This window comes from Arvicanthis niloticus, chromosome 19 (genome assembly GCF_011762505.2).
Source record: "Arvicanthis niloticus isolate mArvNil1 chromosome 19, mArvNil1.pat.X, whole genome shotgun sequence".
NCBI classification, from domain to species: Eukaryota; Metazoa; Chordata; class Mammalia; order Rodentia; family Muridae; genus Arvicanthis; species Arvicanthis niloticus.
Window position 1 is genome coordinate 6,619,182 of NC_047676.1, and position 118,993 is coordinate 6,738,174.

Below are 118,993 nucleotides of genomic sequence, written 5' to 3' on the forward strand. Positions count from 1 at the left end.
AAGACCAAACCTAAGGATAATAGGTATAGATGAGGGTGAAGATTACCAACTTAAGGGGCCAATAAATATCTTCAACAAAATTATACAAGAAAACTTCCCTAACCTAAAGAATGATATGCCCATAGGCATACAAGAAGCCTATAGAATGCCAAATAGACTAGACCAGAAAAAAAATACCTCCTATCACACAATAATCAAAACACCAAATGCACAAAACAAGAAAGAATATTAAATGCAGTAAGGGAAAAAGGCCAAGTAACATATAAAGGCAGACCTATCAGAATCACACCAGACTTCTCACCAGATACTATAAAAGCTAGAAGATGCTGGACAGATGTCATACAGACCCTAAGAGATCACAAATGCCAGCCCAGGCTACTATACCCAGCAAAACTCTCAATTACCATAGATGGAGAAACCAAGATATTCCATGACAAAACTAAATTTACACAATATCTTTCCACAAACCCAGCATTAAAAAGGATAATAGCGGAAAGCTCCAATACAAGGAGGGAAATTATACCCTAGAAAGAGCAAGAAAGTAATCCTCTTTCAACAAATCCAAAAGAAGATAGCCACACAAAGATAATTCCACGTCTAATAACAAAAATAACAGGAAGCAACAATCACCATTCCTTAATATCTCTTAACATCAATTAAAAGACATAAGCTAATGGACTGGATACATAAACAGGACCCAGCATTTTTCTGCATACAAGAAACCCACCTCAGTGACAAAGACAAACTCTACCTTAGAATAAAAGGCTGGAAAACAATTTTTCAAGCAAATGTTCCTAAGAAACAAGGTGGAGTAGCCATTCTAAAATCTCCAGTACTCCCTGATTTAGGAAAAATTAATGAAGAGATGGAACATTCCATTCTGTTACAAACAGAAGTCCATTTGTTATGTGATACATATGTAAACCTATAACCACTGGCTTTTCCTTCCATCCTCTTTGTTCCCATTAATAATGACTCTGAGACTGAGTTATTGTTAATAAATGCTTAGGTCATAAGCTAAACCTTGTTCCCTGACTACTTATTACTTATATAACCTGCTTAGCCACATCCTTTGTGTGACCGGCTCCTTCAGCATTCTTGGGTGAGTCTCCCGCACCTGACTCTTTCCCAAAATTCCTCTCTCTCTCTCTCTCTCTCTCTCTCTCTCTCTCTCTCTCTCTCTCTCTCTCTCTCTCCCTCTCCCTCTCTCCCTCCCTCCCTCCCTCCGTCCCTCCCTCCGTCCCTCCCTCCCCCTGCTGGGTGTCCCACCTTCTTTCTAATCTTGCCTCAATGCTACCTGCAATATTGATAGGTTTTCTCTTACTTTTGGATAAAAAAAGAATGTATTGTGTTTAAGTCAACCAAAAACTTCAAGGATGGACAAGGAGAATAGTTCAAGTCACTGTGTCTATTCTCAAAATGACATGCTGCCTTAACCAAATTAAAAAGGGTTAGCCAAGAAATTATGTATATTATGCAGAGTAAGAAACAATCTTGACACTAAAAATTGCATTCATAACAGCACAAACAAGGTGCAAACCATCAAAAGTCAAAGGAAAACTGAAAACAGGATATCTGGGAACAGTGGATGGCTCAGTAGGAAAAGGCGCCAGCCACAAAAGCCTTAAAACATAGGTTTGAACCACAAAGTCTACATGCATTTAGGAAGAAATAACTCCACAAAGAAGTTCTTTGCTTTCCCCATATGTTTTGTGGCATAGCCATACCCATACACAGCCATGTACACAGATATTATCATTTTTAAATTCAAAACAATGTCCTAAATTAGGAAAAAATAGTACACATCATACACTGGACTAGTTTCAGAAAAGATACACCCAAACCTTGGAACAGAAAGTGAACATTTAGTACTCAAGTGAATTTGATCACTGGGCACATTTTGGATTGAATTTTGTAGAATCCTGCACATTCCTGTCCATTGCAGTCATGTGAAGATCATTTTCTTTTTCTTTATTTCTTTTTTCTTTTTTTTAGATTTATTTATTTATTTTATGTGTATGAGTACACTGTCACTGTCTTCAGACACACCAAAAGAGGGCATGGGATCCCATTACAGATGGTTGTGAGCCACCATGTGATTGCTGGGAATTGAACTCAGTTCCTCTGGAAGAGCAGTCAGTGCTCTTAACCGCTGAGCCATCTCTCCAGCCCCATTTTCTGGTCTTGCCATCTATCTGCATCTTTCTTCATACTGGTAGGCTGTGCCCTCAAGTTGTGCTCCAACATAAATATACTTTTCCTAAATTTACTTTAGTAACATACTTTAGCGCAGAAACAAGAAAAGCAAAATCTGAGGGAAGTTGATACCTAAAAGACATGGCATTGTTAGGCCATGAGCAGACCTTGAACTGGTTTTCAGGATTTGAATCACTGGTATTGACACTCTATAGAGCTCAGAAAGCATAAGTTACTAATCCATTCATCTGGAGGTTTGAAAGATGGGACTGCCTTGAAAAAGATGGGCATCGGCAACCTGACTAAAGGGGTTTCAGAAGGAAAAAAAGGATCTATCTGAAATTTCAGTAACGCTCATTGGTATTATATTCAGGTAAGGAATCTGCCATCATTCTGCCAAAGTTTTGAAAACTAAGTGAGGCTGAACTCAAAGGTGCTAGACTGACTACGTTGGCAGAGAAATTTCAATACAGAAGTCATAGTAGTCATACCGTCACATGGCTCTCATTTCCCTCAAACTTCAACAGCGAGAAGCAGCAAAAAGCTAGGAAGAAAAGTATAAGAATGTGCTGGGCTGTTGCAGGGAGTTTTCCTTCACCGCTTTGTGTTCCTGGCACATTGCATGTGCGAACCCACCCAGGAGCTATTTTTGGGTCCGTGGATGAAACATACACACACCCGTTAGCTTATTTTTAACATGCCTTAGGAGCTCAGTGGCTGGGTACTTCTAAGCTCCCGCAGCTAGCATGCCCTGCCCTCTGGTACTTCTGGCTCAACACCTTCTAAATCTACTTTTAACTTTGCTGCCCCATTACCTTCATTACCCATTGGTCTTTGCTGTCCAAAATGCTTCTGGGCAGCCCTTCCAGGGACCACTTTTTCTTTACGCCCACATTTCGGGCGATCTCCCCTCTGCAGCTCTAAATTTGTTCCTTCTGCCTCCCTGGGGTCATGGTTATTCTGCCCTGTTCCTCTCTGCATCCTAACCACATAACTCTAAGTGTCCCACCCTGTGCCCAGCCATTGGCCATTGATATCTTTGATATATCAAAAACCAGTTGGAGACAAGGACCCTCAGCATCTGGACATGCAGATTCAAAGAATTAGAACCAATGTCCAACAGTGGGCAAGATGAATTTGAGTGCTTGTGTGGTACTTCCTTTTGAAATCAAAGTATCATTCATGAAAGGAGGCTCATTAAGACTCAGGAAATGAACAGGTGCCCACAGGCATCTTGAATTATGAGATATTTACAAAATCCACGTGTCTGGCCCTACCCAGATTATACATACAGTAAAGATTGTAGGAGAGGAGTCTCCCTCACCTGTGGAGCTGCCTACAAGTCAGTGCTGCAGAGATGCAGCTCTCCTGAGTTCTTACCTAAGGTCAGTAGGTGTCTTGCCATTACCTTTGATTCATGATGTTCAAATTACAAAAAAAAAAAAAAAGCCATTTGAAATTCTAGGTAATTATTGAAAAGAATGACTCCAGATGGGGAAAACTAATTCTCCATACTGAGGCAACAGGAAAGGTGCCCTAAGCCTAGACCACATCCATAAAAGACTCTATTCCTTCAAAAGTGTGAATTTATCTGAAAGAAGAAAGTCTAGTAGGAAAATCGCATTTAAGGAGTTCCTCATTTAAAACCATTTTTCTGGGGTCACTAGACAAAACTGCAACTTTGGTCTAGGGATCAGGCAACATCTAAAGATGGATGGCAGCATTGTCCACATAGGCACTTAAGATGCAACCTCAAGAGAGCCAGTGAGCTTTTGACAAGTATTCGATCAAGATGCTTGACCAGGCAATTTATGTGAAGTTCAATGTTCCTCCCAAATTGTTCCCCATGTAGTCACTTCATTCAACAGTGAAAGTGACAACTGATTTGAATTAGAACCCCATCATGTTGGACATAGCAGAACCAGAGGCTGTCCACTGAGATAATCTGCATGTAAGGAGAGGAGCTAGCCAAAGAGAGAGACCATCTGTGCTGCAAACGGCAGCAGGAAAGTTAGTATGGGCCAGGTCCTTTGGAGTCCAGATTATTCTGTCAGAAACCTCAGATGATACGCATGTGAAGCTGTAGGATGTGTGTTTGTCCTACTGGGTTTCTGTCTTACTTAGTCTCTGCTGCCTTGCTACCTGGCTATGGACAACAGGCACATTATCACGGTCCCGTTGTATATTGAAGTATTAATCTGGTAAACACTGTGGGATAAGCAAATGTTTGAATTTTAAAGTCAAGAGACTTTGGACATTTGACAGGGTCTATGGAGACATTTGGAAATAAACTAATTGCCTTTCATAGAAAGAAATAAAAATGAAACCAGAGGCACCAAGGTAGGAGGTTATTGTTTAAAGTGAGGTATTTGGGTGTCAATTTTGACAAAAGTTGAGGCTGTAATGGTTCATCTGAAGAGTCAATTATATGGAGTTCAGAGTAACGTTGGACCACAACCTCAGGACCTGTCTATGAAGAAGTTTCTAGACTGAGTTGAGTAACAATAACCTGTTCTACATATGGACATCATCCCATGGACTGGATAGTAGACCAACCATCACCACCACCACCAAAAAGCAGCTTGAGTGAGCAGTAGTGTTTATTACTCTGCTTCCTTGCTTTGGGTGAAATGCTACTTCACACTCATCCTTTCAGGCATTTCCTTAAATAATGAGCATTATCCTCAGACTGTTAGATAAAATTCATTCCTAATGGCTTTTCACACACCTTAGCAAAGCAACAAGAAGTCAGGCTGTAGCAGCAGGAAGAGCAAGATGACAAGATGCCATGCTGACTTACACAGGGAGACTGGTACCCACTTTGTCTCAAAAGAAAGGTTATAGCTTTGGATAGTTATTTCACACATAGTGACTATATTTTCTTTTAATTGAGTATTTTTGTACTGCAGAATCTCCTATATAAAATTTCATTTTTGTCATGGAGGTTATAAATTCCAATTATGTTCCAAAATAACCATTATTACAAGTGAAAATGTCTCCTGCATGTATAATGATGATTCTCAGAGGCAGTGCCCCTTGGGCTGATAGTTTAGGTTTCTATCTCTGTCATTTCTTAGAAACCATACTAATTTATCAAGTTAGGACAAAATAAAAATGACACATATACAGTTTCCTGACTTTATCTTTTTATTAAAATGGGGCCTATGGACTACACTAATTATCCCTCTTTTAAAGAACATATGCTTAATCATTGCAAGGAGAAAAAAGTAGGAGAAAAGAACTTGAGTTCTGCACGGTGATAAAAAACACCATGGGTAGTGGTAGCACATACCTTTAATCCCAGCACTTGGGAAGCAGAATCAGGGAGAACTCTGAGTTTGATGCCAGCCTGGTCTGCAGAGCAAGTTCCAGGACAGCCATGGCTATGCAGAAACCCCTTGCCTTAGAAAAACAAAAATTAAAATAAAAAAGAAAGAATGGGAGGAAGGAAAGAAAGGAAGGAAGGGAGGGAGGGAAAAAGGAAAGAAGGAAGGGAGGAAGGAAGGAAGGAAGGAAGGAAGGAAGGAAGGAAGGAAGGAAGGAAGGAAGGAAGGAAAGGCAGGCAGGCAGGCAGGCAGGCAGGCAGGCAGGCAGGCCTAAACCATACAGTGTAAGATCCTATGTTTCCACTCAAAATTAGCTTCCTTGTGAAATACTGTCCCTCATGTGAAGTTTTTACTCTAAGGCCTAAAAAGTACAGGAATTCCTTAGACAAAAGGAGAGATCTCATTACCCTATGGTGCTTCTTCCAATAAGCAAACCTAATATCCCTTGATTATATTTCTGATTCCTTATTTTCAAAATTCTGCCACACAGGAGCAATTTCAGGGTCAGAGAAGATAGAAGAAAATTAACCAGATACCCCATGCCTAATGCAGAGAGAAATTCTACAGTGGATGATGGGCCAGGAATCTGTACAATGCTGTGATACTAAGAACTGTGCCCTCCTTGGGAGAGAAGCAGAGGAGACACTCACAGGCTCAGAGACCACCTGCTGCATACTTCTCTGAGTTTGTAGTGAACCAGAGAGAAGTGGGTGTCGTTCTGGTACAGTTCTCATAAAATTAAATTTCTTATTCAGGTTAATGAATGAAAGATGAAGGATCCACCGATGGATTCTGAGGTTAGTACTTGTAACTTCCTTCAGTGATTTTTTTTTAAACGTCTATGTCTCTGACCTACCTACCTACCTCCTTTACTGTATGGATTCCAATGTTCACAGGAAAGCGGTTTTTTTTTGTTTGTTTTTTTTGTTTTGTTTTGTTTTTTTTTTGTTTTTTGTTTTTTTCAGCTGTAGAGTCTAATATATGTTTGGCTCACAAGGCTTGTCAGCACAGATGGAAAAATGGAGTATTTATTTACGAATTGGGCATTAAGGCTTCATTCTAGGCTCATACTTTATTCCCAAGCTAGCTCCCTATGCTAGTTTTGTACTTTGTATTTTGAGACAAGGCCTCTGTAAACTGCCTACGCCGCCTTGGATTTGCAATCCTTTCGTTTTAAACTGGACGAAAGGCTGGAACACCAACGTTGATGTCAACAAACATCTTTAAGTAATAGCGCTCACGCCCACTTTAACCTCTTGCTTCGTTATTTTAAAGTGCAATGAAGTGAATGTCAACTTTCCGTGCGGGTTCCAAGGTTTTATAATTAGTAGACGAGTTTTTAAACGGCAGTTCGACCAGATATAACTAATAAACTCTCCTATCAAAGCCTCAGCTCATGTTCAAGCACGTCCTGTCTTCAACCGAGACTTTTAAAGCAGCCTGACTGTGGGCGTCTGTCCCGGTGCTGACTTCTCTTGTTTCTCTCCACCTTCCTCCGCGGACAGTAGTGGGAAGCACAGCATTCTGGGAAATGTAGTCGTGCCCTCTGTGACGTCACAAGCAGCCGCTCCGCGAACCGCACTTCCGCATCCCGTCTGCAGACGTTTGTCTTCCCCTAAGTTAGCGGTGCTGTGTCCTGCTCCTCGCTCTCGGTCGGATCTCTGACATGGAGGTTGGTCCAGGGAGCAGTGCAGCCTGAGGGAATGTGCAGGGGCGTGGTCCGGCTGGGAGGGAGCAGAGCTGAGGCGGACCAGAGGCTGGGAGAAGCCGAGTTAGAGATGCTGTGCTCCTGACCTAAGCTGGGCCACTGAGCCTGGATGCAAATCTGGGTGGGGAGAGCAGTGTGGGGGTGGCGCTGTGAGTGAAAGCTTTTGTTAGGACGCGACTGTATACGTTTCTGGGGTGGGAGAACTGGCTCCATAGCCCAGAAATGTGGAACGGTGGGAGGTTCAGTATTGCCCTCCGCAGGGTGGGCCGGCTCACTGCTTGCGCCAGAGGTGTTAATAGGAGCCCCCATTCCAGCTTGTCTGGGGAAGCCTGTTGGTACTACCAGCCTCACTCTCATTTGGCTGTGGTCAGATTTCTCAGGACTTCTAGGTCAAGTGGAGATCTGGCACGTCCTGTACTTTATGACCGGCCTAACACTCTTGGCTGGGTTGATAGTTGCTCCTAGTTTCCAGGGACAGCGTTCTGCTAGGGAGGTTGGTGTATGGGATGTTAGTCTCGTTTTCTTTGGGATAAACTATTAGATTTTTTTTGGTCTGTTGTTTTGAATGAGAATATTTCGTGGCCTCCTCCGTGATCTGAATCCTCAGATTTAACACTCACATGTAGAGACAGTATAATGTTCGAAAGGAGAAGGTGTGCGCCTCGCGTCATTCAATCAATTATTGATCCTACAGTGCAGAGTATAACATACTAGAAAATGCCTTATCCACTTAGGTCAGAGATTGTGTGATGTCAGAAGCTTGGACTCCTTTTCAGAAACAAGTAGAGGGTTGATGGAAGGGGAGAGGTGGCCTGGAGATTATTAGTGACTTCAGGGAAAGGACTTGAATGTCCCTAGGGAGGAGAAGTGACCCTACGTACCCAAGTCTTTACATTGTTCTTTAATCGTGAGCTTTTCTTCTATCTATGGTCACACTGCAGCATCTAATCTTTGACAGCTACCATGTCACTGTCCCTGAAGGTGACATCCAGGTTCCCTGATGCTTCCCGAACAGTCTTCTGGAAACATTTGCCAGTTTATTCTCTTATAAACATATTTATACAGTGTCAGAAAGACTGAAAGGTGAATTTAAGAGCTTTTGCTCAGTTAGGGTCCCTTGATTTGTACACAGTAGACTCCTCGCCTGTCTCTTGTGTGGGTTCGTAGTTCACAACACTTCAAGTCAAATCAAGTGTTTGTGTGGCATTAAAGCCTATTGTTCATAAAGAGCATGGGCTTAAGCCACCTTCAGTATGAATAGTTCTCTGGGCTACATAACTGTTAAGTAAAATACAGACACTTCCTAGTTAGTGTCACTGGCCTACAAGAAAAGCATTGTGTTTTCCATTATTTAACGTGGGAAGAGTACACTACCTTGTGCACCAAAGGTGGTTTTCCTAAGAAGTAGGCATGAAGCAGAGGCATGCTCTCCTGTAACATACAGAGCCTTCTGATAGGCATACTTTAAACACACCTGTGATTCAAAACAAAACAAAACTGAAGCCTGTTCTGGGTCATTCTTGTCATTTCTGCATTGTGAAGTGAAGCTGGGGATTAGGACGTCATCCATATATTCATAGGTCATCTTCCATATATTCAAGACGAACTTAAGCTAAGTACAAGTCTATGTAAAAATATTAAAGATTAAAAAAAACAGTTCATAGATATACTAACTACTTCTGATGGCTCCTGTCACTTGGCTTAGCACCAGCCTGACAGAAATCCATCTAATTGACACCGGCTGACATTTAAAACGTATATTTGAGAAGGTCTATTGACTGTATTTGATGGATACTTTTAAATTTTCCCACTAACATGCTTTTGGTAAAGGCATTAAATTTTGGTGATTAGCTAATTGTTTGCAGTTACTGTGTGAGGAAGGAGTTTACTCTTTGTCTTGCTTGAATATTCCTCCACATTTGCAGGGAATGTTCATTTTCTTTGATTATTCATTTGTATTAGTTTTTGTGAGGACCTCTTGATGTCTTCCGGTTTTCCCTGAATTTTTCCCATTTGTGCTTCTTACACATTTAATCTGGGAACTTGAATCATTCACCATTTCCCTCTTTAATCCTTAACTGATGCAGCCCCCATGATGTACATTCCCCTCCTAGTCCTCACACCACAGCTTCAGCTGGTGTGGAATGCTTCTTTACACCTGAACAGAACTCCAGGTCCACATGTGGATCATGACAACCTCATCCTCCTCTGCCCTTCGCAGGTGGTGTGTCCTATCCAGCCATGAAACCAAACTGCTAAATTGAGATTTCTTCTTCCTTCTTGGGGAGGAGTCTAGTATTTCATGGTGTCCATTCCTGACCCTTTTCTTTACAGACTCTTTATTTTATTGAGTGTCCATCTGAGGGAAGGACTTAATGTTGTTTTTTTTTTGTTTGTTTTGGTTTTGGGTTTTTTTTTTTTTTTTTTTTTTTTTTTTTTTTTTGGTTTTTGGTTTTTTTACCTTGTGTTAGACATACCATTCTTGGAAAATGCTGAAGGGAAGTTGTGCTGAGTGATGACATTCAGTTACTGGCAGTCGCTCTGATATATGTCAGAGGCCAGGGAGAGAAGCAATAGAAAAAGAAATTTGAGTCTTGAGAAAGATATAAATAGGAGGTCAGAGTATATACAAGGAATAAGAATGAGAAGTACGGGTTCTCATCATTGTGTCCGTTTCTGTTGTAAATATTTCTGTCAATGAATGAGTCCTTCTATAGTTGTTTTCTAATGCAGTGGTGTATTGTGAGTTGACACATTGTGTCTCTAGCAGTCTTTCAAAGACTGTATTTAATTGTTCTCTTTTAGGTACATAAAATTTTTGTACATAGGATTTATGTACATATAAGTCATATGGATAAGAGTTTGAGTTGTTGACATGATGGACTGCACTTAATATTTCATTAGGAACATGCATTAGCAGTGTACTGAATATTTTAATCATTATATATAAACATATTTAGACATCTGTCATATAAAATGAGGCATCTGACATTGATACTAGAAGTAATAGTCCAAATAAATTTACAGTCTATGTTTCTCATGGAAGTATGACACATAGTCCGTCGTATCCCTTTCCAGGGTCGCAGTTCAATACTCTGAATTATAGTATTGCAAAACACGTGGACTCAAAACAAAAAGTGGTGCCGGGCGGTGGTGGCTCACGCCTTTAATCCCAGCACTTGGGAGGCAGAGGCAGGTGGATTTCTGAGTTCGAGCCCAGCCTGGTCTACAGAGTGAGTTCCAGGACAGCCAGGGCTACAGGGAGAAACCCTGTCTCGAAAAACCAAAAAAAGAAAAAAGAAAAAAAAAAAGTGGTTACTGTATGACTTTTCTTTTTAAAGATTTATTTTATTTATTGTATATGAATACACTGTAGCTGTCTTCGGACACACCAGAAGAAGGCATCAGATCTTATCACAGATGGCTGTGAGCCACCATGTGGTTGCTGGGAATTAAACTCAGGACGTCTGGAAGAGCAGTCAGTGCTCTTAACCTCTGAGCCATCTCTCCAGCCCCGCTGTATGACACACTTACTGTGGCTCAGTGTTAGTTGAAAGAGAAGCCTGAGGAGACACTGATGAATGTGCTCTAGTGAAGTTAGACAGGAAGAGGAAGCTAATGGAACGGTGACCCAGAATGGTGGCTTAGGTGACCCCAATGCAGTGTATTATTCCAGGTGCTTGGAAAACACGATTTTGGACATTGTAAGCAGGGGTGGAGGGTGGAGGGTGGAGGGTGGAGGGTGGGGGGTGGGAAGGAGTTTGACTACATGAACATATGAGACTGGCATGAAGACTGCAAAGTACACCTGTAACAATAATTACACAATATCTATTAAAATGTACATTTCTCATATTTTTCATATTTAATCATAGAAAAACAACTTGTTATCATTGCTGCCACAGATCATTTTGAGAATTCTGTGTGATAAGAAGAAAAACAACACTCAAGTGTGTAGAAAATGTTGAAATAAGAGAAAATAGCAAGTCACATCACAAATTATAATTCTTGACCTCTTTGGTTACCAAGGAGCAGGTATCATGAGCTCCAAGCCTGCTGTAGGATTGTAGCAGATGCACAGATAGCTTCCTGGAAAACGGAAACATACAGAAAAAGGAAAAGGGGGGTGTGCTGTAGAAAAATGTAATCTCAATCTGGGTTTTTTACCCCACCTTTGACTATTTAGTTCCAGAATAAAAGACACACACAATCTTTATATTTGTAATACGCCTTAATCAGCACAAGAGCTGGGCAGGTGTGCTATTTTGTCTATTTCCCAGACAATAATCACATTATATAATTTACCATGTTTTGTCTGGGCTTCTTGTCACTCCAATTAGCCAAACCACATGGCCATTATTTTAAGATTCTTACCCCATGATACCTTCTCCTCTATTCACCTTCTCTCTCCCCTCATAGTTTTCCTCACAGACCCCAAGCCCGGGAACCCCAAACCCTGCCTGTCTCTTCTGCCCACCTGTTAGCTGGCAACATCCGTTATTCACCAATCAGAAAGAACTTGGGGGCAAGGTCACATAGCGCCACTTGGGTCCACGTTTGTACTTTCTCATCTCTGGAGCAACTGGGGCTTAGAGGCCTGCACCTGGCATTACAATACATAGCAGCAGACCACACCTCAATAGAGGTGGAAAACGTTAGAAGGTTGTCTAGTGTATTTTAAATCTCCAAGTGTTACTACTACACATACTGATTTGTGATTTGTTAAAATACTGGTTATTCCATTTTGTCTGTGACTTCTTCCTCTACTGTTCTACCTCTTGGTGGCTCCATGTCATGTTTGTTGGTTCACTGGCATTAGCATCACTACTGAACTCTGTACAAGTTCAGAAATCTAGACCTCTGCCAGAGCTGATACATCAGAATCTACGTTTTCATTGCATTTCACATTCATGATTGTGCATATTAAATGTTGGTACCTTCTGTCTCATCGTAACTTTCTCCTGTGAAGGATGTATGTATGTGTGTGTGTAAAATGAACATAAGACAAATGCATATGTCCCTGTGGATGCATTTATTGCCTTTTTGTCTTTTTAAAAAGTCAAATAGGAGAGATAATAGGATCTCTCCATTCTCTTTCCATGGAGATGGATCAAGGCTGAGATCCTAGAGCACGTCAGAAGTATCTCAGGAGTGTTATTCACCTGCGTCAGAAGTAATCTAGCTCTCCTCTTATCCTGTACAAAACCTGGATCGTGTTCCCAGCACGTGATCCTGCTGTTTATATTGTTGTTATGATGATTTTAAGCGATATGCATAATGTTCCTTTATTCTTCTTCCAGGAAATGCTGTCATTCAGGGATGTGGCCATTGATTTCTCTGCCGAGGAGTGGGAATGTCTGGACCTTGCTCAGTGGAATCTGTACAGGGACGTGATGTTGGAGAATTACAGCAACCTTGTGTTCCTGGGTGAGGCTCACTTCCATAAGTGAACTTGCATTACACCACCAACATGGAATTTCCTTCCTTTGTAGAACATCTCGTAGGGATTTGTGCCATGTGGCAGTGACTTTTGTATACCTGCTTTTGCTGATACTCTAAGAAATATTTTATTGTATTTCTTCTTGTGTTTTTAATATGGGGTTTGGGGTTTTGTTTTGTTTTGTTTTGAAATACGCATTCTTCATCTTGCTTGTAATTCTATAAACCCAGCAGCATGAGGCATGGGGCACCCATGGTAAAGATGATATCTCATCCTTCAGCTTCCATGGTTACTGTGTAATGAAGCTAAGGCTCTTCGGATTATAGATTCCACCTACATATTCTACATGTGCTTTTCGGGAAACATTTGATGAACTAGTTTTCTACAGTTCTTCATCTTTTCTTAGAAGACTAATAATAAAATAGGATTGTTCCCTTTTCCCACACACAGGTCTTGCATCCTGTAAGCCATACCTGGTCACATTTCTGGAACAAAGACAAGAGCTTTCAGATGTGAAGAGACCAGCGGCAGCCACCATGCACCCAGGTGTGTAGGAATTAAGGGGTCAGATGACAAGAGTGGGAGATTAGAGATCCGACAGAAAGCCAGGCTTTCTCCTGAGCATGGAGACAACATGTTCTGGTTGAAGTCATAAGTGAGGATTCCCTTTTATGTCCTCTGCTGTCACAGAAGGACACCTGCCAGATCTCTATGGTGATTTCAGTCTCTAAGCTTGGTTTGTCCCTTCCAGAGAGTTCTGCTTGTGTTTACCCTGAGTCGAGAGCGTTCTTCATTCTGCTGAGTCTACACTGTAACTGACTTACTGTTTCCTACACTTCTGGAAATTCCCACACATTTCTAAAGCTCTATAAGTGCAGTAACTTTAATCGTGAATTTCTTCCATGTCATGTACTTCCTTGTACAATTACACATTTCTCATCAAGCCATGAATGACTGTGCTCTATTCTAATCACTTCTTTCTACAACATACTCAGTGACAATTTAAAATGCATTCCTTTTGTGGGAAAACATCCTAAACCAAAACTACACATCCAAAAGCATTTTTTTTTTAAGACTTATTTTATTTATATGAGCTCACTGTAGCTGTCTTCAGACGCACCAGAAGAGGGCATTGGATCCCATTACAGATGGTTGTGAGCCACCATGTGGTTGCTGGGAATTGAACTCAGGGCCTTTGGAAGAGCAGTCAGTGCTCTTAACCGCTGAGCCATCTCTCCAGCCCCAGAAGCATATTTTTTTTAATAGATCACCAGAGTAGGTCTTGAGAATTTTGTGGATTCACGAATCTCTTTTTTATTTTGCAGTTCTATGTATTGCATTACTGTTTTGTACTCTAAGCTGCCTGAAATGATTTCCACACATGCAACCTACATGTTTCTGTGAGTGCAGTGTCCTATACTGAACACTTCAGGACAGTGTAGGATTTAAAAAAAATATGTATGAGCTTTAGTTCCGAACATCAGGACTCTGCGTCCTTTATGAGCAAATGTGAGTCTCCTATTTTCATGTCTTACATATTTTGTTATTTAATTGTTTATCTCTCGTGAATGAACATTCTTATAAATAGGCTGGCTCTGTGATAAACTCACTGACAGAAATGTTGCCTTTAGAAAAACCCTGTCTTTTATACATGAACTTGAAAGTTTTTCATAAGTCTGTATTTTCTAGTCTAGTTCCTTGTTCTGAAAATGTAACATGAAATACTGTCTTCAACTCTTGAAATTTATTGTTTTACATTGTTATAAATGGTTATAAACTAGTTATGAAGCAAATCTCTTCAAACCTTCAAAACTAAAACTCTATTCTTAATATAAAAACTGTATTTCTACATCCATTTAATTGAAGGCAAATACAATTAACATCCAGATATCCGGGTTTGGCTACTGTAGTTGAATAAGGATGTCTCCCCATGGGTCCTTGTATTTGATTACTTTGTTCCCACTTGGTGGTGCGGCCTTGCTGCAGGCAGCACATAACTGGGATCAGGCTTTCAAGAGTTCAGATCCTGCCTGCACTGTTAATTTGTTTCTCTGCTTCATGGTTTGCATTCACACAGTGAGCCTCAGCTTCCTCTCTAGCTGTCATTCCTGCTGTTAGCTTTCATTCAGCCCTCCATGATGGACTCACGGTGTTTTGGAACCATAAGCCTAACTTAAGTCTTTCTTCTGTAAATTACCTTGGTCATGGTATTTTACCACAGCAACACAAAAGTACCCGATTTAGATACATTTTTCTTTTTGTTTGTGCCTGATCAAACAGTTTGTCTAGTGGGCTTACTTCTGTTAGTGTGAGAGTTTCCATTGTTATTGATGGTATTATTGATTTCTTAGCCATTTAACTTTGGATATGGCTTCAATGCTTCTATATTCTACCTTGTCTTCACCTTTCAGTAGAAGTTTATGTTATTTCTATCTACAAGATTTTCTGAATTTCACTACAGTTAATATAAGTATGGAAATATGTTGTAGCTTCCCATTTATCTATAAAAATATGAGTGACTCTTCATATTAAAGATAATCATTATAAACAAAGAATGTTGCTTGGATTTCATTCATATCTCAACTTTTACTCCCCAGGGGGAAAGCCGTATAAATGTCAAGAATTTGACAAGGCCTTTGATTGGAACTCACTTCTTATTCAACACCAGAGAATTCATCCTGTGGGAAAACCCTACAAATGTGAAGAGTGTGGTAAGGTCTTTAGTGCTCACTCAGCACTTTCTATACACCAGAGAATCCATACCGGAGAGAAACCCTACAAGTGTGAGGAGTGTGGCAAGGCCTTCAGTACTCGCTCAGCACTTTATATTCACAAGAAAATCCACTCTGGAGACAAACCCTACAAGTGTGAGGAGTGTGCAAAAGCCTTTTATTTCCCTTCATTACTGAAGCAACATCAAAGAACTCATTCTGCAGAGAATCTCTGCAAGTGTGAGGAATGTGGCAAGGCCTTCTATTTACCGTCATTCCTTAAGCAACATCAAAGAATTCATTCTGCAGAAAATCCTTATCGGTGTGAAGAATGTGGCAAAGCCTTTTCCTATCCCTCAACCCTAAAGCAACATCAAAGAATTCATTCTGGAGAGAAACCATACCGTTGTGAAGAATGTGGCAAAGCATTCCGTAGGTCAACGTACTTTCACCAACACCAAAGAATTCATACTGGAGAGAAACCCTACCAGTGTGAAGAGTGTGGGAAAACATTCTACTATCGTTCAAACCTGAAGGGACATCAGATCATTCATTCCGGAGTGAAACCGTACAAGTGTGACGTGTGCGGCAGCATGTTTAGAACCAGCTCAGACCTTTCGAAGCACCAGAGGATTCATGCTGAAGTGAAGATGTACAGCTGTGAGGAGTGCGGGAAGGCCTTTTCCACTCATTCTTACCTCATCCGGCACAAGTTAGGCCACTCTAGAGAGAAACCGTACAAATGTGAAGAGTGTGGCAAAACCTTCTGTTATCCTTCCATCCTTAAAGAACATCAAAGAATTCATTCCGGAGTGAAACCTTACAGTTGCGACGTGTGTGGCAGCATGTTTAGAACTCGCTCAGAACTTTCCAAGCACCAGAGAATTCATGCGGAAGTGAAGCTCTACAACTGTGAGGAGTGCGGGAAAGCCTTTTCCACCCACTCTTACCTCATGAGGCACAGACTTGGGCATTCTGGAGAGAAGCCCTACAAATGTGAGGAATGTGGGAAGTCATATAGCTACCCTTCACTCCTTAAGGAACATCAAAGAATTCATTCTCAAAATCCCTACAAGTGTGACGTGTGTGGGAAGGTGTTCTGTACTCGCTCAGGACGTTCTAAACACCAGAGAATTCATACCGGAGAGAAACCCTACAAGTGTGAAGAATGTGGCAAGGGGTTTTCTACTCATTCATATCTTACTCTGCACAAATTACTTCATACTGGAGAGAAACCTTTTAAATGGGAAGAATGTGGTGAGGTTTTTTATACTTGCTGAAGACTTACTAAACACCAGTAAATTCACATTGGAGGAAACCCCACAAAGGTAAAGAATGTCAAAACTCTTTACTGTACTTCAGACTTTAAATAACACCACAAAAATTTATACTGAAGAGAAACCATACTTTTATTAATTGTTAAGCCTTTATTATATACAAGGTACTTCCTACTGTAGAAAAACTTTACAGATGTGAGGAATGTGGCCAAATGTTTTACCGCACTTCAAACTTTAAGAACCAGCAAAGGGCTCATTCTCACGAGAATCCCTTAGTGTGACATATGTGACAAGGTATTGTGTGCTACCAGAGTATTTATCCTGGAGAGAAACTTTCCAAGTATGAAGAATTTGGGAAGTCCTTTTTAACCTATTCACCCCTGATTCTGCTCAGTCTTGGCAAAGTTTGGGATGGGTGTTGTTTTTTTGTTTTAGGTTAACTATGCTCAGAATTGTTGATTATGGGAGGAACCAAACCATGTCTGTTGGGCAAGGATCCTGGATTATATACAAGGAGAAAGTGAACAGAGAACAAGCGTTCCTCTATCTTCCTCTGTTTTCTGACTGTCCAGGCAATATGAACTGCTGCTTCAGCTCCTGCTGCCCTAAATTCCCTACCATGATTCACAGTGTCGTGATTTGAACGAGAAATGTACCCTGTAGTCTTAAGCATTTGAATTTGTTCCCCGAGTTGGTGGCTCTGTTTGGAGAGATTTAGAAGTAGGTCACTAGAGGTGAACTTTGTGAATAAAAACCTCCCTCTACATCCAGTTTGCTCTCTCTGCCTCCTGTCTACCACTGAGGATGTGAACTCTCAGCTTCCTGCCTCAGCCACCGTGCAGCTTGTTGCCATGTCCTCCCTTCTCCGTGGACTGTGATCCCTTCTATACCGCAAACTGAAGTAAAGTCATGCCTCTGTTAAGTTGCCTGGTCATGGTGTTTAATCACAACAGAAAAGTAACTAATAAAAACATTGCCCTTCTTCCAGGAACAGTATTAAACTGTTTCTACTACATTGCGTGTGTAAGGGTATTTTATCATAGTGAGAGGGAAAATAAGGCTGCAAGCCAAAGAAAAGTAAACATTTGTTATTTAATGGTATCTACCATGGTCTTTTGTTCCTACTTCTTATATTGTCCATCCTCCCTTTTGTCCTGGTCTAAACTCGTTCCTTTCCAAAACTACTTTTCTTTACACACACACACACACACACACACATCACAAATACAGTGACTTAATTACTGTGGTATTCTTTTTCTGCAAAATTTTAAGGCCATGTGTGCTATATTCATGTTGGTGCAAATGTAATGTTAGTGTTTATAACACTTTTGCATTTTTTGTTTGTTTTGTCTTTAAAGACAGGGTTTCTTTGTGTAGTCCTGGCTGTCCTAGAACTCACTCTGTAGACCAGGCTGGAGTCAAACTCAGAGGTCTGTCTGCTTCTGCATCCCAAATGCTGGGACTAAAGGCATGTACCAGCAGTGCCTGGCACCTTTTTGCATTTTTGATATTAAGTTATTGTCCCTTATACAGTTCAAATTGATTTTTCTATAGGATGAAAGACAATGATCTAATCTTATCCTCTTACCCATGCATATCTAGCTATGCCCCCTCTAATTGTTGAAAATGCCATCTGTTCCCCTACATGGTTTTCACCATGTAGTTTGTTGCCATATTGGTTCAGGTCTGCATTTTACTTTATATAACGTTGGTCTATATGGTTTTATGGTCTTTTTTTGTGTTTTGCTTTGTTTTGTTTTGTACCTTGCAGCTCTTTTCATTATGGCTCTGTTACATAGTTTGAAGTCTGGTATAAATTGTATTGTCTGTGGTCTTTTGTGTTCCCAGGTGACTTTCTTTTTTTTCTGGTTCTGTGATGAATGTCACTGAAAGTTTGCCCTGGATTGCATTGACTGTGTAGATGTCTTTTATCAGTATTGCAGTTTTCACAGTGTGAGCTCTGCCAGTCCATGAAATGTAGCATCTTTCTCTCATCTAATGTCTTCCTTTGGAAAATGCTTTTAGTATTTAAACATTTTGCTAATAGGAGTTCTAGGCTTGCCGGGGCTACAGAGTGAGAACATCTCTAAAACAAATAGAAATCTTTCACCACATTGGTTAGTGTTGCCCCTGTATGTAGTCTCTTCTTTCTCCTTTTCCTCCTCCTCCTCCACCTTCTCCTCCTCCCCGCCTCCTCTTTCTCATTCTCTCATTATGAATGGCATTTTTTTCCTGATTTTTTTCTTAGAATGTGTGTTATTGGTGTATATAAAAGCTAATGACTTTTGCATGTTGATTTTATAAACTGCTATTTTATTAAAAGTGTCAGATTCACAAGCTCTTGATGGTATATTAGAGGTCTTTTAAATAAAGAATCATGTCATCGAAATATAGGGATAGTTTAACTTCAGATTAGATTTTTGTACTTTTGCTCAATCTCTATTGTCTTAATTCTGTAGTTAATGATTAGAGCACAGTATTCAATGAGAATCAAGATAGGTAACCCTTGTCTCTCTCAGATTTTACAGGATATGTTTTCATTAAGTAACAAAATTGTTCTCTACTTACTAGGGGTTGGCTATCAGTTTGTTATCTACTAACTTTATTTTGGTGAAAGATGTCCCATCAATTTCTAGTTTCTTCCTCCATGTGCTGTGCAGCTCCTGAGGTACCTTTTCTGCATCCATTGAAATGCTAATGGATTCCTGTTTTATATCTATGGATTCCTGTTTTATATCTATTAATGTGCTGCATTATATATCTATTTGCATATGTTGAGCCAACCTTAGGAGATAAAATCCAATTAGTTGTAATGTATAATAACTGGAAATATATTTCAGAAGTTACTAGGTTTGTTTGGGTTTTTGTTTGTTTGAAGAGTTATCTAAACATCATCGATAGTGGTGTGGTGTGTGTGTGTGTGTGTGTGTGTGTGTGTGTGTGTGTGTGTGTGTGTGTGTGTGTGTTTAATCTTTTTATTATCTTTATACTGGCTCCTTAGAATTGGTTTGGTAGTTTCCTTCTACTTCTATTTTGTTGAAGAATTTGAATAGTGTCATTAGATCTTGAAAGCTTGGTAGAATTTTGCAGTAACTCTACCTGGTCTTGTACTTTATTTTATGTTCAGACTTTTAGTTACTGCTTCAGGCTCCTTATTGTTATAGGACTTGTTAGGATATTTATGTCTTCTGGCTTTATGTTTACTCAGTTATAAATATTTAGAACTGTATTTATTTCTTCTAACATTTCTAAATTGTTTCCTATTTATTTCTTAGCCTCTCCCTTTCCTCCTTCCTTTTTTCCTTCCTTTTTTTCCCTGTCTGTTTTTCCCCCTCCTCCACTATAACCCTTTCTTCTGTCTATCTCTGGTTATTTTGCTAGGATTTGGTGAATCTTGTCTATGTTATGAAATAACCCAGTATTTTCTCAGCTATGTATACTTTTTTATCACATCTCTACTTCATGAATTTTAGTCCTAGTTTTTATTATTTTTAACATATATTATTTATACTTTATGTCAATTTCTATATTTTGATTTGGCTTCTTTCCTTCAACTTTGAGGTGTATCATTCCATTATTTATTTGAGATCTTTCTGATATTTCAGTTAAGAATTTTAATGTAACCTTTCTTTATAGGACTGCCTTCCCCTTGGATTTATTCACTGAACATTTAAAGATATATCTTTTTAGTCATCAATTAGTTGTCCACTTTGTGAGGTTAGTCTTTCTATTTCTACTGTAGTGTAATATGCTGTGGTAGGATGTACAGGATTATTTTTTTTCTGTTTCCTAAATGCTTGGCTGTGGCTTGTAATTTGGTTCATTTTAGAGACAGTTCCTTGTGCCCCTATTAGAATGCTTATTCTTCATTTGTTCTTTGTAATTTTCTATAAATATCTTTTTAAGTCCAGCAGATATTTTGAGCATTTATCTTTGGAGTTTCTTACACATGGATTTAGAGGTCCAGAAATCTGACTCAAAACAAATTTTGCTATATCTTTGAGTAACTAGAAATATTTTCTTCCTCTACATTTTATTGTATTTTATGTGGCTCTCTTACTTTATGGACATTGTTTACATATTTGCCTAAATCAATTCATTCTGTCAAAGCCGTCCTACTTTATGATCTTACCCAACCAAAGGGCTCAGCAAAACCACTAAAGCTGCATACGAGTCTTCAAGTCCCTGAAGAATCAACCTCTTACATTAAGTTCCTTAAGAACATAGTTCTATGTATGTTCGCAATGAACTAGGGTTCAAACACAGCCTTTGTTATTCCTCGGTCCCTCAGTGATGTCCGTCACTCTCTATGGTCCTCCGGCACCTCAGATAAAGGTAACCAGGAGTTTCAAATGGCTCTGGGAAGCCAGTTCATTGGGGAGGATTTCATATTAGCTTATGAAGCCTCTGCTTTCAGGAGAGATGAGTGGCTGCATTGCTTTGTTTTTTACCTCCACAGCAGGTAGGCTGATCCCATCTCCACAGATGTCCCACGGTCTCACTGGCCAGGCTGTAGCAGGCTCTTTCAATTCTAGTTTAAAAATCTTTGCTAATTCCAGTTCAAGTGCTGAGTATTTCCTGATTGTGCTACTTCCTTTCATTGGCCATTGCTACACCTCTGTCTGCATATGAGATCACAGATTTTGCTTTGTTTTGTTTTGTTTTGTTTTGTTTTGTTTTTATCAAAGGCAGGACTTGAGGAGTGCCATCTGTCACTTTTACCATGTTCTCCTGAGGGGAGCCCACTATGAATTTTACCATGTTTTTCTTTTGCCTGCCAAGCTGTAAGAAAGGGCAAGCCAAAGCACCTCTCTTACCTCTCTTTTCTCTAGTTTACTTATCAGATCAGAGACTAAGGTGGAGAATGTTATTCTTAACTTCCTTTCTTCTTGCAATTCTTCCTTTACACAAAGAAATGAATGGCACTCTTGGGTCCATTTCTTATTACACACTACCAAGGCAGGCAACCTCTGTAGCTGCTTGCCAGCAATCTCAGCCCTTGGTTTTATCATCAGAGGCTGCAGAAATTCTCTCTAGACCTTTAACTTTTTTCAAGGTATCTCCATATCCAAATGGTGGACCACCCTTATCAAGTAGGCGTGCTACCCACAACACATAGGCAAAGATCGCCATTCTGGGATTCTTCCTGTAGGAACATCTAATCCTGATTGTTCATCCTTTCTTGCATTTCTCACTTACTGTAGCAAGAACCATTCAGCCACTGTCAACATGGGAAAGTCTGGCTGTATTAAATTTTGTTCTTGAATGCTCCCCCTCAACCTGGTCAGCCTTAGTTACATGTCTTGCTTCCTGTAGCCAGTACCATGCACGCTTTTCTCCCCAAATTATTGGGTTTTGTTGTGTCCCTTTTCAGGCACCAATTAGGTTGTGTGACAGACATTTCCTGGAGAGATGCAAAAGGTCAACACATGTATGCACATACACACATGTACACACACGCGCACACACACAGACAAAAACATACATTTACAACACAACCTGGCTGTCTCAGGCTTAGTATTGGGTGGGGAGACAGGAAGTATGCTGTTAGACTGTCCTAGAAATGACAGGGTAACAATACCCGTGGCACTGAGACAATATGACTGCCTTAAAAAGACCTGAACAATGCTAACAGCAATGGACATGCTAAAATGGGAGAGAGAAACTTCACTGAGAGAGAACTAGAAGCAAGTAATGAGTGCTATAAGAGAGAGAATTAATCTTCCTCAGAGAGGTGTCTGCTAATTGGTTATCTAAAACCAAGTGATGGATCGTAAGTATACAAGTAGCCCTGAATGGACTCAGCAGGTTGCACTTCCATATTCATTCACGTACATATATGTAACATTAGTAAAGAGACCATGAATTTGAGGGGGAGGCAAATAATGTAGCTATATCTTCACTTTTTATTGCAAAAAATAAAAATAATTTGAAAGAGAAAAGTACATTGTATGAAATTCTCAAGCGAACTGCTGGAGGCTCAGCCCTTAAGGCGCCCGCCTGCAGAGGGCGCGGGTCTCTCTTGTGCGTGCATTCGAATCCCGCCCGTTCCTTCCCGCATCTCGTGGGGGAAAAAAAAAAAGAAATTCTCAAAAGACTAAGAACAGTATTAACAATAGCACAAGCATTAGTGCAAGGAATAATGCCTGCTTGCAGACTGTGGTACTGATGCTGGTCATATCAGGAAGTGTATCCTTGTGATGGTGGAAAGGATGACAGGTGAATCTATCTATTGAGCAGGTTGTAACTTCTACATTGCTGTGCAGTAATACTGACCCAATACACATTTCCTAACTATATTTTTACTGTCTTTGTTAAAACTGTAGCCATTGTGCTGGATTCTAACTTGCAGTCTAGTATTAGCACTTCCTCTTTATCACAGTCTGTATTATTAATCTTCCTGTGTCCATTACAATATAAAGACTCCAGTTCTGTCACCTAATATGAACTCAAGTCGTGATCAGTTATTGAAAGGAGGTTTTTAAGAAGACCAGGACATGAGTGGCTTCTGGCAATGACCAGTGCCATCCTTCTACTGTCTCTGCCTAGAAACCAGTGTCTCTCTTCCATGTATAAACATTTATTTCTGATAGTTTGTGTAATCCCAAGGATTACAAACTCAGGAGTTGCAGTATCATGAGTATGAAAGTTACAGCGAATGGACGAAGAGAAGACAGTAAGAGACATTAAGTAAGACAGTAAGTACACGTTAGTCCTTGCAGCCATGATAGTTTCTTTATTCCGAGTAGCTCATTTTGTTTTGCAAGAACTTAGTTCTGATTTCTTCTTATTCAGGGAGTCATCCTGTGTCCTGAGTTTTGGGAACTGAGGGAAATTCAAGGAAGAGTACCCTGGACTTTGGGGATACTGTCACTCGGGCACAATTTCAGAATTAGAGAAGAGTCAAGACACTAAGCAATGCAGATTTAGCCTTAAGGTGAAGTACACTCTAATGCTGGATCAAGAGTCAATACACTCAGCACTCCATCTCAAAACCAGCAAACCCCTACCACGGAGTCATGTGACTCTCCTGAGAAAAGAGCACAGAAGCACAGTTCCTTGTAGTGAACATTTAGCCTCCATTCTGAAAACCAGGCATGGAAGGGTGAAATATGGTTCAGTGGTCATAAAAATAAAAATTTTTCAGTAGCTTAAAGGCTAAATGGATGGAAGTTCTGTTCTCAAACTCACATTGGTCCTTTTGACTGCCTTTGTTGGGATTTAAGGTATGTTCCATAATGCCCAGCCCAGAAAGCAGGACTTTTAGCCTTGTACACGTGTGCTGAACAGTCGTCTGCTCCATCACCTTCAGAACGTTCACACTGAAATTGTTTTTGTAGCTGTGGACTCTGACTCATCTGTGGTTTGCCCAGTAACATAATAGGTGAGATGAAGGTTGTGTAGTTTGTTTTGGGGTTGGATTTTTTTTTTTATTACATCGATTATTGAAATGAAACATTGGTTACCTTTCCATCTTTATTTCTTGTTTTTGTTTCTCCTTCATTACCATTTCCCCTAAATTGCTCAGGCCAGCTTTGAACTTACTGTAACCTAGTCAGGCCTTTGAATGTGATCAGCCTACCTCGGATTAGAGGTAGCTGCACCAGGCCTGGCTTTAAAATTTATTTTTAATGGGTAACAATGAGCTGCCATGTTAATTGAAGAACACATAGTTGCTTTCATTCCCTAGAGATTTTGAATAGAGCAGCAGTGAACAGACTGAACCTGGATCTCTGGAAGATGCCATCAAGTCCTTTGATCATATGCCAAGAAGCTGGATCATGTGATGACTTTATTTTTAGCTTTCTAGGGTTCTTCACAGTGATTTCTGGAGTGGCTGCACCAGTTTTCAGTGCCACCAACTGTAGGTGGTATTATTTTACAGCTTGTTGTGTTAGACATGTCATTGTAGGAAAAATTTGAAGGGAAGGTGTGTTGGGTGTTGGCATTCAGTTCCTGATAGTCTGTGTGACTTATGTCAGAGGTCATGGAGAATATATAGAAGATGTTTTTAACAAATTTGAACAAAAGTAAGAATGTACAAGCAATGACTATAGGAAGATACATTTTCATCTTGCTCCTTTGAGGTTGTAAATATTTCTGTCAATGAGGCCACCCATTGTTGTTTCAAGTGCAGTGGTGTAGTTTAAGTTGAAAACTATGTATCAAATTGTATGGCAGACTTTTTCAAAAACTGTATTCACTTGGTCTCCTTATAAAGGTGCTATATTTTAAAAGTCAGATGGATGATAGCCCAGCTATTTACAGGAGAAACTGCGCCTAATATTTCAGTGAGAATAGTAACTATATAATGACTATTTAAAATTCACATTTACATTTAGACATCTAGCTTGCAGAATGGAGCATATGACATTGATTTTGAAACGTTGTATATCAATATTTCCTATGATTTCTCATGTCTCCCTCAGCGTTCCAGTGATATTCTCTTAGTCAAAGTGCTGCACAGTGTATTGACTTACAACAGATGATAATGATTGCTTCCTGTCTGATTTATGTTGAACAAGAGCCTGACAGACTGGTGAATTGGCCACTTCATGATGTTCCTGGTATATTTTTTTTTAAGTAGTTTGTTTTGTAAATGACAGTTATTCCGGGTTTGAAATGTAGGCTCATTGCTGGCTGAAGGCTGATCAGGAATTTGTCCCTGTCTTTGCAGCTTTGTATTTCTCACAATCTCTTCATAGTTAGGTCTGTCTGGCTTCTCTCACAGAGACATCTATGGAGGACATCTGATAAGCTCTGCTCTGTCCATTCAGCTGGTCTAGGTATCCATCCAGCCACAGCCTTCATTAACAGGGAGGGCACTCCATTTTGCCTCCCAATTACAGAATTAGCTTCAATTTGCAGCAGTCTTTTAATGAACCACAGTTTCTCCCACTCCAACCTAGAACTTGTTTGTATCTCTTCCACATAGAAAATAACTTTTGCCAATTTCAGGTGCCCCTGAACTACTTGCCTTTAATTGTATTGGCTAAAAGTCCACGGAAATGACATCCTGATGTGTTCTGCCCTTCACATGTAAGCATCCTGGGCTGAACAGCAAACACCTGCCCATACACAACAGCGGTGGTCTGTGCAGAGCATCTCGTACTTAGTCCTCTCAGCAGTTGTCTCTGCTATTGGGGTCCAGAAAAGTCTTCCATCTCCAACCTGCTTCCTGCTCGCTCTCATACCTCAAGCTGAGTATTCCCTGGCTGGTGGCCGGCTCTCATAGATACAAAAGAGCAGAGGCTGTGCTTTTTCACTTTCTGTTTTAGAGCTTGGAATGGTTCAGTTAGCTATAAAGATACTTTCAATGGAGCCTAATTATCTTTTTCCTAAGAAATCACCGGCTTCCCAGTTAATCGGCTTTCTTCACTCTACTTGAGATTAGGAGATCCACTGGCCACCTCCTCATCACTGCTGCCCTCTGCTAGTTTGACACAAAACATTTTGCAGTATTATGATTCCTTACAAAATATAGGCTGTCTGTATACCAGAAGGTGTTTTTTGTTTGTTTGTTTTGTTTTGTTTTGTTTTGTTTTGTTTTGTTTTTTAATAGATCTCCCCCTACTGGCTCTGGGAGAAAATCCTTGTTCTGTGGCCTCCTCTCTCTCCTCTCCAGAGCTTTTGGGGAACAGCTGCCAGAAAAGCTGCAGGCTGTCAGGTGCTTCTTCCTACTCTTCTTTTTACCCTTCAGTTGTGACCTATTGTCCTTCAGCTTCCCTGCTGGTTGTTCCTGCTGAGAGGGCATTTTACAGAAGCTCCCTTTGTGTGAGGAGATGTGGCTCTACTGCAAGCCCCACTTAAATAGTGGCCTAGTTTGTTTTCCATAGCTGGAAAAAAAAAAAAAAAATCACCACAACAGAAGCGACTCTGTGGGAAAGGGGTTGATTCCATGTTACAGCGTACAGTCTATCATAGAAGAGGAGTCAGAGAAGGGACTCAAGGCAGGAACTGAAGCAGAGACCGTGAGTACTGCTGCTTGCTGGCTTGCTCCTCATGCTTGTTCAGGTTGCTTTTTTATACATCCAAGTCCACCTTCTGGGTTATGGCGCCACCTACAGCATGCTGGATCCATTACATGTCAGTCATCATTCAGGGAAAATGTCCCAGAGACCTACCTAGAGGCCAAAGTGATGGGAATATTTTCATGATTGAGGTTCTCTTCTTATATGACCCTTGTTTTTGTCAAATTGACAAAAAGATGACCAGCATAGTTGACTCCTTGTCACCTTGACACAAAAGCACATCCCTATTCAAGCAGAACATTTTCCTTTTCTGTTTACCCTCAAGACTCGATGCTAATATCTCACAATATAAACTACAGTTCAACTCATAAAAGCCCCATGGTCTTTAAAAATTCCACTTTAAGTTTCATCTCTTAAATATCCAACATCTCTTTTTTTTTAAAGTCTCTCAACTGATACTTCTTGCAAAGTGAAAATCAAGCTATCTCTTATTCCAAGGGAGGAGAAGCAGGGGTCAGTTTACAGTCAGACCAAAGCAAATCTAAAAATCTGTAAGTCTAATAACTAAAGGCAGGAACCACAGGCAGGAACTGAAGCAGAGGCCGTGGAGACACTCTGCCGACTGGATTGATCTCCATGTCTCCCTCAGCCTGCCCTTTATTTCAAACTATAAAACCCAAGACCCCTTGCCCAGTGGCAGCATCTCCAACAGTCGACGGTCCCATCTCTCATCAACTATTAATCAAGAAAATGCCTCCATCTGTAGGCCAACATAATGGAAGCATTTTCTCAATATTTCCTCTTTCCAGATGGCCAATGTGTGTTTCAAGGTGACAAAAAATATAACCAACACAAAGAGCTAAACTCATGAACTTATGTTATCCACTGCACTTTGATGAAGTTTTAAAATTGTTTCCATTACTTTCTTCAAAATAATGTAGGGTTAAGTATCACATTTCTTAATGTTTTCCTCTTTTCTTTCTTGTACTTTTTTTGAGAGGTGTCTTGATATAGCATAGACTAGCCTTGAAGTACCTATGCCCTAAGCCGGTCTTGAATACCTCATCCTCTCACTGATATCTTTCAACAACTGACATTACAGGCGTGTGCCACCATCCTGGCTTCTTCTCTTTTATAAATTCTTTACAGTTTCTCCAGTGTTCTTAATTGGAGGTATTTATGTATTGCATGTGTTTATATGAGGCTACATTTGTCATGCTGCACCTATGCCTTTCTGAGCACAACGTGAGAGAGTCCATTCTTTCCTTTTACCATGTGAGTACCAACGATCTACCTCTGGTAATGAGGCTGGGTACTAAGTACCTTTCTCTGCTGAGCCATCTTAAAGACGTTCAATATCCTTTAATCTTTCTTCACACTCTTCTGGCCCTTGGCAAGCATTTATGTTTGTTAGTCTCCCTTTCTTCCCAACCTTGTCTGGTTATCGAATCTTTGCTTTGGCTTTATCCTTTGTGCGTTTCCTACTCTATTGTAAGGTTGATTTCCTTTGTTTTCAGCCTTACCTTATTATTCTATAGGTATTGGTGTCCTGCATGCTTGGTGCCCACGGTGGACATAGGAAGGTGACGGATTTCTTGGAACTGGAGTTACAGATTGTTGTCAGCCAATATGTCAGTGCTGGGAACCAAATCCTGGTCCTCTGGAAAAGCAGCCACTGCTCACAGCAATGAGCCGTCATCTCTCTAACCCTTGCAGGATTGATTTCCCATAGCATTGCTTTCTTATGCAGTTAACATGCTGATATTTTTATTATTTTTTTATTTTTTATTTATTTAGTTGTTTAAATTCTCCTTCAAATTATTAAGATTCACCCAAGTAATATGTTCATTTTTTGGAAGTGCTTTTGTTTTTATTTTCTGGGTTTTGTTTTTTTTTCTTCTGCTGATCCACATTTCTTAGTCCCAAACCTTATAATGCCTATTTATATTTGGGCTTTGAAAATAACAGTGATCCCTCCTGAGCTAGAACTTTCCTAATGTATTATAGGGCCATATATATTGGGCTGTAGCCTCTTTTCATTGTCCTTTAATCAATATAACATATAATTCTTTTCCAGTTGCCTTTCTGAGGGAGACAATTCAGAATTTAGTGTGTTAGTTGGGCCTAAAACAAGGTAAATTGGATACCTGTTCCACTCTTAACATCTGAAGGAAGGAGCCAGAAATTTAGAGGCTATCCGTCAAGTCCTGCCTTGCCACTCTACATGTGAGCAGGGAGCAGGCAAGCATAACATTATGACTTCTTCTACTGTTCATGTTCTGTGCTGAGAATGGAACCCAGACCTCACTTCTGAGCTTGCACTCCTAGAGTGAGCTGTGTTTCCAGCCCCCTTTTCTTTATGTAATATACTTCTACGTTTGCCATCTTCTTCAGTGTCTCAACTCATCAATAGTTTGTGCATTTTCTACCAGTGATTATTTGTTATATCTTGTCTTCTGAGAGGCAGGCATGGCTTACATTTACACTGGAATATGTAGGTCTTTCTGGTCTTCTGAGGAAGTGACAAAGTTATCTTCATATTCTGTCTGGTGGCTCAGCTAGCTTTACATACACAGATTAGTAAGAGATCAATAAGGAGGATCAATTAAATCAGTAAGAAGGATCAATTTGTAGAATGTGTTGGGATATATTGGGAGCCAGGTTTGAGGCTGTAAACAATATCGGTTGACTTTATTCAGAATTTGATGTGCTCTCAAAGGTCACATTAAGTAAAATGTATTAGCAGAAAGTTGATAAACTGATACAAATTGTAGAGTGTACCTCAGAAATCATAAACAGAAGGAAAGTAATATAAGAATGAATGGCTGGGCCGGAGAGATGGCTCAGCAGTTAAGAGCACTGGCTGCTCTTCCAGAGGTCCTGAGTTCAATTCCCAGCATCCACATGGTGGCTCACAACCATCTGTAATTGGATCCAGTGCCATCTTCTGGCGTGTCAGCGATAGTGTGCTCATATACATAAAATAAATTTTAAAAAATTTAAAAAAGAATGAATGGCTGCCACACTGTTACTCTTCTTTGTTCATGTGTCTCAGTGGAGTCACTCAGAGGAACCCAAGGAGCATCCTTGCACAAATGCATGTTCTACACAGTCGCACATTCAGTCATAGGCATGAGAACTTCCTGACATAAGTGGAGCAAACCCTTTATTCCCCATGTTGCTACTGGTCATAGTGTTTGACCACAGCAAAGAAAATGCTCACCACAACAGAAGCTGATACCAGGTCATGAGATATTGTGACAAGCATAGCAGTGCATTTTTGAGAAAGATTTTGGTGGTATTTGGACTTTGGGTTAGAAAACCTCTAAGTCAAATGCTGTCCTGTGGTAGTTTGGAGGATAGGAGTGTGAGCGAAATACACATGATTGAGGCCCAGATGGAGCTGAAAAATTAGTGATCATTAAGAGTAAACTAGTCTCACTGAGGAGAAGTCTCATGATCTGTAAGCCATACCTGGTCACATTTCTGGAGCAAAGACAAGAGCCTTCAGACAGCTGTCATACACCCAGGTGTACAGGAATGAAGTGGACAGAGAACAGAGCGGAACACCAGGAAGCCAACAGAAGGCCAGACTTTTCCATGTGCACTGAGGCATGACGATGTGGTGGGAATCATACGTAGCTCTTTCCTTTCGTGCTCCTTGCCAGCAAAGGAGGACATCTTCCAGATGTATATGATGCTTCAGTTCTCTGAAGTTCCTTTCTCGGCAGTGACCTCTGCTGTGCTTACAGGGTTGTTAAAACCCTGCCACTTATAAGGGAACTTGATTGCTTTTTTTCATAATTTGTTATCTTTTGGGGTCTTTATTTTCTTGCGAAAATATGACATAAGGTTTCCTGTCTTAAATACTTAAAGTGTATTACTGATAGCATTATACACAGTCTGTCTGTTATACAACAAGTCTTTTCTGTAACTTCTGAAACCGAAATTCCAACGTAGGATTTAAATTATAGCTGTGCAGTGGTGGTGCATGCCTATAATTCCAGCACTCAAGAGGCAGAGGCAGGAAGTTCTCTACGAGTTTCAGGCTAGCCTGGTCTACAGACTGAGTTCCACAAAAGCCAGGGCTACAAAGAGAAACCCTGCCTCAAAACAAAACAAAACAGAACAAAACTAAATAAACCAACCAAACAAACAAACAAACAAACAAGCAAACAAATGTTCTGGATCTGTGTCCATCCAATCTCACAGTCACCATTAGCTTCCTTTTCCCCAAGTTTGGCTGCTTTATACTTCATGTATGTGTCTATTCATACAATTTTCTTTTTAAAAAAAAAATAGGTTTATTTCTGTAAGTATAGCATGGTTAAGAGTTTTCATTGTTACCAATATAACAACTGCCTTAGCTGTTTAACCTCAAATAATATTCTGTCTCTTCTCTGTCTATTTAGTCTTCCTCTTCTTATTTCATTGGAATTTTATATGGTTTCCACTTACTGTATTTTATATGATACTATATTTTATTTTATGCTATAGTGGATATAGGCGTGAAAAGTTGTCTATAGTTTCTCTTTTATATATGAAAATATACATGTAATTTAAAGCGCATACTAAAGATCCACATTGTAAATATGAAGAATGTCTCCAGCTTTTATTCATGTATTAACTTTTACTCACCAGGAGCAAAACCCTATACAAATAAAGAATGTCGTGAAGACTTTGATTGGAACTCACTCCTTATTAAACACCAGGGAATCTGCACACTAGTGAAACCCTACAAATGGGAACTGTGGTAAGGCCTTCAGTGTTCCCTCCGTGTTGTCCCCCCTCAGTACTTTTTGAACACTAGAAAATTCATATAGGAGAGAAACTCTTCAAGTATGAATAATGTGAAAAAGTCTTCTCTAATCATTCACCCTTTAATCTGCAGAAAGTGGGTAAAACTAGACTGAAATCCTGCAAGTGTGTAGTGTGGCAAACCTCTTACTGTCCCTCTTGCCTTAAGGATCATCAAAGAATTCATTCTCTGGGGAGTCGCTGTAAGTGTGAAGTGCGTGACAAGGCCTATAATCTTAATGGCAGCTCTCTAACCACCTGCGAATCTATTCACAAGTGTGAAAGAAATTTCACAAGTGTGAAGAATGTGGAAAAGCCTTTTGTAATTTTACATACTTTGACTGGCACAAATGACTTCATACTGAGGAAAACCTTACAAATATGAAGCATTTGGGGAAATGTTCCACTTTAAGCCTCAGGCAATATCAAATAATTCATTCTAGAAATAAGGCCTACAAGTGGGAAGACTGTGGGAAAATCTTTTTACCATCATCCTGAACTTCAGAAACATCAAATAATTGATTAGGGAGAGAAACCGCACAAGTGTGATGAATATGACTAGGTATTTTACAGTCTCAGAGGACTGTTTAGACAGCACAGAATTCACACTAGAGAAAAAGCCCACGAATAAGTAAAAATTGACTTCCACATGTAATGAATCCATTTCCATAGTCACCTTATTCAACTATGTGGTCACAAGGAATTCCACTGAAAATTAGCTGGACATTGTACTTTGGAAACAGATTGAATTTTGTAGAACTGACATTTCAATGCTACTAATTCTTCCACTCCCTGAGCAGAAGATGTATTTCGTCCATTCAAGTATTTTTTTTTTTAAAATTCATGGACATTTTATCACTTCCTTTGTACAAAGTTCTCACTTTGTTGGTTTAATTTATTCAAATATTTTGATAGTATCACAAATTGAATTATTTCCTTGAATGTTTTCCAGACAGGTTGCTCTGTGATCTTAGGAAATACAAGTATTTAATATTTTTTTTATTTTAATTTTTAGACCCTGAAATTTACTGGCGTTCACTACTTACCATTGTCTTTAGTTGAGCCTTTGGGTTTTCTGCCTGCAGGGTGACAGGTGGAAAAGGCAGGCTGATGACTGCTCACCTCTTGACTTCCTGCAGTCTTATTCCTTGGTGGTGTATGGAAACTCTGGGCAGTACTTTAGGATTATGTCGAAAAGCAGGGTGAGACTGAATGGCTGAAGAGAGGACTGCAGGTTTTCCCTGAATGTGCAATGTGAACTCCAAGGGTTTTGTTTGTTTTGTTGTTTTTTAAAATATATTTTTAGTTTTTTTGTTTTTTGTTTGTTTGTTCTGTTTTTCGTTTTAAATGATATTACTTGGAAATTTCTTTTCTGCTCTTGTTCTACTGCGATTTTTTTTTTTTCAACATGGATGGGTGTTGACATTTTAAGATTTCTTTTCTACATCCTTTCAATTGTTTCCCTGCCTCTTTTATTCTGTTAGGGTATCACTGTGATTGTCTATTTCTGTTTTTTAAGATAAAATTTGGTTGGCATGTGAAGGACAGGTCTCCTTTATTCATGATACCTAAACTTGTTGTTGATGGTCTTTAATTTCATTCGCTAGTGCACTCACTACTTTAGGATATATGTCTGAATCTGGGGCTGGAGAAATGGCTCAATGGTTAAAAGCAGTGGCTGGTCTAGAGATCCTGGTGGCTCACAACTCTATGTATCTCCAGTTCCAGGGATCTGACACATTCTTCTTTATTTTTTTAATTATTATTATTATTACTTTTGTTTCTTTATGGTCCAGTGTTGCCCCCTCCAGGTCCCTCCCCCACAGTTCCTCATTCCATTCCTCCTCCCCCCTGTCTCCAAGAGGATGTCCACCCAGCAACCCCCCCCACCCCGCCAGACCAACCCACTCCCTGGGGCCTCAAGTCTCTTGAGGGTTAGGCACCTAATATGCTCTTTGGACCATCACTGACAATTGCTTGCACATGATGCACAGACACACACGCAAAAAAAAAAAAAAAAAAAAAAAAACAACACCTACATACATCATGTTTAAATTAAATCCTCAGCCTATATTCATGAGATTCATTATTTTATAGTTGAATCAAATATGTTCCTGCACTGAAGGAAAAGCAAGTGGATAAGTGATGTCCAGGCTTGTGTTACTTGCGTGATAAAACATTTGTTAAAAGAAACTGAAGAAAGGGTTTATTTAGGTCATTGGTTTGAGGCTACAGACGATCCCAGTGGGAAAATCGTATCGGCAGGACCTTGAAATAACCCGTTACACTGATTCACAGATGAACAACAATGTTTGGTCTTTCCCCACCTGTCTTAGTTCTCTGTTGTTGTGTTAAAATACCATGAGCGAGGCAACTTGTTAATGAAAGCGTTTAGTTTGGGCTCATGGTTCAAGAGAAATAGGGATGATGGCTACCATGGTAGGGAGTGTGGTAGGAGGCAGGCAGCATGGCGCTGGAGTAACTTAGTGCTTACATCTTGATCCATAAGCGTGAGTCAGAGAAAGTCAACTGTGAATGGTGTGGGCTCTGTGAAACCTCAAATTCTACCCCATCCCTCTGTGACACACTTCCTTGAACAAGACCATCACTCCAAATCCTTCCAGAATAGTTCCATCAACTGGAGACCAACAGTTCAAGTCTATGAGCTTGGAGTAGGGAGTGTCCTCATTCACACCACCACACACTGCTTTTGTTTATAAGCCCATGACCCTATCCCATAGTGCCACCAACATACACGGTGGCCCTTCCTATCTTAAGAGTCTAAAACAAGCCCATGTCCATTGCATTACTTATACTTTGGGATCTATAAAAGTAACAGGGCAATATTTGTTATTAATGTATTAAAGATTATATGGCACTTTTCAACCTGCCTAAGTAAAGTGGTAATAGACCATCTATGTCAAGGTCACATGGGAGAGAAAACAATGGTGCATCATCACAAGCATAGAGAACTGATTTAGCACTTTGTTCATGCACGTTGGGCAAAGGTTTCTCCTCCAACATATGGATATCTTCCCTTCTTCAGCATCTGAAAATTCATATGTGCTATTTAAAACAAGTAACATGGAGTTCCAAATAGGGATGGTTAGGTTCTGCCAACATGACACAACTTAAAGTCCTCTAGGAAGATGGAACCTTAATTTTGGAATTATCTCTATCAGACTAGCCTATAGACTGTGGGGTAATTTCTTGATTGAGGATTGATGTGGGAAGGTTCAGACCACTGTGGCTATTGCCAACCCTGGGCAATTAGTCCTGTGCTTTTTACAATGAATCAAACTGCAAGCCAGTGGGGACCGCCCGTAAACAGCATATTTCCATGTTTTCTGCTTCTGCCCTTACTTCCAGGTTCCTTCCATGACTTTCTGCCCTGTTTTCTGTCAATGATAGTTTGTATTCATTAGGGGCTTCTATTGTTGTTATAAAACATGATAACAAAAAAAGCAACTTGAAAAAAGGGTTTATGTCAGCTTACACTTCCAGATGACAGCCTATCACTGAGGGAAGTCAGCAGAGAAAACCGGAGGCAGACGCTGTGGAGGAATGCTACTTCCGTGCTTCTTCAGCCTGCTTTCTGATAATGCTCAGGATCACCTTCATGGGTGAAGCCCCATCCCTCATTAACCAAGGACAGAGCCCACACTCATTACTCAAGATAAAGTGCCCTAGGAAATCTAGATGGAGGTATTTTCTCTTTTTGAGGTATCTCTTCCTACATAACTACCCTGTATTAAGCTGAGAAAAAATAATTCAATCTTTTTGTGATCTATAACCTGTATGCCAAGTAATCACTTTGGTGGTGACCAAGATGCTTTGGTCAGGGTGTTTTTGATAGCAACAGAAAGAGAACGTGATCCAGGGACTGAGGAAATGAAAAAGAAGGGTGCCTTTATTTGCAGGGATGTATGTGATAAGGTGGCATATTTATAGTTTGTAGTATGAACAAGATAGGTAGGGAGTGATTAAAGGGACTTCCTACCTGCCACTTATATCTGTAGAGCAGAAAACTGAGCTGGGTCTTCTATGATGCCTTTTCTGTTTCTTTGAATTAGAATGCGCACAAGCTAGACATTGCTAAAGAAAACTCCATTTAATCCTGTCCAAGAGAGAGACTCAGTATTATCCGCATGTGAAGCATAGGCAGACGATTTGGAACCAAGGAAAGAATAATCATCGAAGTAGTCCAGAAGGTGGACAGCCAAAAGGGAAGAGTTCCATAAGGTAAGTAAAAAACCTTCCGTATATGCATGAATGGATAGAAAAGTCTGTTTTTGTAGAGAGGATCTGAGGAAATATGTGGATTAAATATAACATTATATAATACAGTCCGTTGAACAACCTTTTAAAGGAGTTACCATTTACCCTATCCCGAGGGAGATAAAGTACAAAATGATCTCCATGGTCAGATCACGTGCTTCCCTCTAAATGATGCAGTAATGGAGAATCCTGCAATATATTTAGGGAAACAGTATGGGCTCAGTGTGTGGTGGACAAACGGGGGCTTAAGAAGTGCACTAGAAATAGAGAGGAATCCGTCTCACTGGGCTTTGACCAGCTATAGCTTTTTACATACCCATGAGCAGTGTTTAAGAATTTGCATTGTTTCCATACAATACACTTCGAACACTACTTCTTTCTCTATTATTTAAGCATGAGATTACAAACTATTGTCTTATTCTATGTGTGTGTGTGTGTTGTTCATATGTGCACGAGCCCGACGATGTCAGAAGAGGGAGCTAGATCTTCTGGAAGTGAAGATACAAGTCCGTGTGAACTGACAGGTGTGTGTTGTTGGAGCCTTGGGGTTAATGTTCTACAGGAACAGGAAGTGCTCAAGCACACTACTGAGCCATCATCTCCTGAGCCCGCAAATCTGAGAGTTTAAAGTCACTCTTGCTAAAGACCACATTTTTCAGAATGCTGCACTGGAGGAAATTAAAAATCCAGAAATTATTTTTTAAAAAAAGTATTTAAGAGTTGTCAAAGATAAAATTGCCAATGTAGCCTAAATAAAAGTAAATATTGCCTAAGAATTCAGCTTCCGGTGAATTCAGCTTCCGGTGGAATCTTCCATGCAGCTTCCGGTGGAATCTTCCATGCGTCTCAGCCCCTAATGTTGTGATTAGGTGGGAATCACGGAACACTCTGCAGATTAGTTCCACCTACAGGATACTGCTTCCTTCTCTTCCTAAGTTAAATAGAGAACCCACTATTGAGAAAGGAAGACAGCAGAGGAGTTCTGATTGCTTGCTGCAGTTTTACCAGTCAGCACTTCACACACACACACACACACACACACACACACACACACACACACAGCCTAACCATGCTTGGAAAAAAATATCCTCATGAAGATCTCTGATATCCTTGCATTCAAGGAAGAATCATTTCTGTGACCTAAGTTGGGGCAACCAAGGGAAGTTTGAGATGCTCTTGACTTTCAAATTCTTGTTATGTAGGAAGTTTCAGGATCAGAAAAGATAAGAAATTGAACAAGACACACCAGACATGGGGAATTCCAACAGTGGTTGATTGGCCAGGAGTCATTCCACACACCAGTGTGATCCCCGGAGCTGTGTTCCTCCACTTGGGAGAAGAGTAAACATGAGTTCAAACAAACATGGTGGCGAATGCTCAATAGAGTTTGTGAGGAAAGTGGAGTTGGTGAAATTCTGGGACTTCTCTCACAAAAACTAAGTTTCTTATATGGATTAACCGATGAAAGTCTGGATGGGGGACTTAACATGTGCTAAGATGTTGAGGTGGATTCTGGGAAATTTATGCAAATAAGCTTCAAAGAGCGGGGCTTTTAGCTTTGTTCAATTATTAAAACCATCTGTGTGTTCTTGGCCCACTTCCTATTCTGGGTTGCAATGTTCACAGGAATACAGTTTTACCAGTTGTAGAATCTGATGTATATACGGCTCACACGGGGAATCGGTACAGGAGCCATTATTTGGGTATGTGTAGTGTTAAGCCAAAGCCATTATACTCAAAGGCTTTACCCTAAACTAGCTCCCTAGCCACTTTATTCAGAAGTAAGGTCTCTATAAATTACCCAGTCCAGCTTTGGATTCCGGGTCGTTCTGCCATAAGCCACCAAGCAGCTAAGAGCACAATCAGGCACACCAAGGCTGGTTTGAAAAGTCTTTAAAAGATATTTTTTATTCCCACCGTAGTGATTGCTTCGTCATGCTGATTTTCTGCAGAGAGTAATAAGATTAAAATCACAACATATAGCAAGAAAGGACTGGTGAGCCTAATATTTCTGTCAAAGGCTTGAATTATATTCATATATCTCATGTTGTGGATCTGGAAGTGAAAACCAGCCTGATTCCCCATGGCTGTCAAGCACAGTAGGCTTCTCCCATACTCTTCTGCGGGTTGCAGGGGCAAATCCAGGAACAGAAGAAATCTCCTTACCTGGTTTCCGGGAATTTCTTCGCACAGACTTGTGGGAAATGTAGTCATTGTATCGTCACAAGGACCTACTCCGGAAACAGAACTTGCTAATTCTGTCTTAAAGTGTGCTGCTTCCCCAAAGTTGGGCGAGAGTGCTGTCCTGCTCAGCTCTCAAGTTTCATCTCTGACATGGAGGTTGGTCCAGGGAGCAGCGCAGCCTGAGGCATTGTGCGAGGTGCGGGGATTCGTCTGGCAGCGAGCAGAGCAGTGGTGGATGGGAGGGCGGAAGAAGCTGACCTGCGCTGTCCTTTCATACTGGTCCATAAGGATTCTACTGGTCAGGGCTGGGGAGAGGGCGTGCCTGGTGGTGCCCTGACTGCTGCTTCTCAGAACTCTGAGCACAACCCGAGTGTACCATGGGTTTCTGGGACAGGCGTGCAGGATGGTTGCACAGGAGTGGGATATGGTGTAAGGATCAGGATTGCCAGGCTTGGTGAGTCAGTTGACTACCTTGCATCTCAGGTAGTGCTGGGAGCTCACTTGATTCCCGCTTGGCTGGGGAGACTTTCTGTTACTAGCTGACCCCCTCTCTCAGATGGTTCTTGACGGTTTTCTCAGTACATCTCGAATAGATGGGTTTTCTGCCTCTCACTTGTTCCACAGCAGGCCTAGGTATGATCATGGAGTATAGATTGCCATTGTTTTTCTCGGCCAGTTGGTGAATTAAACGGTGGGGAAAAAAATCTGAGACACAACAGGTCGTAGCTGGGAGATTCTGGGGCGCTGCAGACAAATCTGCCAGAATCACCTGGTAAAGAAAAGCTTTGACTAGGGGCGAGGGAACATAGTTGCAGTGGACACATGGAGAGAAGCAACCAGAGTGAGGCTTGAGAAAGCTGAAGCCCAGCTTCACCTTCAGGGCTGGAGTTTCTTAAGCCTTTGAAGGGTTCCATCCCTAAGTTTTGGTTAATTACTTTTCAAGAAAAACAGGATGTCTACTTGGCCCGCAACTGTTGTATGAACATGCCTCGATCTGGCTTTGAACTTGTTGAGCCAGTCCATTAGTAGGGGTCCCAGGAGCAGGTGAAAAAGCTCACCTTATTTTAAATTGCCAGGCTTTTGTATCAGGTCAGCAGGGTGAGGAAGAACTTAAAGAAATTCATGTATTTATGTAATTTAAAGTAAGCAGACCTCGTTCCCACTCTGGAATCCTCCTTTTCTGATGCAGACCACGGCGGTTCATACTCCCTCCCTGCTTCTCTGCCTCTTGGATGCCTTATCCTTTCTTACACCGCACATCAAAGTGGGTAGAGTGCATCTCTAGTTAGCCAAATCAGAATCCTTCCTCTGCTCCTCGGGAATGTCAACCAGATCCTCCACCATCATTTACATGCGGCATCACGCCATTCAACCAGCAAAACAACTCACCATTCCTTCCTCTTCCGTCTGGAGGTTAGTGCGCCATTGTATCCAGTCCTACCTGCTTCTCCTAGGATCTTTCACTGTATGCTAACGTGTGTAAGTGACCACATGTCGGGAGGAGTTACTGGTTTTCTTGGTACCAGCCTTGCTGTGTTACACAGGCCATTCTTGGAAACTCAGAAGGGAAAGTAAGGTGGGCAATGGCATCCAGTTCTTGGTCATCTAAATGATTGTGTCAGAGACCATTGAGAGAAATTAGAGACATAATTTGGGCAGAATTGAATATAAACCAAACACATATGCATGAAATAGACTTGAGAAACACTGATTTTTTATTACTTTGTCTTTGGGGTTTATAAAAGTCTCAGTCATTGGGTCCATTTCAAAGCTGTTTTCAAATGCAGTGACATAATTTGAGGTGTAAAGTGTATGTGCAGATTGGCTGGCCACCTCCTTAAATTCTGCATTCCATTGCTCATTTCTTTGTGGTAGTTACATAAAAGTAAGTCAGTGAATGAGAATGTGAGTCAGAACTGTTTGTTGGGTATACACCACTTACTGATTATTTAAAATCTGGATATGTCTAGGCATCGGAAGTACAGAAGAAATCCTGTGATATTTGTAATGAACTTAAAATTTAAATTCATTGTGCTTTTTAAATAAATACGTGGCATATGTCCTATCATGTTTTTTTTTTAGGATTCCAATTACAGTCTTGCTATTGCAAAAATGTGTTAAGTTAAATGAAAAATTAATGACTTTTGTGTTTCAAAGATTGGGAAAGGTCAGTGCAATGTTAATGATGCACTTAGTGTATTTTTAATGCAATGTGTTCTTTAATTGCTATGTAAGCCCTGTACAGGCCAGCTGGACAATCAAGTGGGACCCTTAGACCCTGTGGAGAGGACTGAGATGCGTGAGAAAATAAGGAGGCACAGCAAGTCAAGAGGTCTGATCAAGCTGGCAAAGATTTTATTGTTCACACAGGTTATATACCTGAAAACAGGATATGGGGAAGGGTAGGAAAGGAAAGAGGGCTTTGCAGGAGGAGGAAGCTAGCTGCGGCTGTGGAACTAAGTTATTCTCACAAAGCCTTGCCGTTACCAGGGGTTCTAAAAACATCTATCTAGCAGGATGTTGGCTAAATCTAGAGATCAGGAGGAAGGGTTACTAAGGTGGGTTGCTATGAGGCCTTGTTTGAAGTTCTGAGAAGTGACAAGTGAATCATGGAAGGTAAGCAGAAAGAAGAATAGTAGATAGGAGAGCCAAGGGTGAGTGTTTGCCAAGAGTAAGGCCTTGCCATGGCTTCCCACAAAACCCAGTCTGAATGGAGAGTCACCATTGTGTGGAGCCTCGTGAGTAATACCGCACTCTTTCCATCTAGCCTTGACTTCCCTACAATTTCCTAGGACTGAGGTTTGTCCTCCTTCTGCCAAAAATTATCTCTGAGGAACACTGAACATAAATACAAGAGTTCTTGTGAGTTTAGCTCTGTCCGTCCTGTTGTATAGGCTAGTCTCTTAGACCAGCCTTTGTTCAAGAGGAGGCAAATTGGATTCCCAATTCAGGGATTACAATAAATTTGCCGCTGTTTTAAATAAATCACAGTTCATCCCTTCAGGCCAGAATTTATTTGCATTTCCTCTTCACAGGAAGTGAATGTTGCAAGTCTCAACTTCCCCTGAAATGTTTGCTTTAGTTATATTGGTTAAAATCCCAGCTAACTGAGATCCCAGTGGCAGGTGTCCTGCACTGAGGACCACAGGCACTTCCCCACAGGGAACAGTGGTGGCCTGTGCTGGGCACGTTAGGGACTGACCCTTGGAGTCAGATCACCATTGGAGACCTGCTCCAGTTCTCTGTTCCGACCTTCACTCTGCCCAGAGTTACCGCGCTTCTCCAGGCTGACCTTTCCCTGCTGTGGGCGATCTCCTAGAGAAGAGTGGAATCTGTGCTTTGCATTTCCTTGTAAATATGGAAAAGGGTTCTGCTAGCTGCAAATCGCTTTCAACGGAGCCTGTCTGAGTTTTCCTTGAGAAATGACAGGGTTTTATCCATTTCGTCCTTCAGTCTACGTGGAAGTCTGCTGGCCTCCTCACTACTTGTTCACTCTACCCTTATGATTAAAGACTTTTTTTTTTCAGTATAATCTCTCTTTCCAAAGTGTATGCTTCATCCCTACCAAGAGTCTTTTGACTATAGCTACTCCTTCCCGTTATTGAAAAGACCATGCACTTCAGACCCAAGACTCAGAGGACTGGAGCTGGATCTGACCTGAAGCTCTGCCTTTTAAGAATTGTTTTTCACAGCTCCGGAAGCTGCTTTGCAAGCTTCCAAGGGAGGGAAGCAATAAACAGTCGTCCTTAGCTGTTATACCTGTGGACCACAACAATGACTAACTAGTATGGAGTGGTATCCCTATAGGTGCCACAGTGCCACTCATATCTTGGCATAAACAGCAGTTGTCTATTTGGACTTAAAACTTGATCAAAAGGGACTAGACATATAGGCAAATATCCGTAGCTAGTTCATGGATCTTAGAAGAGAATACATGTCTGGAACATAAGGTCAAGGAATTTAGGAAAGAACATGATTGGAGTTAGGACAGAGATTGGGAAATATCCCAATGATGCATTAATTAATTAATTAATTAATTACCTAATTAATAAATAATTTATTAAATAATTTAATAATTAATTATTTGATTTATGATTAAATTATTAAGTAATTTCATTATTAAATAATACTTAAAAAGAAAAGAGAGAAAGTCATGTAAGTTGAGGAAATGTGGCTGAAACTGAAAATTATTTAAGGCACAGAAAGACATGTATCCCATGTTCCCATTCATACGTTAAATGTGTAGAGTTGTAACTCACAGATGTTGGAAATATAATGTTTTTTTCTCATTGGCCAGTGACATCAGAAAGCTGCAGACTGAAGACGTACTTAGCTTTGTATGCTTTGAAATGATGCCCTAGGAGGACAAAGCTCACAGCACTGTCACCCTGGGTGCTGGGTGTGTGTAAACTACGGTGTGTGCATTTTAGGAGTGTACAAGACACCACTTTCGACATTTTAATAATAAAAAATAATGTTTGAGGAGATTTACATACTTATACATATAAAAATACTTTTTATTTGCCAGAATAACTGTTGTCATCTCCCAGGCTTACTGCCTTCGCCTGCTGACCTAGTCTTAATCCTGGAAGCCTCTAACCTCCATACAGTCTTATGTAGGCCTAGCATGTTTTCAGCCTCTGAGACTTGCTGCTGAACCAACTCATCGTTTCTTGTTCTTTCTGATCTCTGGTTGGCTGGTCTACTCAGCTGTTCTGACTCAAACTCCTCTCTCAGGTAACTTACTCAATCCTGCTTCTCAGCTTCTTAATGAATTGCTCTGCTTGCCCTCAAACTAACTCTAGCAATCTTTTCTAATCCTTTGGTTGCTTCTCATTCTCTGGCTCGTTCTGTTTTCACCTGTGTGTAGCGTGTTCGGTCTGCAATCTGTCTCTGTAAAACTCTCCGGTAAAACTGCCTCCTTCCCCGCTCTGTGCTGCTCTACTCTCCATGAACTCTACTGTATTTCTGTACTGTATTCTCTTCCTCCTGTACTGTCTGTCTCTCCCTTAAGTAGCTTCCCTTTTCTCTCCCTTCTCATGAGAGTTGGGCATGTCCTATTCTGTTAAATCTTTCTCTGATTCACCATCTTTTCTGCCACTCAATTAGACATCACTTTCAAACATGGATGCTTTCTCTCACAAATTAACTTTGCCTTCATTGTTTAGGATTAAAGGTGAGTACTAAGGGCATGTATATATTCTAGCCAGAGGGATTAAAGGTCTGTGAATTATTTTTTTTTTGTTCCATCCCTTGGCTGTTCCATCTTGAGTCTCTAGGTGAACTGTTGTTAGAATCACTACTGAACTATGTACAAATTAAGGAATCCAGACCCCAGCCCAGAGCTACTGCATCATAATCCACATTTGCATTACATTTCATACTCGTGACTGTAGGCTTGCTTTCCACTTCACATATAAAGTGTTAGGTAGTTCCTTCTCCTTCACCCTGACTTTATCCTCTGAGAAATGTATGTGTCATGGATGAAACCAGCATGTGGCACTAAACACAGGTTTTTCCATGGAAGCATCTGTCTTAAAAGTAGAGTATCCACATGGGCTTGTAGTATCTTCTGCCTTCCTTTTCCTTGAAAATGGGCCCAGTGTGAGATCATGTGACCACATCTGAAGCATCTAAGGAGCAGTACTAACCTATAGTAGCAGCTCTCTTTTCATCCTGGGCAAAATATAGCATTGTAGAAAAAAAAGCACAAGATGCCTGTGTTAGTTAGAGTTTCTATTACAGTGCTAAACTAAGTACTGTGACCAAAGCAACTTGGAGAAGAATGGATTTATTTCAACTTAGAACTTCAGGTAACAGTCCATCACTGAGTGAAGTCAAGTTAGGAACCTGGAGGCAGAAACTGGAGCATAGGTCATGAAGAAATACTGCTAAATAGCTTGCTGTCTATGACTTATTAATTCTGCTTTCTTACACCATCTAAGACCACCTGCATAGGGGCTACATCACTCACAGTGGGGTAGATTGTCTCTTATCAGTGAATAACAGCCTCTTACAGGGTTGCATACAGGAATGTGGAATGCACAATCTCAATTGACATTCCCTCTTCTCAAATTACCCTTGTGTGTGTGTGTGTGTGTGTGTGTGTGTGTGTGTGTGTGTGTGTGTGTGACATTGACAGAGAACTAGTATGTCTAGATCCACAATGCCTGTTAATAGTGGTCTTAATTAAAGTATGGTATCATTCATTGATCTTAATTTCAGGAAATGCTGTCCTTCTGGGATGTGGCCATTGATTTCTCTGCAGAAGAGAGGGAATGTCTGGAGCCTGCTCAGTGGAATCTGTACAGGGATGTGATACTGGAGAATTACAGCCACCTTGTGTTCCTGGGTGAGGATCACATCCCCGTTGAATTCTTATTTCACTGTCAACATGTTTCTTCCTCCGTACATTATCTCACAGGAGCTTATGCTTTCCCACAGCAAGTTTCTTCTTGATATTAAAGAAAAATTAGGGAATATGCTTAAGTGAGAAACATTGCTTTCTCTTTTGTGTATTTAGCCTGTCTGTGTTGATAGAATGCATCCTTGGCAGAACTGGGAATGTTAGAAACTGTTGCAATAGGCATGTATTGAAAAAAAGAATGTTAACAATTCAATTTTAATGCCTTTCCCTTTAAATTAAACTCAGAATCTGCACACTGTATAATCCTTTACATATTGTAATGGTCTTGTCAGAAGACATTTAAGGAACTAATTGTCTGCAATCATTTATTTCAACATCTCTTTCCTTATGAACACTGTACTGAAAGGGATATACCCATTCCCAGAAGAAGGACACTTAAACAATCTTGTTCTCTTTTCCTACAAACAGGTCTTTCTCTCTCTAAGCCATTCCTGGTGACGTTTCTGGAGCAAAGACAAGGACCTTGGGATGTGAAGAGACCGACAGCAGCCACTGTGTACCCAGGTGTGTAGGAAAGGGGGGTGAGAGGACAGAGTTGAGGTCCAAAGATCCAACAGAAAGCCAGGCTTCACCATATGCATTGAGACAGTGCTGTCGAGAAAGTCATTCTTTAGAAAGTCTCTCCTTTCATGATTTTTGTCAAAAAAGCTCTCCTCAGATGATTATGATGGTTTAATTTTCTTAAATCTTGTATTTCCCTGATCACCATCAAGATGTGCTGGTCTTTACACTGACTTCAAAGAACTTCTTTTTTCTTTTTTTTTTTTTTTTTTTGAGTTTACATTGTAACTGACTTTGCACTATTTTCTAAACCTCTGAAAATTGACACACAGATTTTCTAAAAACCTATGTGTGAATCCATTGTAAGACAATAACTTCATACATAAATATATTTCATATTCACTTATACTCGAATTACTTCATCAGACATCCTTGTGAACGATGAAAATGTATCATCGGGTTTTTTTTCCTATAACACACTCAGTACTAAGGATTTAGAATGTATATTCTTTCTGGAAATATAGTCATAGATTAAAAACTTCCCAAAACTTGAAGAATTTTAATAGCTCATCAATATATTTTCAGAATATTGTGGGTTCAGGGTTCTTTTTTCTTAGCAGTTTGATTGTGTGTTACTTGGCAGTGGTTAATCTGTAATCATTTGTCTATATGTAGCCTATATAATTTTGTGAATAGATTACCCAATGATAGTAAGATAACAATGTATATGAGTTCAGTTCTGTGAGCATCAGAACTGTGTGTTTCCAATTCATGTGTAAGAATGAGTTTTGTGTTTCATCTTGTAAATTAATAGTTTTTACAAAGTAAGCCAATTTTAACAATTTTTCATTGACAATATATTGTCTTTAGCAGAAGCCATTATTCATAGGTTAACCTAAATTTTTTACATGGTTTTGATAGCGAGATATTTGTCATCCAAATAGAATATAAATGCTGTCTGAAATCCATGAAGTGTATTAAGATTATTGTAGACATATTTATTATGCATGTTTTAATTCATACCTAAAAATTCTAAAATTCATATGTAGGATAAAAAATGGTATTTCTGTATTGCTTCTGTCACCATTTATCTCCTGTGTTCCAAGTTGATAATGTCAGGTATGTCCATGTATAATATCTATGTGTGTTTAAGGTATTTATTTTTGTTCACATAATGCCCTTAAGATATTTTTTGTCAGAGATAACTACTACTTATTTAGCTACTTAACTTTGAATGATATGCCTTTGTTGGTTTGTTTGTTTGCTTGCTTGTTTGTTTCTTTGAGATAGTGTTTCTCTGTGTAGCTTTGACTGTCCTAGAACTCATTGTGTACACCAGGCTGGCCTTGAACTCACAGATAACCACTTCTCTCTGCCTCCAGAGTGCCAGGATTAAAAGCATGCACCACCACCACCACCTGGTTGACATCATTTCTATATTCAATTTGATCAGGAGGCTTTGACTTCAGTAGAAGTTTAGATTGTTTCCTCCTACTGTATTTTCTGAATTATGCTAAATGAATACAGGTGCAGGAATATCATGTTGTTTCTGATTTATCAAGAATGTAAGTATGAATAAATGTCTCCATTTAAAGATAAGCAGAAAAAATATAAAGAATGTGCTAAGCTTTTGTTCATATATCAATTTTTGGTCAACAGGAAAAACACTCAGTAAATGTAAAGATTTCAGCAAGGCCTTTTATTGCAATTCACTGCTTATTCAACACCAGAGAACTCGTACAGGGGAGAACCCCTTCAAATGTGAAGAATGTGGTAAGGCTTTTCGTATTCGCTCAAGACTTTCTATACACCAGAGAATTCATACTGGAGAAAAACCCTACAAATGTAAAGAATGTGGTAAGGCCTTTAATACTCATTCAAATCTTTCAGAACACCAGAGAATACACACTGGAGAAAAACCCTACAAATGTGAAGAATGTGGCAAGGCCTTTAGTACTCGCTCAACACATTATAGACATCAGAAAAATCATACTGGAGAAAAACCCTACAAGTGTAAAGAATGCGCCAAAGTATTCTCCTACCCTTCACTGCTCAAGGTCCATCAAAGAATTCATTCTGCAGAGAAATCTTACAAGTGTGAAGAATGTGGGAAACTATTTTACTGTCCTTTATTGCTTAAGAAGCACCAAATAATTCATTCCACAGAGAAGCCGTACAAGTGTGCAGACTGTGGCAAAGCCTTTCACTATCCTTCACTGCTTAAGCGCCATCAGAGAATTCATGGTGGAAAGAAGCCGTGTAAGTGTAGAGACTGTGACAGGGTGTTTTACTCTTCTGCGTTGTTTAAACGTCATCAAAGAATTCATTCGGAAGAGAATTCCTACAAGTGTGGAGAGTGTGGCAAAAGGTTTTATTCTTTTCCCCACCTTCAGGATCACCAAAGACTTCATTCTGGGGAAAAACCATACAAATGTGAGCAGTGTGGGAAAGCATTCTCTACTCTCTCATACCTCCCTTGGCACAAATTGCGACATTCTGGGGAGAAATCTTACAAATGTGAAAAATGTGGAAAACTGTTTTATTCTACTTTAGACCTTAAAAAACACCAAAAAATTCATGAATACAAGTGTAGGGAGTGTCACTATTGCTTTCCTAATTACTCAGCCCTTACTGCACACCAGAGAATTCATACTGGAGAGAAACCTTACGTATGTGAACAGTGTGGGAAAGCCTTTTCTAGGCTCGATAGCCTCAATCAGCACCAGACTGTTCATACTGGTGAGAAACCCTATAAATGTGAAAAATGTGGCAAATGTTTTTTCCGATCTTCGTCCCTTAAAAGACATCAAGGAATTCATTCTTAATAGAAATTTGACAAGTGACATGTGATATGAGTCTTGCTAAATATTCAGACCTTACCCAAGACAAATGAATCCGTTGAGTAGAGAAGCCATGTGCATGTGAAGAGCGCTGAGTGCTTTAACATGAAGTCAACGCTTTCTGCCATCAGTGACACTCATTGTGCAGAGAAACTTGCTCAACTCTGAAGAGCGGGACCGGCTCCTAGTGTTTCTTCATATCTTAAATAACAATGATCTTCATCCTGGACATGGGTGCTATTATGTGAAGGATGTGGTGAAGGTATTAGTTGTCATTCAGTCCTCGTTCAACCTCAGTAATGCACTCCTGAGGGAAACCCTATTTATGTGCAGAAAAGGACAAAGGCTTAGCTATTCCTTATGTCTGCGTAAGCATGAAAGCCCAACATTATCCGAACGTGTGCTTTCGTGGATCAGAGTGCCTTATGAGCTTCTCTGGGAACGTTTTCTGGATTGTTAACTTATGTTGTAAAGTCCAGCCAGGACAAGCAGCACCGCCTGGGGAAGTGTTCTTGGGTGAGCAGGAGACTAAGTGACATGCCATGAAGCATGGTTTCTACTTCACCTGTTGGCCTAGCTACCCTGGAAGAGAAACAGTGACCTTTACGCTGAAATAAAATATGTCCTCCGCAAAGTTGTTTTTTTGGTCATGCCATTCATGACATCAACAAATCAACGTAGGAAAGCCTTGGAGGCATTTCCCTCCCCTCCACACTCTGTTGCCATCAGACTTTACCCTAGAGGCCTGTAGATGTGTTTAGCCTCTCCAGGACACCAGCGCTTGGATACTGCAGAAAAGTCCTATTGATACCAAGAGTACAACAAAGAATTCTGTTTCCTTTATTTAACACCAAAATTTGATACTGTAGATGAACTTTGTAAAGACTGTAGCTACATGTTGAAAAGTTGTTCCAAACTCAGTGAAAGTGTAGGAATGGTTGAAAGCAAGATACTAATTGATAATAGAAGCTGTTTATTCTATTCTTCACACCTTAACATCAGAAAAACATTTTAGGAAACGCTACAAATTAAATAGTATGACAAAGCTGTCCAGGCCAGCTAGACAATCAAGTGGGACCCTTAGACCCTGTGGAGAGGACTGAGAAAATAAGGAGGCACAGCAAGTCAAGAAATCTGATCAAGCTGGCAAGATTTTTATTGTTCGCACAGGTTATATACTCTAAAAACAGGATATGGGGAGGGAGAGGAAAGGAAAGAGGGCTTTGCAGGTGGAGGAAGCTAGCTGCTGCTGCAGGGTCTAACTAAGTTATTCTCACAAAGCCTTTCCTTTACCAGGGGTTCTACAAACATCTATCTAGCAGGATGTTGTCTAAATCTAGAGATCAGGAAGAAAGGTTACTAAGGTGGGTTGCTATGAGGCCTTGTTTGAAGTTCTAAGAAGTGACAAGTGAATCATGGAAGGTAAGCAGAAAGAAGAATAGTAGATAGGAAAGCCAAGGGTGAGTGTTTGCCAAGAGTAAGGCCTTGCCATGGCTTCCCACATCTCCCCCTTCCCTGTATAATAGAGCACTGGAAGCATGGAGGGGGAAGCAGAGGCCTGATCTTTGAGTTTCGGGCGTTGCACTGAAGGGCTAAGCACTTTTTGATTGGGGAGGCCAAGCTCCAGCCTCCCAGGCGCTTTTTCAAGGAATAGTGACCTACGCCAACCCATATGCAATCAGGCATGCTTCTCAGGATCCTGTCTTTGAGCCCAAAGAAAGAGGTATCCCTGCAGCACTTTGTCTCATGCCTTCAGCATCTCCCTTTACAGAGGAGGATCAATGGTAGGATGTCCCACAAAGGCAGCCACTCTAGGGAGTTGGGGGAGGGTGGTGGTGTTGAACTTTGAAACACTACTGGCGCTTGACAGCTTCTGGAGTGGGTTTATTATCAGAGTCCAATTTTAGGTAATGGACCTGGAGTGGCTTGGCCGGCAGGTTGTCTACCTAGATCTTTATGAGAATAGTAAGGCAGGAGAAGGCCCAAGCGCCAAAAGAAATGAGCAAGAGAAGGCCAATGAGAGGCCCAAGGATAGAAGGGAACAAGGTAGAAAGCCAAGGCGAGGTAGAGAACCAGTTCTTATACCAGCTCTCGCTTTTTTTCTTTTCTTTTTTCTATCTTTTCTCTAAGCCTCTCGAACTCTGCACATGCTATCTTTTACCGCCCCTGATTTATCTGCAAAGAAGCAGCACTCTTCCCTTAAAGTGGCGCAGAGTCCTTTCTGTTGAAGGAGCAAGAGATCTAGGCCTCATCTATTCTGAAGGACAACTTTAGCTAAGAGGAACGTGACTCACTAAGGGCTTCGATGCTCTGCTGTCGCTCTCTTAACATCTTGGTCAAGGGTGGCACTAAGCTCAGAGTCGTAGTGGTTGGAGAGGACAAGGGAGGAAATTTCAGTCCCAGCGCCCACCACCCCCAGCCTCAAGATGACTGCAACGGTCACTGCAATGATGGGCTCTGGCTTTTGTCGGCAGAGAACTTCATTGTGTCTTGAAGGTGAGGTCCAGGAAAGGCGCTCCTCTTGGTTCCATAAGTGGAAAAGTCATCTGAGGAGTAATAGGCTAGCCACGGGAGAACCTGCACAAAGGATCCTTTGAAGCCTTAAAGGTAGTAAGGTGTATGCATGGAGTGAGTCCAGAGGAGCAAGGCTACCACGGATCCTCAAGAGGGATAAGGTAAATGTCGCCTGTAAGGTTAAAAGAGGGTTGAGTCTGGTTATAATGCAAGCAAAGGTAGGAGGCAGCTTGTTCCCAGGAGGGGTGACGCAGGTACCAGATCCTGAGACCATCTCCAAAGAAAATCTTTTAAAGGCGGAGTGTTGCCAACGGCAGGAACTATGTTCTGTGGAAAGAGTAAAATTATTGTGGGGGATAGCAATTCCTTCATAGAAAGGAGGGAAAGAATGATAACAAGGCCAGCACTCTTTCGTGAGCTCTGGGTGAGAATCACTGATGGCAGCAACCGTCTGTTCTACAAGGGAAAAGACAAGATGTAAAGAAGAATGATGAGAAACTGTTCTTAACGAGGGAGTCGACTCTGGCACGGCATGATCCTGTGAAGGAGAAATGGGAGGAGGAGGTTGAGAGCTGGAACGTAGGGCAGGTTGGTGAGAGACCAAAGCTGGATTAGGTTCTGTGGCGACAGAGGAAGTTTTATGTGGGATTTCTCTGATGAGTTTGCTGCAAAGGGATGATGGATGTTAGTCAATGGCCATGAATTCCACAACCTGGTGGCCTATCTGGACTGAACCTGGGATGGTGGGCTCCGGAGGCTCTGGAGGCCCCATTGGGCCGGGGGCCTTGACAGGAGGGGTGCTCTCCAAGGTGACTTTGAGCATGGAATTTGACCACAGCTGCTCAGACAGTGTTGAGTACCTGATGCTGAACTTTGGACCCTTGGAAACAGTGCATCGCTGGCTGCGCCTCCCGCCCTGTGACAATTCATGGGCACCCAGCACACCAAACACACAGTCGTAGCATATAAGGATGCCATCTATGTGTTTGGTGGAGACAATGGAAAGACAATTCTCAATGATAATAAAGGGGCTATTGTCTTCCTGAGGCCTGAGGAGGCTGTGAGCTGTCTACTATGGAACTATTATGAGATTCCTCAGGACCCTGTCTGAGCTTAGTCAATGCTCCCGAAGCAGTATTCTTAGGCAGGAGTTTCCTCCAAGCTCCCACTGCCGCCCTGAGCCAAGAGACCAGGTGTATAACGTCTCTGGGCATCGGGTGTATTGTAAGGTGGTTCGCCCATAAGTTTGGCAGCCGTCCAATCAAGGGTATCAGGGTTTTTGGCGTTACGAAGGGCCAGGTTACAAGCTGCTTCTTGAAATTCAGCTTTCCATAATACATAATCTCCTCCCTCTAGTGCACCATGAGCCAGCTGAAAAAATTCATTTGGAGTTAACCAAGCCTCAGTAGAGGCCTCCAGTAAAACTAAGGTAAAGGGGGCCATTGGACCGTACTTAGAGGTGGCTGATTTAAGTTTTTCCAGAATTGACAAATTAAGAGGAGTATACACAAGGGTATCTCGGTCTAGGGTTGGCCTCTCGGGGGCAGCTGGGGCCACAGAATCCCTGTCATCTTCATCCTCACTAACAATCCCATCGGGGTTAGGATTATGAGGGTGAGCCTCACTAGAAGATGGCTTGTCACCTGTGTCTCAGGGAACAGACACACCTCGAGAAGTGAAAGTGGAAACGGGAGCACAGCTTGAGGGGCCTTTCCAGTTTTCTTCCTAAGGGACTGGGGCTCATCATGAAAGGAATGTTGTTGGCCTGGGGGGAGGGAGAGATCTGCTAATTGTTTATCCAGGTCATGAAGAGTTTTTAAAAGTGAAAGTTGTTCCTGGCGATTAAGGACCAAATATGTGAGGACACTCAAGTCGGCAGTAGCCATGGAGCATGCCTGCAGGAGAGGGGGCTTGTTAGAAAAACTTGATCAAGAGGAGAAGACTGAAAGGGCGTCGGGAGATAGAAATGAGGGAGAAGTTGATTAGAGAATGGCTCGGGATTTTTGGAAGTTGAAAGAGCCACAGTTTTCTCGAGAGGGGGCCAGTCCGGATTGGGATATCGAGCAGCCTCCTTGTCAAGGGCGCTCCATCTCCCAGATCGAGGGGTTTCTCTCTGCCTTCGTCCTCAAGACCAATCAAAGAGGGGTGGCTTTAATGGTTTTAGTGGGCAAAGTTAAAGGTGCCTTTTGAGAAATTTCTACAAGTGGGGGACTCTCAGGATATGAATTTGGAGAGGGTAGTCGGAAACAAGGGGATTCAGAGGGAGGGCGTAAACTCTGACGTAGGGCCCTCTCTCCCTCTTCAATGACATTTTGAACATTGGGAGTTTTTAATAGGTCATGAATGAGATTCTAGTAACTAAAAACTGTAACAGGGACCTTTTCTGGACCAAAGAAAGGTCTTATAATAATCTTGTAAACAATCACCAACTCTCTTCCACTTCTTCTGATTAATAGTTCCTTCTTGGGGGAACCAGGGACAAAGGTAATCAAAAAATCCCTTTAAGTCTTTCTCTTCAGCCCTGGCTCCCTGGGTCTCAAAGGGAATCCTTAAGCCCTGAAATGAATAAATCTTGCTGAGAAATAGTCTGACCCATGTCTATATAATGTACTACCTGGTTACTCACCAAATGCCCGTCTCAGCGTCAGGGAACTCCCGAATTCCTGAATGCCTGCTCCGCTGCCTCTCAAAGGTGGGGTGGTGGTCCCCTCTGGGGGTCTCAGAGCCCCACTATGGGCGCCACTTGACCAGGCCAGCTGGACAATCGTGTGACCCTTAGACTCTGTGGAGAGGACTGAGATTCATGAGAAAATAAGGAGGCACAGCAAGTCAAGAAGTCTGATCAAGCTAGCAAAATTTTTATTGTTCACATCGGTTATATACTCTAAAAACAGGATATGGGAGGGGTAGGAAAGGAAAGAGGGCTTTGTAGGTGGAGGAAGCTAGCTGCAGCTGCAGGGTCTAACTATGTTATTCTTACAAAGCCTTTCTGTTACCAGGGGTTCAAAAAACATCTGTCTAGCAGGATGTTGTCTAAATCTAGAGATCAGGAGGAAGGGTTACTAAGGTGGGTTGCTATGAGGCCTTGTTTGAAGTTCTGAGAAGTGACAAGTGAATCATGGAAGGTAAGCAGAAAGAAGAATAGTAGATACAAAAGCCAAGGGTGTTCGCCAAGAGTAAGGCCTTGCCATGGCTTCCCACACAAAGCCTTAACTAAGTTCACTCCCTAGGGTGTGTATTGAATTCATGATGAATTCATGCGGTAGACAAACCTACATACCACGAGTCTGGCAGGATCCTTTTCTAGTATACACACTTCATAATAGCAAACGAACTACACTAATACCTATAGTGTAGCAATGTCTGTTTTTATAACTTATTTCATAATGGATATTATGGAAGTATATCACACATTAATGCAGAGTGTGGATAAACATGAGGCATTGTTTACAAATAATATGATGTATTCAATATGACTGAAAGAAGTCATTATAGAATCAGAATCCTGCCTATCACTCGTCTGAAGATAACAATCTGTTATATAACTAAATGCATGGCCAAAGATATTGGAGACGCAGGAGCATGGGGCAAGGATGGTCTGCTGAAGAATCAGCAAAAAAAGAGGGGCTGAGATAAGACAAAGGAATGAGTCCTGCTGGCAGAGCCAGATGGTGGCATTCCCTGTGCCATTTGCAGTCAACTGATTTTCATCAGAGGCCCCACATGTCAAAGTGGACTGTTAGATTGTTTGTGTTTGTCATACTGAATTTTAGTCATAGGTTTGGTCACTCCTTGTGTTCTGATTATTCTGTTTCGGAATGGGCATATTCTATGTTGTTATATGTTGGGAACATGTCGCTAGCTTTTTATTTTGGAGGGGGTCAGAATGAAGTGATTGGCATGAGCCTTGGATGCAATATGGATTATGACCTTTTCAACTCATGAAATTGCTAAATTCCTTATGCCCTTTGAAAGCTGGACTCTAATAGACTTAGGAGATGGCTATAAGACTTGGCACTCAGAAGGAATGTTACAATTTAAAGTGATATAGCTGGAACCAACAAAATGAATCTGTGGGTTAAATGTACTTTGCAACAATCCAGATGACTGGAAAATTCCCCCAGTACCCATGTAATAGACAAGGAAGAAACCCGCTTCTGAAAGTTGCCTTTTGACCACCATGTATGGGCCCACACTGACAGATGTGTACATGCACAAATAATAAACTTAAAACATGTTTTTAAGGTGTGTTTGCATTCAAGTAACAAGGGGTGAAGAAGGGATCTTTATCTTAGATGCCAATAGATAAAATCTAGAGTCACATTGTAGACAAGCCTCAGGCCATTCCTTTGAAGGGTTTATCTTGATTAGTTTAATAGAGGCCAGAAGCCTTGCTGATATCGGGTGTACGAGTAGGTCCTATTTCTTGGTTAGGTTAACCTACCCTTGGTTAACCTATCCTTGGTTGTATAAGAAGGAAAACATGAACTGAGAGTAACCATTACTCAGCTGTCTCCATCTGCTTCTTGACTGGAAACAACGTGAGCAGCTGCTTTAAGTTTGTGGCCTTAACTTTATCACCATGGTGGACAGTAACTTTTAGCCACAGCCAGATTAAACCCTTTTTCCTGTAAGTTGCCTTTATCAGGTATTTTATGGTAGTGATAAAGTAATTTACTTAGACTGCATGCCAAGGAAAAGTACCACTTTGACATTGACACATATGCAGTAGTACTTCCTACCGTATTCCCCTGAAAAGGGTTACCTTTCTTCTTATACATGCAACCCCTCCCTCACATACACCCCCCCAAACACACACAGTTACCACTGGCACAGCATCAGTACAACCTCTGTACAAATGAATGTCCTTTTCCTTGTTCAGTAAACACTTGAATGCTGTATGTGGTTTGAACATGTGTGCACTTGCGTCTGTGTTGTTCGTCATGAGGACTCCTCATCTTGGTTGTCCCCATGGCCTTAGAATCAACTGAAACCCAAGCTTCTGCAGGCCCTTATAAAGGGATTTTCTTCATCATACTAAAAAGGAGCCTAAAGCGGGGCCATACTTCTTTGTCGATAATACATATAAAAGGATACTGAAGGAAGAATTTTTGCTTTCCCACTGCTTGCCCTAATTCTTCATCCACTTATTGCCACCTTTTCTAAATCCAAAATATTCGGGATTCCATCATAAACTAAAAACCAGTGACTCTTCAAGTATCCAGCACTCTTCAGCACCAGATTGGAACTGCAGAGACATCTAGCCTCTTGTACCGAATAGTTGCTAGGTTCATTCAGTTTTCATAGTGAAACCACCACTGGTGGACTACCTGGACTATATCCTGTAAGCCAGTTTAATGAAGTCTTCTAACTAAGTACATTCCAGTTTCTATTACTTCAGAGAACCCTACAGTAGTTGCCATATGACACTTTTTGCGTTTTCGATGTTAAAGAAATCTCATCTAACTTGAATCCTTGGTGTGTTTGCAGGATGAGAGGCACAGATATAATTTCACTCATCTCCCGGGCAGATCCAGTTTTGACAACAATGTTTGTTGAAAACCTATCAGGTCCAGTACCTAGCTTTTATACTTTTGTCAAAATTACCATGTCCATTGCATTAGCATTTATCCGTGGGCTTTATTTACAGTGCATGGTCTGCACTGTTTTCTTTTCTTTTCTTTTCTTTTCTTTTCTTTTTTTTTTATGAATTTCATGCAGTCCTCACTATAGCTTTGTAGCAGAGTTTGAGGTCAGCTAAGATATATCCGACTGTCCTTTCTCGACCTTTGCTTTATCTCTTTTATGTTCCATTGTATTTTTCCTAGTTCTATGATGACTGATATTATGGAAAGTCAGAAACAAGAGTGAGGCTATTGAACAGCGTATTAATGAGTATTAAACAATGTATAAAATACTTAGAGAAATTAAGATTGCAAACAAGATTGCCAGGGACAGGAAATGGATATGGGAAACTGCTGGTCACACAAGCCTTATTAAGACATGGTTTTGAACACAAGAATACATGTAAATGTGAAGAATGAGTTGAGGTCTAAGGAGTGTTTCAGCAAACAAGTCAGATCCAAATGAAGCTAAATCATTGAGTACCACTTTTGTGCTTCAGAGGCCAAGTTCCAAAGTGAGGTACAGTGACTAAGATAAGAAGTATTTCTTTGACTAAAACTAATTTTCTTACATGTAGCAACAATTTTCAACTCCAATAATCCCATACAGAAAACATGTAATCCAGTTATTATACCTATAAGCAATAAACCTAGAATGGTTTATTCCCCAGCTATGAAACCCTTGGTTATTTGCAGTTTCTCCTGGCTACGTGGTTCCACTCCATCTTTGCGGCTTCCTCCTCCTCTCTTGGCCTCTCTCCCTCCCTTCTCTCCAAGACCTCCTGTCCCACCTTTCCTCTCCACTGCCAATCACAGTCTCATGGTGTTATTGACCAATAAATGGGGAGATTCACATGGAGATCACCTGAGTACTTTGGGGGCCAACCCTCCAGAGGAAGCAGAATTAACATAAACAACATCAAATTCCAATAACATCAACAACATCAAATTCCAAGAACATCAGAACAACCCACCACACTTACATAAGCTAATGGTTGAAAATATGGACAAAAGATCTGAGATGGATCTGGGAGATCTTTACTAATAAACAACAGAGAGGAGGGCTTTAAAATTGTTCAATAATTTAAATACTCTACGTTTCTCTTGACTAACCTCTGACATGAATGGATTCCAATATTCACATGAAAACTATTTCCTTCTGATCTGTGTACGTCTTGTAGTTGAGTTTTAGAAGGCCCACTGCACATGGCATTCACTCCAGAGTGATGGCTCTCAGGCCTTGCTGTGATCTCCTGTGAATAATCCGTGATAGTTATCTAAGATTCATGGGATTATTTTCTTGGGGAATTTCAAAAGCTTAGCATAACCTCAGTTATGAAAAAAATCCTGGCAAAGACGAAATATGTCGTCTGAAATATGTCAGTCCATCTGAAGCGGATTCCTCTGCTGCTTTTGCTAAAGTTTATCACATCCTTCAATGTCTCTTTTACCATTTTGGTAACTCTGACAAATATTCACTCAGGGTGTCAATACAAGAGAACAAGGCTCACTTAAGTATGTGAATAACTGGGTATTAAGCCAAAGCCTTGTGGCAGTTCCTCAAATAGCTGTAAATTTCATCGGAAATGAAGTAATTAGGAACTTTGCCATTAAAATCCTCTTCTCCTTTAAGCTGGGCCACAGGAACTGGGGAAAGCAGCATCTTACATAAACATTCGGCTCATTAGAACTAGACACGGTTTGTGGTCTCCATGTTTCCTAACTAGGTGACACTACATTCAGACAGACTTCAGGGCAGAAACCCAGGACCATTAAGAAGTACAACTCCCTCTCCCTGGACTCCAGTAATCCCATCGCATAGACTTGTGGGAAATGTAGTCTGTAACGCGGTGACGTCACAGTTCGGTACTTTGGTAAACAAGAGTTCAGCTTTTGGTAAGCATGTGCGGCTCTTATCCAAAGCTGGGCCAGACTCTGGTCCTGTTAGGCTCTCCCGTTGGATCTCTGACATGGAGGTTGGTCCAGGGTTCTGTCACCCAAGGGGCTGTGCGGGGTGCGTAGGTCCGGAGGGAACACGCGCGGGTGGAATGGGGGCGGGGAGGAGCTGATTTGGAGGAGCTCTCTGGTCAGGACTGGGGAGAGGGCGCTGGGTGGTGGTGGGAGGGACCTCTGTGTTAGACTGACAACACAATTCAGGGACTGGAGAAGCTTGTAAGGACCAGGACTGCCTGGGCAGTGTTGGTTGGGTGAAGGTCTTTGCCTGGACGTGGTGATTCTGGGCGGTCACTTTCCAGCTTGCTGGTGGAAGCATTTGCACATTAGCTGGGTCACCCTCACGTGGATGTTACTGGATTTCTCAGTGTGTTTAGATAAGAGGAGAGCTGGTCCTTTCTGTACTGTATGGCTGTCTGTTACAGAGTTCAGGACCACTGAGAAAGATCACCAAACAAAACTAGGAATTAAAAGGTAAAAAACAAACCAACCAACAAAACGAAACTTCTTTGTTTAGAGCCACTATCTCCTTTGCCAGTTTGAGAACTGCTGCAAAACGGAAGACAGGGGTTGGAATTCTTCAAGTCACAAAACACAGTTGTCTCAACTCGGGATTTTCTGCTTCATATTTTTTGTTTCCTGAGCAAGCAACTGTTAAGAGAGATTACAGAAGGAGAATGCACATCCGGTTACTATTGTTTGCTGTTTTGTTGCTGTGTTGTACAAAGCTCAGTTGGAAATGGAGCTAGTTTTAAATCATCACACATGCAATTACTCTTGTCTTACTTTGAGGTGACAGAACTAGCTAGGTTCCAGGGTCAGACTCCGGAAGAGGACATTGGTGTACGTGATGTTTATCCCACTTTCTTTGAAATGAATTGTGGATTTAAATTGTGGATTTATTCACTTGGAATAGGAATCTTTCATGGAGGATGTTTAGTTCCTCACTTGAAAGTAGCTGGACTCCCATGTTTGCTAAAAGGATATTGAGCTGTTTCTCAATGGAGGATTAATTAAAATTTCCCTAAGAAAAAACAGGTAAAACTTTTGCCTCAGGGGTTTTAACCTTAGGGTTGTAAGGCATGGGACTGTAAAACCTGTCAGAGGGTGTTTAAAAAGGACAGCAAAGGTGCCCTCATTGTAAGATTGCCTTTTCAATTGGCTGAGCCTTAGTCAAACTCTTCTCTAAGTCTGCAGTTCTGATTTATGGATTTTGTGTACATACTGTCTGTCCAGAACGACTAACCTACTGTTGAACCAAACATCTGTGTTCCCTAATAAATTCTCTGTGCTTCAGGATATCGTGTCTCTTCAGTGTCTCCTATCTGAGAGACTAAGTCTGGCCCTGCTGTGAACAAATTTTTTTTTTTTCCTTCAACACCTCAGTGTGAACTTCCTGTGTTCAAATTTATAACAAAGCCGGGCAGCGGTGGCACACGCCTTTAATCCCAGCACTTGGGAGGCAGAGGCAGGCGGATTCTGAGTTCGAGGCCAGCCTGGTCTACAGAGTGAGTTCCAGGACAGCCAGGGCTACACAGAGAAACCCTGTCTCGAAAAACCAAAAAAAAAAAATTATAAAAAAATGTCTACGACTGTGAGTTGAATCCTCACACTAAGGCTCCCCATGTCACAGAATACTCTGAGCTTTGTATTGATTGTCCCAGCAAGGGTGACCCTACAGTGCTGAGTGAAAAATAATAGAAACCATCAACTCTCCCTGTTCCATCAGAGACTGTGATGTTGAGAGTGTCAACCCCTTTCAGGATGGAGACATGAGTTGATGTGAGGACAGATGTGGGCTTAGGGATTTTAGTGACTTGAGGGGTCTTGCAGGTCTGTGGAGGGGACACAGCTCTGCTCACCTGACAGGCTGTGTGCATTGCTCTCCATTCTCAGCCCTGTCTTCCAGGCTTCTGTATAGTCTGGGATTTCTGGTCAACCAACTATTGCTGAATGTGGCGTGCAGGTTCTGTGATGTCCCTGTGTAGTCTTATGAAGTGTTTCTCCAAGTACTTATGTTATAAACATTAAAAGATGGAGTTGAGGAGCTCTGGGCCACTCAGGATCTTGTGATTGCCACATTGTAGCCTCCTAATCTTGTCATATTTGTAGTTTCATGTATTGCTATTTTTCATTCAGACCAGTGTTTGTGAGCTTGATACTCCTTGTGGCCCCTGACAATGAAGTCTACTGGTATTTATTTTATTATTAATTGTTTTGATAATTAACAGTGTGGCACCATTCATTGGTCTTTATTTCAGGAAATGCTGTCCTTCAGGGACGTGGCCATTAATTTCTCTCCAGAAGAGAGGGAATGCCTGGAGCCTGCTCAGTGGAATCTGTACAGGGACGTGATGTTGGAGAATTACAGCAACCTTGTGTTCCTGGGTGAGCATTGCATCTATACTCAATTCTTTTTCATTATAAACATGTAGCTTTCTTCTTTGGTACAATATCTCATTGAGCTTTCTGCTATACCCTTTCTTTTAAGGAAACATTGAAGAGGTTGATACATAGTAAGAAACATCTTGCTGTTCTTTCTCTGTCTGTAACTTGCCTATGTTGGGATATATTTCCTTCACTCTAGAGGGAACCTTAGACATATAATGAAAATATTTCACAATTCAGTTTTTAGTGTTTTTCCTTTAAATGAAAATCAGAATCTGCAGATTGCAAGGCCCCACACAGTATTTTAATATACCTATAAGAAAACATATAACGGATTAATTTATTTATAATTTCTTTTATTGCATCGTCTCTTTTCTTATAAGCAGTAATCTAGAAGGAACCAGCCTATTCCCACTCAAACAGTGTTGTTCCTCTTTCCCACAAACAGGTCTTGCTGTCTCTAAGCCATACTTGGTAACGTTTCTAGAGCAAAACCAAGAGTCTTCGGGTGTGAAGAGACAAGCATCAGCCTCCAGTCCTCCAGGTGTGTAAAATGAGGGTGCCAGAGGACAGATGAGACGTCCACAGATACAAGAAAAGGCCAGGATCTTCCATGAACACTGAGACATTCATTTAGGTAGAAGTTGTTTTTAAGGCATTGCCTTTAAAGTCTTCTGCTATCTTGAGAAGACATCTCTGAGACACTTGTGATGGTCTAAGTGTCTAAGCTTTTTGTTTGCCCTCTTGGGGAGCTCTGCTCATAAGCAGACTGACCCAGGAAGAACTTTCCACCCTGAAGTGGCACTGGCCTTAACTCTGTTTTGGCTTGAGAGGATTTTAATCAGTGCTTCCATTTCCTTAGGGCATTTAGGTCTATTTAAATGATGTATATGATAACTTCAATGAGTGGTATCTATGAAGAAGAGTATGCGTATATTTTGGATTTTCCAATTTTATGGAGTACAGGTGTTTGAAGTATGTTCTTTGGATTTCCTTGGTGTCTGGTATTATGTCCTCCTTTATTTTTTCCTTTGATTTTGTTAATTTGGATGTTTTCTCTCTTTGTCTTTTCCTTACTTTGGATAAGGGTTTGTCCATCTTGTTGATTTTCTCAAAAACCAACTCTTTGTTTCATTGAGTCTTTGTATTGTTTCTTTGTTTCTGTTTTATTGACTCCAGCCCTAAATTTGATTATTTCCTGCCACCTACTACTTTTGGGTGTTTCCTTCCATTTGTTCTAGAGCTTTCCTCTGTGCTGTTATGTTGCTAGTGTGAGATCTCTCCAGTTTCTTTATGAAGGCACTTAATGCTGAGCTTTCTTCTTAGGACTGTTTTCCTTGTGTCCCCTGTAAATTTGGGTTTGTTGTGCATTCATTTTCATTCAATTCTAGGAAGTCTTTCCATTTCTTTCTTAATTTCTGCCTTGACTCAGTAATCATTCTATAGAGAGTTTTCAGCTTCCATGAGTGTGTAGGCTTTCTGCTGTTATTAAGATCCAGCTTTTATTTATGGTGGTCTGAAAGGATACAGAGACTATTGCAGTAATCTGTTGAAACTTGCCTTGTGACTGGGCGTATGAGATGGTAAGAAGAAAGTATATTCTTTTGTGTTTGGGTGACATGTTCTTTCTATATATTTTAGGTAGGTTTGATTCATAACATCTGTTGGCTCCATTATCTCTCTGTTTTTGTCTGGGCGATATGTCCATTGGTGAGAGTGGGGCATTGAAGTCTCCCACTATTAACGTGTGAGGGTCCATGAGGGATTTAAGCTTCAGTATAGTTTTTTTTTTTTTTTTTCCCAAACGTGTCCCTTGCATTTGGGACATAGATGTTGAGAACTGAGCTGTCATCCTGGTGGATTTTCCCTTTGATGTGTATGAAGTGTCCTTCCCCATGTGTTTTGAATAATTTTGGTCGGAAGTCTATCTTGTTAGATATTAGAATAGCTACACCAGCTTGGGTTTTGGGTCTATTTGCTTGGAAACTTTTTCCAACATTTTACTCTGATATATTGTGTATCTTTGAGGTTGAGGTATATTTTTTGTATGCAGCATAAGAATAGATTCTGGTTTTGCACCCATTCTCTTAGCCTGGTCCCTTTACTGGGAATTAGGTCATTAATATTGAGAGACATTATTGACTAATGATTGTTAATTCCTGCTATTTTGTTGTTGGTGGAAAAGCTGAGATATGTGTGTGTGTGTTGCTTACCTTTTGGTTTCGCTGGTGTGAAATTATTTATTTCTTATGATTTCATGCTTTTATTCATCCCTCTTGGGGTGGAGTTTACCTTCTAGTGTCTTCTGTAGGACTGGATCTATAAATAGATATTCATTAAATTTGACCTTGTCATGGAATGTCTTGTTTTATCCCTGTATGGTGATTGAAAGTTTTGCTGGATATACTAGGCTGGGGTGGCATCCATGGTCTCTTAGATACTGCAAGACATAATTCCAGGCACTTCTAATTTTAGAGCCTCTTTTAGAAGTCAGGAGTGATTCTGTTTTGTTTTGTTTTGTTTTTTGAGATGGTTTTTCTGTATAGCCCTGGCTGTCCCTGGAACTCACTCTGTAGACCAGGCTGGCCTCAAACTCAGAAATCCGCCTGCCCCTGCCTCCCAAGTGCTGGGATTAAAGGCGTGCGCCACCACCGCCCGGCTTTTTTTTGTTGTTGTTGTTGTAAATAAATCTATTTATTTTATATATGTAAGTACATTGTAGTTCTCATCAGACACACCAGAAGAGGGCACCAGATCTCATTATAGGTGGTTGTGAGCTGCCATGTGGTTGCTGGGAATTGAACTCAGGACCTCTGGAAGAGCAGTCAAGTGCTCTTAACCACTGAGCCATCTCTCCAGCCCAGGAGTAATTCTAATCGGTCTCCCTATATATGTTACTTGGCCTTTTCCCATTGCAGCTTTTAATACTCTTTCCTCGTTCTGTATATTTAATGTTTTGAATATTATCTGGCAGGGGGACATTCTTCTCTGGGCCTGTCAATTTGCTGTTCTGTAAGTTCCTTGTACCTTTAAAGGCATCTCCTTATTTAAATTAGGAACATTTTCTTCTATGATGTTGTTAGAAATATTTTCTAGGCCTTTGTGCTGGGATTCTTCTTCTTCTATTCCTATCTTTCTTGGGTTTGGTCTTTTCATGGTGTCCCAGATTTTCTCAATGTTTGTTGTTGTTCAGAAGTAACGTTTTCTTTGACTTCTGTATTAGTTTCTTCTTTCATACCTTCTACATCTGAGATTCTCTCTTGTATTCTGCTGGTGATGCTTGCATCTGTAGTTCCTGTTAACATGCCTAGATTTCCTATATCCAGGATACCCTCAGTTTGTGTTTTCTTTATTTCTTTGATTTTTGCTTTCAGGTCTTGGAACAGTTTCATTCATTCCCTTTACCCATTTGTTCACTTATTTATTTAATTATATTGGCTTTCCTTAAGAGATGTATTGATTTCCTCCAATTGTTTGTATTTTTATGAATTTCATTAGGGGATTTATTCATTTCCTCTTTTAGGACCTCTATCATCTTCATGTAGATGGTTTAAAGTCTTTCGCTTGTGCTTCATCAGTGTTGGGATAGTCAGGGCTTGCTGTAGTACAGTTGCTGAGCTGTGGTGGTGACGTATCACCTAGGCTGTTGTTTTGTCCTTACACTTCCATCTAGGCATCTGGATTTGCCTTAGCTATGAGTTTTGTTGCTTATTTCTGTATTTGTCTTACTTAATGGGTTTTTTCTTCATAGTTTCTATTTCCTCTCTGGTCTTCTGGCCTGGTGGCCTGTGTTTATGGTGACAGGTGAGTCTACTGGGGTTTGAATCCTTGGGTGACCTCTAGGATTGTGGGTGCTGGCATGGCCTCTAGAGTTCTAGAGTTTTACCTGGGGTTCCAGTTCCAGTTTCGTCCTCTGGTAGAGCAGTGGGATTGTACATGTTTTGTGGGCTGGGATATGGTGATGAGGGGGCTGTGAGCTGGTCCAGCAAAGCTGTGCGTACTCTGAGGAATGTTGTTGGTCTCTGGGCATGGTCTTATTTGGGGTTCTGGGTACCATCATGGACTCTGCAAAGCAGGGTCTTTTCCTATAGTTATTAGCCCTACAATTTACATTGAAGAAGTCAAAAACTTTTATTCATAAAACTTACAATATTGTTAAAATTTATCCTGAAATTCCAAGTTATATTATAGCTAGTGAAATGCTTATTTGCAGAGTCCAGTCATGGACAACCATGGTGGCTAGTCCTATAGGCAGCATTATGTCTACATTTAACATGATTTAAAAAGAAAGACGGGAGCATGTGTTCTCTTCGAAAGATGTTGTTGTTGTTGTTGTTTTTTTTTAAACTTCCTTCTTGAGTATATAGGGCTATTGGCTTCTGGATGTATTCAGTAAACATTGAGTACAAATTAATTGTACTGGGTGTCTCCATTGCTTGAGACATTTAGGATGTGAGGGCAGAATCTAAAATCCTCTTAAGCATGGGAGGATCCATCCCTGTCTTATGAAACAGGAGGAGTAATTCACCTTCCCTGTACATAAGGAGTTGAAGTTCCTGGTCTGGCTTACAGTTCAGAGGGAGACAGGAGCTTCAGAAGCTGACAAGTCCTATTGCCCATGTTTCCTTATCCTTCCTTATCCTCTGTAGGTCTGTGTGCCACCGGAGGGCAAGTGTGCTATTTGATCTTGGCAGTGTCCTGCCATGCAAGTGTAGTATGTAGATGTAACCCTTTTCATTCAAGCATTCAGTTTCAATAACCATTTTAAGTACACCTGATTTTGAACATTTTTGGAGATTAAGCAAACTTTAAGTTGAACTTCACTGTGTTTGAGATGCCTGCCTTATGCTTAACTCGGGCATGTGCAGAGCACTGTCTAATGGAAGGTGTAAATTTGTCTCTCCCAACATTCTGTCTATAAATGAATTCCATTTGTATTTCTCATGAATGCACACACACTTCTGGTCATATTAAGGATAGATAATCATTGATAATGTGACCCATCCTTAAGTATCCATATTATTACCTTTGCTATAACACCGTACAATCAATTAGTGCCTCTCATAGGATTACGACGTAATAAAGGAAAGTAATTTATCTCTGTTAAAAATTCACAAAAAGAAGATCATTCTTGTGATACCTCAACAGTACTGGTTCTCAACCTTCATAATGTTACGATCCTTTAATACACTTCCTCATGTTGTAGTGAACTTACACACAAAATTGTTTTCATTGCTACTTCATAACTGTAAATTTGCCTGTCAAAGAGTCTTGGAAACCTTGAGGAGATGAGATCCAGGTGGCTTTCAACAAGCCCAGTGCAGGGAGGTTAAGGGGAGTGGGGAGGTGGGGGTGGTGATCTGGCTTAACTCTGAGTAAGCGCCAAGAGTAGGAATGTCTTCTAAGGGAGACTTGGGAGGCACTGTAAGGCTCTCCATGAATAAGATCTCCCCCACTGTGATATTGATGAAGGGGACCTCTCTTCTTGTCCAAACTGCTTTATTCATGGTAGATAAAGATGCATGAATCTTAGGGTTGAACAGGGATTAAGTACCTTTTGCAGAAAGGGATTCCTAGGAGGGGAAGCTCATTGACTAAAACACTCAGGGCCTGCCTAGATACCTCATTAGTGTGAAGAACTCAAGATTCTATGATAAGTGACTGGTTGTCATGGTCCTCTTTAGTAGGGTGTCCTCATCATATGCTCCAGGACAGGGACCTCGTTCTGACTCATGCTGTTCTCAATTATGAGTTTGATTGGGGTTCTGAACTAGATACTACTTTACCAGTTCTCCTGTGTAATAACACAGTCCACTGTGTTATTTGTATTATATTAGTCCTACAATTTGTATTAGTGAGTCATCTCATCAAACTGCTTTGTGAATTATAAAAATATCTTCTAAATTTTTCCTGTGACCTACTCAATAATAAGAATTTACATGTACAGTGAATTTTGTTTTTCTTTTGATGATGGTCCAATGCCACAATCACAATTGGCTTTCTCTTTTCCAGACTACACCACTTTATACCTTCATGGACATCCAGCTATATCGTATTTGTATTGTTTAATAGGCTTTATTGCTGTTACCAAAATGATCTGACAACTTAGTTAGCAATTTAACTTTGAAAAATATAACATTATGTTTATGTTCTATTTGGTTCTGCAGTTATTCTGGTAGAAGGATAGATTAGATCACCCACTACATGATTTTTACTTATATTCAGTACCTACACTCAAGTAGATTTTTAATTATGGCTAAATATGTGTGACTAAAGCTCCCTATTTTAAAGACAAACATTGTAAGTATGAGGACTGTCTCTTAGCTTTTGTTCATATGTCAACTCTTGTTCAACAGGAACAACAGGCAATGAATTTAACAATCACAGCGAGCCCATTGATCACATCTCTCTTATGCAATGCCAGAGGATTCACACAGAAGAGGAGCCCTACTACTTTGAAGAATGTGGTAAAGCCCTTAGTTCTCAGGCAACACTTTCCATACGCCAGAGACGTTACATTGGAGACAAACCCTACAAGTGTAAAGAATGTCATAAAGCCCTTAGCAGTCGCTCGTCACTTTTAATACACCAGAAATATCATACTGATGAAAAAACCTACAAGTGTGAAAAATGTGGCAAACATTTTTTGCGTTCTTCACATCTTCAGCATCATCAAAAAATTCATACTGGAGAGAAACCATACAAATGTGAAGAATGTCACAAAGCCTTTCTTCATCACTCATATCTTAGGAAACACCAGGCAGTTCATACTGGAGAGAAACCCTACAAGTGTGAAGAATGTGGAAATTCATTTTACTATCCGGCAATGCTGAAGCAACATCAAAGAATTCATTCTGGAGAGAAACCTGACAAGTGTGAAGAATGTGGAAAAGTCTTTTCCTCTGCTTTCTTCCTTAACCAACATAAAGGAATTGATTCTGAAGAGAAAAGGTACAAGTGTGAAGAATGTGGCAAATCCTTTTGCTATCGTTCATATCTTAGGGAACATTACAGAAGGCATTCTGGAGAGTATCCCTACAAGTGTGAAGAGTGTGGCAAAGGCTTTTCCCGTTCCTCAAAGCTTCAGGAACATCAAACAATTCATACTGGAGTCAAACCATACAACTGTGAAGAATGTGGCAAATGCTTTTCATCTTTTACATCCCTTAAAAGACATCAGATCATCCATTCTGAAGACACTCCCCATGAGTGTGTAGAATGTGGCAAAAGGTTTTCTAGTTCTTCCCGCCTTCAGGAACACCAAAAAATTCATACTGAAGAGAAACCATACAAATGTGAAGAATGTCACAAAGCCTTTCTTTATCACTCGTTTCTTAGAAGACACCAGGCAGTTCATACTAGAGAGAAACCTTACAAGTGTGAGGAGTGTGGGAAGTGTTATACCTCTTTTACATCCCTGAAAAGACATCAAACCATCCATTCTAGACACTCCCCGTGAGTGGGTATAATGTGGCAAAAGGTTTGTTTGTTCTACCTGGCTTCACATACATCAAAAAAATCATACTGGAGAGAAACCATACAAATGAGAAGACTGTCACAAAGCCTTTCTCACTCATTTCTTAGGAGACACCAGGCAGTTCACATTGGAGAGAAACCCTGCAGTGAAGAGTGTGGCAGATGGTTTTCCTTTTCTTCAGTCCTTAGTTGACATCAATGAATTCATTTTGAAGATAGTCCCTACACGTGTGGGGAATGTGGCAGAGCCTTGTCTACACTGTCTACCCTTAAGAAACACAAGTTTGTTCATTCTCTAGCAAAACTGTCGAAGTAGGAACAATATGGGAAAGCCTTGTCTTCTAATTCTTCCCTGATTTAAAACTAAGTCATTTAAATCAGTGAGTGTTTTAAGGTTAAGTCACATTGTAGTAAAATCTTAACAGTGGGAAGGATGTAGGAAAACGTTTTACTCTACAACTGAAGAAACATAAAGCAATACAGTGTCTAGAGAAAGCATAGAAGTGTGATGCATGTGGAAGACCCTTTTCCATTGGCTTATCAGCACAGAGTGGTCCCCGCTGGAGAGTGACGCCACAAATGTGAACAGTGTGGCAAAATGTTTTACTCTAGAACTTCAAATTCCAAAATACTCACACTGGAGACAAACCATACAAGTGTGAAGAGTGTCTCCTTACATCACCTTACCTCTGTGTACACACTAAGTTAATTATTTTGAAATGTTAAGTATCCAATATCCATGAGCACAACAAAATATCTAACATCCTTGAGCACAAATGCTAAGAATATGATCAGTTGACAGTATAAACATGTCTTCGATGTAATCTCCCCACTACTCTCTAAACCAGTGGGTTTGGAAAATACCTTGATTGATAAATATCTTTCTTCTGTGACTATCAGTGTACCATAAAATGGTTATAAATCGTTGTTTGAGTGACCTGAATTTGAGTACTGGGCCATGGGATGTTTACTGTTATTTTCCCAGTGGGGACACCCAAGCACCTGTAATAATGTCTCTCACTGGTTTTGTAGGAAGCTCCATAAACTTATATTTTTCACCAAGTTTGACTTGGATGAAATGATCTGCATTGGTCCCAACCTGCATGAAGTAAATGAGAATTAGTGTTTGTCTCCCAGTAAACCCCTAAAGAAGAGACAGTCAGTTGTGTTTGGTTCCAGAATAAAGAATCTCTGATCTGCTTTAAATTCAGAAAGTGTTTATTATTTGTGTGTGTGTGTGTCCCTTCATCATAGTCATAACAAACTCTCACACTGTAATAAGGACAAAAGCCACATGCACTCACTGAGCAGAGAGGATAGATAGGCTTATTGTTGAGACCTAGGTAAAATATTAAAGCCTAGATGGAACGTTAAAGCCTGGTAAAATGTTAAGGCTTATGTGATGTATCATAGGGAAACTATCATATGTCTCTGCTGTTACTAGGAAACTTTCTAACAAGCAGTTGATGAAATATTGTGTTATATTCTCTGCTCTTGGAAACTACTGGCTATAGAAGTCAGTAGAACTGTGTTGTGTAGTTATCCACAATAAGCTTGGATCCCAACCAACCAACCAACCAACAGCACTGCCTGTGCCTCTTTATGCATTTTTGTGGTATAAGATGCTCCTGGGATGGACCCCAATGTAAGAGACATAAAAAAATTTAAAATATGCCTTCTGTTTTGAATCATACTTGAGGAATGTTTAAGTTCCCAAGACCTTCCTGGGAACTGACTTCTTACTTGGCAGAAGGAGGCATGACATCCTGGTTGCCAAGTTAAGACATGAATGTTAGACAAGTCCCATCCTGATAGACTAGTTAAGGCCTGAATGTTAGGCCAGGTAAGCCCCTGACACAGTGGAATACCTCAACCAATGGGAGCAGGATAAGTGCACAACAAAGACATGTCCCTAAGGAAATGCCCTATCCCTAAATCCTGATGGTGAAATACCTTGGCACAGATGTTTGTGGATTTCGGGCTTAAAGTCTCTGTAACATCTAAACTCAGTGTCATGGTTCATCTCCCAAATCTAGACTGTAGCCTTGTACAATCAGTCTTGGGGCATGTGCTCAATAAACAGTCCCTGTCTAACTGTCATTGGTGTTCGTGTGGTTTGTGAGGTGATTTCTGGACCCCAACATTATCAGATGCCGGATTAAGAAGTGTGAAGCCTTGCATATGCAGTTCTTACTTAGGTCTTGATACGCATTCCCAAGAATATCTCAAACTTTCTCACATGGGTTTGTTCACTTGCCAGTAATGAAATAAAGACAGAATTCTCATTTTGTGAATGGTGGCTGTAAAATCCAGTGGTGCTAACATGGGATATTCTTCTGTATTGGGTGACTTTAAAGGTCATGGAGTGTTCCATACATTGGTGTAAAGTAATAAACATTCTTACCCAGCTATAATCAGGAAGATGGACCTCGTGGTGCAGTGGTGGCCTGATATTATTGGAGTAACCAATCATCTTCTAATTGGATGTAAAGCTCAGCCCACAGGCTGTAATTGATAACTGGTGGTGTTAATGTGGTGACAAACCTGCTATTCTGGTGAGTAGGCACAGTAACCAAGTGAAGCCAAGTGCTTTCAGTTTATCCAGGCACCTTTCAAAATCTGCCAGAAAATAGGAATTGTGTGATTGAGGGACAATAATACACAAACTCATCGTTACTTACCTGTAGCAAATAGTACCTCGGGGATTCACTAACTGTTGTAGTAATTATTTAAAAAATGGCCGCAGGTCAAGCCGACTAAGCTGTGGCACCTCTGGCTAGTTCAGCCGCCGTGTTCAGTGGCCAGAGGCCACGTGCACACCACAGCTAGAAACGGCCAGCCAGAGACACCAGCCCTGCCACCCATGAGATGCCAGTGTTGGAGATGGCTCTGCCAGTCTTCCATGCTGTCTCTGCACGGCTGGGCATTGCCCAGACTATCCCGCCAACCACAGAGGCTTGGTACAGTTGAGACTCTAATGCTTAGATTATCCAAAGGCTTCTATATATTTGGTAAAGATCAATAACAAGATGCCCATACAATATGAAGTGTAACCCAATACCCAACCTAGGTATACCAACTACATTTGACTAGCGGAGACACTTGAACATCTGCCTTCATGTATGCCTCTCTCGTTCTCTCCTCTTCCTTTTCCTCTTCCTCTTCCTCCCTTACTCCCTTACTCCTCCCACCTTAGCTCCTCCTACAACTAACGTGAATGAAACACCCACATCACACCGCTAATGCCAAATGTCAGGAATTCCTGAGGCAGAAGAGATAGCAAGATGGTCAGAGCCAGATGTAGTGATGTCTACAGCATTAAAACAGCAGTGGCCAGAAATGTCACTACCATTGCCTGCATGAATCCACTGTGGTTAATAAGTATGTAGACATGTTCAGAAGCTAAAACCAGTCATAAAACATGCATAGATGCATGAGGGCCGCCTTGTGCTACACCCTGAGTGGAGCAGCTATTAGCAATTGATCAAGGCCACACCCTGAGTGGAAGAGCTACTGGCAATTGATAGCTCCTGTGGGAGACAGTCCCTTTGAGAGGCATCCGGATTCCAGTCCATTGTCCTAAATTCCTACACATGGAGCAAGCACTAGATCAAATAAGAAAAGCCCACAAAGTTGGGAGATAATACACTCTTAAGGGTAGGAAGTAATAGGTGGAGGAATGAGGAGACTCAGTGAAAACATGCACTGCACATGTGTTCTCCAGAAACAAATATGAATTTCAGAACGGTTGGTTTTGGACATACCCAAAGTTTGCTCTGTTCCAGCAGTAATTACAGAACATGTCTCAGGCTGTCATAGAGGTTACAAAGAGACAGCATCCTCCTTAGAAGGCATCATGAGGGAGAGAGTGAGAAGACTCCCGGAAGGGGTCAGATGCTGAGGACTAAAGAGCCTCTGCACCGGTGTAACATTAGTAAAAGACGGAGATGCAGAGATGACGTACAGCCAGACTCAACTAGCATCTTCTTCTTGACTTTGTTCTGAGTAAAACAGCAAAGATGAGCGCTGGCCTCCCCCACCCCCTTTGTTCTGTATGCATACCGACCACAGCTGCTCTGGTTACTGGTTATAACAATCAAATGAATTTGGTGTATAAAACATTAAACAGACAACACATATAGTTGGTATTTTTAGGAAACAGTTTTTAATAAGTAAACATTTGCACAGTGGAGAAAACACGAAGAAATGAATAAACCTCTGAAGTAGAACTTTAATAAAGTGTCTCCGATCCAGGCTTAAATCCCTTTCCTTGTCCATAACAATGAAAGGCTGTTGTATCCAAAGGGGTTATATTTTTGTTTTGTTTTGTTTTGTTTTAAAGCCAAGAAGTGCCCAGCAGTGCACATAGAACATTGGTTTTGTATGTATGTATGTATGTATGTATGTATGTATGTATGTATGTGAATCAATGTTTTCTTCCTGAGTGGAGTCTCTGTAGACCTAGGTACCAATTCCCTGAGTAACACAGAGGCGGATGTCATTACAAATGGACATGAGCTTTGTGTACAAACATCTATTCTAAAAGAGAATGACTTTTCCGAGCTACCATCTGTGAGGGAAGCCTCTCAATGACCAGCATAAGATGAAGAGTGTAGCAGAGACTCGATCTCAGGTGGCATTGCTCTTTTTTTTTTTTTTTTAAATTGCTAATTTTTTTTTTAATTCAAACCCTATTGCTTAAGTGTTGAAAATAAAAACAAAGATCGCATACCAAAGTTAATAAGGCCCCAAGACTACAGAGCCCATGAGCTTCTGTACACTTAATATGGACATTCAGAACAGAATCTGAGTCATTCATATTGGATTTAAGACTGTCTCTACTGAATATGTTTCATGTATTTATGCACTAACAATCCAAAATCCAGGACTGAGTTGGAACCTAAAAATCAGTTCTCTTTTGTTGTCCTTCACAACTCCTTAGGGAAATTAGCATGTGATAGGCCTTGGGTAGATATAGGACACCTTCCCTGCTGAAGGTTATGCAAGCAGGACTGTAGGTGAGGAGATTCTCCTGCATGGCACTCAGTGAGCTGCAGTCATGGTGTGCTCCTGATTTCTTACCTAGCTCCAGTCAGATCTTTAATAGTGCTCTTGATGCTGTTTGAGTCCTCCCTGTTCTGGATACATCCCCTAATCATACTCAGCAGTCTTCATACTAATACACTGCTTCATAAAGATAGGGGCTTAAGTGGAATTTAGGCTGTTACTAGAGCCAGCTATGATTCCAGTAGGTAGTCTTTCTCTTTCTTCAACACTGGGGAAAAAAGTCACAGAACAAGGTGTCTTTCTAATTGCTGTGAGACAAACCATAAGGAAGTTTTCTTTCCTGCTTGTAGTTAAAACACGAAGTAGTCCTCTGCAGGAAACATGGTGGCAGGCAGGCAGGCATGGTCCTGAACAGGAGCAGACAGCATGCAAACACCTTGATCCACAACGGAGGCACAAAGAGATAACTAGGAATGTCATGACATTCTGTAAACTCAAAGACCACCCCCATTGACACACCTCATGTGATCAGACCACACTTCCTAATTCTTCTCCAACAGTTCCCACTGACTGGGGCCCAAGCATTCAATTGTAAGAAGCTAGAGAATTCCATTCTCACTGTAAACCACAGTGAGTTTAAAGTTACAGAAAATGTCAAATCTGCTGTCATTGTAAGGGAGATTTGCTCCAGGAAAGGGCACAGTGGAACCCTGTGCTGAGCCAACGTGAAATGTGCCCTGAGCCAAGAGCACATCCATGGAAAGTCTATCATGGAAGCGCAATTCCATTTGAAAGATGAGAGTCCATTGTAGGGGCTTCAAGCTCAAAACTACACCTCTAGGTAGGTTTCTCCTGGGTTAGCACCAGAGACAATGGAAACTTCACAATGAGTCCTGACATTACGCCAACATGGGAACAGGACTTGACAGCACTGGCCATAGTGTCCAGATTTTGTAGGCTATGAGGTGCAACATGTAGGTCAAAACGGAACCTTTGAGCATTCCTGAAGAGAAGTGCTTCTGATGTATGTGCTGGGATGTACAGGGTCCCTCTAACAGTCCCTGTGGGGTCACATTACATTGAACATCCAGGTCCTATGAATATATGAGTAAAGCCATAGAGATGGGGTTTGGGGTTGGCACATTCTTGGTAGGCTAGACCATTCTATTCAGGGCCTCAGACACCAGATATGAAATGCTATAGGAACTGAGTGTTCCCCCTGCACTGAGGTCTTACTTTGTTCCTATCTTTCCATATTGGATCACTTCCATGCTGCCCCCAAGGCACATTTAAACTGTCTTACTGCATGTTGAAGGAGTGATCTTGAAATCTATGACTATTACTGGCATTATTAAAGTCTATGCAGACTTTTAGAGATGGACTAAATTACATTCCTAGTAAGAGATGAAAGGGAAATTGGATGGTACCAGGGGAGTAGATTGTGGTTTAAAATGAGGTATTTGTTTCTCAAATTCCAATGAGTTCATCTGATATTTCTGTGAATATATTTCTGACATATCTTGATTTATATTTGAGGCAGAGTCATTTCTATATCCTGTCTTGGAGGAACTGAGGAAATCTCAAAAGACTTGACTTTCATAATGTTTTCCTATAGCACCAGTTTCAGCATCAGAAAAGCCAAAGCTAATTGCACCAGATAAATCTAACATCCTCTGCATGGGGAATTCCAATAGTGGATGATGGGCCATTATACTCACCAGTGTGATCACACGAACTGTGCATCCTTCTTTCTGGGAGAGGGACAGGTGTTGAAGTAATTATTTAAATCAGTGGCGCTCAATCTGCTTGTGTCACAGAGCTGCCATGTTCCCCACTATCCTAGGCCTGTAGCCACATGTGGCTCAGGCTGCTGTCTCAAACCGCATACTGGCCCTGCCACCCACAAGACATCAGCATGGGAGATAGCTCTGCCAATCTCCCACGCTGTCTTCACAAGGTTGGGCTGAGCCCAGACCATCCTGCCATACACACGGTACCCCGGTAGGAATGAGTCTCTAATGCTTAATGATTAACCAAAGACTTTATATATTTGGTGATGTTCAAGATGTCCACACAATCAGAGGTGTAACCCAGTACCCAACCTAGATATAACAACTACCTTTGACTGCTAGAGACCCATGCACATCCGCTGCCATGTTCTGCTCTCTCTGGTACTCTCTCCCTAGTTCTTCCTCTTCCTTCTCCTCTTCCTCTCCCTACTCCTCCCACCTTAGCTCCTCCCAACTTGTGGGTGGCTCCTCATACATACTACGGATTCCAATATTCAAATGAAAACTGTTTCCTGCAGTGGCTTCTGATCTGTGTATGGCTTGTAGTTGAATTTTAGAGTAGCCACTGAACATGGCATTTACTCCAGGGTGATGGCTCTTTGGCCTAGTAATGATCTCCTGTGAATAATCAATCCATGATTGTTATCAAAGATTCATAGGGTCAGTCTTCCTTGAAAATTACAGAAGCTTAACAGGACCTCAGTCATAAAATAGTCCTGGAAAACATGACATTCTTCTCATGACTGTGTTTGCTTAGGTAATGGTATCCTAACTCTTGGATTAGTTAAGAGCTCTTGGTATGCCAGAATTGAAAAAAGGCCTTTGCTGTAAAAGTCAACAAAAGTTCTGCAAAGCTCCTAGGCTGTCAGTCCATCAGAAGTGGATTCCCCTGCTGCTTGTCCTAAAGCTTACCACATCTTGCAGTGTCCCTCTTTCTCTGACCATCTTGCTGACTTGGTACACTGACAGTTATTCACACAGGGTGTCAATACAGGAGAACCAGGCTCACTTATGCATGTGCTGGGTATTACGCCAAAACCTCCACTCTAAGCTAGTGCTATGCCCGTAAGGAAGCTCCCTATCTGTTTTTCCACTTTTTACTTAGAAACAGAGTCTCCATACTTTCCCCTACCTGCTTTGGATTCAGGATTCTTCTGCCATAAGATCCAAAGTAGCTGGAGGCCTGGGCAAAGGCACCCAAGGGGAATTAAAAAGTAATCTTAAACATGTAGTCCTCATGCCTGCATTAGTGTACTGCTTCTGTTACCTCTCTCTCTCTCTTTCTCTCTCTCTCCTCTTTAAATTTAAATTTATTGTCTTACTTACACAGTTTATAGCCTACTAACTGCCAACTCCTGGTCACCCCCTCCCACCATCCTTCCCCTATTCATCCCTCCTCTAAGCAGGTGGCAGCGTGCTCCCAGGTATCTACCCCCCACCTCTCACCCCGGGACTTCAAGTTTCTTCAAAGCTGGGTGCTTCGTCTCACACTAAGGCCAAACAAGACAGCCCAGCTGGTAAGATATATCCGGTTTATAGGCAACAGCTTTTGGGATAGCGCCCCCCGCCCCATTCCAGTTGTTTGGGACCCACATAAAGGCCAAGCGGCACATCTGCGACCCAAGAGTGGGGAGGCCTAGGTCCAACCCATGTATGTTCTTTGGTTGGTGTTTCAGACTCTGAGAAACCCAGGGGTACAAGTTAGTTGACTGTGGAGAGCTTTTGGGGTTGCTTGGCAGGAATCTGACATTAGCCAAGGACCAGGAAATGGGCTTTAAGCAGGAATCCTACATTGGGCCATGTCCAGGAAGTAAGTTCAGGCAGGAAATCTAATTTTAGGCTAAAACAGAGAATTTCACTGAGAAATCTAAGTCTTAGGCTAGAACAAAGAAGTAGGCTTCAGGCATGAATTGGACTGTGGGTTAGGACAGGGAAGGAGGCTCCGATATTTTGGTCATCCTGATGAGCCCTTAAAAACAGTGATCATGAGAGTGATCACTGTAGTGATCACGGGACTTTGTCTACCACCTTGTTTGTTCCTTGACTGTTTGCAGCTATTGTATTGCTGGTTCCTCAACCTAGAACTGACCTAAATACTTGCATGTAATTAAAATTGTTTAAAAGAAAATTGGGGAAAAGAAATCAACGTGCCTTCAGCCTCAGAACTGGCTGGGGTCATGCTGCAATATTGTCTAATAGTCTCTTTTCTTTTAATAATCATCACTCCTGCGCTGGAGAACCTGTTGACTGAGCTGGCTTGGTGAATTAAGTCTTTTTGTGTGGAGTCCCTATCCCCTTCGAGGGCCTATTCCTCCCTAACAGTTCCCAAGTGCCATTCACTTTGGCTGTATCACAAGCTGCTACAATTTTCTTGTGGCTTGGTTGTATTAGGATATCCAGGGTTTGCTATCACGGGGTAGCTGTGCTTTGGAGGTGTCATATGGCCCTGGCTGGTGTCCATTGTGAGGGCCTTTAGCCATCTAGATGGTTTTGGGCCCTGGATGTTTTGTAGTAGGTATATGAGGTGGGTGAACCTGGATGGCTGGCATGGCGGGCCTCTGATGGGTATCCTTGGGCTGTATGGTTGTGAACATGCAGTTCTGTATGGTTCAGGGGGGTCTCAGGTTCCATGAAGGTGGACAGAGATGTGGGAGGAGAATGGAGGAGCCCTAGGTTAGCAGACTGCTTGGCTTGCCCCAGAGGACTCAGAGGGAAGAAGCATGGGGGAAGGGAAGCCTACCTGTACCGTTCCCAAGTCAGATGGAGGTGGGGACAGGTAGCAGGAGATTGGAGGTCCCCTGGGTTAGTAGGCTACTCAGAACAGTTCGGCTTGACCCAGAGGGGCTTCTATTATTTCTAAGTAAAACTGTCAACATGGTATTCTTCCCCCACCCCTCCTCATTTTTGGGACAGTCTCACTATATGCCTTTGGTTTTCCTAGAACTAGAGCGTCTCCTGTCTCTGCCTCCTGAGTGACTAAAGGCATATCTATGACACCTGGCAGTTCCTGTTGTCTTTCTTGTTGTTTTCTTTTCTTGCAAGCTTAAGTAACATTTTATAATATGCATAATGAAGATTAAAATAAACATTGATGAGAAACAACTTGTAAATTTAACAAACATCACATAGAAAGGCTTGATTCACAATCAAGAAATCACTTGATTTCTGTGATGAATCTGGATATTTCTGTTTTTGTTGTTGTTTATTTGTTTTGTTTTTTGAGACAGGGTTTCAGTGTGTAGCCCAGGCTGGTCTGGGACTCACTATGTCAACAAGGCAAGCCTGGAACTCACAGAGGTGCCTGCATTGGCTTCCAGGGTGCTGGGATTAAAGGTGAATTCCACCACCTCAGCCTCTGAAACCTGAGTGTTAAAAGCAGCCTGACTCCTTGTCTTTGCTCTCCAGCCTCTGTGAGGAAAACTGTTTTGTGCTAGGCACCTACTCTAAATTACTAAATGATAAGCTCCCGGCAACTTCCCTCCTCCAGAAAATTGTAAAACTCTTCTGAAATGATTAACACTTGCTCTGGTTTCTGTTCCACGGAAATGAAGTAATTAGAAACTTTGCCATTAAAATCCTCTTCCCCTTTAAACTGGGCCACAGGAACTGGGGAAAGCAGCATCTTACATAAACATTCGGCTCATTAGAACTAGACACGGTCCGTGGTCTCCGTGTTTCCTAACTAGGTGACACTACATTCAGACAGACTTCAGGGCAGAAATCCCGGACCATTAAGTAGAACAACTCGCTCCCTCCGGACTCCTGAAACGCCATCGTACAGACTTGTGGGAAATGTAGTCTGTAACGCGGTGACGTCACAGTTCGGTACTTTTGGTAAATAGTTTATCTTTTAGTAAGCATGTGCGGCTCTTATCCAAAGCTGGGCCAGACTCTGGTCCTGTTAGGCTCTCCCGTTGGATCTCTGACATGGAGGTTGGTCCAGGGTTCTGTCACCCAAGGGGCTGTGCGGGGTGCGTAGGTCCGGAGGGAACACGCGCGGGTGGAATGGGGGCGGGGAGGAGCTGATTTGGAGGAGCTCTCTGGTCAGGACTGGGGAGAGGGCGCTGGGTGGTGGTGGGAGGGACCTCTGTGTTAGACTGACAACACAATTCAGGGACTGGAGAAGCTTGTAAGGACCAGGACTGCCTGGGCAGTGTTGGTTGGGTGAAGGTCTTTGCCTGGACGTGGTGATTCTGGGCGGTCACTTTCCAGCTTGCTGGTGGAAGCATTTGCACATTAGCTGGGTCATCCTCACGTGGATGTTACTGGATTTCTCAGTGTGTTTAGATAAGAGGAGAGCTGGTCCTTTCTGTACTGTATGGCTGTCTGTTAAGGGTTTCAAGACCACGGAGAAAACCCTCCGAACAAAACTAGAATTAAAAGGTAAAAATCAAACCAACCAACAAAACGAAACTGATTTAGAGCCACAATCTCCTTTGCCAGTTTGAGAACTGCTGCAAAAGGGAAGGCAGGGGTTGGAATTTTTAAAGGCACACACCACAAACATCTCAACTCAGGGGATTTTCTACTATGTGAAGTTTGTTTGTTTTCTGAGCAAGCAGCAGTTAAGAGAGATTACAGAAGGAGAATGCACATCCGGTTACTATTGTTTGCTGTTTGTTTTTGTGGCTGTGTTGTACAAAGCTCAGTTGGAAATGGAGCAAGTTTTTAACTACTGCACATGCATTTACTCTTGTCTTGCTTTGAGGTGACAGAAGTTGCTAGTTTCCAGGGTCAGAGTTCTGTACGGGTTCACTGGGATTAGGAATACCTCATGGAAGGTGTTTAGTTCCTCACTTGAAAGTAGCTGCTCGACACAGATGTTTTTTAAAAAAAGGATATTGAGCTGTTTCTCGGTGAGGAGGAGGAATTAAAATCTACCTAAGTAAAACAAAAGATAAAACTTTTTCCTCAGAGGTTGTAAGCATGGGACTGTAAAACCTGTCACAGGTGTTAACAAATGACACCAGAGGTGCCCTCATTGTAAGATAGCACACATGCTGCCTGTCACTATTGGCTGAGCCTTGGTCAAACTCTTCTGTAAATGTACAGTTCTAATTTATGGATTTTGTGTACATACTGTCTGTCCAGAACGACTAACCTACTGTTGAACCAAACATCTGTATTCCCCAATAAATTCTCTGTACTTCTGGATACTGTGGCCTCTTCAGTGTCTCCTATCTGAGAGACTGTAAGTCTGGCCCTGCTGTAAAAAAGGTTTTTTTTTTTTTTCTTTCAACACCTCAATGTTAGCTTTTGATTTTCAACTTCATAACAAAAATGTCTACTGAATCCTCACGTTAACCACCCCATACGTAGGCAGAACAACACCATCACAGGAGACTCTGAGAGTTGCATTGCCATAGCAAGGTTGATCCTACAGTGTGGGGTGAAAAATAATACCAACTCTCCCTGTTCCATCAGAGACCGTGACGTTGAGAGTGTCAACCTTTTTCAGGATGGAGATATGAGCTGATGTGAGGACGGATGTGGGCTTAGGGATTTTAGTGACTTGGAGGGAGCTTGAAGGTCTGTGGGGTGAGCACAGCCCTGTAGACCTGATTGGCACATTGTAGGCTCCTCACCATGTCTTTTGTGCAGTTGCATGTTTTGCCACTTTTCTGTCAAACCAAGTGTTTTTGAGCTTGAGACTGGCTTATGACATTGAAGTTTATTTGTATTTATATATTATTAGTGGTTTTAATCAATAATAGTATGGTACCGTTCATTGGTCTTTATTTCAGGAAATGCTGTCCTTCTGGGACGTGGCCATTGATTTCTCTCCAGAAGAGAGGGAATGCCTGGAGCCTGCTCAGTGGAATCTGTACAGGGACGTGATACTGGAGAATTACAGTAACCTTGTGTTCCTGGGTGAGCATTGCACCTATACTCAATTCTTTTTTACCATCAGCATGTAGCTTCCTCCTTTGATATAATATCTCATTGAGCTTTCTGTTATACCCTTCATTTTAAGGAAACATTAGGGAGACTGATATAGCATAGACATGAAACTTACTGGTTTTTCTTCTGTTTGCAATCTGTGTGTGTTGGAAGTATGTTTCCTTACTTTAGTAAAATTCATAGGAATCATAGAAAGTTAATGTAAATATTTCACAACTGAATTTTTAATGTTTTCCCTTTAAATAAAGGTCCAAATCTGCAGAGTGTAAGCGCCTCTGCAGTATTCCAGTATACCAATCAGTTGTTTTGATTTTCTAACTTCAATCGATCGTCTTTTTCTTATAAGCAGTATTCTAGAAGGAACCAACCTATTCCCAGTAAAAGAACCACTCAAACAGTGTTGTTCCTCTTTCCTACAAACAGGTCTTGCTGTTGCTAAGCCATATTTGGTAACATTTCTGGAGCAAAACCAAGGGTCTTCAGGTGTGAAAAGACAAGCATCAGCCTCCAGTCCTCCAGGTGTGTAAAATGAGTGGGTCATCGGACAGATGAGACATCCACAGATACAAGAAAAGGCCAGGATCTTCCATGAACACTGAGACATTTGTTGTGGTAGAAATTATTTGTATGGTATTGCTTTTAATTTCTTCTTCTGTAATAAAAAGACATAACTCAGACATTTTTAATGGTTAAGGTACCAAGGTTATATTTTCCCTCTGGTAAGCTCTGCTTATATTTAAGGAGCATGCGGAGTTCCTCATTTTGTTGAGTATACATTATAATGTAAGACACGGGGGATGCCACCCAGTGCTAGTTAGACTAAATCATTTACTCGCTGGCTATGAAGAGCAGGCTGACCTAGAAAGAACCTTCTACCCTGAAGTGGCATTGGCCTTACTCTGTTTTGGTTTGGGAGAATTTTAATCACTGCTTATATTTCCTTAGGACATTTAGGCCTGTTTAACGATGTATATGATATTGACGTAACTTCAATGAGTGGTATCTACAAAGAATATTATGTATGTATTTTAGTTTTTCCAATTTTATGGCGTACAGGTGTTTGAAGTATGACGTTATAGTTCTTTGGATTTCCTTGGTGTATGTCCTGCTTTATTTTTCCTTTTGATTTTGTTAATTTGGATGTTCTCTCTCTGTCTTTTCCTTAGTTTGACTAAGGCTTTGTCCATCTTGTGGATTTTCTCAAAGAACCAACCCTTTGTTTTGTTGATTATTCCTGCCATATATCCTCTTAGGTGTGTTTGCTTCTTTTTGTACTAGAGCTTACAGATGTGCTGTTATGTTGGTAGTATGGATGAGATCTCTCCAGTTTGTGCTTTCTTCTTAGGACTACCCTACTTGTGTCCCATTAGTTTGGGTATGTTAGGCATTCATTTTCATTCAATTCTAGGAATTTCTTTCCATTTCTTTCTTACTTTTTTCCTTGACCCAGTAGCCATTCAGTAGAGGGTTTGCAGTTTCCATGTGTTTGTAGGCTTTTAGTTGTTATTGAAATCCACCTGTAATCCATGGTGGTCCAATAGGATGCGGGGAGGTATTTCAGTTTTCTTAGATCCTTTAAATCTTGATTTATGACTGGGTATATGGTCAGTTTTAGAGAAGATTCTGTGAGATGGTAAGAAGAAAGTATATTCTTTTGTGTTTGGGTGACATGTTCTTTCTATATATTTTAGGTAGGTTTGATTCATAACATCTGTTGGCTCCATTATCTCTCTGTTTTTGTCTGGGCGATATGTCCATTGGTGAGAGTGGGGCATTGAAGTCTCCCACTATTAATGTGTGAGGGTCCATGAGGGATATAAGCTTCAGTATAGTTTTTTTCCCAAACGTGTCCCTTGCATTTGGGACATAGATGTTGAGAGCTGAGCTGTCATCCTGGAGGATTTTCCCTTTGATGTGTATGAAGTGTCCTTCCCCATGTGTTTTGAATAATTTTGATTGGAAGTCTATTTTGTTAGATATTACATATTAGAATAGCTACACCAGCTTGTCTTTTGGGTCCATTTGCTTATACACTCTTTTTCCAACACATTACTCTGATGTAATGTGTAATGTAATGTAATGTGTACTTTGATATTGATGTGTGTTTTTTTGCATGCAGTACAAGAATGGATCCTGTTTTGCATCCATTCTGTTAGCCTTTTTAATGTATTGGAGAATTGATGTAATTGATATTGAGAGACATTAATAACCAATGATTGTTAATTCCTATTTTGTTGTTGGTTGTTGTGTGTAATTTTTTAAAAACTCTCTGGCTCCTTTTCAGGTGCTCTACCTGCACTCCCAGCTAGGCTCAGAGATCAGCAGCTGCTGGTCTTAGGTAGCTTTGCCATCAGCCATTTTTCCCAGGACCAGCAATTGCTCCCTACCCCTCATGGTTAGCTTTGTCAAGCCACCAGGGGGCGCTTTTTCCAAGAACTTTAGGAGATGCTGTTAGGCCTCTATCGCACACTGCCACTGACTTACCAGCTAATGGCCACTGCCGTGCTCTTTCTCCTCCTGCACATCTTAACACCATGGATGGAAAACACTAGACAGTTTTATTATTTTAAAACTAGCAGATAACTCAATGGCTGGGAGAATACTTTCCTGCCCTAATTTTATCAACTAGCTCCCTCCGTCTTCATTGGTCCCCTGCTTGCAGCAGAGGCTACAAACTCTGGGGGCCCCAAGACCTACATGTCTGTTGCTTCTTCCTTGCTCCAAAACCTTTCCCCAAATCCACTTTCTCTTCCTCTTCTCTTCTTGGAACCCAGAAGTCCTACCTTTTCCCCTTTGCCCAGCAATTGGCTTCCACCTCCTTTATTGACACAATGAAGAACCAATTAGGGAATTGACACCTACATCTCACCGCTTCTGTCCAATAAAAAAAATAATAGTAATAAAAAATCCCTCTTCTTCCAGATATAAATTGAAGAAAACCAGAACAATTAAGTAAATTATACAGTATGAGGTACAGGTGACATCCAGTCTATCAATTTGTCAATTTAGACAAAGTACCATATTTCCTAACTGAAAGAATTGTGATTCTATCCCTGGATTATGGAATATAGGAAGCACAAAGCATGGCTTCCAAAACTTGACCAATTTACAGAGACAGTTGACTACGTAGACAGTCCCCCATTTTTCACAACCCAAGAGCTTGTCTTCAGTCTTCTGGCCAAGGATCATCTATCTGACATACTTATGCAGAAATCTGAAAGGCCGTGGATCCTGTCTCGGCAATGCACACATTTCTAAACAGCAAGCTGTGAAACCATTGTAAGACAGTAACTTCACACATATTTCCTTCCTAACAAATTCCGTAGCAATCTTTTCTAACACATTTACATAACATATTTGTGTTAGTGTCATTTCATCAATGTGATTTGTGAGTTACAAAAATATCTTCTAAAGTTTTTCCTATCATATATTTAGTAATAAGGATTTAAGTGTACAATAAATTTTCTTTTTATTTTGATGATGGCCCAATCACACACAATCACAATTGGTTTTCTCTTTCCAGGCTACACTAGTTTATACCTTCATGAATGACCACCTATGAAACATTTATATTGTTTAATAGGCTTTTTTTGCTGTGACTAAAATGACCTTACAACTTACTTAGCTATTGAACTTTGAAAAATACGACATTATGTTTATGTTCTATTTAGTTCTGCAGTTGTTTCAGTAGAAGAATAGATTAGTTCACCTGCTATATTTTTTTTCAGTGCCCACAACTATTGAAATATACTCTAGATTTTCATTTATGTGACTAAAGCTCCCTATTTTAAAGACAAACATTCTAAGTATGAGGACTGTTTCTTAGCTTTTGTTCATATGTCAACTCTTGTTCAACAGGAACAACAGGCAATGAATTTAACAATCACAGCGAGCCCATTGATCACACCTCTCTTATGCAATGCCAGAGGATTCACACAGAAGAGGAGCCCTACTACTTTGAAGAATGTGGTAAAGCCCTTAGTTCTCAGGCAACACTTTCCATACGCCAGAGACGTTACATTGGAGACAAACCCTACAAGTGTAAAGAATGTCATAAAACCCTTAGCAGTCGCTCATCACTTTTAATACACCAGAAATATCATACTGATGAAAAAAACTACAAGTGTGAAAAATGTGGCAAAGGGTTTTTCCGTTCCTCAGATCTTCAGCATCATCAAAAAATTCATACTGGAGAGAAACCATACAAATGTGAAGAATGTCACAAAGCCTTTCTTCATCACTCATATCTTAGGAAACACCAGGCAGTTCATACTGGAGAGAAACCCTACAAGTGTGAAGAATGTGGAAATTCATTTTACTATCCTGCAATGCTGAAGCAACATCAAAGAATTCATTCTGGAGAGAAACCTGACAAGTGTGAAGAATGTGGAAAAGTCTTTTCCTCTGCTTTCTTCCTTAACCAACATAAAGGAATTGATTCTGAAGAGAAAAGGTACAAGTGTGAAGAATGTGGCAAATCCTTTTGCTATCGTTCATATCTTAGGGAACATTACAGAAGGCATTCTGGAGAGTATCCCTACAAGTGTGAAGAGTGTGGCAAAGGCTTTTCCCGTTCCTCAAAGCTTCAGGAACATCAAACAATTCATACTGGAGTCAAACCATACAACTGTGAAGAATGTGGCAAATGCTTTTCATCTTTTACATCCCTTAAAAGACATCAGATCATCCATTCTGAAGACACTCCCCATGAGTGTGTAGAATGTGGCAAAAGGTTTTCTAGTTCTTCCCGCCTTCAGGAACACCAAAAAATTCATACTGAAGAGAAACCATACAAATGTGAAGAATGTCACAAAGCCTTTCTTTATCACTCGTTTCTTAGGAGACACCAGGCAGTTCATACTAGAGAGAAACCTTACAAATGTGAGGAGTGTGGAAAATGTTTTTCTTCCTTTACATCACTTAAAAGACATCAAATCCATTCTGTAGACACTTCCCATGAGTGTGTATAATGTGGCAAAAGCTTTTCTAGTTTTTACCACCTACAGGAACATCTAGAAAATCATACTGAAGTGAAACAATACAAATGTGAAGAATGTCACAAAGCCTTTCTTTCTCACTTATTTCTTAGGAGACACCAGTCAGTTCACATTGGAGAGAAACCCTACAAATGTGATCATTGTGGGAAATGTTTGTTCTCTTCTTCAACCCTTAAAAGACATCAAATAATTCCTTATGAAGACAGTCTCTACAAGTGTGTGGAATGTTTAAAGCCCTTTGTACTGTCAACCCTTAAGAAACATAAGTTTGTTCATTCTGGAGAGGAGCCATACAAGTGTGACAATGTGGGAAAGCCTTGTCTTCTAATTATTCCCTGATTCAGCACATGTTGTGGCATACTGGAGTGAAATCTTACTAGTTTGAAGAATATACCAAAATATTTTACTCTAATTTACTACTGAAGAAACATAAAAAAATTTCAATGTCAAGAGAAACCATGGAAATGTGATCAATGTGGGAAAAAAAGGCCTTTTCCATTGACTATTATCTGATTCAGCATAACATGGTACATACTGGAGAGAAACAGCAAAATTTGAAGAGTGTGCCAAAATGTTTTACTCTATGTTAGAGCTTACATTCCAAAATATTCATAATGTAAAAAAAAAAATACAAGTGTGAAAAGTGTCTCATTGCATGACCTTATCTCTGTTTACCCACTAACTTAATTATTTTGAAATGTTTAATATATACTATCCACCAGCAAAATGCTAAGAATGTAATCAGAGGACAGCAGAGACGTATCTTTGAAGTAATCTCCCACCACTCTATAAACCAGTGTGTTTGGAATATACCTTGATTGATAAATTTCTTTCTTCTGTGACGATCAGTATACCATGAACCTGTTACCATGCTGTTACATTGTTGTTTAGGTGACCTGAATCTAAGTACTGGGCCATGGTATACTTATTGTTGTTTTCCTGGTTGGAGAAACCCAAGCGCCTGTAATAATATCTCATGGGCTTTGTAAGAAGTTCTATAAACTCACATTTCTCACCAAAATGGACTTTGGTGAAATGATCTGCATTAGTGACAGCCAGCTTGAGGCAGATGAGAATTAGTGTTTGTTTCTCCAGGAAATGCTGAAAGAACATATTGTCAGTCCTGTTTGGTTCCAGAATAATGAATTTCTCATCTGCTTTAAGAAAGGTGTGTGTGTGTGTGTGTGTGTGTGTGTGTGTGTGTGTACCATCACCATTTTCATAGCAACAAATTCACATACCGTAAGGACCAAAGCCAAATGCACTCACTGAGCATAGATGATAGATTTGATTATTGTTGGGACCTAGATAAAATATTAAAGCCTAGATAGAACATTAGGGCCTAGGTAAAATGTTAAGGCCTAGGTAATAGTTACCTGGGTAGCCTGCCATTATAAGGAAAATTTATCAGATGTTTCTGCTGTTACTAGGAAACTTTCTAACAAGCAGTTGATGAAATATTCTGTTATATTCTCTGCTCTTGGAAACTACTGGCTAGAGAAGTCAGTAGAACTGTGTTATATAGTTATCCACAATAAGCTTGGATCCCAACCAACCATCCAACAGCACTGCCTGTGCCTCTTTATACATTTTTGTGGTATAAGATGCTCCTGGGATGGACCCCAATGTAAGAGACATTAAAAAATTTAAAATACGCCTTCTATTTTGAATCATACTTGAGGAACATTTAAGTTCCCAAGACCTCCCTGGGAACTGACTTCTTACTTGGCAGAAGGAGGCATGTATGTGGATAACTGACATCCTGGTTGCCAAGACATGAATGTTAGGCCAGGTAAGCCCCTGACACAGTGGAATACCTCAACCAATGGGAGCAGGATAAGTGCACAACAAAGACATGTCCCTAAGGAAATGCCCTATCCCTAAATCCTGATGGTGAAATAACTTGGCACAGATGTTTGTAGATTTGGGCTTTAAAATCCTTGTAAAATCTAAACTGAATGTCATTATTCTGTTCCCAGATCTGGACTGTGGCCCTGGTCAATCAGTCCTGGGATGTACGTTCATTAAAGTATCCTTGTCTGTGAGATTGGTGTTCGTGTGGTTTGTGAGGTCATTTCTGGACCCCAACATTATCAGATGCCGGATTAAGAAGTGTGAAGCCTTGCATATGCAGTTCTTACTTAGGTCTTGATACGCATTCCCAAGAATATCTCAAACTTTCTCACACGGGTTTGTTCACTTGCCAGTAATGAAATAAAGACAGAATTCTCATTTTGTGAATGGTGGCTGTAAAATCCAGTGGTGCTAACATGGGATATTCTTCTGTATTGGGTGACTTTAAAGGTCATGGAGTGTTCCATACATTGGCGTAAAGAAATAAACATTCTTACCCAGCTATAATCAGGAAGATGGACCTCGTGGTGCAGTGGTGGCCTGATATTATTGGAGTAACCAATCATCTTCTAATTGGATGTAAAGCTCAGCCCACAGGCTGTAATTGATAACTGGTGGTGTTAATGTGGTGACAAACCTGCTATTCTGGTGAGTGGGCATAGTAACTAAATGAAGCCAAGTGCTTTCAGTTTATTTTCTTTTTTTTTTTTTTCTACCCAGAGATTCAGGCACCTTTCAAAATCTGCCAGAAAATATGAATTGTGTGGTTGAGGATCAATAATACACAAACTCACAATTGCTCAAAGTGTAGGGACTGCACTGACCCTGTGATTGCACTGACCTAGCTGGGACACCTACATCACACCCCTGATGCCAAAACTCAGGGATCTGTGAGGGAGAACCAATAGCAATGGTTAGAGCCAGATGTACTGATATCTACAGTGAAACAGCATTGGCCAGAAATGTCACTACCATTGCCTGCATGAATCCACTGTGGTTAATAAGTATGTGGACATCATAAAGCATGCATGCATGCATGAAGGTTCAATTGATTATGTTACACCCTGAGTGGAGGAGCCATTGGCAGTGGATGGTTCCTGTGGGAGGCAGTCAGGCTGAGATGCATCTGGGCTCCAGTGCATTGTCCTAAATCCCTACACATAGAGCAAGCACTAGTTGAAATTAAGAAAAGGCCACGAAGTTGGGAAAATAAAATGCTTTTGCCGGGCGGTGGTGGCGCACACCTTTAATCCCAGCACTTGGGAGGCAGAGGCAGGCGGATTTCTGAGTTCGAGGCCAGCCTGGTCTACAGAGTGAGCTCCAGGACAGCCAGGGCTACACAGAGAAACCCTGTCTCGAAAAAAAACCCAAAAAAAAAAAAAAATGCTTTTAAGGGTAAGAAGTAATAGAGGAGGGAAGGAAGAGACTCGGTGAAAACATTCACTGCACATGTTCTCTCAAGACAAATATCAATTTCAAAATGGTTAGTTCGGATATATTCACTCTTGACCTGCTTTAGCAATGATTACAGCTCGTGACTCTGGCTGTCATAGAGGGTACAGAAAGACAGCATCTTCCTGGAAAGGCATCATGAGGGAGCAAGCAAGTGTTCTTCTAATAGTCCCTGTGGGGTCACATTATATGGAACATCCAGGTCCTATGAATATAGAGATGGGGTTTGGGGTTGGCACATTCTTGGTAGGCTAGACCATTCTATTCAGGGCCTCAGACACCAGATATGAAATGCTATAGGAACTGAGTGTTCCCCCTGCACTGAGGTCTTACTTTGTTCCTATCTTTCTGTACAAGATCACGCCCATGCCCTCCATTTGCATATATATATTCATATATATATACATACATATATATGTGTGTGTATATCATATATATATATGTATATATATATGTGTGTGTGTGAAATGATATATATGTGTGTGTAATATGAAGAAATATCATTTTTATATTCTGACTTGGGTGAACTGGGGGAAAGTTCAAGGCAGATACTCTTGACTTTCAAAATATTGTCCCATAGCAACAGTTTCAGCAACAGAAAAGCCAAAGCTAATTGCACCAGATAAATCAAACCTCTGTGTAGGGAATTCCAATAGTGGGTGATAGGTCATTATACTCATCAGTGTGATCGCACGAACTGTGCGTCCTTCCTCCTGGGAGAGGGACAGGGGACCTAAGCACGAGCTTAGGGAGCACCTGATGATTAATACTCACCTGAGCTGTGAAAACCCAGGAAAATGTTGCAGCAATTCTGGTAGAACTCTCACAAAAGCTAATTTTCTTGCATAAGCTAATGGATGAAAATACAGACTTGCTGATGGAGAGATGCTGAGATGGATTCTGGGAGATCTTTACTAGTAAACAACAGGAAGCAGGACTTTAACTTTGCTCAATGATTTAGATCATCTATGTCTCTATTGACCAACTTTCTAAATTCTATGGATTCCAAAGGAAAACTGTTCTTCTTGCAGTGGCTTCTGATCTGTGTATGCCTTGTAGTTGATTTTTAGAAGAGCCATGGAAGATGGCATTCACTCCAGAGTGATGGCTCTGAGGCCTTGCTGTTATCTCCTGTGAATAATTGGTGGTTGTTATCTAAGATTCCTTGGGTTGTTCTATTTAGGTTTGTTTGTTTTTTGTTTTTTTTTGGGGGGGGGGTTGCTGTGCATTGTAATACTAAATGCAAGCCCCCAAACCTCAACATTCTTCCTTGGGGATTCCAGAAACTTAGCATGACCTCAACCATAAAATGGTCCTGGTAAACCTGGCATTTTTTTTTTAATTTTTTTCATTTACATCCCAAATGTGGTCCCAATTCTCTGTTTCTCCTCCCAGAGTTCTTCACCCCATCCCTCTTCCCCTTCTCCTCTGAGTGAGTGCTCCCCACCCTCCACATCTCCCTTTCCTGAGGCATAAAGTCTCTACAGGATTAGGCGAATCCTTTCCCACTGAAGCCAGAGAAGGCAGTCATCTGCTACATATGTGCCAATGACCCAGGACCAGACTCTGTATGCTCTTTGTTTGGTGGCTTAGTCTCTGGAAGACCCCAGGGGCCCAGGTTAGTTGGAATGGTTGGTCTTTCTGTGGTGTTGCCATCCCATTCTGTTTCTTTGGTCTTTCCCCTAACTCTTCCATAGGGCTCCCTGACCTCAGTCTAATGACTGGATGTAACTATCTGCATCCACCTCAGTCAGCTGTGGTACAGCCTCTCAGAGGACAGCTAGGTTAGTCTCCTGTCTGCAAGTATAACATAGCATCAGTAATAGTGCCAGGGTTTAGTGCCCGCCCATATAATGGATCCCAATTTGGGTCAGTTACTGGTTGGCCTTTCCTTCAGTCTCTGCTCCATTTTTCTGCCTGTATTTTTTTTTTTTTAAGACAGGAACAATTCTGGGTCAAAAAATTTAAAGGTGAGTTGGTGACCTCATCCCTCCACTGGGTGGCCTATCTACTGGAGGTGGTCTCTTCAGCTTCCATCTCCCTACTGTTGGGCATTTTGGCTAAGGTCACCCCCACTGAGTCTGTGGAGCTTCACAAATCTCAGGTCTCTGGGACTTTCTAGAGGTCCTCCCCACCCTCACCCCCAGAAGTTGCACATCTCAATTCCTTTGTCTTACAGAATCTTTTCAGTTTCATAAGGTCCCATTTGTCAATTGTTGATCTTAGAGCCTCAGCCATTGGTGTTCTGCAGGAAGTTTCCCCCTGTGCCCATGTGCTCGAGGCTAGTTCCCAATCTCTGTTCTGTTAGATAAAGTGTATCTTGTTTGATCCACTTGGACTTGAGCTTTGTAGCAAGGTAATAAATCCAGACCTACTTTCATTCTTCTCCCAGTTAGACCAGCACCATTTGTTGGTGATGCTGTCTTTTTTCCACTGTCTGGTTTTGCCTTCTTTGTCAAAGATCAAGTGTCCGTAGGTGTATGGGTTTACAATTATGGGATGCTTCACAAATTTATGTGTCATCTTTTCCAGGGGCCATGCTAAAATCATTCCCCTTTTAGTATATGTGTTGACAGAGCCAGCACCAAAACTGGCATTCTTATTATGACTGTTTGCTTATGTAATGGTTCCCTAAGACAACTCCTCGATTGTTAGGAGCCAACTCCTAGCAGAAAGTGGCTGTCATCTTTGCAGCCATCTTGAGCCATATATTTGCAGGTTGATACTTTTCCACCCTGACAAGACACTTGTTTTTCTAGCGTGATAGTTTTGCAAGCAGCCCACAACCACTGAGCATACTCTGATAACGTCTTGTTTTTCTTAGACATATCCTGTTGTGGTTTAGTGCCCCCAAGCTGCAAGGCACTCATGGGTAAATGTCTCCAGCTGCACTCCCCTGCTTGTGCTTATATACCCATAATTGCCTTTCAATAAACGAGACTTGAACAGACAACTGTCTTGTCTCGATTTTTCCAGTCTCTTGCCCCTCCATCCCCACTCTCTCCCTTGCAGACCCCATTGATTGACCTCGAAGGCCGGGTCACTAGATCACATAAGAGGTTTTGATATGCCAGAATAGACTTACTAAAAGGTCTTTTGTGTAACTCAATAGAATTCTTCTGCAAAACTCCTAGGCAGTCCTTCAGAAGCAGATTCCCCTGCTGCTTTTGCTAACGTCTATCACATCCTGCACTGTCCCTCTTTCTCTGACCATCTTGCTGACTTGGTACACTGACAGTTATTCACACAGGGTGTCAATACAGGAGAACCAGGCTCACTTATGCATGTGCTGGGTATTACGCCAAAAACCTCCATTCTAGGCTAGTGCTATGCCCGTAAGGAAGCTCCCTATCTGTTTTTCCACTTTTTACTTAGAAACAGAGTCTCCATATTTTCTCCTACCTGCTTTGGATTCGGGAACCTTCTGCTATAAGCACCAGAGCAGCTGGAAGCATAAGGAAGGGCACCCAAGGGGGGTTCAAAATTAATCTTAAACAGATAATGCTTGCCCACACATGAGGGGACTGCTGCTGGTATTATGAGCAAGACTGTGGACATGTTATTTCCCTCCTCTTTTTTGGGACAGTCCCACAACATGCCTCTGGCTCTCCTATGACTAGAACGTCTTCTGTCTCTGCCTCCCGAGTGACTAAAGGCATTAGTCATTGTGTTTCAAGCTTTAGTAGCATTTTATAATACATAGATTGAAGATAAATATCAACTTATTGATGAGAAACAACTCAAAGTTAAACATCATGAGGAAAGGCTTGATTCACAAACATCTTCTCTGATGAGTCTGGATATTTCCGTCTGTTTTTGTTTTGTTTGTTTTTTGAGACAGGGTTTCAGTGTGTAGCCCAGGCTGGTCTGGGACTCACTATGTCAACAAGGCAAGCCTGGAACTCACAGAGGTGCCTGCATTGGCTTCCAGGGTGCTGGGATTAAAGGTGAATTCCACCACCTCAGGCTCTGAAACCTGAGTGTTAAAAGCAGCCTGACTCCTTGTCTTTGCTCTCCAGCCTCTGTGAGGAAAACTATTTTGTGCTAGGCACCTACTCTAAATTACTCCCGGCAACTTCCCTCCTCCAGAAAATTGTGAAACTCTTCTGAAATGATTAACACTTTCTCTGGTTTCTGTTCCACGGAAATGAAGTAATTAGAAACTTTGCCATTAAAATCCTCTTCCCCTTTAAACTGGGCCACAGGAACTGGGGAAAGCAGCATCTTACATAAACATTCAGCTCATTAGAACTAGAAGCGGTTCGTGGTCTCCGTGTTTCCTAACTAGGTGACACTACATTCAGACAGACATCAGGGCAGAAATCCCGGACTGTTGAAAGTGACCTTGCTTAAACATTAACTGCCTTGTCAGCCATAAGTGCTTACTGGCACAAAGTCTTGGCCTCTGTGGAAAAGTACTAGCCCAGATGAGAACAAACAGCTATAGATCTTATGGACAGGTGCCTAGCAACCCATTCTGTTCTGTTCTTTCTGCTGAACGTTTTACCTAGCCAACATCCTGTTCTTGAGAACACCTGCATTCTCCAGAGACAAAGCGACCCTACCCCACCCCCCAACCCATATCCTGCTTCTACAAGTATATAACCTGTGTGGGAAAAATAAAAACTCGCCAGCTTCATCAGACCTCCTGACTTGCGGTCCGGTCTTCGCGTCTCTTGTGCCCCCCCACCCCCCATTCTCTTCCAGATGGTTCCCTCAGTCCCTGTTCACCCCTTCCGGCTGCGGTACAGAACCATTAAGAAGTACTACTGGCTCTCTCAGGCCTCTTGGAACGCCATCGCACAGACTTGTGGGAAATGTAGTCCGTAACACAGTGACGTCACAGCTCGGTACTTTTGGGAAACGGAGTTTGTCCTTTGGTAAGCATGTGCGGCTCTTATCCAAAGCTGGGACAGGTTCTAGTCATGCTGAGCTCTCCCGTTGGATCTCTGACATGGAGGTTGGTCCAGGGTTCCGTCACCTCAGGGGCTGTGCGGGGTGCGTAGGTCCGGAGGGAACACGCACAGGGCCGAATGGAGTCAAGGAGGAGCTGATTGGGAGAAGCTTCCTGGTCAGGGCTGGGGGAGGGGAGGATGCGGAAAGGACGCCCCGGCTGGAGGTGGGAGTGACCTCTGTGTCCGAATGTATCTAGCTGACAGAATTCAAGGAATGGAGAAGCTTGTAAGGACCAGGACTGCCTGGACCGTGCGGGTTGGGTGAAGGTCTTTGCCTGGACATGGTGCTTCTGGGCGTTCACTTTCCAGCTTGCTGGTGGAAGCATTTGCACATTAAATGGTCCACTCTTGTGGTTACTACTGGATTTCTCATTAAGTTTAGGCAAATAGAGATCCGGTCCTTTCTGTACTTTATGCCTGTCCGTTAAGGACAAGAGCACTGAGAAAGACCACTAAACAAAACTGAATTAAAAGGTAAAAAACAAACCAACAAACCAAACGAAACCGCTTTATTTAGAGCCAAAAACTCCTTTGCCAGTTTGAGAACTGCTGCAAAAGGGAAGACAGGGGTTGGAATTCTTCAAGACACACACCACAAATGTCTATATTTTGAGGATTTTCTGCCCCATGAGGCATCATATTTTTTTTCTAAGCAAGCAGGTAACAGAGATTAAAGAAGCAGAATGCACGCCCGGTTAATATTGTTTACTGTTTGTTTTTGTTTGTTGTGTTGTACAACGCTCAGTTGGCAATGGAGCTAGTTTTTAACCATCGCACATGCAGTTACTCTTGTCTTGATTTGAGGTGACCGAAGTTGCTAGGTTTGGGGGCAGAGTCCTGTAGGGGAGATTGGGGTATGTGATATTTATCTCACTTTCTATGGAATAAATAATTGTGGATGTAAACATGGTTCACGTAGATGTAGATTAAGGATCCCTCAGGGAACTGTTTAATTCCTCACTTGAAAATAGCTTGACAACCATGTTTGCTAAAAGGATATTGAGCTGTTTCTCCATGTAGGATCAATTAAAACCTACCTAAATAGAACAAGACATACAAATTTGCCTCACGGGTTGTAACCTTAGAGGTTGTAACGCATAGGACTGTAAAACCTGTTACAAGGTGCTAACGAAGAACAGCAGAGGTGTTCTCATTGTAAGATAGCACACACAGTGCCTGTTTCAATTGGCTGAGCCTTGGTCAAACTCTTGTAAAAAAAAAAATGTACAGTTCTGATTTATGGATTTTGTGTACATACTGCCTGTCCAGAATGACTAACCTACTGTTGAACCAAATGTCTTTGTTCCCTAATGAATTCTCTGTGCTTCTGGATACTGTGGTCTCTTCATTCTCTCTTACCAGAGGGACTGGGGTAATCCCTGAGCTTTGTACTGATTGTCCTAGAAATGTTAATCCTACAGTGCTGAGTGGAAAATAATAGAAACCATCAACTCTCCCTGTTCCATCAGAGACCGTGATGTTGAGAGTGTCAACCCCTTTCAGGATGGAGACATGATTTGATGTGAAGACAGATTCGGGCTTAGGGATTTTAGTGACTTGAGGGGTCTTGCAGGTCTGTGGAGGGGACACAGCTCTGCTCACCTGACAGGCTGTGTGCATTGCTCTCCATTCTCAGCCCTGTCTTCCAGGCTTCTGTATAGTCTGGGATTTCTGGTCAACCAACTATTGCTGAATGTGGCGTGCAGGTTCTGTGATGTCCCTGTGTAGTCTTATGAAGTGTTTCTCCAAGTACTTATGTTATAAACATTAAAAGATGGAGTTGAGAAGCTCCGGGCCACTCAGGGTCTTGTGATTGCCACATTGCTGTCATTCAGGGATGTGGCTATAGATTTCTCTCCAGAAGAGTGGGAATGTCTGGAGCCTGCTCAGTGGAGTCTGTACAGGGACGTGATGTTGGAGAATTACAGCCACCTTGTGTTCCTGGGTGAGGATTGTATCTATACTGAATTCTTTTTCATCATCAACATGTGCCTTCCTCCTTTGGTATATTATATCATTGAGCTTTCTGTTATACCCTTCCTTTGAAGGAAATATTGGGGAGACTGATATATAGCTAAGAAACACGTTACTTTTCTTTCTGTCTTTGTAGCTCGTTTGTGTTGGAAGTATGTTTCCTCCACTCTAATGGGAATCTTAGAAAGTTTATTTATATATTTCACAATTCAATTATTAGTTTTTTCTTTAAATGAAAATCAGAGTCTACAGATTATAACTTCTTCCACAATATGCTAATTCCAATCAGAAAACATGTAAAGAATTAATTTTTTTAATGATTTCTTTTATTCCATCACCATTTTTCTTACTAACATTGTACTACATGGCACAAGCTCAGTTGAACACTCAGTGTTGTTCCTCTTTGCTGCTGTAAGATTCTGGTGAGCCTTAGCTTACCTGGGGTGCCAAGTGAACCATGCGGGGCCAGGAATCAATGCAAATAGCAAGAGGAATTTATTGTTCTAATGCGTTGGGGTTTTCCCACACAGAAGGCTTGTTTAGTGAGTTTTTTATATAGTTTTCAGGGCAGCAGCCATTAGGCAACAATGTAATTGTCAGAACAATGTGACTTTTTAAACTGATTGGTCTTTAGGGAATGAGGTGGCAAGGACCTCCCTTGTCTGTAAAACCAAGGGTCTTCAGGTGTGAAAAGACAAAGAGTAAGTAGCTGCTGTGCCTTCAGGCATGTGGAAATGAGGTAGTCAGAGGACAGACGAGGTGTCCAAAGATAAAACAGAAAGCCCGGATCTACCACAAACATTGTGATTATGCTGTGGTAAAAATCATTTTCATGATCTTGCCTTTAACATCTTCTGGTATGACGAAAAGAGGTCTCTCAGACATTTATAATTGCATAAGTGTCTAAGCTTGTATTTCTCCTCTGGTGAGCTCTGCTTATATTTAACGAGTATGCAAAGTTCCTCATTTTGTTGAGTATACATTATGATGCTAGACATGGGGATGCCACCCAATGCTGGGCAGACTAAGTCATTTATTTGCTGTAAGAGCAGGCTGACCTAGAAAGACCTTTCCACCCTGAAGGGAGGCATTGGCCCTGGGCTGTTTTGGTTTGGGAGAAGTTTAATGTCTGCTTATTTCCTTAGGGCATTTAGGTCTATTTAAATGATGTGTGTGATCTTGACATAATTTCAATGAGTGGTGTCTATGAAAAAAATTGTCCTTTTTTTTTTTTTTTTTTTTTTTTTTTTTTTTTTTTTTTTTTTTTTTTTTTTGATTTTCCAGTTTTATGAAGTACCAGTGTTTGAAGTATGACCTAATGACTCTTTGGTGTCTGGTGTTATGTCCTCCCTTTTTCTTTCTTTTGATTTTGTTAATTTGGATGTTCTCTCTGTGTCTTTTTCCTTAGTTTAGTTTGGATAAGAGTTTGCCCATCTTGTTGATTTTCTCAAAAAACAACTCTTTGTTTCATTGATTCTTCGTGTTGTTTCTTTGTTTTTGTTGTATTGACTCCAGCCCTGAGTTTGATTATTTCCTGCCACCTACTCCTCTTGGGTGTTTCCTTCCATTTGTTCTAGAGCTTTCCTCTGTGCTGTTATGTTGCTAGTGTGAGATCTCTCCAGTTTCTTTATGAAGGCACTTAGTGCTATGAGCTTTCTTCTTTGGACTGCTTTCTTTGTGTCCCCTGTAAGTTTGGTTGTGTTGTGCATTCATTTTTATTCAATTTTAGGAAGTCTTTCCATTTCTTTTTAAATTTCTGCCTTGACCCAGTAGAGGGTTTTCAGTTTCCATGAGTTTGTAGGTTTTCAGTTGTTATTGAAATCTACTTGCAATCCATGGTGGTCCAATAGGATGCAGGGAGGTATTTCAGTTTTCTTGGATCTTTTAAATCTTGCTTTATGACTGGGTATATGGTCAATTATGCAGAATTCTGTGAGATGGTTGGAAGAAGGTATATTTACTGGTTTTTTTTTAATATATGTTAGGTACGGTACATTTTGTTAGGTTCATAACACCTGTTGACTCCATTATGTCTCTGTTTTTTTCTGGATGACATGTCCATTGGTGAGAGTGGGGTATTGAAGTCTCCCACTATTAACGTGTGAGTGTCCATGAGGGATTTAAGCTTCAGTATAGTTTCTTTCCCAAACATGGGTGCCCTTGCATTTGTGACAGAGATGTTAAGATTTGAGATGTCTTCCTGATGGGTTTTCCTTTGCATATGAAGTGTCCTTCCCTATATTTTTAAAGTAATTTTGGTTGGAAGTCTATTTTGTTAGATATTAGAATAAGTTACACCAGCTTGGTTTTTTTGTCCATTTGCTTGGAAACTCTTTTTCCAACACTTTACTCTGATGTAATGTGTATCTCTGATGGTGAGGTGTGTTTTTGGCATGCAGCACAGGAATGGATCCTGTTTTTGCATCTGTTCTGTTAGCCTGTGTCACTTTGTTAGGGAAATGACATAATTCATATTGAGAGACATTAATGACTAATGATTGTTAATTGTAGCCGCCCACGGCCACAAGTCAACTGGATTCACCTGAAAGGGGGGCTGGGAATGAAAGGGCAAGGAGGGCGAGAAGAGATGAGGCCAAGACAAAGTTCTCTGATCAAGGCCCAAAGCTTTAATGTTCAGCTCTCAATTTAAAGGGGAAGACCCAACCCACAACCCCTCCTGGTTTCAGATGGGTGGGATAATCCATAGTCAGTTCCAGGTCACGGCTGGAGATGTCTCAAGGCAAGCCCAGGGGCAGTTCTGCTGTGTTCTGGGCAGCCAAGGTGGGTAACTCCACCTAGATCCCGTCACTTGACCTTGCTGTGGCAACCAGGGTCTCTCAGTCCTGCTCATGGGGGGGAGAGTACAGTTAATGCCTGTTATTTTGTTATTGGCAGTAGTGATGGTAGAGTGTGTGTGTGTGTGTGTGTGTGTGTGTGTGTGTGTGTGTGTATGTGTGTGTCTGTTTTACCTTCTTTTGGTTTCGCTGATATGAAATTATTTATTTCCTATGTTTTTATGCATGTATTTATCCTCCTTGGGTTAAAATTTATCTTCTAGTGCCTTCTGCAGGATTGGATCTGTGGATTAATATTGGTTAAATTTGACCTTGTCATATAATATCTTGTTTTCTACCTTTGTATATGGTAGGCTTGGATGGTATCCATGGTCTCTTAGAGCCTGCAAGACATCTGTCCATGCCTTTCTGGATTTAGAGCTATTATACAGAAATCAGGAGTAATTCTAATCGCTCTCCCTATATATGTTACTTGGCCATTTCCCATTGCAGCTTTTAATACTCTTTCCTCATTCTGTATATTTAATGTTTTGAATATTATCTGGCATGGGGACATTCTTCTCTGGGCCTGTCAATTTGCTGTTCTGAAAGTTCCTTGTACCTTTAAAGGCATCTCCTTCTTTAAGTTAGGAACATTTTCTATGATTGTTGGGAGCTGACTTTTAGCAGAAAGCGGCTAGAAAGCAGCTATCCACATGCTAGCCACGCCTCCAAGGGGCGTGGCAACAGTGTATAAATACCCCAGATTTCCCTTCAATAAAAGAGACTTGGTCAGAACTTCTGTCTTGTCTCCATTCTGTTGTGGATAGCCCTAGCCTCTTGTTGTCATGGTAATTCCACTCCTGGGAGGGGCTACGGAGGAGGAGTGAATCTTGTGAACCTTCTGTCCAATTGAATTTGTTAAATAAAGGCTAGAGCCAGTGATTGGGCAGTAGAAGAGGAGTGGGGGGATCCGGAGGTGTGGGAGGAGTCAGAAGAGCCATTGGGGCAGTTGGCAGTTGGGGAAAGGACAGAAGATGAAGAAGATCATGACCTAGAAAACTGCAAGTTGTAAGAGATCTCATAGCTGGGGAATAGAGTAGTTCAATGGTAAATCTGCCCAATCTAGGCTTGCAGCATACATTTGTAATTAATTGAGTTGTGTATTTCCTTGACCGGACTTCAATGGGTCAGAGATTTACCACAACACCATTCCTTATTCCTTCCGTCTCTTCCCCTTATCCCCACTCTCTCTCTAGACCCTGACCCGAAGACCAGAGCGGCAGTTTGAAGCTGGGCAGTGGTGGCGTGAGCCTTTAATCCCAGCCATTTAAAGGCCAAGCCAGGCAGAGCCACAACATAGTAACTATTCAGGCATTGTTAAGTCTTTTGTCTTAAGCCAGGTAGAGCGGAGGGAGCCGGTTGCAACATATGATGTTGTTAGAAATATTTTCTAGGCCTTTGTGCTGGGATTCTTCTCCTTCTTCTATTCCTATCTTTCTTGGGTTTGGTCTTTTCATGGTGTCCCAGATTTTCTCAACGTTTGTTGTTGTTCAGAAGTAACATTTTCTTTGACTTCTGTATTAGTTTCTTCTATCGTACCTTCTACATCTGAGATTCTCTCTTGTATTCTGCTGGTGATGCTTGCATCTGTAGTTCCTGTTAACATGCCTAGATTTCCTATATCCAGGATACCCTCAGTTTGCGTTTTCTTTATTTCTTTGATTTTTTTGCTTTCAGGGCTCAGAACAGTTTCATTCATTTCCTTCACCTGTTTCTTTCCCCTCACTCCCCGCCCTGATTTCATTAAGAGATGAATTCGTTTCCTTCAACTGTTTGTGTTTTATGAATTTCTGTATGCAATTCACTACTTTCCTCTTTTAGGACCTCTATCATCTTCATGTAGATGGTTTAAAGTCTTTCGCTTGTGCTTCATCAGTGTTGGGATAGTCAGGGCTTGCTGTAGTACAGTTGCTGAGCTGTGGTGGTGACGTATCACCTAGGCTGTTGTTTTGTCCTTACACTTCCATCTAGGCATCTGGATTTGCCTTGGCTATGAGTTTTGTTGCTTATTTCTGCATTTGTCTTACTTAATGGGTTTTTTCTTCATAGTTTCTACTTCCTCTATGGACTTCTCGCCGAGTGGCCTGTGTTTATGGTGACAGGTAAGTCTACTGGTTCACTATGGTGCCTCCACTGGGGTTTTGAAAGTCTAGGTGACCTCTAGCCTTCCAGCCTCTGGGCTCAGGGTGTTGACATTGTTTCTTGGGGGTGGGAATCTGGGTTTTACCTGGGGTCTGAGTTACAGTTGTATCCTGTGGTAGAGCCGTGTGCTTCTCTAAGTTTTGTCGGCTGGGGTATGGTAATGAGGGGGATGAGAACTGTTTGGGCCCAGCTGCGCTGACTCTAAGGACTGTTTGTGGTCTGTGGCTTGGTCTTATCTTAGATTCTGGGTACCAGCATGGCCTGTCCCAAAGCAGGGGCCTTCTGCTATAGATATAAGCCCTACAATTTAGATTAAAGAAGTCAAAAACGTTTATTCCTAAAATGTTACAATATTATGAATATAAACATGGTATTTCCAGTTAGGTTACAGATAGTAAAATGCTGTGTCACAGAGTCCAGTCACTAGACCTTAGGAAGTATTATGTCTATATTTAACATGAGTCCGAAAGGAAGAAGGGAACACTTGTCCCTTCCAAGGGTCTCCTGTTGATTTTTTTAAACTTCCTTCTTAAGTTATAGGCCCATTAGCTCCCAGATTTGTTTAGTAGACATTAAGTACAAAGTAATTACAGTGGGTGTCTCCATTGCTTGAGAGATTTAGGGTGTGAGTACAGAATCACTGAAGCAGGAGAGGATCCATCCTCCTGTATTGAGAGACACGAAGAGTAATCCATCTTTTCTGTAGGAGTTCCTGGCCTGGCTTACTGGCCATAGTGGGACAGGAGCAGTAGACACTGCATGCATCCTTATCCTGTGATGAGGCTAGCATGCCATTTATTCTGATAGGTCTGTGACCAAGCCTGCTCAGTCAGTCAACAGGTTTTCCAGTGCAGGAGGATTAAAAAGTGAAGAGCTCCAAACTCTGGAGACCCTTCCTCAAGCCTCAGGACATTGCAGCCACCCAAAGATCACAAGAAACCATACCTGGATGCAATCAGCAGAGGTTTATTAGGGAAAGAGCTGGCAGCCAGCGGTCTGACCAGGTACTCGTGCTGGAGTCAAGGTCCGACCTCCTCGGCCAGTCCTTGGAGGGTTTTAAAGGGAAAAACCACAAACCAGGGGAGTGGGAAGCGGGCGAGGGGTTGTCAAGGATACAAAACATGAAAACAGTGGAACAATTCAGAGGTACTCACTCTAAATGATTAGTGTCATGTGGAAATCGCCCTGCATTCTTCTCAAAAATGTGTTTTTTACCATGCCATTGTGCCCTATCCGGCCATTTCAGATTGCTATCTTTACTTTTTCTGGCTATGGCCCCACCTAGGTGGTAGCATCTTTATCTGTAATCAGGAATGCCTTCCTGCCTTGAGCCTCTCCCACCCATAGGTGGGCCTATTGTTTGAGGCTTGATTCACATTCACCTGGAATGTGTCTTGGGGTGGTGAAAATCTTACATTCAGTTCCTCGTTCTGGAATCTGCATTTTTCTGCCCAAGGTCTAAGTGGAAAAATCTACACATATTTTATAAAATGGCCTTTATAATTTTTCACTCTACAAAAGAAATCGATGATTAGACAGTATGACCCCAGCCAGTTCCGAGGCTGAAGGTGGGTTGATTTTTTTTCCCAACTTTCTTTTAAACAAGTTTAATTACATGTAAGTATTTAGGTCAGTTCTAGGTTGAGGAACCAGCAATACATTAGCTGCAAACAGTCAAGGAACAAACAAGGCGGTAGACAAGGTCGTGGTCACTCTCATGATCACTGTTTCTAAGGGCTCATTGGGATGACAAAAATATCTGAGCCTACTTCCCTGTCCTAGCCCACAGTCATATTCATTCATGCCTGAGGCCTACTTCTTTGTTCTAGCCTAAGACTTAGATTCCTTCCTTGTCTTCTCCCAATGTCAGATTCCTGCCTAAAGCACATTTTCTTGTCCTTGGCCAATGTCAGATTTCTGCCAAGCAGCCCCCAAAGCTCTCCACGGGTCTGTGTACCATCTGAGCATAAGTGTGCTATGTAATCCTGGCAGTGATCCTGTGTAGATGTAACCCTTTTCATTCAAGCAGTCGGTTTCAATAACCATTTTTAAGTACACCTGATTTTGAGTATTTTTGGATATTAAGCAGTGTTTAAGTTGAACTTCACTGTGTTTGAGATACATGCCTATTGCTTAAGTTTGGCATGTGCAGGGCACTGTCTAATGAAAGGTGTAAATTTGTCTCTCCCTCCAGTCTTGTCTCTGTAAATGAATTACATTTGTACTTATCATGAATATAATCACAGTTCTTGTCACATTGCATATTAAGTAATCATCGATAATATGACACTATACTGATTAATTAACTTTGCTGTAACAGCTTACATTATATTAATGGTTCTCAATAGTATTCTGATGTAATAAATGAAAGTCATTTATCTTTGTTAAACATTCCAACCTTAGCCGGGCGGTGGTGGCGCACGCCTTTAATCCCATCACTTGGGAGGCAGAGGCAGGTGGATTTCTGAGTTCGAGGCCAGCCTGGTCTACAGAGTGAGTTACAGGACAGGGCTACACAGAGAAACCCTGTCTCGAAAAAAACAAAAAACAAAACAAACAACAACAACAACAACAAAAATTCGTTGTCTTGAGTCCTTTACCACAGTGGTTCTCAACATTCATAATGCTAAGACCCTTTAATACATCTCCTCATGCTGTAGTGACCTTAACCACAAAATTAGTGTCATTGCTACTTCATAACTATAAATTTGCCTGTGAAAGAGTCCTTCGTCATGACCCTCAGGTTAATAACAACTGCTGTATAGTGCACCTTTGCTCAATCTAACTCAGTCCTACAGATTTGCTACATTAAGTAGCTTGTTTTATTGTAAAGAATATAATTAGAGAAGGAAATAGTAAGGTTGATTTCTTAAGAGACAGCTATAAGAATGAAAAGTGTACAATTAATTATCGCCACTGTTCTTGTCAAGACACAGTTTCTCCAAATGGCTACAGTTTAAAAGAATTAGCAAAGACATACATGACTAGATAAATATCTTTAATCCATTGCTTTTAAAAACTTGAATAGAAGTTTATAACCTTAGGAACAATTACCTCATATGAGAGACAAGCCAGTTTCAGTTGTTGTAAAACAGAGGATCTTCCAAAGCTGTAGGTACACTGTGTGAGAATATTTTCTCAGCAGGATTCATCAGCTGGGGCAACAGTTCAATTAAACTCAGGCAAAATGGAGTCACATTTGACAGTTCAATAACAGACTTTGCACTGTTTCTATGCCTCAGAAGATTACACTCATTTGTAAACACCAAGGTGTGTGTGAAACAATTGGAAGACAATAACTTCACACATGAGTTTCTTTCCAAGAAAATTCCATAACATTCTTTTTTAACACATTATATATTGAACATATATAATATATGTTCATGTTATTGAACATATAAAACATGTTTTATATATATTATATATATTATATATGTTCAATATATATATAAAACATATGTTCATGTTAGCAAAACTCATTTCATCAAATTGCTTTATGAATTACAGAAATATCATGTATGTTTTGTCACATATTTAGTTACAAGGGTATAAGTGTACAGTAAATTTTGTTTTTATTTTGATGACGGTCCAGTCTCACACAATCACAATTAACTTTCTCTTTCCAGGCTACACTAGTTTATACTTTCATGGATGACACCTATGTAACTTTTATACTGTTTAATGGGTTCGTTAGTAAAATGTTACCACTGACTTTGAAAAACACAACATCGTGTTTATGTTCTATTTGGTTCTGCAATGATTTCAGCAGGAGGATAAATTACTTTACCTACTATATTTTTTTTATTTAAGTACACCAAACTGCTTCATCACATATCAGTCTAAGATTTGTTTTATTTTTACCTTTTCCTTTTATTTAGAAAGAAGATGTATTTAAACTGTCCAGTCCAGCCTTGGATCCATTTGTCAGTAACCTCTGAGAAGCTAGGAGTGTTATCAGACACACCAGGGCTGAGTTGACAATCCCCCTTTAAAAGAGAGTTTCCATCTCCACATCAGCATAGTGCTTAATTATTTTAAAGTACAACTGAGTCAACATGATTTGTTTATCAGGGGGTAGTAAGACTAAAATCAGAACACGTGGACCAGAAAGGACTTGTAAGCCTAATATTTCTGTGAAAGGATCTACTCACATCCATACACCTCTAGTTGTGGCTCAGGAGCTGAAAACCATCGTGACTCCCCAAGGTTGTCATATGAACTCTGCATTTTCCTTCCACACTCTGCTGCAGGTTTCCAAGGAGAAATCCAGGAACAATAGAAGTCGACCTACCTCCATTCCAGGAATTCCTTCTCGCAGTCTTTTGCCCACGTGACTCTGACGTCACAAGGAAATCCTATCTGGCTTTTGGTCAACACACGTGAATCTTCTCCAAAGTTGGACTGGAATCCCCGGTGCTGCAGTCCTGCAGTGCTGCAGTGCTGCAGTAACACTCCTGTAGCGTCTCTGACTTAGAGGTTGGTCCAGGGAGCAGCATAGCCTGGGGCTTTGTGCAGGAAGCTGGGTTCCGTCTTGTAGGGCAAAGACCTGGGCTGGGTGGGAGGGCGGAAGAAGCTGCTTGGGAAGAAACTGGCTGGGACGTGTGAGGTTGCAAGGAAGGGCAGGATTTGGGATTGTGAAGGTTTCCTTACTACACCGGGGCAGCTTGGTAGTGGGGGGTGAGGGGGTGGATAATAGTGAGAAGAGGAGGATTACTAGCTAATGGTCACCGAACTGCCTGCTCCTGAGAGAGAGCAGGGGCTCACAGACCAGCTTTGTTGGGAAGCACACTCCCCTGGCTGCTCCATCCTCACATGGATGTTGCCAGATTCCGCAGTATCTTTAGAGTAAATGGGGTTTCTGGTCCCTCCTGTACTCTGTAGCCGGCCTGTTGTAACGGTCTTGATTATATTCATTTTCTCTGCTACTTAAAGAATTAAGAGTGAAAAAAATGTGAGGCGCAACAGGTGGCATGTTGGGAAATTCTGGAACACAGCAGAAAGATCTGCCAGAAGGAGCCGCTATAGAAAAGCTTTGATCAGGGGGCGAGAGAACACACATAGGCAACACTTGGAGGAAAAACAGAGTACCAACTAGGGAAGATGCATCCTGTTTTACCTTGAGGGCTGGTTTTCTCAAATCTTTGAAAGGTCTTCCATTCCTAATTTAGGGTTGAGTAATTTGGGTCCGGTTGGGGGTGTGGGAATGGGAAGACAGGATGTCTGGTTAGCCCATAATGCTTGCATCAACATGTCTTCATCTGGGTTTGAAATTGTTGATCAGGGTGCAAAGCTCCCATGGCCTTGTTTTAGGTGTGTGGGTGGGTGGGGGGGGGGCAGGCTTTTGTGTCAGGTCAGCAGGGTGAGGAGGAACTCACAGACCTGTGTGCATTCATGTGATTTAAAGTCAGCAGACCTGTTGATGGAAAAGAAACTTGAGCCTAGTCTGAGGTACATCCCTGTCATGTCTGCATTTGTGAGGTGGGGTGGGACCCTTTCTCTGGTCATCTCCTGCTTCACAGCTAGTTCAAGGCCAATGTAGGCTACCTCAGTCTGTCAGAAAACATTTAACCATACTTGGTGGACATGAGAAATACTTTCTATGTTTCATTTCCTGTCTTCCAGTGAGCGCCATGGCAAATCCATGTTCTCAGCAGTTTGGTGTCTTACAAACTGCATGTGCTTCCCTTCTGTTGGCCCATTCCAAGTGTGATTTACACTTTGTTTTCACTAGCATACTCTTGTTAAAGACGTTAGATTTTGGTGATTAGTTGTTTGCATTTACTATGTGAGGAAGAATTCTCTTTTTTCTTGCTAGAATATTCTATTTGCAATGAATATTCATTCTTTTTGGGTAGTAGTTTTGTGTTAGATTCTGCTATGACCTATGATGCTTTCTTCTGGCTTCTCCTGAATTCTTCCAGTTTGCACCTTTTATATTTAAGCAGAGACTCTATCATGTCTTCATTTCCTTTCTGCAGTTCTTGACTGATGCAGGCTACTGTGGTTTACATCCCTGTGTTTTTTCTGAAGCTGCAGCTAGGCTGCATATCCGTGTCCCCACCAGATGTTCACCCACTTGCAGATGCTTCTTACAGTTAGTAGGAACAAAACCACTTCCTCCACTGTCCCTCACATGGACACAGCCACCTCCAATGAATAAAGCAAACTGCTAGTCTTCAATGTATAGAATCCATACGGTCCTAGAGCATCTTTTACCTTGTTTTTCCTTGAAGGTGGGTCCACTGTGCAATCATAGGAGCACCTCAGATGTGTACGAGAAGTATTACTTAGAGATGTGAGAAGCACTTCTAGCTGTCTTTCATCCTTACACAGAACCTAGATTCGTGTCCACGGGCACATGGTGCCTGTGTTGGAGTTTCTGTTGATGTGATGAAGACCACAAGGAAAGGCAACTTATGTTGGGAGCCGACTTTAGCAGAAAGCGGCTAGATCAACTTTGCAGCCATCTGGAACCATATACCCTGACGAAAGACTTGGTTTTCAATAGCCTACAACAGCTGAAGCACACTCTGATATCCCACGTATTTTGTGTTGCTGTTTACTGCCCCCAGCTGCAAGGTGCACGTGGTAGTCACGCCTGCAAGGTATTGCAGTTCACGTGCTGTCCACGTGCTATCTACGCCATACATGCTTATAAGGCGCACGTGCTATCCACGCCTGCAAGACATTGCGGTGCACGTGCTGTCCACGCTATAGACGCCTGTAAGGCTTACGTCATATCAACACCTGCAAGGCACGTGGCAAAAGCCTATAAATAGCTCAGAATTCCCTTCAATAAACGAGACTTGATCAGAGTCTCTGTCTTGTCTCCATTCTTCGCGTCTCTTCCCCTTTATCCCCACTCTCTCTCTCGCTAGACCCTGACCCTCGGACGGGAACGGGCAGTACAGGCTGCAACAAACTTAGAGTAGAAAGGGTTCATTTCAGCTTACAACTTCTGGTAACAGTTCCTCACGGAGGGAGGTCACGGAGCAGAGGCCACAGAGGAACGCTACTGATTGGCTTGTTTTCCGTGGCTTGCTCAGCCTGCTTTTCTATACCATACAGAAATACTTCCCCAATGGTTCGAGCTGACTCCTAGGAGAAAGTGGCTATCAACTTTGCAGCCATCTGGAACCATATACCCTGATAAGAGACTTGTTTTCAACAGCCTACAACAGCTGAGCACACTCTGATAACCCACGTATCTTGTTTTGCTGTTTACCGCCCCCAGCTGCAAGGCGCACGTGGCAAAGCACCTTCAGCTGTGTTCCCTGCTTGTCCACGGCTGCAAGGCACGTGGCAAAGCGTATAAATACTCAGAATTTCCTTTCAATAAAGGAGACTTGAACATACCCTCTGTCTTGTCTCCATTCTTTGTGACTCTTGCCCCTCCATCTCCACGCTGTCTCTTGCTAGACCCTGTTGACTGACCCTCGGATCAGATCACTCTGGCATCCCAACGTGGGGCACCGACGGGGACATCAAGTGGGATCCTACCCATAATGTACTTTGGTTATCTTATTATCAACACTAATTAGGAAAATGCCATAGGCTTGGCTATAGGACAACTTCATGGATGCATTTTTTTGTTCAAATATGTTTCTCTCTCCACAAATAATGCTATCCACCAGAGAACTATCTAGCAGAATTGATCTTGGTATTTAAATGATTTTAGTGGTTTTAATTAATTTAAACTGTGATACTATTCATTAGTCTTTATTTCAGGAAATGGTTTCTTTCTGGGATGTGGCCATTGATTTTTCTCCAGAAGAGTGGGAACTTCTGGAGCCTGGTCAGTGGACTCTGTACAGGGACGTGATGTTGGAGAATTACAGCAACCTTGTGTTCCTGGGTGAGCATTGCATCTATAGAGAATTTGTATCTCACCATCAACATGTCACTTATTCAGTCAGTACAATGTCTCATGGAGTATTTGCTTTTCAATAGTGAGTTTCCTGGTCTTAAAAAAAAAAACTTAGGTTATTGTACAGCTAAGAACCACTTTATTGTTTTTTCTCTTTATGTGTTTAACCTTTCTGTGTTAGAAGTATATTTCTTTTACTATTAGAAATTCAAGGGCATAAGGCTTGGAGCACATTTATGAATTAAAGTGTTTAACAATTCAGTTTTAGTATTTTTCCTTTTAAATGTAATTGAGAAAACATATGTTCCTATATGTTTTCTGGTAATCCTGTCAGAAACCATTCTAAGGAATTAATTCTCTTTCCTTATAAACTCTATTATAAACTTGAAGGGACATGTCAACTCCCAGTAGATGAACTCTTAAACAGTCTCATTTCCTTTTCCTACAAACAGGTCTTGCTGTCTCTAAGCCACAGCTGGTGACATTTCTGGAGCAAAGACAAGTGTCTCCCAGTGTGAAGAGACAAGCAGCACAAACAGTGTTCCCAGGTCAGTAGGAAAGAGGAGGTCCGAGCAAAGCTGAGGTGATCCAACAGAAAGCTCGGCTTTCCCAAATACCTTGACACATCATGATGTTGTCAAGAAAATCTTAGGTCTCTCCTTGTTGCCTTTGGTTTCAGAGAAAAGACATTTCTCAACTGTTTATGGTGGTTTGAGTGTCTTCAGCTCTATGTTTCCCCAGCAGTGAGCTGTGCTTGTATTTACAGTGACTTCCCGGGCTCTTCATTCTGTTGAGTCTCCATTGTAAAGTGAGACTCGGGGAAATTTCAGACTCAGAAAAGTCGTTTATCTGCTGGGGTCGGGAGCAGGCTCATGCCAGCAAGATCTCTACACCAAAGTGAAGCATGATTGGTTCAAACCCACAGTTCCATCACACTGAGACAGTCAGGGGCGGATGGCTCAACAGTTTCAGTTCTGTTGATTAAAACAGATGGAGTGGAGAGCAGTCAGATAGAAGTCAGATGATCCAGAGTCTCGTTGGACAGTTCATTCACCACTGATCTTAGGGAAGGGTCAAAGCAGTGACTTACTTTTTAAAGTGTTATATTGGAACAACTAAAGGAAAGAGAAAAAGATAACAAAGTGTTATATTGGGCCTATAGGTACAATAATTTAACAGGTTTTTCTGTTTGTTTGTTTGTTTTGTGTTTGTTTTTGTTTTTTTCCAAACAAAGATTTATGGCTAGTTATTTACCAGGACCAGACCAGTAGACCTAGGAAGAGAAGGAAAAGAGGTCCTTTCATCTATGGATCCACATCAAATTACACAGTGAGGATAAATGTGATGAAGTTATATGACCTGTGCACGTAAGGCCTTCACAGTTTCCAGGAAAACTTTATAGAAAACACAACACAGTGTTTTAGATAGCATGTAGACTTAGCATAGTCACTAAGTTAATAGTATTAGAATTTAACTATGATTTTGGAGTTATGATTAAGAGACTTTAGCATTGTGTCTCTTCTACCTGTTTTAAGGATAAGGATTCCATTAGTTGTTCTTCTACACAGCTCTCTACCGTGAGGCAAATAATAGCTACCTCTACTGGAAACAGTTCACCTCTTAGCTGCTCTCATGTTCAAGGTGTCATTGCTGGGCTGTCCTGCTGTTGTCCCTCTACCTGTCACAGACTCAGGGAGCCAGTCTGACCCAGGACAGAGGCTGTGGGACAAACTCTGAGTCAGTTATGGTTGAGCTTGAAGTAAGTGAGGCACATCCTATCTCCAGAACTAGGTTTTCAATGAGCTAAAACAGCATATGACGTTTACAAAGGCATTCTCTGTATTGACAAGGCATTGTTTCTCTGCAAGACTGAACCCAGTCATGTACCTAAGCATAACTTTTTTTCAGTGTCTTCAGACGTGGGCAGACAAGCTGAGAATTCAATATGTATGTTCCTCTTATAAAGATCCAGTGTTAAGGATAATGTACTGATTCTATGAGACACAGATCTGTTGGCGTCATTGGGATCAGTGTCTAAGCTTTACATATATAAGTACCTGTAGCCTGGAGAAGAGACATTTAAAGAGAGAAAGTGTGAAAACTAGACATTTGTGGAACTCTTAAAGTTCTAGAGATGAAAGGAAGGGTATCTGGACTTGGTGGAGCAGAAACAAAGGCTGACTTCAGTCATAAGGCAAAGGAGTCTCAAATACACACACACATACACACACACACACACACACACACACACACACACACACACACCTGCCTCAGAGGAATGAGGTTTGCAGACCCAGTATAAAGGACCCAACCTCACTTTCAGCTCCAGTCTAGCACTGCAGCTAGAGGGCTCTCCTCACAGAAAGCTGACTTGAACCCTAGTCCACAGTGAGCTTGAGTCCTGGACCTACAGGCTGGCTAGTCTCCTGGTATGCATGGGTCCCTGCTTCTGCCCACTGTGTAGCCCCTGGCCTGGTGGCTACTGCAGCAACCTGTGTTCTGCAGTAGAGGTCTTCCTGGCATTACGTTGCCCTTATTGTGTATGGTTGGGTCAGTAAGATTGTTAGCTCCAGCCCAGCAGCCAAAGGAGCCCTTTGTGCAAGTGTGGCTGGGAGTTATTAGGTTTAGACTTTTGACAAGACTGTAAGGGCAGCTCTTTGCTGGGCATGAGTGAGTCAGGGAGTAGACATGGAATGTTTGAAAACCACTAATCCAACCTCAGCAAGGAGGTTGGTATCTCTCCTGGAGCCCAGACAGGAGGATAGAGAAACCCCACAGCTTCCAGTTGCCTTAATTCCAAAGTGAGCTCAGATCGTGTCCCTGAGGAACAAACCATAAGGAACAGAGCAATAGCTGAGACAGCATATGTTAAGTGGGTTTTTCACTCACTCATTCAGCATCCAGAGAAATGACACAATCCATGGATTGGCCTGAACTCAACATCTGTAGTTTAGGTGTTAGGAGACCCAGGGATGGATTTCCTGTCAGGAGTTTTTCTACTTACTAGAATATTTACCAAATAGATCTTCACTTACTTCCTTGGAGGGCCAGAAACACTAGGTCAGGTTTTGGTGTCAGCAAATACATGTGTCATTTCAGAACCCTTTGGCCCCGATTTGATCAGATGTATGAAGCCAAACCAAACCCATAATCGAATCATGCCGGGGCAGCCCAGCACATGACACTTGAAGTCTCAGTTCCCTTGATTCAAACAGCTGAAACAGTGGATCTTCCAAAGCTGCAGCTTTGGAGGCTGCAGGACAACAGTTTCTCAGCAGTATTGCTAAGCTTGGGTGGCCAGTTTATCTGCCTATAAAACTCGGGCAGAATGGAGTCCCTTTGGTCCCTATGGATTCTTTGCACTGTTTGCATACATCTGAATGCACACTTTTCTGCAGACCTATGTATGAAATCATTGTAAGAAACTAATGTCACACTTATGTGTGTCTCAAATCACTTATGTTCATGCTACTGAAATTCATCCCAAGACTTCTTTGTGAAGGATGAAAATTTTCTAAAATGTTTTTCTATCACATACTCAATAATAAGGACTTAAAATGCATGCATTTTGTGGAAACATAATTCAAAGATTAAACTCTACCACTAGGAGTGTGTGTTTAATACCTCGTCAATAAGCTTTCAGAATTGTGTGGATTCACGATTTTTCCCTTTGTCCTTGGATCTTCTGCATCGTTGTTTCTAAGTGTGCAGTGCCTATCATCACTTGGTATGCTCACCCTGTATATTTTGGTGGATGTGTAAAATACATTAATAGAACATTTAAGGAGAGTGTAGGATAAAAGTATCTATAAGCTTTGCTTCTGTGAATGTTCCCTTCATGGGTAAACAGGGCTCTTCCATTTTCATGTCCTGTTCATTGTCTCCACTCAGTGCTCAGTGCTTTAATCTTTGTCAATTAATTAGTTTTCGAAATGCTTCCATTTCTCAGGGCTGAAGAGATGGCTCCGTGGTTAAGAACACTGACTTCTCTTCAGAGGTCCTGAGTTCAATTCCCAGCAACTACATGGTGGCTCACAACCATCTGTAATGGGATCCGATGTCCTTGTCTAATGTGTCTGAAGAAAGCTACAGTATAGTCACATATAATAAATAATTCCTAAAAAAAAAACAAAACAAAAAAAACCAGTCATTTTATTGCCAGGCCTGGTAGGCTACTGTATTAACCCCAGAATTTGAGAGTCAGAAGCAGGTGGATCTGTGAAGTCAAGGCCAGCCTCTTATACACAGCAATTTTCAGGACAGCCAGAGCTGCACAGAGAAACCACATTTCAAAAAACCCAAACCAATCAAACAACAAAAAGTAGGTACTTTAGGCATCTATTCATTGACACACATGTTGCCTCAGCAAATTTCTGTTACTCATGGGTGAACCTGATTTTCATTATTATCCCTTGATATCTTTCAGGTATATATTTTTCTAGTCATCAATATAAAACATAAAATACTGTCCCAAATCCTCAGGGTATCCTATTTAATCTTGGTATGGACAGTATACTTGTTCTGCAATATATCTTTTTCCCTTACAAAAAAAAAATTATATGTTTAGTATAAAACTTCAGTGTTTGTTGAATCTCACAATTGCAATATAGTTTTTATTTTTCAGGCTTCTCTATTTTATAATTTCATGGATGACTGGCCATAAATTGCTAAATGCGTTTATTTCTGTTAGTATAATGTCCTTATAACTTAAGCTCAGTAACTTGGAATAATATGCCTTTACTTCTATGTTGTCTTTGAGTGTGGTTTAAATAGATTGCTTCCACCTAACTCTATTTGTGAATTATGCTCAGTGCCTACAGGTATTAAAATATACTGCAGATATTTCTATGGTTAAATACATATGAGTTAATGTCTTCCTTTAAAAAAAAATAAGCTAAATAATCTTAAAGAATACCGCTTAACTTTTGTTCATATCTCATCTTTGGCTCAACAGGAATAACACCCAATGATCCTAACGACTACAGCAAGGCCACAAATTATAAATCACTCCTTGGTCATTGCCCAAGAATTAATACAGGGGAGAAACCATACAAATGTCAAGAATGTGGTAAGCCCCTTAGTTCTCAATTAACACTTTCTATACACCAGAGACTTCACACTGGAGACAAACCCTACGAGTGTGAAGTGTGTCATAAGGCCTTTAGTACTCGCTCGTCACTCTTTATACACCAGAAAAACCACACCGATGAAAAACACTTCGTGTGTGAAGACTGTGGCAGGTCATTTTACTATCCTTCAATGCTGAAGCAACATCAGAGAATTCATTCCAGAGAGAAACAATACACGTGTGAGGACTGTGGAAATGCTTTTTTTGACCCTTCACTTCTTAGGCAGCATCAAAGAATTCATTGTATGAAGAAACGCTACAAGTGTGAAGACTGTGGCAAAGGCTTTCATTATCACTCAGCCCTTAGAACACACAAGATGGTTCACACTGGAGAGAAACCTTACAAATGTGAAGTGTGCGGCAAATATTTTTCTGTATCTGCATCCCTTAGTCAACATAAAAAAATCCATTCTGAAGACAACCCCTACAAGTGTAAAGTGTGTGGCAGATGTTTTAGCTCATCTTCATCTCTTACACAACATCAAACCATCCATTCCAAAAATAATCCCTACAGCTGTGAAGAATGTGGCAGGTTTTTTCCAAATTATTTGAAACTTAGACGACATCAAATGATCCATTCTGAATATAATCCCCACAAGTGTGAAAAATGTGGCAAAAAGTTTTCCCGTTCTGCAAATCTTAGGAACCATCAAAGAGTTCATACTGGAGAGAGACCATACAAGTGTGAAGAATGTGGCAAAAAGTTTTCCTGTTCTGGAAGTCTTAAGAACCACCAAAGAGTTTCTACTGAAAAGAAACCATGCAGGTGTGAAGAATGTCACCTAGCATTTAAATGTTATTTTTCCTTTTTGAGACACAAGAAGATTCATGCAATAGAGAAATCCTACCAGTGTGAAGATGTGATATGATGGTTTGTATATACCAGGCACTGTTAGGAGGTATGGCCTTGTTGGAGTGGGTGTGTCAGTGTAGGTGTGGGCTTTAATAACCTTGTCCTAGCTGCCTTGAAGTCTTCTAGCAGCCTTCAGATGAAACTCAGCTCTTCCTGCACCATTCCTCATTGGATGTTGCCATGCTCCTGCCTTGACAATAATGGACTAAATCTTTTAATGTGTAAGCAAACCCCAATAAAGTTTGTCCTTATAAGAGTTGCTTTGGTCATGGTGTCTGTTCACAGCAGCAAAACCCTTAACTAAGAAGTGTGGGAAGTGTGATAAAGCTTAGTTAATCTTCATAGCCTTATTCAACACATGATAGTTCACACTGAAGTGACGTCCTGTGAATATTTGAAATGTTATACTTCTTCAGCTCCTAAAACACACCTGTGCTACCCAGTCATGTGTCATCTTGACACACAAACTAGAACTGTCTGAAAGGAGGGAACTTCAACTGAGTAAATGTCTTTATAAGATCCAGCTTTAACTATTTTCTTAATTAGTGATTGATGAGAGGGCCCAGCCCATTGTGAGTGGGGCCATTCCTGTGCTGGTAGTCCTGAATTGTATAAAGCAGGTTGAACAATCCATAGGGAGCAAGCATCTCTCCATGGCCTTTGCATCCTGCCTTCAGTTTCCTGCCCTATGTGGAGTTCCTGGCCTGACTTCCTTCAATAATGGACTACAATATGGTGGTGTAACCCTTTCCTGCCCAACTTGCTTTGGTAGTAGTGTTTCTTAGAAACAGTAGGAGCCTTAATTGACTAAGGCACCATTTATTTTGACTACAAGTGTGTAATATGTGTAAAAGTGAGTGTGTGTAATACGGTAAAATGTTTGCTAACAATCCAGATTTTATCCAATTCAAAAGAATCCACAGTGAAGACTATTAGATGAATTATTTTGGAATGTCAACATAAACATCTTGCTTCCACTAGATGCTAAGAATGTCATCAGAGTATAGCAGAGACTTCTTTTTGCTGTAACCTCCCCACCAATGTGTTTAACCTATGTGCTTGAATATTGCATAGATTGATGAGTTTCTTTGCTCCGTAACAGTATATGTTTCATGAAACTGTTGCCGTGTTGTAACTTGGTCCTTTGGGTGCCTGGAATCTGAACTGTGGGCTGTGGTATAGTCTCTGTTGTTTTCCCCAATGGAGACATCCATGCCTTGGAACTGACTTATTCCCTGGGGGTGTGAGAAGCTCCATGTCTCACCAAGTTGGACTTGAGATGATCTACATTGGATCTAATCTAAGCTGAAGGAGCATTAGTGTTTGTCTCCCCAGGGTAAAGCTAACAGAACAGGTTGTCAGTCATGCTTGGTTACAGAATGAAGAATCTCCTTTCCTTTAAATTCTAAACAGTGTTTTTCATATGACTCCAACTGTCATGTCATAGAACTTGGCAGCATATTGACCAAGCCATATGCACTCACTCAACAGAAAGGATGTATTTGATTAGTGTGTATGTGATGTCAATCATGAAACATGGGAGATGCAGTTCTTACTTTACTATTGATCTAGATCTTAAAAAGTGATCTCACACTTGAGTTTATTAATTTATGTAAACAGTTATATCAGGGCAATTAAAAACTAAAAGTTAGTAGTCATTAACTTATAAATGATTAAATATCTCTAGTGTGCCCAAATTTTATTTTTAGTTATGCTAAATACAAATGAAATTTATTAACAGATACAAGATGGGAGAGACCAATTTATATCTGTCATTTTATAGTCTTCTGTATATGCTGTTAAATAAAGTACATCCTACAAGTACCTAAAACAAGTTTAAAATAACCTTAGGTTGTTTAATATAACATAAAGTTAAAGACCAAGTGTAATTATATTTTTAAAAGGTTGGTTTGGGGACTGGGCAGTGGTGGCGCACGCCTTTAATCCCAGCGTTTAGGAGGAGGCAGGCAGATTTCTGAGTTCAAGGCCAGCCTGGTCTATACAGTGAGTTCCAGAACAGCCAGGGCTACACAGAGACACCCTCCACCACCACCCCTCCCCAAATAAGGGAAAAGCTGGTTTGGGAAATAGAGTGCTAGAGGGAAAAATATTGTATTTATAGTACCCTTGCGTGGCGGGACATCCCCCAACTCAAGAAACACCATTTCCCTTGGATGTGTCGTAGACCCTATCAGAGTAGAATGCCTGCTGGCTATGTTATAGGATAAACATATAAGGGGAAACTAGATATCTGCTCCTGTTTCTCAGCTCCTAGGCCATATGATGAAAACCTCCCCTATATGTGTGTATATATGTATATATGTATATATGTATACGTGTAATTATATATATATTGTGTTTGTATATATGCATGTGTATATGTATATGTGTATATATATATATGTTTATATATGTATGTATATATGTGTGTATGTATATGTGTATTTTATGTGTGTGTTTGTGTGTGTGTGTGTCCGGTAACCATGAGATGGATTCACTTCGACAGTGGAGGAGTCTGTACCCACATCCTAAATTTCTTAAGCCCCAGGGAAGCAAATACCAATTATTCTGCCTTCAGTATCTCTCTTTGAAACATATTAGGATGCTGTGACAAGGGGAACCCTATGTCTAACCCACCAGCCTAGTGCTATTAATTTTACATCATAGTTCAATTGGCTATGAGAAGAATCTGGTTTTGACAGGGATCTGGTACTAAGTAATTGGAGATAAAAGAATGTGGAGGAAATTTGAATAAAGCACATTTTTCATGTATTACATTCTGCCCAAATGAATAACATTTAAAAAACTTCTGTTTGGAAATAACTCAAAATTGTCCTGTTTTAGCTGTAAATTATGGAATATGATTCAGGCTGTCATAAAAATCATAGAACGACAGCATCATCCTGGGAAGCCATCATGAGTGAACAAGTGAGAAGACTCCCAGAAGGGCTAAGATGCTTAGGACTGTGCATCAGTGTGACATCAGGGAACAGAGGATCTTAAATCATTGTTATAAGTGATAGGTTTTTTTATCCTGGTTATCTCTCGAATGAATAAGACAGAGACTTTAAGCTTTATTCACTCAAGCTTTTGAGGCACAATTGCTGAGCAGTTAATCTGTTCTAATCCTCTAAACCAATCTGGCTACTTCTGAACCAAAATTTCTGAGATAGTAGCATTTCAGTATTTGTCTGGCTTTCTCTGCTCTAGGTGTTTTTCCATGGTCTGTCCTGGACCCTCTCCATGTGGCCAATTCTCCTCACCCCCCACACCCACATCCCCCCCACACACACACACACTCGCCACTCCCCTCATGGCTGGGAGGAAGAAGTCCATCCCTGTTCTTTCCCCTGCTCACTCATTGGCTAATCAGCTAGCTTTATTGATGATCAGGGAATAATTGGAGAGCAATGTTTACACAACATTGAGACAGGAGATTCTTAGAATAATGATTGCAACCAGATATGGGATCGTGGAAATCAGCAGTTGAATGATACGAGGATGCATTTTGCACAGGGCACAATAACATTATGCCTGCAGACAGGGATGACGCCAAGAGATGAGCTAGTCAGACTCGCCTTGAATCTTCCACTCGGCTTTGCCATGAGTACAGCAGAGGAAAGATGAACAGTGAGTGGTCTGCTCCTCCTCCTTTTCCTCCCTTCTACACACCTAGTTATCACAGCCGCTTCCGTTCCTTGTCATCCATCACCATTAAAGTTAGGAAAGGAGTATACCAGCCAAATGAATGAGGTCAGTAAACGCTAAAAAGACCACGTTTCAGTAATCGATTTTGGTAGAAAAGGGAGCTTATTTGTATATAAATGTCATGTAAACATTAGAACACAGCTGAATAAACTGAATAAACACAGAGAAATGAATAACACAGAAAAGAAAGGGTCGCAGCCTCAAGCTTTAAATCCCACCCTCTTCAGTAACAATGAAAAGGCTTCTGTGTGGACAGTCTAGTTTTTGAAAAAACTGACTATGGAGTGGCCACCAAGGCCCTTTGAGCAAAGACCAGGGTTGCTATGTGTATGTGACTGAATGTATTCTTTCTGCTTGGAGTCTCTGTAGACTTGCTTATCAGTTTCCTCAGTAACATAGCAGCAGATGTCATTACAAATGGAAATGACCTCTATGTATATACATTTATTTTAGAAGAGAATGATTTTTCAGAGCTATAATCTGTGGGGGAAGCTTCTCAAGGGACCAGGGCACAAGTGACTAGGATAGCAGAGACTCCCTCTCAGGTGTAAATAGGATACAGCAGAGACTCCTACTTTCAGGGATAAATATTGTAGGGGAAACATATCCTGTCAGGAATAAGTAGATTAACAGAGACTCACACTCTCAGGTGGCGTTGCTTATTTCTCTGTCTTTTTAAATATTAAACCCTATTATACAAAATGTTGAAAAAAAATCTTAAAAATCACACATCTATCTGGTGTTTACTTTTCTCTCCCTCCCTTTTCTGGGAGGTCCGAGTTTCTGCAAGTTCTGCCAGTTCTGCAAGTTGCTGATGTTTGAAATATCCAATCATATGTAACCTCGCCAAATTTTCCCACTCTCCCCAACCCCTACTGATAAATATCCCAAGTTCCCTGGGTCCAGGCCAGAACCTC

The 118,993-nt window shown here is 41.2% G+C and overlaps 5 protein-coding genes across 22 annotated transcripts; all 5 read left to right on the top strand.

The window, feature by feature from the left end:
* Positions 1 to 7,073: 7,073 nt before the first annotated feature.
* Positions 7,074 to 35,639, top strand: LOC117723832 (uncharacterized). 3 transcript variants are annotated; one of them, XM_034523389.2, is made up of 5 exons: positions 7,074 to 7,194; positions 12,531 to 12,657; positions 13,121 to 13,216; positions 15,268 to 16,709; positions 35,500 to 35,639. In XM_034523389.2, the coding sequence occupies exons 1-4, from the start codon at positions 7,189 to 7,191 to the stop codon at positions 16,659 to 16,661; spliced, it is 1,623 nt and encodes a 540-aa protein (XP_034379280.1). In that variant the 5' UTR covers positions 7,074 to 7,188; the 3' UTR covers positions 16,662 to 16,709; positions 35,500 to 35,639. The 3 variants fall into 3 exon arrangements, with proteins under 3 accessions (XP_034379280.1, XP_076772475.1, XP_034379279.1); XM_076916360.1 differs by lacking the exon at positions 35,500 to 35,639 and adding an exon at positions 31,271 to 31,376; XM_034523388.2 differs by lacking the exon at positions 35,500 to 35,639 and having other exon boundaries at positions 15,268 to 26,883.
* Positions 35,545 to 54,414, top strand: LOC143433725 (uncharacterized). 10 transcript variants are annotated; one of them, XM_076916351.1, is made up of 6 exons: positions 35,688 to 36,228; positions 37,627 to 38,084; positions 44,114 to 44,240; positions 44,724 to 44,819; positions 46,476 to 46,589; positions 46,707 to 54,414. In XM_076916351.1, the coding sequence occupies exons 2-6, from the start codon at positions 37,788 to 37,790 to the stop codon at positions 47,639 to 47,641; spliced, it is 1,569 nt and encodes a 522-aa protein (XP_076772466.1). In that variant the 5' UTR covers positions 35,688 to 36,228; positions 37,627 to 37,787; the 3' UTR covers positions 47,642 to 54,414. The 10 variants fall into 10 exon arrangements, with proteins under 10 accessions (XP_076772473.1, XP_076772466.1, XP_076772465.1 ...); XM_076916356.1 differs by lacking the exon at positions 35,688 to 36,228 and adding exons at positions 39,078 to 39,301; positions 42,599 to 42,625 and having other exon boundaries at positions 37,953 to 38,084; positions 46,476 to 54,414; XM_076916350.1 differs by having other exon boundaries at positions 46,476 to 54,414.
* Positions 54,415 to 55,791: 1,377 nt separating this feature from the next.
* On the top strand, positions 55,792 to 69,711 carry LOC117723704 (uncharacterized). The gene is made up of 4 exons (XM_034523251.2): positions 55,792 to 57,770; positions 60,009 to 60,135; positions 60,584 to 60,679; positions 66,492 to 69,711. The coding sequence occupies exons 1-4, from the start codon at positions 57,765 to 57,767 to the stop codon at positions 67,592 to 67,594; spliced, it is 1,332 nt and encodes a 443-aa protein (XP_034379142.2). The 5' UTR covers positions 55,792 to 57,764; the 3' UTR covers positions 67,595 to 69,711.
* LOC117723905 (uncharacterized) lies at positions 63,893 to 114,624 on the top strand. 7 transcript variants are annotated; one of them, XM_076916364.1, is made up of 6 exons: positions 93,395 to 93,492; positions 100,428 to 100,480; positions 104,771 to 104,996; positions 108,249 to 108,375; positions 108,840 to 108,935; positions 113,342 to 114,624. In XM_076916364.1, the coding sequence occupies exons 4-6, from the start codon at positions 108,252 to 108,254 to the stop codon at positions 114,382 to 114,384; spliced, it is 1,263 nt and encodes a 420-aa protein (XP_076772479.1). In that variant the 5' UTR covers positions 93,395 to 93,492; positions 100,428 to 100,480; positions 104,771 to 104,996; positions 108,249 to 108,251; the 3' UTR covers positions 114,385 to 114,624. The 7 variants fall into 7 exon arrangements, with proteins under 7 accessions (XP_076772482.1, XP_076772481.1, XP_076772479.1 ...); XM_076916362.1 differs by having other exon boundaries at positions 93,436 to 93,572; positions 108,237 to 108,375; XM_076916361.1 differs by having other exon boundaries at positions 93,436 to 93,572.
* On the top strand, positions 78,199 to 87,351 carry LOC117723898 (uncharacterized). The gene is given in 5 exon segments (XM_034523480.3): positions 78,199 to 78,341; positions 80,153 to 80,279; positions 80,733 to 80,828; positions 84,168 to 85,604; positions 85,607 to 87,351. Coding segments are annotated over 5 exon segments (1,746 nt in total). The 5' UTR covers positions 78,199 to 78,335; the 3' UTR covers positions 85,687 to 87,351.
* Positions 114,625 to 118,993: the final 4,369 nt, after the last annotated feature.

Coding starts and splice junctions, on each gene's coding strand:
- LOC117723832 (XM_034523389.2), top strand. Junction 12,658..13,120: donor CAGCAACCTTGTGTTCCTGG/GTGAGGCTCACT, acceptor TCCCACACACAG/GTCTTGCATCCTGTAAGCCA. Junction 13,217..15,267: donor GGCAGCCACCATGCACCCAG/GTGTGTAGGAAT, acceptor TTTACTCCCCAG/GGGGAAAGCCGTATAAATGT.
- LOC143433725 (XM_076916350.1), top strand. CDS start 37,788: ATGGCTGTCAAGCACAGTAGGCTTCTCCCATACTCTTCTGCGGGTTGC. Junction 38,085..44,113: donor AGCCTGAGGCATTGTGCGAG/GTGCGGGGATTC, acceptor TCTTAATTTCAG/GAAATGCTGTCCTTCTGGGA. Junction 44,820..46,475: donor AGCAGCCACTGTGTACCCAG/GTGTGTAGGAAA, acceptor TTTGGTCAACAG/GAAAAACACTCAGTAAATGT.
- LOC117723704 (XM_034523251.2), top strand. Junction 60,136..60,583: donor CAGCAACCTTGTGTTCCTGG/GTGAGCATTGCA, acceptor TCCCACAAACAG/GTCTTGCTGTCTCTAAGCCA. Junction 60,680..66,491: donor ATCAGCCTCCAGTCCTCCAG/GTGTGTAAAATG, acceptor CTTGTTCAACAG/GAACAACAGGCAATGAATTT.
- LOC117723905 (XM_076916367.1), top strand. CDS start 108,252: ATGGTTTCTTTCTGGGATGTGGCCATTGATTTTTCTCCAGAAGAGTGG. Junction 108,376..108,839: donor CAGCAACCTTGTGTTCCTGG/GTGAGCATTGCA, acceptor TCCTACAAACAG/GTCTTGCTGTCTCTAAGCCA. Junction 108,936..113,341: donor AGCACAAACAGTGTTCCCAG/GTCAGTAGGAAA, acceptor TTGGCTCAACAG/GAATAACACCCAATGATCCT.